Source organism: Tribolium castaneum, chromosome 1 (assembly GCF_031307605.1).
Source record: "Tribolium castaneum strain GA2 chromosome 1, icTriCast1.1, whole genome shotgun sequence".
Lineage (NCBI taxonomy): Eukaryota > Metazoa > Arthropoda > Insecta > Coleoptera > Tenebrionidae > Tribolium > Tribolium castaneum.
In genome coordinates, this window is record NC_087394.1 from 13,696,709 (window position 1) to 13,827,462 (window position 130,754).

General features: G+C 31.2%; 6 protein-coding genes and 1 long non-coding RNA gene across 10 annotated transcripts; 4 read left to right on the forward strand and 3 right to left on the reverse strand.

The window, feature by feature from the left end:
- The first annotated feature begins 4,839 nt into the window (after nt 1-4,839).
- LOC103313039 (uncharacterized protein) lies at nt 4,840-9,438 on the forward strand. The gene is made up of 6 exons (XM_015978360.2): nt 4,840-5,037; nt 5,092-5,219; nt 5,268-5,493; nt 5,647-5,790; nt 8,833-9,080; nt 9,136-9,438. The coding sequence occupies exons 1-6, from the start codon at nt 4,984-4,986 to the stop codon at nt 9,395-9,397; spliced, it is 1,062 nt and encodes a 353-aa protein (XP_015833846.1). The 5' UTR covers nt 4,840-4,983; the 3' UTR covers nt 9,398-9,438.
- A 7,151-nt stretch (nt 9,439-16,589) lies between these two features.
- LOC656253 (uncharacterized protein) lies at nt 16,590-73,925 on the forward strand. Of its 3 annotated transcripts, none has more exons than XM_015978359.2 (7): nt 16,590-16,779; nt 47,269-47,308; nt 53,050-53,321; nt 64,492-65,051; nt 72,223-72,385; nt 72,441-72,793; nt 72,848-73,925. In XM_015978359.2, the coding sequence occupies exons 3-7, from the start codon at nt 53,105-53,107 to the stop codon at nt 73,094-73,096; spliced, it is 1,542 nt and encodes a 513-aa protein (XP_015833845.1). In that variant the 5' UTR covers nt 16,590-16,779; nt 47,269-47,308; nt 53,050-53,104; the 3' UTR covers nt 73,097-73,925. The 3 variants fall into 3 exon arrangements, with proteins under 3 accessions (XP_015833845.1, XP_967887.1, XP_064211944.1); XM_962794.5 differs by lacking the exon at nt 16,590-16,779 and adding an exon at nt 33,012-33,240; XM_064355874.1 differs by lacking the exon at nt 16,590-16,779 and adding an exon at nt 33,379-33,402.
- Nucleotides 33,163-33,882, reverse strand: LOC135265751 (uncharacterized). The gene is made up of 3 exons (XR_010333600.1): nt 33,672-33,882; nt 33,407-33,618; nt 33,163-33,357 (listed from the first exon to the last, which is right to left on the reverse strand). It is a non-coding gene; the product is annotated as an uncharacterized LOC135265751 (long non-coding RNA).
- A 6,400-nt stretch (nt 73,926-80,325) lies between the features above and the next one.
- On the forward strand, nt 80,326-81,172 carry LOC656172 (uncharacterized protein). The gene is made up of 2 exons (XM_962717.4): nt 80,326-80,775; nt 80,824-81,172. The coding sequence occupies exons 1-2, from the start codon at nt 80,430-80,432 to the stop codon at nt 81,126-81,128; spliced, it is 651 nt and encodes a 216-aa protein (XP_967810.1). The 5' UTR covers nt 80,326-80,429; the 3' UTR covers nt 81,129-81,172.
- Nucleotides 81,173-81,227: 55 nt separating this feature from the next.
- Nucleotides 81,228-90,965, reverse strand: nod (no distributive disjunction). The gene is made up of 8 exons (XM_008195209.3): nt 90,593-90,965; nt 90,351-90,545; nt 90,129-90,294; nt 86,404-86,569; nt 85,647-86,351; nt 82,031-82,163; nt 81,581-81,972; nt 81,228-81,423 (listed from the first exon to the last, which is right to left on the reverse strand). The coding sequence occupies exons 1-8, from the start codon at nt 90,686-90,688 to the stop codon at nt 81,318-81,320; spliced, it is 1,959 nt and encodes a 652-aa protein (XP_008193431.1). The 5' UTR covers nt 90,689-90,965; the 3' UTR covers nt 81,228-81,317.
- Nucleotides 90,966-94,284: 3,319 nt separating this feature from the next.
- Top2 (Topoisomerase 2) lies at nt 94,285-121,324 on the reverse strand. 2 transcript variants are annotated; one of them, XM_015978364.2, is made up of 9 exons: nt 121,173-121,324; nt 115,422-117,291; nt 104,985-105,977; nt 99,269-99,467; nt 98,619-99,216; nt 98,522-98,539; nt 95,379-95,534; nt 95,163-95,325; nt 94,285-95,107 (listed from the first exon to the last, which is right to left on the reverse strand). In XM_015978364.2, the coding sequence occupies exons 1-9, from the start codon at nt 121,185-121,187 to the stop codon at nt 94,428-94,430; spliced, it is 4,692 nt and encodes a 1,563-aa protein (XP_015833850.1). In that variant the 5' UTR covers nt 121,188-121,324; the 3' UTR covers nt 94,285-94,427. The 2 variants fall into 2 exon arrangements, with proteins under 2 accessions (XP_015833850.1, XP_008193409.1); XM_008195187.3 differs by lacking the exon at nt 98,522-98,539.
- A 138-nt stretch (nt 121,325-121,462) lies between these two features.
- LOC655926 (uncharacterized protein) lies at nt 121,463-129,041 on the forward strand. Its single transcript, XM_001807539.4, has 7 exons — nt 121,463-121,609; nt 121,663-121,877; nt 121,936-122,032; nt 122,082-122,330; nt 122,377-122,644; nt 127,206-127,441; nt 127,499-129,041. The coding sequence occupies exons 2-7, from the start codon at nt 121,751-121,753 to the stop codon at nt 128,910-128,912; spliced, it is 2,391 nt and encodes a 796-aa protein (XP_001807591.1). The 5' UTR covers nt 121,463-121,609; nt 121,663-121,750; the 3' UTR covers nt 128,913-129,041.
- The last annotated feature ends 1,713 nt before the right edge of the window (nt 129,042-130,754 follow it).

The window sequence follows — 130,754 nt, forward strand, 5'->3', positions numbered from 1 at the left end:
AGGTCGTGGGGAGAGCGCTGGAAGGTGATCATTGCACTTGCTCGTTGGTCCGTGAGACGGCTTCGGCTATGAGGTTAAGGGACTTGTTCACCACCTGCACTATGAAGAGGGCTTCCATTGCACGCTCAGGGCTATGTGTGATTAGCAGTTGAGCAGGTTAGCCAAAAAGGTGTTCATTGCACTGCCCGGAACCGCCCCTGAGATACGGCTGCGGCCATGAGGTTTATAGGGACTGGTTCACCACCTGCACTATAAAGAGGGCCTCCATTGCACGCTTAGGGCTATGTTTGATTAGCGGCTGAGCAGGTTGGCCAAAAAGGTGATCATTGCACTGCCCGGAACCGCCCCCTTTTTATGTTGGTCATAGGCGAGTACCATGAACATAATATCCATTGCACGCTTGGTGTTGAATGACCTGCGGGTCTCGAAGTAGACGCTGGACGGATATTACCGGGGTACTCATTGCACAACCTAAGACAAGTGGTGGATGACAAGGCAGCGTTGCCTATTGCACGTCAGAACCGCGAGGTGGTCTCTCGATTGCTGCTGATCCAGAGACAAGCGGGCTGGATGGTATCTATGAGCAAAGGGGTAACCCTTTGCCTGGTTTTCCCCTATGCTCCTGGAGTCCTATTGACCAGGACTGCGACTGTTAACCTTTTGAACCCCTTGGACAGAGCTCAACCGATTCTATTCGAATTACATATTTTATTGATGGTAGATTTGCACAATTATTTTGGGTTAACGACTGTTACATTTATTGGTTCACAAATGGCGATTGTGGACGTCTCACTCTGATGGACTGGATTACTCACACCCCCATTTTATTTTTCAGACTTTGTCTTAACTAAAATTGATGACCTGACCCCGACACCTCGGCACCAGCTCTCCTGACAGGATTATTTAAAGTGGTTGAGTACTTTCAAAGTTAGTAAAGTAGTGAGTTGCTAAAATTGCCGTCGGTCCAAAGATTTTCCTGATATTTGATAAGCATATGTTTGTAATTTGCGATAATTACGCTTCTGTACAAAAATCGGTTCATCAAAGGCCATTGTGATGGATTTTGCACGTGTTCAAATTAGCTGTTATTTTGCGTTTCAAAAATGGCCCTACAATAGTTACATTATTTTTTTGCGTAGATTCCAATTATGCAAAAATATATAGGGTGTTCCGTTTAACACAAGGAAACCCAAAAATTTCCACAATTTTATTACCATCCCAAAGAGTTATTCGAGCTTATGACTTGAACTTTGATGTTTAGAGCATTTATCAATTTTTATGGAGTGAAAAAATACTGCACAATAACTCCCAAAGAGCTGGGAATAGTAGATTATGTTATAACGAGTAATAAAAGTGATACTTTATGTGGACAAACTAAATGTTTATTTTCTCGAACGTAGTGAGGCAAATAATTCAGCTGAGCCGCAATTAGTTCTTAAAAAAAACAGTGTAATAATGATTAAAAGTTTCGCTTAAGTTCTATATTATTTATTTCCTATTTTTGGCCATATTAAATTTGTTCTAATAGTATATTATTATACGATATTTATAAAACATCCTATTGTAGAACGAATGGTTTTGGAGTACGACAAAGGAGTGTAATATACTATTTTTTCTACTTTCTATTTTTGTTGTTTGTTTTTGTTTATTTAATTTATCAAAATCTGTTGAAACTATTTCCTCTTAATTTTGTTAATTATTCGGGATTTATCAATAAACGACTTGACGCTGTAGATAGATCAGTGATCACACACTAAATTACAGTGATGACTGATGACACCCAGCCCAGCACTGCCAATATAACTCCTAAACATTTACTACTAAAGGAAATAGTTCTATAAAAGTTCTCTTTGTGAAACTACTATCGTTTTACAATCAACATTTTGTGAAACCAAAGTAGAAAATAGTATATTATTTTATAAGACATTCAGAATGAGTGCCACAATTAAGTTTTATAAATTGCATTGAAACTATAAATTACATTAGCTATAATTTTTTTGAAGTGCATCTGAACTATTATTGACATTATTTTATTAACCCATCTTCAGATTCTTTATATATTCTTCTCCAGATGCCTTTTTCAATTACTTCTTGACTACTCAACATTATTTTGTAAACACTTCTACATTTTTTTCGTTTTTTCAAAATTTTCGAGTTATTCTTTAGCTTTATGTATGTATTCTTCTTAAGATATTTTTAATATTCTTTTCTAAAAGCATCTGTAGATCGCAAATCTGAACTATTTTTTACATTATTTTATAAACCCATGTTTAGATTCCTTTATAAATCTTCCAGGTTTTTTTTCAATTACTTTCTAGACTCTACTCAATAGTATATTAAATAACAAGTCAATAAAGTGGAGCTTTACACGACGAGGTGATTGTTACGAGGCCGACAGGCCGAGTATTTTAATAACCTCAATGTACTCATTTAAGAACAAGTCCGCAATAGGTAAGTACTTCCAAGTTTTATATTTTTAAGAGTTAGTCTATTATTTATGTTTGAAAATGTCTTCTTAAAAGTTCTGTTCATAAATGAAACCAATAAATTTAAAGTGATTAAAAAGTTAAAAATTAAATTAACAAGTGAATTTCTTTGAAAGTTTCCTTCAAAAAAAGGAATTCACACTTGACTTTAAAAAGTATGAAAACTACCAAAAAGGGACTAGTCAGGATTTGTGGATACAATATTGCTCATAGAAGAATTACTCCAGGAGAGACCAACCCAGGTCATGATGTTTGCACCATCAAAATTTGGCAAAACTATAAACCTTGATATGATTTGTTTATTCTGTGAGATTGAAGATAAAAATACAAAGACAAAGGAAGATGTTGCCAAGGGCCCAACAATGGAAGATCGAACATGAAAGTATTTCTTAGTCAGTTTGGGGACAAGAAATATGAAGAATATTTGATCTTGCTACGAGAACAATTTGTCATCCGGCTTTTTGGGCGTCATCCAGTAGTTTCATTCGATTTCAAAGATTGTTTAGTCAAAAATAAATCACAAGCAAAATTTATTGTCCTCTGCAAGTGCAGAAAGGTTATTTGGAACACTGGTATTTTAAAAATAGTAAAGAATTTCAATCTAATAATCCTGAACATGTTCGGTTGAAACAAAAATGTACAGAATGGTTTGACTACAGTGATGTTGAGCTTGAGAATCTCTGTGGTGGATGTGGTCACTGGTTTGCAGAATTTGATGCACAACTGCAATCAAAAATACCTGTTGTCTGATGAGTGATGTTAGATTTGGTGAGAATGGTGTTATGATATTGATACTTAAACTGAGTTATTTACTGATAAGATTTTGCTTTCTCTTCATTTAATAAATTCATTTTGTGAAAAAGGAGCATTTTTTTGTCTTTACCTTTGCTTGTTGCACTGTTATTGATGTAGTAATGCTGATGTTGAATCTAATTAACCAGGAACAAAACTGTTCTTCTCTATAGTCACATACAGTCACGATCAAAAAGAATGACGCCCTTAAAACCGCAGCCACAATTTTTTGCAATATGATAGGGTTAATGTGCTGGATATTGAGTAAATTAGCTGGACAGTTTGTAAACTAACTTGTTTGTTGGCATTTATTAGCTGAAAGATTTGCTATCCGGCCCAGTTGATAGGGGTCTCACTCTTTTTGAACGATACTGTACCTAGAGGGAATGTTATTTTTTTGTTATTAACTTAAAGTTTTATTTCATTAAATCGTAGAGAATTTAATTCTGTATCGATTTGTATTGTTTAATAACTTTCAAGTTATAATAACGTTTTGTTGGGATTGAGAAATTCATTAGCCATCGGTTTTTTCTCATAGGTTACCATGGAAACTAGAGAAAAAATGTGAGAAATCAAAGTTTTTTAAATTAACATTCAATGAACTTATTTTGTTTTCACAGGATGGACAACACAATTTTGAACAGAGTTTTTCGTTTGTTTAGTCAGAAATGTTTTTATGGCAAACTATGCAAAAATTACTGTGGTTAGTAAGTAGTAATTGTAGCAATTTACTACAATATCAAAAAAACTAACATAACTTGAAAATTATCACAAATAAGTATAGGGAATGCTAATACAGACCGATGCAGAAAAAAATTCTCCTCCATCTAGTAAAATAAAAATTGAGACATCCCAATTGAAAAAATTAAGTTATGGGTACTTGAAGTTTTCTTCTTTTCTAGTTTTGAACTTACTGAAGAACAGATATAGGCTTTCTCTTCTAATTCTCCAAATATGATTTCGAAATCTCTAAAACCAAGAGAGTTATCGATTTTTTCAGTGACAGGTGCAAATGCAAAAACTTTAAAAAAATATTAAATATTAAATAATGAAATGTTTTCATTGAGCAGAACAGATTATGGTTGTATACAAATTTTCAAATGACTATTATTATTTGAACTACCAATTCTTTTAATGGGGGTTTAGACTGAACTCCCTGTATAAAATTACAAGCTAAAAAAGGGAACTTAATTAAACCGTTTTTAAACGAACATAGGAAATAAGTAAAAACGAAATTATTAGCTGTTTCAAAACTGTAAAAACACGAAAAATTTCTGTTTATTTTATTTTAACAAAGTTGATGTGTAACAAAATGTAAATTTTACAGGAGAGGCAAAAAATTATTAAAGGTTTATATTTTGAATACGTAAGTTTAGGTTAAAATTTGAGTTAAATATCGGGTGTGTTGCAAACAAGCTTTTGAAAATGGATTTTAGTGGCCCACTCAAAAAATAATAAAAAAACAATGATTTTGACTACTGTAAAACTCAACTGATGCTGCAACCAACAATACACCGGTGTTTCGTCACTTAGTTAACGTTTTTATGAAAATTGTAGGTTATGTTTTTCAATAATTATGTCATAGCATGTTATGTTTGTGAGTGAATAAAATTCCAAAATTTCGTTCTTTTCGACATGATTTAATTTATTTTCACATTGAACAAATAAAACAGAAAATTTCTAACGGGTGACAACATTTCCAACAATGTTATTTACAAAAGGACTGGCCTTCAAGACTCGCTTGTTGTTTTCACAAACGGTATGTTAACAATTGTATGTATTTTTAAATTAATAATTAAAACCAACTTTTTAGGCAAGATTTTTAAATTCCAATTTAATGCCAAACTTCTCCCAATTTAGTATTGAACCAAAATTTAATGACGCCGAACAAGAAAAAATTTTAAATATCCTCAACGAATCTAATAAAGATCAACTACAATGGTATTCTGTGATTTCAAGTAATTTTAAAATTAATTAAACCAATTGCAGTTTGAACGTTGCACAAACTAATATAAAAAGATTAGAAAATTACAAAAAGAGAAACGGACCGTTTAAGTCACTCAATGAATTGTTGGAAGTGGACGGCTTGAGTGTTAAAATGCTGGAAAAAATGTGCAAACAATTAATTTCAGATTCCACTAATTCAAACGTGAAGACAACTAATGAGAATAAAAAAATGAGGCAAATTTTAACACCCCAACTACCGGCGTCCACTGTATGTATACACAGTGGTCAAGGGTTGGCAATACTGAATTTTTTTAAATGGTACAACTGGAGTACACATACATATTTGCAGTGTTACCAACTCAATCATTCTTGATCAAGTTGTAATTACAGTTCTGTAACAACTTTTTCGATCCTGTTGTAGCATGTGTCAACGGCAGTAGGTATACATTTAGCACCAATGGGTGTAAGTTGGGCTAAATTATCAGGAAATCAGCTTGAGTCTTGGGGCTATGAAGACTTTACGAATCTTCCTAAAAAGATGTTTTCTACTGACACTTTTAAACTGGTAAGTCAGTAATACGCGCTATCGGACGTGACGTCACATCCCCATTTTTTTTACCACAAACAAGAAATAAAGAGCAAAAACGATTTCACTGATCTTGCGGTCAGAATAGAGAAATAAATGAAAAACTGAAAAACATTCTACAGGGTCGGACCAACTCACGAATGGTGATAAAAGAAGTTCAGTTAAGCATAAAAATGAAGTCAGTTTTTCCAAGTCACTTGATTTTTAGTTTTTAATAATTTTGTTTATATTGTTTTCCTTAGCAACCATCTTAATTGTTTTGTTTCCATTGATGTCACTTTTAATTTATTGTCGAATTTGCAAATTTATTAAATGTTTGGTAGACCATTTTTCGACTGTTTCCGCTTACTAAAATAAAAAAAATATGAACTGCAGTGCCAAAAACTTAAGGGTAGTAATAAAGCGATCAGTAATAAATTCGATTTTGATAAGTAAAAAATAATAAATGATCAGTATTTAATGCATTTTTGCACAGTAAAAAATTTAAATGACAAGTAAATTGCGAACAGTATTTTATTAAAATTTGTACAGTAAAAAAATTGTATATGCACAGTATCTAGTTTCAGTTTGCACAGTTTAAATAATAAACGCTCAGTAGCTAGCATTTTATACTCACTAGTTTCGAGATGCTATTATTTACTGTGCATTTATTATTGTTACTTTGCATTTATTAGTTTTACTGTGCATTTATTATTTTTGCTGATCAAAAATACTTGTCGTTTAAATAAAGTACTGTGCATTTAATTTGTACCCAAAAGTTAACTTACAAATTTTACTGTGAAGAGCTGTATCTCGTCTTAGAAATTTTTAATTTAGTTTGATGTCCTAATCTAACAAATGGTCTGAGATTTTTTAATCACCTTGTACAATATGTTGAAAAGGTAAAAAATGTCATTTTCGGTTTTTGGTCTATTTGAGCAACATTTTTTTAACAGGTATTTGTTTAGTGTTGCAAGTGCTGTTGTTTCCGCTAACTAAAGTCAAAAAAATGTGATCTGAAGCATCAAGAACTTAACTTAAAAATTCAAGTTTGGCTCATGTTTGTTTTTTTTTTATAGGAACTTCTTTTAATTCAGTTTGATGATGACCTTTATTTTTAAATGAAAAGAAATCCAATGTTAGGTATTAATGTATCAAAACAATTTCTATCAGTTTTAATAGATCATATAATAATTTGAAGAATACAGGCGGAAAAAAAGGAATGTCACATTTTATGCAATGTGTTCAAAAATAGTTGGTCATCAAGTCGACTATGGAATTCAATGTGACGCTTCGTCCAAATGACTATTGTAGTTTTTGAGTATTGTTATTTCTGTCAAATCTTTGAATTAGCTTTTTACTTACTTTTTTACATTTCTCGACAAAGTTGTCTCAAATGTAGGGTTTGTCTTGATTGTGTTTCATATTTCCCTGACTTTTTTTGTTGTGTATATTTTCTTTTTTTAATTTGAAGTCTTTTTGCATTATTTTGACGGTATTCACAGTTTAAATTAAGGGGCACATTACATTCAAATTTCATAGGTGACTTGATGAACAACCATTTCTGAACAGTGTGTATGTTTGAAAAAAGTTTTTTAGTTCAACTTTTATATTGTATTTAGCACGTTATAATTATTATTTCTTTAGTCTGTCTCTAATATGGCATACAATGACAATCAATGGCAGGATGAATTTAAGTTAAACCCAATATCTGATATCTAAAGAAAAATAAAAAATATTTTTGATATATCTAGCATTAACGAAATAAGAGAAATTTTTAAATCCTTATAAGAAAAGCATTGAAGCTGGCGTTTATTTAGCTTCAAGTTATTGTCCTACCTCAATAATTACGTCACACGGATCTCGCGTCTTTAAGAAATATCCACGTATTCTACTGACAACCTGAGTCCTAGGGCTAATGAAATACAGGGTGACCCAAGGGTGTGTAATCGGTCTATAGTTTTTTTGCTTTGAAATACTACCATACCGTTTTTATTACCCGATAGATCTACTTAAAGTCCACAAACTAAAAATACCAGGTGTGTTAGAATGATTCTCATCTAGTCACAACAGGAATTCATCCGTCGAATATTGCCATTCTTCATTTACTAATAAACTCTCCAATACTGAAACAAGCTTCGATAATAAGTGTTTTCTCTCCCAATGTACCATTTTAGTTGCTTTTTAACGTCATTTTTAAATGTAATTAACTGACAATTTGTACATTTGACAACTGGCATTTTTGACATGTATTCACATTTAACTAGATGAGAATCATTTTAATAATCATTGTATTTTTATTATAGGTACACAGGGTCTACCTATAATAAAAAATAATGGAACTGTTAAAAGAATGAGATATTCAACTTTTTGCGTTTTGCCACAACCTGCATGTTTTAAGTAAAAGACGACAATTTGATAAAATAAGTTTCTAAGTTTTTCTGTTGCAAATTAGTCGAACAATGTTCATATGCGAGTTCGTAGTAATTTTAAAAAAAAAATTTTTTTAAAGTTTCAAAAGTTGTTTCTTTTTTATTACGAAAAGATTCCGAAACAGAAAGAGATAACCTACAACTGTTTATACAATGTTTCATTATTTTTTCACGTAGAATCTTATTATTATGCAAAAATATACAGGGTGTCTTAGCGAGTAGGTAAAGTCCATTATTCACTTCTAAATATTAAAAAAGTAATAATTTTATTTTCCTTAGCCGTATGTACTAACCCTCTGCCTCACCTAAAATTATTTTCAAATATACAGGGTGTTTCTAAAATGAGCTATTTTACAAACTTGTTTTTTTTTAATGGAGCACCTTATATTTTTTTACGTTATTTGATGCAGCTTTTAATACCAATGATTTTATTGGTCGAATTTGCTTGGTTTTTGAAGAATTTTATTTTTTTTTAAGGAAAAAACTTTAGTTTGTGGACTTTAAGTAGATCTATTGGATGACAATATTTCAAACAGCAAAAAAGTTATAGACCGATTACACACCCATGGGTCAGCCTGTATATTCCTTTGGTTGCAATTATTTATTTTAGGCTTTGGGTATTTTGAACCAAATCCCAACAGGCGATGCTTACATTTTTGAAGGAACTTCAAGCATGGGGTTACAGGGTCAAAAACAATCCTCAGCAGTGCCTCCTTACACTCAACAATTAGAGTTGTGCTCCATGTTATTGGCACTTATCAACACCAGCTCCAGTCATAACACAGTTTCACAAGATGCTGATTCGGATGCAGATATAACAAATTGTGTATATTTTTTAAGGTCAAAGTTGCCTGCCCGGTAATACCTATATTGTTGATTTTCTGTGATTGAAAAATTCATTTGTTTATTTCAGAATGTTTAAAACTTTGGTTGGCAATGAATGTGTTTCTTGCACCTCGGTAATACTCCATTTATTGGGTGATTCTCCCGATGGTGTGATGCTACCTTGTTCTTCGATTACTTTTGAAGAAAAGTTGAAGAGTGATTATTTGGGGAAGTCGCCAGCTCACAAAGAGCTTCTAGGCCAGGCTCTAATGCTAGTGATTGCTTTTATGGATCTTTGTGTTCGAAAAAACCCAGTTAGTATCAAAGCTATTGCGCCTAATAGAAAATGAAGTGTAAATTATGTAAATAAATAAAAAAATTAGAAAAAATAGCACTTTTATTACTCATACAATACATGGTGATTCTTTTAAGGCCTACATTAGAAACTTTTTAGCTTCTAATATAGCTAGAGCTTTAAAATTTTTTATACGATCAAAATTGATCATTCTGAGTTCAACTAAATTATTTTCAAAATGGCTGGGCTTCCAGATCTACAAAAAACTGGCGCCAAGTTTGAAATTTTAAATTGTAATCACACATTGTTATTGTCATAGTTTTTGACATATGTCAATTTTTTGGTTAAAATTTTCATTTTCAAGGGTTTATCTAAGATATCAGAGCCCTTGAACCGTTTGCGATAATTTTTTTTTTGCATTCGATAAACGAAGGTTTGAAGAATTTTCCAGAATTTTCGAAGTTATCAGTTGTCAAAATTCATGGCTAGCGTGATTTTTTCAAAATGGTTATCAAAAAACTGCTATAACTCAGTTTTCTCAAATGGAACGACCATATTTTCTTAACGCCAATCGAAAGAACAATAATTATACCTTAATTTTGTTGCACATAATTTTACGAGGCTTGCACCCAAATATACAAAAGTCAAAGAATGCTAGATACAAAAAATACATATTTTGTTATTTAATTTTTGGAAACACATGTCAGTAGTTGTCAGACTAGACTGTTTCATTAATACATATGGTCGATTTTTTTTTATAATCAACTGTCTAAAAACCGTCAAGTTGGCATTATTATAAATAGTAGTTTTTTTGAATTAAGGTTGGTGTAATTTTTTACCTGGAAAATTCAATTTCCAAATTTCTCAAGTTGTTTCCAGTTTAAAACACGCACAACAACACATCTAGTTATTTTAGACCACCTTTAGACTAACGAATTAATAATTAACACTAACGTCCAATTTTCAAAAATGTCAAATCTGGTGTTCAATATGTCAAATACAGAATACAGCCAGTTCCAAAAGTGGTTGGACATGAACTTCTAGGGTGATACAGTCTGGTCTTTATCACAATTTTGACACTGACAGTTGATTATTTAAAAAAATTAACTATTGTCATAAATTTCTGTTTTTCACAAACAATTATCATGTGTTCTGTCAAGAGACGGCATAAATATGATTTTAATTTATCTGTTTATCTTAATCACTAACTAGTTAAAAACGTTGTAATTTTTTGAAAGAGTGAACTAACTAGAGAAGACTCCAATTTTTCAAAATTTGTAATTGAGTTTGCATCAGAATATGTATTGTTGGTGCCATTTTACAGGCGCAGGCCTCGTAAAATTATATGAAACACCCTGTACATTGGCGGATAATATTTTCAGTAGGCTGTCGCACACATTCCAATAAACTCTAGGAAGATAATAAAAAAAATCCTCTCAAATATTCTTACCAGTATTAAGAAGTAAAGTGAAGATATTTTCTCTTAATTTCTTCAAATATTTTTAAACCAAAAAAGAGACTAAGTACTTCTACTAAACTACTTTTTCACGTCAACGACACTAAACATTATTTATAATAATCATCAACATAAAATTTTCAAAATTGTTATGCTTATATCAAGAAAGTTAAAAAATTGATCTGCCAGTAGTAAAAAAATTCATAGTTACAGTTGTAACGACTCCAACATAATTACAATAGTGGCACGGCGAAAACAATCAAGTACTAATAATGGCGACAATTTTACCAAACTGTTTTATGTTGATAAATTCGTTAAAAATGGCGATTGATTTTTTATTACATTTTTTATACTTCCTGTAACATACCAGAGAGCTTTGTATACATCCTGTATGGTTTTATATTCTGTAGATAATAATACAATGTGTTCAAAAATGAAATGAAAAAAAAACAACTTTGTCGAAAAATGCAAAGTCAAAGGCAAAAAAAATGTAAAAAGCTAATTCAAAGATTTGACAGAAAAACTACATTAGTCATTTGAACGAAGCGGCACAATGAACTTGAGTTCCATAGTCAACTTGATGAACAACCATTTCTGAACACATTGTAGTTTTTGAGTTATCTTAAAAGATTCTTGAGGTCGGTACCACTTTCAAACTCTTGCTCTTGCTACTTTATTTCGTAATTTATATAATTAGTTGATTCAAATATAATTAAATTTAAAATTTCAATGACTTGATAAGGATACTCCTATTTTTTTAACTCAAAAAATAAAAATTGAAAAAATACTAACTTTACGGTAATATTTTTTGTTGTCATTAATTTAGCTGTAGAACCCTGTCTTAAAAAAACAGAGACGAAAAATGAGAAAATAAACCTAATTAATGCGTCAGCTTTAACAGAGGTAGGAACTTTAGAGTAACTTATTTATGATAATTAAATTTAATACACAAAATTCCATCATGAAATCACACCCATGTAATCATATTGGGTTGGTTTTTTGCACAATGAATAATAAAGACTGCAATTACATCAGCTATAAGTATAGCTGTGGGCAGTAGACAGTAATCTTGTTATTTATTAGTTGGGAAGTAAACACTGAAAAATTCAGAACCATAAAACTACTATAATGCCAATGCCTACTACCAGTAGTATTAGCAGATTTTTTTATATGCAGAACAGGTTTATATAAAAAAGTTGACAAGTTTATTAAGTTAATATGAGAGTCGGTTAACATTTTTGTTTATTTAAATTTCTATAAAGAAATAAATACTCCTACCAAAGTATAGAAAATTTCGAGGAAAAATGAGTTTCAAAACTGGCTCTAACAAAATTTTGGATCAGTTTACAGAACGTGAATTAAAATTTAATTGAGGATTAAGATTAATCTAATTCCTATTAAGTCCTCATTTCTCAATTTCACAAAATTCATTAGAAAAATTTTGTTGTTTAACAATATTTTCCTTAATAAAAACATCCTTGTTTTTTATTTGATTCTTCAAAACTCGATAGGTAGGTATTATTTATTATTATTATTAGACTACATCGAACTTGTTAGGCTAAAAACCTTGCCTGTTTGTTAATTTAATACATTTACACAGTGGTTCTAATTAAATAATGTTATACAATACGGCATAAAGTTCACAATGGCAGACACTATTTATGTTTATTTTATACATAACGGAGTAGTAAATTAACTATTATTTTATCTCCACACACGTGGGATAAACATTCGTTTGATGATACATACGAGTATAGGTTCGAGTTTAAAAATTAATAGAATGTAAAATGGAATAAAATTGCGATTAGGTTTTACAATCCTGGGAAATTTTAATTTCCGACAAAGTCATGTACTGTGTGAGAAAGTTTTTTGATTTTTATTACAAATAAAACAAATTTGGGTTCAATATTTAGAGAGGATTTAAAGAGGTTAAATGATTCATAGTTTTAAAGGAAAAGTACTCGCATAAGTTTTTTCACCTCTAAATTAACTGTCACTTATTGAACCGTTAAACGATTAGAAATGAATATTTTGTATGATACATACGTACGTAAGTACCTACATGCACATGTAATCATTGAAATCAACCAAATTTTGATTTGCAGGTACGTATACATGTATCTACGGGAAAAATATCAAAAATCCTCGGTAGAAAGAAAAGAAACTGTAAACGTTATTTGCGAGTATAGCATGTCCCAGAAAAAAGTGAAATTCAAATTCATTATTCATTAATTTCAAGTTCCAATAGTTCTGATCTTATTATAGTTAATAGTGATAAACTACTATTTCAGTTGGCAAATTTTAAATTCAGATGATTTTGGTGTGTGAATTTTTCCTAGAGTTTCGTAATTTAATTACTACTGTAAAAAGTATGGACTATGAACTTATGGAGAAGTTAAAAATGCATGTCATATACCTTTCCACAACATCCATTTAATACTTTTACCTACAAAAACGGTCCAATTTCCAGAAAACATACAACAAACAAGAAATTAAATATTCTCTAATAAGAAACAAATAAAGTAATATTTAGAAAAACTCCTTCGTTTTTTTAACTAGCTTGATCTCAATATTTTGATGTGATCATTTAACTTGAATGAAAATACTGATTATCATAACTAATCTAACTGAAAGAGTAAAATAATAACATTTTGAACGGTAAAAGCAGTTGTTCAATACAGGTGTCCGTTTTTCGGCTGCACCATGGGGATCTAAGTTTCTATTATTTTATAAGAGATACGAGGTCGGTTAAATTTTTATGCTGAACAATTATCTGGAAGAAAACTTCACTTTTAGTTTTTGAATTATTGAAAAAAAAACGGAAATTTCTAATTTTTGTTTTTATTTTTTTCACGCGAAAACCAAAAGAAATACTAGACGTTTTTAAATAGGAAATTCTTCAAGCACTTTTTTACAAGAAATCTAAATCTGTTATCACCTTCTCTGAGGCGTTCTTCACGTCACCTCACTTTTGGTTTTTCTTATGGACTGCATATTTGATGGCGTAAATTAAGAAAAAAGCGTTTTTGGGAGTGCTTTGGAAACCAAACGCCAAAACTTTTGACAGTTCTATTAAATATGCGAAAATTTTTATAATTTTTTCTTGTTTTGTTTTGCGAAGAATAAACTTCTAGCTTTATGCCGTTTAGTTTTTAAATAAGTAAGCTTGGCGGAAATGTGAACTTTCCAAATTTAACCTCAAAAATCTAGTTTGTTTAAAAACAAAATTGTTGGCGTTTTTTCCAAAGCACTCTTCGTCAAAATGGTTTTTTCTCCATTTTGATCAGCATGTAAGATTCGATAATATCATGTGATACATCGTTGTAATAAAAAAGAAAAACACTTTTCAAAGATACAAAAAGCGAATTCGTAAGAAAAACCAAAGTTGAATGTTGTAACTCTGACATCCAGAACGCCTTGGAAAACACAATGACATATTCAAGTACCTTGTAAAAAAGTGCCTGAAGAATATCTAACTTAAAAACGTCTAGTTCTTTTGGTTTTCATTTAAAAAATAAAAACGAAAGTTACATTTTTTTTATTTTTGTCAATAATTCAAAAACTAAAAATAGCACATATAATTTTCTTTCAGATAATTATTTAGCATGAAAAAGTGCAACTTTGTCCAAATTTACCTCGTATCTCTTATAGTAACTGAATTCTCCATGGTGGTTAGTGGAGATCTAAAAACGGACACTCTGTATAATCAAAAAAATTAGCGAATTGTTGTTCAGAGTGGATAGAGTAAAGTTAAGAGAAACACAAAGATGGCGAAACAGAAATAGTTACTACAAATTTTGTATGCAAATACATACAGATTGTTCCGTCTAAATCCTACATTAGAAATATTGAAAGTTTTAATAAAAATATTTATTTGAAAGTTGATGCTTAGTTATCAACTTTCAAGTACTTTGAAAGTATTTTTAAGATGATTCCAGTTATACCGGAAGTCGACACCAACTTTTTTATTTTAAATGAAAAGCTACGTTTTTCACTGCGTTTTTGGATTAGTTGAGCTATTTTAAGGCCGTTTTTATCAGCTTTCTCTACCTAAGTTTAACCGTTTTCGAAATTTTTGAGATTTTTTGCAAATTTTTGAATTTGCACCTGTCCCGTAAAAAATCGGTAAATCGCTTTCGCTGTCGAGATTTCGAAATCATATTTGGAGAAAGAAGGCCTATATCTGTTCTCCGGTGTATTTAAAATTGGAAAAGAAGTTAATAAATCAAAAAATTTTAAGGTTAAGTTTGGACAACTTCAAGTACCCATAAATTAATTTTTTCATATGGGATCTCCCAATTTTTATTTTACTAGGTGGAGGAGAATTTTTTTCTGCAGCGATCTGTATAAGCATTTCCTATACCTATCTGTGATAATTCTCAAATTATTTTAATTTTTTTGACATTGAAAAAATTTCTAACTATAACCACAGCTATTTTTGCATAGTTTGTCATAAGAACATTTCTGATTAAACAAACGACAAATTCTGTTTAAAATTGTGTTGTCCGTCCTGTGAAAACAAAATAAATTCATTTAGAAAACTTTAATTCCTCATATTTTTTCTCTCGTTTCTATAGCAACCTATGAAAAAAGGTCTATGGCTAATGAATTTCTTAATCCCAACAAAAAGTTATTGTAACTTGAAACTATTAAACATAAGTATAGGGAATACTAATACAGATCAATGCAGAATTAAATTATCTACGATTTAATGAAATAAAACTTGTGGCATTTCATTTGAAAAAATTGAGTTATGGATGCTTAAAGTTCTGAAAACTTAACTTTAAACATTTTGGGTTTGTTATTCTTTTAAATGAGCTGCTTCTTTCAAATGAGCTAAAAAATATTTCCAAATTTTAAAAAACGGCAGATTTTTTAATTGAAAGGTGCAAATCTAAAACAAAATTTAAAACCCTAAATTTTTCGTATAGGGACAGCTTATGAAAACTACCCTAAAATAACTCTCGTAATCCAAAAACACATTAAAAAATATTGCTTCCCATTTAAAATAAGGAAAGTAATAGCGACTTCCGGTATAACCGGAAGTGTCACCATCTTGAAAATATTTTTATTGAACAGGACCCAAGAAATTATGGTTGTATACAAATTTTCAGATGACTATCATTATTAGAACTACAAATGTGAGGTTTAGACGAAACAGTCTGTATATTAGCTGTTTCAAAACTATAAAAACGCCAACATCGCATTTTACCAAACTATTTTTTTTAAATTAGATTGATAAAATTTTAAAATAGTTATTAATGATTAGCTCCCTCATTGAAAGTATAAATTACATTAGTTATTATTTTTTTGAAGTGCATGAACAGTTAATTTTGAGAGAAATTGCAACGCTGGCATTTTTATACTTTTGAAGCAGCTAATAGGTAAGTTGTATAAGGTTTTTCTATAACACTATTAAAAAAACCCTCAGACACCTACTTTTAGCCCGATAGTTTATTTGCAATATTTTTACCATAAAATCTAAACTTCAACAATTGAATTGTTATTCTTGTTTATTAGTGGCATGGGAAGCCTTTGTAAAAATGAAAAACAAATTCATGTGGTGTGCGAACAATCCGAGAACAATCACTAGTTGAATCAAAACACGTAATACCACTAATAACAATAATTGCAAACTTGCAAATAGTTGCACATGTACCTGGCAATCTAAATCAATTAAATTTTTACTAAAAGTTAGTTGACATCTCGTGATAAGTTCATTTTGTAGTATTGTTTGAAACAGTAAATATAATTGGGCTACAGCCTACAACCGACGCAATAATATCGATCAGTGCGGCACAGACGACCTAGAGTATTCAACCGTTTTCCTTGGCGCCACTGGAAAATATCAGGACGAAATCGGTCTAACAAAACACCAAGTGCAAATTGTGATCAGTCATTAAAAATACGTGAAATTTTAGTGCTTCATTGACTTCACCCAACGCTTCAAAATGAACGTGTTTCATAATCACGTTATCCATGTGAGTATCATACCTACACCTACCTACTCATTATCTCTAATCTTATTTGTTATTTATTTCTGAAATCTATACCGTGGAACAGACAATTCGATTAATTATCTGATAACACGCCCATTTTCGCCTGCAAATAAAATGATATGCAATAATTTTTAAGCCACTGTGTATCTAATAATAAAGTTGTTTAATCTTTCAACACATGGTTACAAGGCACTATAATAAAAAATATCATTATTGCTTTGTTCACACATGTAGGGGAATATCTAATGCACTAATAAAATACTAAAACAGGGTTTGCTACTTTGTTTTCAGCGCTATACCATAACAAGTCATAAAGAGTGTTTTCAATCAATCCTATCATAATAACAAAAGCTACATTAGGAGATATCACCACCAGCTGAATCGTTGCAGTAAACATAATAAAACAGTAGGTAATTACGAATTTTTGATTTGATGTTGGTGCACACTTTTGTAATTTACATGACTTATGATTGATTGATTTTATAAACATGCTTTAGATATTAGATAATTATAATCGATGTTGAGAGTTAAAGTTAGCTGTTTCAAAACTGTAAAAACACCAACATGGCATTTTACCGAATAATTTTTAATTTTTTAAATAAAATCGTAAAATATTAATTAATTAATTAATGAAAATAGATCTCTCGTTGAAACTATAAATTTTTGAGAGAAAATGCGACGTTGACGTTTTTATAGTTTTGAAACAACTAATACAAGATATTTAAGCTATTTTTTTGCAAATTAGATTGGGTTTGTGGAAAACTGGTTCTGGAACATCTGACTATTACCTGTTTCAAAACTATAAAAACGCCAACGTGACATTCTACCGAATATTTTTTTTATTTTTTTAAATAAAATTTTAAAATAGTTTGTAATTAAATATGTATAGATCTCTCATTGAAAGTATAAATTACATTAGCTATTATTTTTTTTGAAATGCATGAATAATTTATAACAGCTATTTTTGAGAGAAAATGCGACGTTGACGTTTTTATAGTTTTGAAACAGCTAATACAAGATACTTAAGCTATTTTTTGCAAATTAGATTGGGTTTGTGAAAAACTACTTCTGGAACATGTGACTATTACCTGTTTCAAAACTATAAAAACGCCAACGTGGCATTCTACCGAATATTTTTTTTATTTTTTTAAATAAAATTTTAAAATGCTTCTAGAACATGTGACTATTACCTGTTTCAAAACTATAAAAACGCCAACGTGGCATTCTACCGAATATTTTTTTATTTTTTTAAATAAAATTGTAAAATAGTTATTAATTAAATAATGTATAGATCTCTCATTGAAAGTATAAATTACATTAGCTATTGTTTGTTTTAAAATGCATGAATAATTAATAACAGGTATTTTTGAAAGAAAATGCGACGTTGACGTTTTTATAGTTTTGAAACAGCTAATTCAAGATATTTAAGCTATTTTTTTTGCAAATTAGATTGGGTTTGTGAAAAACTGCTTCTGGAACATGTGACTATTACCTGTTTCAAAACTATAAAAACGCCAACGTGGCATTCTACCGAATATTTTCTTTTATTTTTTAAAATAAAATTGTAAAATAGTTATTAATTAAATAATGTATAGATCTCCCATTGAAAGTATAAAATACATTAACTATTGTTTGTTCTAAAGTGCATGAATAATTAATAACAGCTATTTTTGAGAGAAAATGCGACGTTGACGTTTTTATAGTTTTGAAACAGCTAATACAAGATATTTAAGCTATTTTTTTTGCAAATTAGATTGGGTTTGTGAAAAACTGCTTCTGGAACATGTGACTATTACCTGTTTCAAAACTATAAAAACGCCAACGTGGCATTCTACCGAATATTTTTTTTATTTTTTTAAATAAAATTTTAAAATGCTTCTAGAACATGTGACTATTACCTGTTTCAAAACTATAAAAACGCCAACGTGGCATTCTACCGAATATTTTTTTTATTTTTTTAAATAAAATTGTAAAATAGTTATTAATTAAATAATGTATAGATCTCTCATTGAAAGTATAAATTACATTAGCTATTGTTTGTTTTAAAATGCATGAATAATTAATAACAGGTATTTTTGAAAGAAAATGCGACGTTGACGTTTTTATAGTTTTGAAACAGCTAATACAAGATATTTAAGCTATTTTTTTTGCAAATTAGATTGGGTTTGTGAAAAACTGCTTCTGGAACATGTGACTATTACCTGTTTCAAAACTATAAAAACGCCAACGTGGCATTCTACCGAATATTTTTTTTATTTTTTTAAATAAAATTGTAAAATAGTTATTAATTAAATAATGTATAGATCTCTAATTGAAAGTATAAATTACATTAGCTATTGTTTGTTTTAAAATGCATGAATAATTAATAACAGCTATTTTTGAGAGAAAATGCGACGTTGACGTTTTTATAGTTTTGAAACAGCTAATACAAGATATTTAAGCTATTTTTTGCAAATTAGATTGGGTTTGTGAAAAACTGCTTCTGGAACATCTGGCTATTACCTGTTTCAAAACTATAAAAACGCCAACGTGACATTCTACCGAATGTTTTTTTTATTTTTTAAATAAAATTCTAAAATAGTTATTAATTAAATAATATATAGATCTCTCATTGAAAGTATAAATTACATTAGCTATTGTTTGTTTTAAAATACATGAATAATTAATAACAGCTATTTTTGAGAGAAAATGCGACGTTGACGTTTTTATAGTTTTGAAACAGCTAATACAAGATATTTAAGCTATTTTTTGCAAATTAGATTGGGTTTGTGAAAAACTGCTTCTGGAACATCTGACTATTACCTGTTTCAAAACTATAAAAACGCCAACGTGACATTTTACCGAATATTTTTTTTAATTTTTTTAAATAAAATTTTAAAATGCTTCTGGAACATGTGACTATTACCTGTTTCAAAACTATAAAAACGCCAACGTGACATTCTACCGAATATTTTTTTTATTTTTTTAAATAAAATTGTAAAATAGTTATTAATTAAATAATGTATAGATTTCTCATTGACGTTTTTATAGTTTTGAAACAGCTAATACAAGATATTTAAGATATTTTTTTGCAAATTAGATTGGGTTTGTGAAAGAACTGCTTCTGTCTCTCAGACTTATTTATAATAAAGTTAGTTATAAATGTTCTAGTGAAATAAATATAAAATACAGGGTGTCCATTTGTCGAGCTCCACCATGGGGATCTTAGTTATTATATACGAGGTGGCTTAAATTAGGACAAAGTTGTGCATTCTTATGCTGAACAATTATCTGAAAGAAAATTTGATGTGTCATTGTTAGTTTTTGAATTATTGAGAAAAAATAAAAATTTGTAATTTTCGTTTTTATTTTTTTAAGCGAAAACCAATAAAACAAGACACTTTGAAGTAGGACATTTTTCAGGCACTTTTTAGAAGAAATCTAAATCTGTCATTGTCTTTTCCAAGGCGTTCTTGATGTCAGAGTTACAACACTCAACTTTGGTTTTTCTTATGGAAGCCATAATTGCTTTTTCAGCTTTCTGTATTTTTGAAAAGTCTTTTTGTTCCTGATAACAACAATGTATCACGTGATATGATTTTAACTTACATGCTGATTTTAAGAAGAAAAAAGCGTTTTTGCAAAGAGTGCTTTGGAAAAGAAACACCAAAAATATTGTTAAACAAACTAAATTGTGACAGTTCTATTAAATATGCGAGCAGAATTTTTATAACTTTGTCTTGTTCTGTTTTGCGTTGAATAAACTTCTAGCTTAACATATCATTTAGTTTTAAAAAAAGTAAGCTTGGCAAAAAAGTGAACCTTCCAGATTCAAATTAAATTAAACCTTCAAAATCTAGTTTGTTTAAAAACAAAATAGTTGGCCTTTTTTCCAAAGCAATCTTCGCAAAAGTGTTTTTTCTCCATTTTGATCAGCATGTAAGAATTAATCATAACATGTGATACATCGATGTAATCAGGAATAAAAACACTTTTCAAAAATATAAAAAGCAAATATGGCTTCCATAAAAAAACAAAGTTGAGTGTTGTAACTCTGACATCAAGAACGCCTTGGAAAAGGCGATGACAGATTTAAATATCTTGTAAAAAAGAATGTCAATTTTAAAAACGTGTAGTCCTTTTGGTTTTCGCTTAAAAAAATAAAAACGAAAGTTACTATTTTATATTTTTTTCAGTAATTCCAAAACTAAAAATGATACATCAAGTTTTCTTGCAGATAATTATCTGTGCAACTTTGCCCTAATTTAACCGACCTCGTAACTCTTATAATAAATGAGATCCCCATGGTGGAGCTCGAAAAACGGACACCCTGTATAACACACACAAACTAAATCAATTGGAATAACTGAAAAGTAATAAAATCGCTGCGAGTTATTTATTTCTATCGAGATTTCTATGCAATCAATTTATTTGTATTTTTTGCCGAACACATCATTATAATCAAGTGAACATAAATAATCATCATACCTATGTTTTAGTCAAATTTTCGAATAAAAAACGATTAACAATTTTTTTCTCGGGTCTCCATCCAGCAAAATTTATTTAACTGCAGTGTAATCTGTCTGATTACATCTAGAATTAATTACCTATTTTTAAACACGAGGGGATGTTTTAGTTAGCAATAACCTTAGAACTTTGTGGAAAACCTCCACTTTTAAATTCATAGAATTTACGGAAGCAATATCCGATGTATACATAATATTAATAAAAAAAATCCTTCAGTATACGCTATAAATACAAATTTCATCTTTAAAGATTTCGGGAATAAATGTGACGGAAAAAACTAATAATAAATTTTTAAAATAATAAAAACTGCATGTAATCATTACTATTTAAATTACTTACCATATGGTTAAAAGCTATTAAAAAAACATTAATCTGTTATTATATCTGTTAGTTCTGTTACGGCATAATACTATTACAAGAATGGATAATAATTTTAAAATTAAATCGTATTTTAATGATGCGTTTTACCGCAAACCTTTTTAGCTGTTTTCCGCTGTGTGATTTCAAGAGAAAGATTTTTAACCTTGCGATTTAATTTTCTATTTAATATAATTGATAATTAAGTATTACGTAAGGAATAAAAAGTATTACGATTTTATTTGTATGTGATTATTTATAAAAGATTTTTATTATTTTCCTTCCGGGAGTGTGGCAGGAGCTCATAATTCATGCTTTCTTTTCACGAGGTGGCATACAAAATTTTTTCTAATGTCACCAAATTAATTATAATTTGATGTCAAAAAATCAGCAATAAAAATGTTTTTGAAGATAGTTATTTTACCTAGAAAAACATCAGCCTTTTTGACAATTGATAATGATAAGTAGCTGTACAATGAGTTTTTCATTCAAAAATGTGTTTTAACAGGAATAAAAAATAAAAATGCATTTTGTATTTGACCATAAAGACATTTGTAAAATTTCTCTAATTTATTTGTTGTAAAAAATATACAGGCTGTTCATTCTAAAATCCACTTTAGAAGTATTGGTGGTTCTAATAATGATAGTCTGAAAATTTAAATACAACCATAATCTCTTAGCTCCTACACAATGAAAAGATTTTCAAGATGGTGACACTTCCGGTTATACCGGAAGTCGCTGTCAACTTCCTCATTTTAAGTGAAAAGTTATATTTTTTAATGCTTTTTTTGGTTTACTAAAGTTATTTTAAGGTAGTTTTCATAAGCTTTTCCTATAGCTAAATTTAGCCGTTTACAAAATATTAGATTTTTTTTTGGATTCGCACCTTTCAGTTCTAAAATCGATAACTCTGCCATTTTTTTAAATTTAGAAATATTTTTAGCTCACTTGAAAGAGGAAGCCTAGATCTTTCCTTTGGTCTTTTAATTTTTCTAAAAAAAGAATAGTAAACCCCAAATGTTTGAAGTTAAGTTTTCAGAACTTTAAGCACCCATAACTCAATTTTTTCAAATGAAATGCCACAAGTTTTATTTCATTAAATCGTAGAGAATTTAATTCTGTATCAATTTGTATTGTTTAATAATTTTCAAGTTATAATAACTTTTCGTTGGGGTTGAGAAATTCACTAGTCATAGGCTTTTTCACATAGGTGACCATGGAAACGAGAGAAAAATGTGAGAAATTAAAGTTTTTTAAACCAACATTCAATGAACTTATTTTGTTTTCACAGAATGTACAACACAATTTTGAACAGAGTTTGTCGTTTATTAATCAGAAATGTTTTTATGGAAAAGTATGCAAAAACAACTGTGGTTAGTAAGAAATTTTTTACAATGTCAAAAAAAACAAATAACATGAAAATTATTACAGATACGTATAGGCATACTAATACAGATCGATGCAGAAAGAAATTCTTTTCCATCTAGTAAAATAAAAATTGGGACATCCCATTTAAAAAAATTAAGTTATGGGTACTTGAAGTTATCCAAACTTAACCTTAAAATTTTTGGGTTTACTAAATTCTTTTCCAATTTTAAACAAACTGGAGAACACATATCAGTTTTCGCTTTTATTTCTCCAAATATGATTGCGAAATCTCTAAAGCTAAGAGAGTTACCGATTTTTTAAGTGGCAGGTGCAAATCCTGAAATTTTCAAAAAATCTTAAATATCTCGAAAATGGTTAAACTTAGGTACAGGAAAAGCTGATAAAAACTTCCTTAAAATAAGTCAACTAATCCAAAAACGCAATGAAAAACATAGCTTTCCATTTAAAATAAGACAGTTGATAGCAGTACCGAAACTAGGTATAGGCGAAGTAGGCCTTTGCCTAGGGGCGCGGCCTCAAGGGGCGCCAAACTGGCTATACTTTTGTTTTCCAAATTCCAATTAAACAAAAATTTGTGCAATCTTATAAACAATTATTTTGCAGAAGCGTTTGTTTTGGAAAACTCATTTTATAAAATTATATCATTTTGTAAAATTATTAATCAGTTTCAGTTCTGATAATTCTTCAATAAGAGTTCAAGTAATTTTTGCTGGTTAAGCTACTCATATACTACAAGAATTAGTTCAGTTTGCAAAATGGCTCTCGGTCTTTTGAGTCGTGTCATTGATTCTTCAGTGGTTGTGTTAAATTTGAGTTTCAAGTGAACTAGAAAAATTGGCTTAAAATTGTCAGAGACCAAATAAAAAACTTTTTAGACTAAATCTGAAATAGGAAATTAAATGTGTACCTATTGTTTAAATAATTTTAAGCCTTTAATTATTTAAGACCGGGACCATTTTCTTTTTTCAGGTTTTCATAGTGTAATATTTTTTTGTTTTTTTATATCTCTCTAAGAGAGTCTCTAACAGAAATTATAATAGTGGCAACCTAGTATTAAGAAAATTATGCTTAAGGGCGCCAAACTGAGAACTCGCCTATAGTCAATTAGTACCTAGTTTCGGCACTGATTGATAGCGACTTCCGGTAAAACTGAAAGCGCTGCCATCTTGAAAATTTTTTATTACGCAAAACTCAACTGATTATTGCTAACTACCAACTTTCAAATAAATATCTTTATAGAATTTTCAATACTTCTAATGTAAGGTTTAGATGAAATACCCTGTACAAATACTTATTGGTATTGGTAAGTTACTTCATTTCCATTTCAAACCTTTAGCGCAAATGCATTTTTTGGAATGAAATTAGGATCCAAATTTAGACAAAAAAAATCATCTTTTAAAGGAGAAATAAGAATAATTTCAGTTTTGCTAAAGATTGAAACAAAATATAGGTATTAGCTGTCTCAAAACTATAAAAACGCCAACGTCACATTTTACCAAATTATTTTTTTAAATAACATCGATAAAATTGTAAAATAGTTATGAATGATTAGATCTCTCATTGAAAGTATAAATTACATTAGCTATTATGTCTTTGAAATGCATGAATAATTTATAACAGCTAATTTTGAGACAAAATGCGACGTTGGCGTTTTTATAATTTTGAAACAGCCAATAGATATACATAGTTATTCTGTTGTGCTCTTATAATTATCAATTCAATTTAGCTATGTTTTAATAAATAATTTAAAGAAACATTAGAAACAAATTGATAGTTTTTTAATGACATTTTGGAATTGGATAATAATAGAGAGGTAAGCTCACAAACTCATGTTGGAATTAAATTTATATAAAAAGGAGCTGAAACATACAATTTTTGAATTACTGTATACACTGGTCTACCGCTCCCATCTCATCACACAAAAGTCATAGCATAGCAATTAACAAATTATCAAGAACTCACCCCTCTGAAGACTATTATCAAAATTATATGGAATTCGCACAACTATAGAACGATACAAAAATAGAAAATGAATAAATGGATAACTTAAAGTCGAAGCCAAACCAAAGTGGAAATAAAAAGAAGGAATTGGACTAGTTTCGGTATTTATTTATACCATCATCAGCAGTCAAAACATTTCAAAAAACACAGGATAAAACTACGTAAGAATTTACATTTACGTGTTTTCTAAGAACAAAACAATAAAAATGTTACAAATTATTAATTTTTTTTTTTTTCAAAAAGAAAGAAGGTTAAATCTTGCCGAGTTGAAAAGTAGTTTGTGTTATCATTTTTAAATAAGCAGCCACTTTGAGAACAAGAATAATTTCACTCACAATTCACCCCTCTGAGGTTTGGGTTAAGGCTAGACGCTGGTTTTGCTAAAACTCCGACTTCAAGTGGTAGGACATTTACTTCTGGAGTTCTCTCGAAAAAAAGAGGCAGGAATACAAATTTCCAACTCTAGGCCTAAACTGTTCAGTTATTGGTAGAATTACATAAAAGACACTTGGTCTTTAACTCCACGTTGACTAAAGCAAACCCCAACCAGTTTTACTACATGTTGTATTCTTTTCTAAATACTTTTGTAACTACAATGGGTTTATGATCTGACCGTGCCACTACCAAAATTTCACTTCTTTTTAGAAATTGAAATTGAAAATTTATATCTACGGATGTTAATATCACTCTCCATCACAATATCTGATAATGAGAAAGAGTAAATATGGATACAAACATGTTTACTAACTTTTAATAATAATAATAATAATAATCATTATACAGGCTGTTCAAAACCTGGCGCCAGTGGAGAAGCAAGTGCAGATTACGGGAAAAATGTTGAAAAAATTCCTAAAGTCATATTTTAAAAAATCTGAAGCTACAAACTTATTGTGTTAACTTTTTTAGTTTTAATTATTTTTTAATGTTTTTATGCTTCACACTAGGTAATCGTTCCCTAACAAAACGATGAATAATTATTTTTAAATTTTCTATCAGACTTTAGCAGTTTCTTTAATTTAAAAAATTAAAATTAATCAAAAAAATCAATGTGTAGATGTGCCAACACTGGGAATTATTTCCTAGGAAACCGTTTCAAAAATAATTTATTTTTATTGTTGATCAAATTCTATTGTGATCATGACTGTTAGACAACGTTGCCACATATCATTTATTTAAAATTCGTTATTTATCAATAACTTTAATGCAAAGAATTTTTTTACTATTCTTGCCTTTATATGTAACCAGTTTTCTACCACACACCATTGAGTTGGTGCGTCTTTTTTTGAGCACGCTGTATTCAAATAAAAACCACAGATAAAAATTTAGGTGACATTTTTTCAAATTCTTTCTCTCTTTTGTTTTAATAAGTACGGTATGTAAAGTTTTTTCTACAAAATAAAAAAATGCAATTTCAATTTATATTGGGGTCCAAATGGAAAAAACAACAATTTTTTTTTCTTTTTTCAACTAACCTTGTATTTATTAATAATAATTGTGGCTTCGTTTTAGTATTATTTGTCGATTTTTCACTTTCACCATAAATACTTGTAAGCTGTATTCGTAATAAAATATGTATAAAAATCTCACAATTTTTAATTTTTAGTTCTCTAATCTCTGTGCTTTTTATAAACAACGTCCTCATGGTCACTGTCCCAGGAGGTGAAGCACCACAGCCAAATTCTGAGCTAAATAAACGGTTAGCTTATTTTTTGGATATACGGTAGTACTAGTTTTTCTGCGTGTACACAGCTCAAAAGTTGAGGCAGTAGAGCCGTATTTGACACTACAGCAGGTATAAACCCTATACCCTATATGAAAAGAGGAGGAGTTAGTGTGAACAGTGTGTCACATTTCACAATAAACTGTAAGCGATTCGTGCAATTTTTTTTAAACGAATTAGTATTTTTAAAATCTGTAAGCGGTAATAGATTAAAAAAAAATATAACTTCATACGTACAGAAAGTTATTTTTTCTTGAATGTCAAATAAAAAAAATTTTTCTTCAAAAATTAAGTAATAAAAAAAATAAGCCTGATACGATAAAAAGAATATTTTTTTAAGTACAATACCAAATTTTGAAAAAAGTCGGTCTATAAATAACTTTAGAAAATGGAAAATAATTTTAGATAGTCCAGCGTCTAGCCTTGAAAATGTAATAGACTTTCATGGTCAGTGTCCATCCCATCCCGGGGTGTTAGCTGACCGCTGGGTCCTTGAAAAGACCATACAAATTACAAATGTAACAAAGCTTTGAAATGTTTTTTTGTAGATTTTTTACTTTTTACAGACCCTGGACAACCATCCCTAATAAATTATTTTGTCAAGCATTATAACATTTTTATTTTTAACTTTAAAGACAACTGAATAAAATTTAGTTATATTTTCGGTCACCTATTTTTAGAAAAAAAGTTAAATTTGAAAAATTCAATTACTTTATATTGCAAATCGCGAATTAAATTTTGAATGCAAATTGCAATTAATGTCTTGTGCTGGGCTGATTTGGTTCCATAAAAAGAGAATGGTTCTATGAGGTTAAAAATGTGATATAACAAAAGTGCTAAGTAAAATAATTAGGAGACGTTTAGGAATGATTTCGCAATTTTTTTTTACTAGTTTTTATTTCGATTTTTTATCGAAATGTCTGCTGTGGAAAGAAATCTAGTGAATTCTGAAGTGTTCTTAGTTTTTAGAATAAAAAAAGTTCTTGACAAGGTGTTACTAAAAAAAAATACAATTTTGTGGCAACGTTTCGAATTTATCTTTATATCATCTTCAACTCGTCATTTGCTTTTATGGACGTGTTGTGTGGTGTTTAGGCATTTTACAAAATTGTTAAGTATATTATAATAATTAACAGAATCAAAATTAGTTTGTTTTTAAGTATGTATTATTATTCATAAATGAAATTTCAACAAATCTCTGAAGATAAAGATGACAAACACTCAGAATATAAAAAAAAATATATAAAGTAATAGGCCTATCTTTCTCTTACTGTAAAAACTTAAACAAAATTAAAAACAAAAACATAGAATCACAAATTTGGAGTTCTAGAATTTAGTATATCAGAAACAGAAACGACACCACCTTTTAAGACAATAATTAAATTAATAAATAAGAATACATTAATAATTAATTCGTTAAAAGTACTCACAGTTGATGAGTTTGTTAATGTTATTTCTTATGTCATTTTAAAACAAACGATGCACAAATGTTGTTTGGTTCAAAATACCCACAAAAATTGGCGCTTGTTCTCAAAAATAATTAATTACAGAAAAATTAAACGTCAAAAGAAAGGTAATTTGAATAATATTTTGAACAAAATATCATTTAAGCGTCGCTCGTTTTAGAATGACACTGAATTAATTAATAATTAATAACTGTGTTAAAAATTAATAATTCTGTTAGACATGTGTATGTTGTATTGTACATAATAAAGTTTAGTCTTTAGCTGACTCTCGTGTAGCACAGACGTGCCTCGATCCTCACCCCACTCTCCAGCATAACATGGCGCAGTCAGAAACTCGTAACAGTTACAAATAGAGGAAAAAAAAATCAAGAAATAATATAATCAAAAAATGGAGCCCAGCAAGTTATCACCGCTTCAATTAACCGGCAATCATTCTGAAAACTGGAAAAGGTGGATACAAAAATTTGAAATTTATTCCACAGCCACCGAATTGAAAAAAAAAGAAGAAAAAGTCCAATGTGCACAACTTCTTTATTCGTTGGGTGAAGAATGTATAGAAATATATAACTCATTTGAATTTACTGAAGAAGAAAGGGACAAATTCGCAATTTTAAAACAGAAGTTTGAAGATTACTTCGTTCCGAAGAAGAACTTAACGTATTGCAGATACAAATTCTTCTCAGCGAGGCAAGGCAATGAAACAATCGAACAATTTGTAACTGACTTGAAAAATAAAGCAAAGGAATGTGAACTAGGAAATTTACAAGATGACTTAATCAAGACAATGCTCATTACTGGAATAAGGGATGAATCAGTAAGGGAAAAATTACTGGAAAAGGACGGGACATCGTTAACGTTGGACAAAGCCGTCGAATGCTGCATACAAACCGAAGCTGCCAGGAAACAATTAAATGAAATGAAAGGTGAAACAGGAGAAAATCGAAGTCAAAATTATCGGAATTTGGATTTAGAAGTCATCCAGCACCGCAATGGACGCAACGGTCAAAATGCTTCCACGAAATCAGCGTCGTGCTCATCGAAACAAGGTCATTCCAGGAACTATACAGGAAACGGTCGAGACGTGATATACAAACAAAAAACTGTGCAGTCGGGTAAGGTAATAAATAATTGTTCGCGTTGTGGTCGTAGTCACAATATTAATGCATGTCCAGCTTATGGAAAAATTTGCTCCTTTTGTAAAAATAAAAATCATTTTGCAAACATGTGTAAATTAAATAAGGACAGAAATAAAAAGAAAATTCAACAAATTAATAAATATGAAGAAGATGATGATACACAATACTTTTTTGTTGAAACAATAAATTGTAAAAACAATTGTTCCAATAATTCTAATGTAATCAACTTAAAAATTAACAACAAATTCATTAAATGTAAAATTGATAGTGGTGCAGAAGCAAATATTATTTCACTAAATACATTAAAACATCTTAATTTTAAGTTAAACAGGATTGAAAACACCAAGGATGTATTAGTAACTTATACCAAGGAAAAATTATCGATTTTGGGAAAATGTAAATTATGTTTGGAATTTCGCAAACAAAAATTTCAGGTTGACTTTTATGTAGAACAAACAAATAGTAATAAAACTATAATAGGTTTTAGCACAGCTATTGCAACTGGTATCTTACAACTTAATAAAGAAATTGATAATATCAATGTAAATCAACAAGATGAAAACAGTAAGTACAAAAACTTAGTCTCTAAATATGACACTGCTTTCAAAGGTATCAGGAAGTACCAAAAAGCTGTTGGAAACTAGGTAGAATTGTAGAGCGACTTAGGGATCGTACTTATAGGATTCAAAAGGACAATGGAAGATGCATTATTAGAAATCGCAGGTACATTAAGAAAACTAGAGAAAACACAGACGATTTCATGCATTCTCTTGAGTCCAATAATGATTGTAAAAATACTCTTTCTTCGACTTTTGTTTATAATATAGATTTAGATGGAAGTGATAAAAGCAATAGTGAACCTTGTGTGGTTGACAACCAAGAAATAAACAGTGAAGTACCAAATCAAAGTGAATTAGTGCCTGTCGAGATTCAAAGTGAAAATAACAAAACCAGTGAACTCACACAAGGGGAGGAAAGTGCTAGTAATAAGAGTTTAGAAGATAAGTTAGCAGTAAGTAGCGTTAATAACTTAGAAAGTAGTTTAGAAATTAGTAAGGAAAACAACAAAGACAATAAAATTAAAACTACAAAATCAGGACGGAAATCGAAACGTCCGAAAAGGTTAAAGGATTTTGTATCTAGTTAAAGGGAAGGATGTTAGACATGTGTATGTTGTATTGTACATAATAAAGTTTAGTCTTTAGCTGACTCTCGTGTAGCACAGACGTGCCTCGATCCTCACCCCACTCTCCAGCATAACAAATTCAATATTTTTAATTTTATTAGTACAATTGGTACAATCGAACTGATTAAGAATTTCATACCACTTTTCGACAACTCGAACAGTGGAACTTCGATAAGCCGACTTTCTTGATGTGTCAGACTCTTTTGAGGAACCGTGGACAGAAATTTGCTTTTCTAAGTCGAACTTTCTCTCCCACCATACAAACTTCGAGTCTAGTTACAAGTGTTTTTACATATTTCACATTACACATTTACATAATGTCACATTACTTTTTTTATTGAATAACGTGCTTTTTATATACTGCTTATAATAATACGCAGTATATAAAAAAGCACTGCTTATAATAATGATTTTTATTTTTATAATAATAAGCAGTATATAAAAAAAGCACGTTAATAAGACATATCTCGAATTTGCATTTAAGTTTTTAAGTAATTTTTTTGAGTTATTGTGGAAAACACGCATTTTCGATACTTTGAAGTATTTTGCTGGCAACTGTCTATTCGAGTTATCGAAGTTCAACTGTATTAATATTTTTACTGAATTAAAATTTATGTTAAGGCATATATGAAAGTTACCTATGAAAATTTTCATATGCAAGAAGAAAAATATAAAGTATTTAACAGCAAACGCTGATTTCTGGTGTGTGATTATTAGTTTTGGAGACATTGTAAAAATATACAGGCTGATTTTTTTAGGGCCTACATTAGAAACTTTTTAACTGCGAATATAGCTAGAGCTTTGAGATTTTGTATACAATCTGACTCGACCATTCTGAGTTCAACTAAATTATTTTCAAAATTTCCGTAACTACGAGAAATTGGCGCCAAATTTTAAATAGTAAGCACTTACTTTTATTGTACTTTTGAATTTGGCTCTTGAAACTGAGTAAAATGTACCTTAATTGTTAGTACTTATCCGTAATAGTTTTTGACGTATGTGAATTTTTTATACAAATCTTTATTTGAAATGATTCATTTAAAATATTACAGCTCATGAACCCTTTGCAACAATTGAATAATTCTTTTTCATTTGATAGCCAAAGCTTTAGAGGGTCTTCTCAAGTCTCTAGGATTGTCAAATTGTCAAAATTTGTCAGTTATCAATTGCAAGGTTATTATGATTTTTTTAAAATGATTAAAAAATGGTTATATTTTTTTTCCAAATGGAATGACCCTGTTTTTTCAATGGCAATCAAAAGAACATCTATTTTTACGCAGACTTTTATTAACATCTTCTATATCTATCTCTTCCAGATTTTAAAATAATCGCAAAAAACAGTATTTTGGCTCATTATTTTCATTTTTAATCAAGTAAACTTTTGGAAAATACAATAAAATTATGCTATTGATTAAAAGAATTTTTTTTACTATTTTTTCACCATTTTTATACAAGAAGTTTAAAACTCGATGGCAGACTGAATGAGTTACTTTACATAATTCACTAGTTATAATAAACCATAATAAAATATTATTGTTTTGCTGCTTATTCAATAATAAGCTAAAAATAAAATAAAATATTGAAGTTGACAATTGTTGACCATTTTACAAGGTCTTCTTGATTAACTATGAAAATTACGAAGTAAAATCCGTTTTTTGGGATTTCTTTCAAAAACTGTAAGAGATAGGTATGGGACGTATTGATAAAAGTCACCGTAAATATCGATGTTCTTTCGGTTGCCGGTAAGAAAATAAGGTCGTTCCATTTGAAAAAACTGAGTTATAGCAGTTTTTTGAAAACCATTTTGGAAAATCATCCTGGCCATGAATTTTGACAGTTGACAATTATGAACATTCTAGAAAACTCTTCAAACCTTCGGTTATCGAATGCAAAAAAAATATTCACTTATATCGCAAAGGGTTCAAGGGCTGTGACATCTTTGATAAACCTTTGCAAATGAAAATTTTAACAAAAAAATTGACATATGTCAGAAACTATGACATTTAAGTACCAACAACTTGGGTAAATTTTACTCAGCTTAAGAAGGTTAATTCAAATATGCAATAAAAATGTATGGTTATTATTTAAAATATCCAACTTGTAGCTCTGAAAGCTCAGTCATTTTGCAAATAACTAAGATGAACTCAAAATGGTCGATATGGATCGTATTCAAAATTTTAAAGCTCTAGCTATATTATAAGTTCAAAAGTTTTTAATGTAGGCCCTAAAAGAATCATCCTGTAGAGCCAAAAGTTTACTAATCGTAGGAAAAAAACTTTCCAAATTCTAGTGTTAGTGTAATTTTTCATCCGAACCAAGGCTTTAGCCTAGTCAGTTGTGCCTAATCAGAAGCCTAAATCTTTTTAGGTCGAGAAAGGTTGAAGAACAGTGCATATTATGCTACCCGTAATACATCAGACGACAACTTGTGTATACTTTCGTTTATTTATCAGTTGGAAAACAGTAAGGACTAGAGGTCAGAACGTGGCAGTAGTCGAGTAGTGGTTTGTTCAGCTGAACGTGAATTTAGTAAACAAAAACTAAATAGGTGGATAGATACCTGAACGATGTCTATCAAATCAGTTTTTGAACTGTGATTGGTATCAGGTGTGGCGCAGTGATTTTCGGTGACTATTTCAAGCTCTTTTACCCAAATCTAAACTAGGACGAGTAATTTCTCAGGTAAATATATTTTTTGGAGCCAGAATTGAACGGGTTTCAGCTGTGGTGACCTTTATTAACACGTTTTACTCCAAACTGACGTATTTGAGTGCAAGTTTTATTTTTCGAAGGTTTCGTCTAAAAAACCACTTTCAAGATAAAATTATACATTACTGGCTGCACGTACGTATTGAAAACAGTCTAAAATAGTCATCAACTGATTGTCTCTGACGTCTTACATACAAACAATGGCAATTTTCCACAATTACACTTGTTATTTTCGAGGTTTAGATATGGGCTGTTAAGTCCAAGATAACTTCTTTAGCCTAGACTCCAAAGCCGCTGTTCTATCACATCAAATTTGTTGTCGTGGGCTGAGTTCATGCGAACTGGTTGTGTCTTGAATACAAATCAATCTCAATACAAAACAATGCATACAAATTTTCACCTACATTACCATAATTACTTCAACTAGGCAGGTACTGTACTTCCTAACGAACACCTCTGAATGAGGCCTCAAAGCTTACTTTCTAATTCGGAGGGCTGTAGAAACTCTCCAAGTGTTTCCCTAGTTCAAAAGAAAAGAAAGTCACCGCAAAAGCGGATTGTTTATGTGTAGATGTCCAGCTTTTTTGTTTGTTTACTATTTTATAAGGTGCTAACTTTAATTGCACCTATAAATAAGTGTGTTCAAACTTTTTAACAAGCGGCGACAATATTTTAACAAGATTTATGTTTATTTGCTTCCAGCTCACTAAAAATGTGCTAATGAACTTTTTTGTAAGAAAGGAAGGAACCATTGCAAATATAATAACATTTTTGGCCTGTTTGTGTGTATGCCAAAAATAAATCATTTACGCAATCGGAAGACAGAAATTTACAATGAAACTAGTCATTTGTTTTAAATTTACGTCGATTTTTGCATAACAACAATAAATGATTCAGAGACAATTAGTTTTATTCCATTAAGTTTTACGAAATCGAACGAATCGTACAACCGGATCTCCTGAATATATCATATAAAAAAGTAAAGGGTCAAAAACTAAACACTAGGTCGTGATGAATTGCGGTTTGAGTTGGCAACAAAACTATTGGAAATTGGAACAGTTGGTAAATTTGAAATATTAGCAGGTTATTGGTGCAGTAGAAAAAAAACTAAAGAACTTCATTTCCCAATATTTTAATACTTTTTCTGAGAAAACCATATCATCGTGAAAAAACACTATAATTTTAATTTTCTGATCAAAGTGGCCTACAATGTATTACAGAAGGACCAGTTCATTTTTTTTATTAAAACAATTGTCAAAGCGGTGTCATGTTAGTATAAGCTCTGCGTGTGTGATTTTTTTATTTTCTTCCCTTCTTTACTCGTATATTATGTAATTAATTAATGTAGAGCCGGTTTACAAACATTTTAATTGCAATCAAATTTTAATTCGGGATTAACTTGACATTTATTTGTTAATGCATTTTAAATGGCAACTTAATTCGAATTCGTTTAATTTTGAATTAATTTCGCTTTCTGTAAACCGGCCCTAAGAATATTAATACACATTAATAAAATAAAAATAAAATATTAATTAAATTTAAATTAATTTATGATTTCTAGTGTTATTCTTAAACAATGTTTTTGAGTCAAAAACTCTGCTAGAACCAAAATTACGTTTATTTAAATTTTTATTCTTCAACACTGTCAAAATTTACGGTTTTTCCCTTATGTAAAAAAGTTGACAACTGTTTGGCATTTCTTAATACGAAACGTCAGATTATTTTTAAGAAATTTACAGCAATTTTAAGCCTTGTTGAGTCTAATTCGAAGAATAAAATATTGTATTGACCTCGTTTTCGTGTAAATTGTTTCATTTATTTCACCTCGCTATCACTCGACAATAAAGCGTCCGATTTACACTCATACTCGGAAAATAAATAACTATTAATTTTTACTTAAATAATGTTTTTGGGCAAAAAATTCTTATAAAAATATCTGCTAGAACCAAAATTACGTTTATTTAAATTTTTATTCTTCAACACTGTCAAAATTTACGGTTTTTCTCTTATGTAAGAAAGTTGACAACTGTTTGGCATTTCTTAATACGAAACGTCAGATTATTTTTAAGAAATTTAAAGCAATTTTAAGCCTTGTTGAGTCTAATTCGCAGAATAAAATATTGTATTGACCTCGTTTTCGTGTAAATTGGTTCATTTATTCCACCTCACTGTCACTCGGCAATAAAGCGTCCGATTTACACTCTATTAATTAACTATTAATTTTTACTTAAATAATGTTTTTGGGCAAAAAATTCTTATAAAAATATCTGCTAGAACCAAAATTACGTTTATTTAAATTTTTATTCTTCAACACTGTCAAAATTTACGGTTTTTCCCTTATGTAAGAAAGTTGACAACTGTTTGGCATTTCTTAATACGAAACGTCAGATTATTTTTAAGATATTTAAAGCAATTTTAAGCCTTGTTGAGTCTTAATTCGCAGAATAAAATATTGTATTGACCTCGTTTTCGTGTAAATTGGTTCATTTATTCCACCTCACTGTCACGCGGCAATAAAGCGTCCGATTTACACTCTATTAATTAACTATTAATTTTTACGTAAATAATTATTTTTTGTGGTTAGCGACGTCTTTTTAAGGATTTTTATCACAAACCTTCATTTAAGCATTGCCTGTTCTCAGATAAGATAACACAAGATTTCTAGAAAAAATTTCAAAAAATTCATCACCATAAGAAAAATACAAAGCAATCGTTGAATTCTGTGTAATTTTTGGTTTTTGAGGTATAATAAAAATATACTTTTTATTGACACACCCGGTACATAAACAAATTATCGTTTTCCTATTTAATATAGTATCTGTGTATTAGCTATTTCAAAACTATACGTTCAAAAGGCCAACGTCGCATTTTACCAAATTATTTTTTTAAATAAAATTGTAAAATAGTTATTAATGATTAGAGTAGATGTCTTATGTAGAGTATAATTTACATTAGCTATTTTTTGAAGTGCATGAATAATTTATAACAGCTAATTTTGAGAGAAAATGCGACATTAACGTTTTCATAGTTTTTATTAAACAGCTAATATGTACAGTTGCATTTTTCCGTATGATTATTATTATCGCCTTTTTTCTTATCTATTTCCTTATGTTTGCTGAGAATTTCTGACATTTAAAAACAATTACTAACCCTAATTTTACTGTACAGGTGTTCTAAATTAATAAGGTTTTAGGGTGGTACTGTGTGGTCGATCTTTTATGGAATTTTATCACTGATAATTGTTTTAAAAAAGATCAAACTTGAGAAGACAGTATTCTCATATCTTTTGTATCTGTTAGATTAATATTTAATGTAGCTAACTTAATTCCTTAATCTTAGGGCATCAATAAAAAATTCAGTAATATTCCTGCCATTAGCTCGTATTCTGTAATGAAACCGTTAAAATTTAAAGGCCGTTAATCGTTGTTCCTATAGCAATAACCAATAAAATTCCTAGATTTTTAATTTTAACCAGTGTTAGATTTTAACCGCTCGTTAAAAAAGTTACAGAATACGTCCTATTGTCAACTAAACAATATTTAATCCTTCTGTATACAGGGACTTCTATCTAAACCCCACATTAAAAGTAATTGGGCTTCTAATAACGGTATGTACTTGAAAATTTGTACACAGCCATGATCCTTTAGGTTGTGTCCAATGAAAATATTTTCAAGATTAACACTTCCGGTTATACTGAAAATCGATAGCAACTCTCTTATTTTAAATAGAAAGTACTTTTTTACTACATTTTTAGATTATAAGAGTTATTCTAAGGGAGTTTTCATTAGCTTTTCCTAAATTTAGCCGTTTTCAAATATTTAGGGATCTTCAAAGACTTCAAATCAGTAACTGGTGTTTTAATTTTTTTATGGTTATGTTTTCAGAACTTCAAATACCCAAAACTAAATTAAATCGAGAAGAATTTTATTCTGCAGCGATCCTTTCCTTATAGTACTTATGGTTAGTAGTTTTAAGTTATAAGTTTCTGTTGAAATGAGAAATTCATTGGCGCTAGCGGTTTTTGCATAGGTTGCCATGGAAACGAGAAAAGAAAAAGGAGTCAAAGTTTTTTTAAACCTAAATGTATTTTGAATTAACGAAACTTATAACAAAATTTTGAATATTAAATGAGAAGTGTTTTTAGCAAACTATGCTAAAGAGCAACGCTTGAAGAGCTTATGGTATCTCAAAGTTAAAATGACTAATACACTTCGATACTGAATTTAATTTTCTTGCATTTGCAACCATAACATTTTAACGAATTTTAAAAATTTGTGCTCTTTGTAAAAATTTTTAGATTATATTTTCAGTTTTTATGAACAGTATCAATAGGTGTGAATTTTTCTTTATAAAGAACTTAGTACCAGTCAAACTGTTTGCAACCTACAATTAGAGTTACATTTGTAAAATTTGAATTACAAATTGATGACGGACGGGACACAAAAAACACCTCACATTTTTGTCAATTATTTTAAACAATCGTTATAAAATTCTGTTAATTTAAAAGACACTAATTTTAATAATTATTTTTAAAGTAAAAGATGGAACTTATTGAAGCTTTGACACCATGAAACCGAAGACAAGGCAATGTGAAACGACTTCTGATTAATTTACTTTTTGTTTACACATGACGGACGGGACCAAAAAATCTTTTGGTGTAAAAGATTAATTCAGACAGGTGTTAATTACATATTAAAGACTTTAACACTATTAAAACTTGATATTGGGAATTAAAAATTATTATTGGACGTAAGAAATAAGAGCAGGAAAATTTACGAAATTAAAAAAGTAATATTACTAATTAATTTACTTACGGATTTCCATTTCCTAAACTAAACACTCTTAAAATATTATTCAACATTTGTAGTACCTCAGCTGTTAACAGTATTTTATGTTATCGCCTACAAGGCAAAGTATGTAAATTTTAGAATCTAATGAATTACTTAAACCCTCTCCCATTTTAAATCCACAACAAAAATAACTATTTTGTCACAAAATATATTAAATATAAAGCGAATTGTGTATTCTGAAAGAAACTTTACATACTAAAATTATTTTGAATTATTCCTAGAATGGCTGTTTGGTGAAATTCGTGCAAAAATTTCATTTGGAAAATTTGAGTTGTGGGTAGTTGAAGTTCTCCAAACTTTACTTTAAAAATTTTGAATTCAATAACCTATTTTCGAATTTTGAGTATACTGGAGGAAATAGTATACGCTTTCTCTTTTAATGACCCTAATACAGTTTCGAAGTCTTCAAAAATGAAAGATTAATTACCGATTTTGAAGTGAAAGTTAGAAATTCAACCATTTTCAAGATTTTGAAATACTATTTTCAAAACCGTTAAATTTAGATAAAGGGAAATTTAATGAAATCTCCCTTAGACTAACTCAAATAATCCAAAAGGACAATAAAAACATAATTTTTTTAGAGAATTTCACAGTCACGTTATCACGTTATTATTCAAAATTGTATTCTTGTATGTTTCTTATTGTCAATTTTTTTTCTAAACTTTTTTGTTAATGTCATATTCATATTCTACAGTATATTTAACTACCGAATTCGCGGACGTCATGATTTATTTTCTAAGAATATTTTTCGAAACTTGCCAAATTTTAATTGCATCTTTTAATTTTGGAAAAGAATTTAATAAAATAATGTAAATCAGGTTTTTTTGTGTTGGACAAAACACACTTGTTAGTCTAAATTCCGTGCATGTAATTATATTTATTGAAGACTTGTTCTATTGACAGATTTGTATTTGTTTTTGTCCTTGTTCTCGAAAGTATACTCGTTTTTAAAATAAAAGTTATTGCGGTAGGCCATGACTGTGTAAAACTACCTTTATGTTTTGTAAGTAGAAGTGATAAAGTTACATTTACGTTTGATTGTCAAAACTCAAAACGTCAAACAAAATTTGAGGTTACTTTAGAAAAAGCAATGTCACAGTGCGTGAAGAACACTAAAATTTTATAAAACAATTTGATTTTCAAATTGAATAATCCACTCACAAAAGTGACACATCTTTTTTGACAGTTTTGACACATCTAGTTGGAAAACAAATACCAACTATTAATATGTAAGATAATAAAAATAGCTGTATAACCAACTTAAATTCAAATTTCCACAGCCTACTAGGATATCAATTGATTTGAAAAAGTTTATACAGGGTCGCTAAAAAGTATGGATACAGTTAAATATTATAAAAACTATTCATCAAAACTTATTACAATGTGGTATATGCTTAATAAGAGTATTGTATCGTTTCTATCTTCATTTGTTTTTCAGATACAAGGCTAACTTGATTTTTTTTAAATAGCAACAAAGTTCAAATTTAATATTTTTGAGAAGAGCATTTTTTTTGAGTTCGATGGTATAACACATGCATACCTTAATTTCATCTAAACTTAAAAAAAAATCGAACATTTTGAAAAATGTAAAATTATATTAGCCTTGGAAATGTTGCCTTTATCTATCGTTAGCTCATTAATCGAAAAATAAGTAAAAGTTAAAAATAATTGTTAAAATAATACTTTTAAGTGAAAAAGAACACGTTTTAATTAAGAAATTTTAAACACGGGATACTTGATTTTTATGCTACAAACGATATACAAACTGATTTCCACTAACTTCTTGGGTTTCTGTCTCCGTGATAAACCAACATGAGAAATTTTTTCACTCAATTTTACTTAAATGTACCATTATTAAACTAATTATTTCACCTAAGTTTAATTTCTGGCTAATATACAAGTGACAGATATCGTTAATAACAGTATTTTCAAAGCTAACTTAGTTTTACTATTCCAGAAAATTTTTATTTTTTTACATTTTAATAAAAGTAAAGGTGGGTATCATGTTACATCATTGAATTCAGAAAAAAAATGCTCTTTTAAAAATGATTAAATTTGACCCTTCGTGCCATTAAAAAAAATCAAGTTAGCCTTGAATTTTCAAAATAAATGACGATGAAAATTTGAAAAAGCTCTCAGATGATAGAATTTAAACACCTTTAACTATATCCATACTTTTTAGCCACTCTGAATTTCTTGTCCAAAGCAGAAATTTAAATTCATATGTAAAAATAAAATATTAATCTAGGTTTTGAAGAACGATCTGCACAATTTCAGTCGACAAGATATGTGGTTCTTTCAGTCACTTCAGCAATTTCATTCAACAGGATATAAGTTTTTGGATGTTTTAAACTATTCTTTCAATACAGATTTGTAAAAAAATGAACAGAAATCGTTTTTCGTATTAATAAAAATCGACGATTAGTAACAAATTCTCAAAAAATAAAATGAGGCGAAGATGCAAGCAAAGGAAATATTTCTTCACATAAATCTCTCTGTATCTAATAGAATGACTGGAATTATTTCGTTCCCATTGCAAAATGTACCTTTGTTGTAGTTGTCGACCTAGTTCCGATTTTTTCCGATTTCAAAAATGTATGACGCACGAACAATTTTATTCAATAGGAATTGCAAGTAACTGAGATGCTTATCCAACCATTCGTAGAAAATAAGTGTACATTTTTATGCCGCCCACGTCATTGGAAGATTTTTAATAAAAAAAAAACATTAATCAACAAAATTTGGCACAAATGTCCACTATTACAGGAGTACATCACGCTGTTGACTCAACACAATTACGAATTTAATTGTTTGTAGGAGCACACTATTTGCATTCTAGTAGGAAAACAAACCGGCCACACCTACGACAAGGATTCTCAAGCTACTTTGTTATTATAAATCCACCAAATCTTCGGTTTGTTCTTGCACTTGACACGTTTTATCGATAAAAATATTTGTGTTTACGCGAAGGCGAAAATCACCTAAATTGTTCTAATTTTTGAGTGTTGATTTTTCGGCAATTGCGGCCAAGAAGGCGACTAATGCTAATTAATACTTAACGTAATTATTTTTATTAAACCAACATGTAATAAACAGTAGTAACAATAATAATGTGATTGAAGATGATTACCATGAGATGACCTTGTTTTGCTATTCCGGTATTTGCATCTTAATCTAAATTTAAAGTTTATTATAATTACAAATATTCGAATGGTCCAAAGGAGTATCTGATTCGCATTTATAAAAGCAAACAGCCGTTTTTTCGGACTGTTTTACGTAATTTGGGCAAATCAAAGACGGAATGGGTTTTGAAGGTGAGTGTTTAGTTTAGCCAAATAGAATTTTAAAGTGTTTTGTTTAAACAATTTTCGTTCGTTGGAATCACAGCTTCCTTGATTAGTGAAGGGAGGTACCCTTTACACGGCTGGTCGCATTGAACAAAAAAAGTGTTTTTTGAGAGCTTACTTTATTGTAGCGCCATCTATTAGTTGCTGCTGAAAAATTCACTTGGTTTCAAACGTGACAGCCGTCATATTTTTTACAAATTTAAGTTTTCAACCTCTTTTGCACAAGATTTATACAAAATTTTACTAACAGGAAGGCAAGACAAAGCTTAGTTTCATTTTTTTCCACAAGTTTTAATCTAAATTTGAAATGCAAAGCATTTGGACACTAATGGGTACATTTTGTACAGTTGATTGCAAATGCGTTCCAACACTCTTTTGATCATTTTCGTGAGCATAAAAATGTTTGTTAACTATTCGGCAAAATGTTCAAGTTTGTATGACGCTTTTTACGTTCGTTTTGTGTTTCGCAGTTCGCTCTTGGCATATGCTCTTGGTCACTCACATGGCAACATGCGCTTTTGGTTCCTCATAGTAAAAACACGTGCCAAATGTTTGTAGAATACGTTTTCTACAACTATACAGCTAAAACTAATGCGTTTTGCCTTAGAAATTTTCTGCACTGACAGCATGTGACAACACTTAACCTTAGAACTGTCAGAATTGTTTTACTTTATAGTGGCTCCCTCTCAGAAACAAAAATGTGCCAAGGAACTAAGCAATGCGGCCAGCCGTGTGAAGGGAAAGTTCCTTCATTAATCAAGGAAGCTGTGGTTGGAATTATTAAAAGACGGTTAAAGAAAATCTTGTTAGCTTTTTTGTTTCCTCTTAACTGATCATATAGGTAGCAATAATAATATTGTGTATGGTGAGCTAATAGTGTTGATATGTAATTGTAGATGTTGAATCATCGACATTGAATTTGAGAAATTTGGACTCTAATAAATGCACCTGAGTTTAGTCACTTGATGGAATTTACAGGGTGAACTATTATTGTGACTGTCCTCAATTTAAATAGCTTACGATGCCGTTTCGATAATTAATTTTTTGCATAGAATGTAAATTATTTCCAATATCATTAATTATTCTGGGCGTTGGATTGTAGCGGGATTTTTCCACATCAACAAATTAGATTTTTTGCAGGTGAAAAAATATCGCGTGATCTATTACAAATATAATAAAAATTAATTTTGAAGATGGAGTAATTACGAGTTCATTAAATTGATGAGTTTCTGCACTTTTTGTTATTTAATGAGGTGTTTATTTGTGTTTTAACTCACGTTTAATTTTTGGACCGAAGTAACGAATTTAAAATTAATTTAAAAGTCGGTCTAGTCGATGTGGATCGCTTAATACTTTTAACTCAAAGAATTATGTGCTTTGATTAAATTTGCATTTAGTAAGGCTCATGATTTTGTTTTTTAGGTTGGCAATACTTATCAATATAGAACAGAATATACAGGGTGACCCAGGGCTGTGTAATCGGTCTTTTGCTATTTAAAATATTGCCATGCCGTTTTCATTATCCGATAGATTAAAGTCCACGAACTAAAAATATGCTTATTATACACAGGGTGTTGTATACAGGGTGGTGAACCAAAATTAATTTTTTTTAATTGGAACGTTTAGATTCTACACAAAAAATAATGTAACTTTGTATAAATTAGTATAGGCCTATTTCTTTTTCTTTCGGAATTATTCAACTTATCGTTATAAAAAAGATCAATTTTTGAAAAATCACTACGAAGTCGCAAATGAATATTTTCTGCCAAATTTGCCACAGAAAAACTCAGAATACCTTGCAGCTTTAGCAAATAATAGACTTTTACTTGAAACACGCAAAACGCAAAGGGGAATATCTAATTTTTTTCAAATGGAACACCATGTATTTTTGCGCGTCGATAGATTTTTGCATAAGTTTTAGAATGGTATAGGGTTTGCATAGAAAATTTAAAACATTTTACAAGATTAAAAAAAATATTTTCTAACAAGAAAATTTGTTATTTAAAATCTGATAAGTCAAATGGTAATTTATTTTTTGATATGTTAGTCACTAATGTGACTAATTACAGTAGTAATTGAATTATTACTTGATACATAAATAAATTTTACTATCAAGAATTAATAATAAAATAAAGAAAAAAGAAAAAAAAATAACACTTTAGGAAATATTTCAAATTTGCTATCCAAACCGTATGTCGTTAGAAAGCTTATAAAAAATGCTATCGATACGTGTAAAGAAACACATAGTGTTCCATTCGAAAAAAATGAGTTATTCAACTTTTTTCGTTTTGGCACACCCTGTACGTTATTTCAGTGTTGCAAGTAAAAGTCGACTATGTCCTAAAACTACATGATATTCTGAATTTTTCTGTTGCAAATTTGCCGCAAAATATTCATAGGCGTCTTACAATGATTTTTCAAAAATTGGACTTTTTTATAACGATAAGTTGAATAATTTCGAAACGAAAAAAGATAAACTCATAATAGTTTATATAAAGTTACTTTATGTTTTTGCGTAGAATCTAATTATGCAAAAATGTATAGGGTGTTACATTTAAAAAATATATAACTTTGGTTTACCATACTGTATACAACGCCCTGTGTATAATAAAAATATTTTTAGTTTGTGGACCATACGTATCTACGTCACAACCATGGATATCTAAAACGACGTACAAATAAAACGTCCTCGTACTCGATAGTTCCATTATTGTCACCAGAGGCGCAGTTGTTCTATTATCGTTCAAGTTTTTAGAACAATTAATTTATAAAAATAGTTGTAATTAATTAACGGTTAGCACAAGACGAATAAAAAAATACAGGCGGATAGAGTAGTAAATTCTCAATAGTAGGAGATAAAAATAATGCAAAAATTATATTCCTAAACTATATTTAAAACATTTTCAAACGTTTACCAATTTGCACTCTGCCGCATATTTTTCAAAATGCTGTGAATACGGTTACGGCTGTAATAAAAATGTTAGGAAAAAAGTTGTAGAGATTAAAATTTCTTACAAAAAAGTCCGCGACACCATATCTTTATCTTTAACCATTTAGGCCCCAAAGTCGTTCAAAGACGCTCAAGCGACAGATTTGCTTCATTGTGCCGGTGGTCAAGTATTGGAAAGTTAATTTATAGCTAAACCGTTGAAGATAGAAATATGGTGTCGCGGACTTTTTTGTAGAAAATTTAATTCTCTACAACTTTGTTCCTTACACTTTTTTTATATCTTCAACTATATTCACAGCGTTCGCAAAAATATAAGGTGCAACGCAAATTGTTAATTCTAAGCGATAATTTTTTGCGCACCATCGCATATTTATCAAAACGCTGGGAATACAATTGAAGATACAAAAAAATGTAAGGAACAAAGGTGTAAAGAATTAAATTCACTACAAAAAAGTCCGCACACCATATTTCTATCTTTAACAGTTTAGCTATAAATTACTTTACAACCGGTAAAATGGAACTGTTGAAGATAAAGATTTGGTTTCGCTGAATTTTTTAATGGAAGTTTAATTCCCTGCATCTTTTTACTTACCATTTTTCTTGTAACTTTTTTGAAAAATACGCGACGAAGCGCAAATTTTAAATTTTAAATAAGTTTTTTTCTTATATTTTTTTTATGAAAATTTTAGTCGACAGTTTTTCTTAGTCTATTAAGAGTGCAAAGCTCAACATTTCTGCATTTTTTCCAATTAATTAGCGAACTGGTTGAATTTAAATTAATTTAATTTGGCGCCGTCACGGTTTAACGCTCGAAGCGCCGTCCTTTTTACTCTACTGCACTACTTTTTTGGGCTCAGAAAATCCTGCGATTTTGTAACTCGTTTCGTCTCCTAAGTCATAGTCCTCCGTAGTCGCAACTTGTTGCAAAAATGCAAATTAAGTTTTCCCCATTCAAAAGTTAATGCAAGGAATAATTAACTGTACAAATATTTCATGACTAGGAGGACAATTTATGTAAACAAAATTTGGTAATTCAATTGAATTAGCAATTGAACTTTGCTATAGTATATAGAGTGATTTATTCCAAGCTTGTGACCTTGACCGTCTACATAATTTTCAAACCGATTTTAGTTCGTTATTTCATGAATAGTATTTCACTTTTGTAATTCAAGGTAGCATCTAATTTTACTCTTTCTCAAGTGTTTTTTCATACTTAATTCATCCCGGTATTTTTGAATCACCTTGTATGTAGGTGTTGAGATGTAATCGGCTGCGAAAATTTTTTTATTAAAATTTTCCACAAACTCTTGCTTTATTTATGCGATGTATTTTTCCTAAATAGCCAGGTTGCAGACCCTTTACATAAAAATCTAGTTTGCATATTTTAACGTAAATATATGTTCAGAGGAATGTTTTCTTGATTCAAGACAAGAATCAGTTGATTACTAGTTGGCTATTTTCAGTATTTTTTTTTTAATTCTTATTATTCAACAACAAGATGATACTTATTATCAGCTCAAATTCAACACACTTAGCTACATTTTTGTGATAAATATCCTTCCTGTTGATAACATTTCAAAATGGGTACGTTATTTTATGTAATCTAAATATTTGGTTTCATTGTAACGCAACTTGATCAAGACAGTTCAACGGAAAAAACACAGGTTTTGCAATTATTGAACACTTTCTGACTTTACTAATTCGAATATTGTTTAGGTGTGTTTGTTGCTTTATTAAACAAAAATATTTTTATTGTTGTTATTAATTTGAAGTGTTTAGTCTTGGCAATTGTTTTATTTTTAAAACCAGTTGCGTGTCCGTTAATGTATCCATTTTTTTTAATTTTTGCAATTCTAATTTATACCTTTTTTCACATTAAACGGAAAAAAAACTGGTTTTCGCGCTAAAACCCAAAATTTAGATTAGAATAATTATCCCAAATATCCGATTTTTTGCTCGGTGTAGTGTTGCCTCAGCTTTTCAGTAAATTCTTTAGTATTTCGTCGTAGCATTTCTGCTCTGATTCCAGTTACTGTTTCTCTAGAAATTGAATGATGACCTTAAGGTGAACGACGAATGCGAATTAAGAGCAACTAATATAAATAATTGATTATTACCAACATTATTTAAATTTTAATCACTTTAGGCAGATTGTTTATAGAAAATAATTGTAATTAAAATTATTAACAACGTTTTGCGTTTTCCGTATTTTGCTAATTACACACACTAGGTGCGTGATTGCGTGTAGAGCCAACAAACAACCTTAAAAATATCAGCAAATACTCGCAAAAAATTGAGGCAATATTGAAATAAGCCACAAAATTTCACATTATCTAATCGGTAATTAAAAATAGGTACAGCCGGAAAAAGTGCCATGAACTGTTGTTTCCTAAAACGAAAACCGTGTTATTCGGCACAGAAATAGACACAATCGGCCAATCAAATCACTTTAGGTTTTGTCAACTTTGGCGAATTTGTGTTTGTTTAAAAAATAAGAAAAAACTTGTACTTGTGCGTCACTTTTAAATGGAAAAGTGATGTTTTAGCGTACCTGCATGCCTTAGAACAAAATTTTCCAATGTAAATAGGAAATTTTAAAATATATCTACGTGTTGAATCTCAAAATAACATCTTGGAGAAGATTAGCCAACAACAGTGAAAGCACATTCTTTTTCGATAAAATTTTGATGGGTTCAGAACGAATTAAAGAAATCGGAAACGAATTAAAAATAATTCCTTCCAATTAACTTTTTTCGTTGTGGGAATGTTTGTTCTACGGAATGCTGACAATGTATTATTTTAATTAGATCAAACGGTGTAAACTTCTTAACTAACCCGTGATTTTCTGTTTCAGAAGTACCTTGGATTGTGCATTACAAGAATACACAATGGTGGTAAGCTTTCAGTGAATTATTAAATTATAGTTAACAAATACAGGGTGACCCAAGGGTGCGTAATCGATCTATAACTTTTTTGCTATTTGAAATATTGCCATGCCGTTTTCACTATCCGATAGAACGACTTAAAGTCCACAAATTAAAAATATTTTTATTGTATACAGGGTGGTGAACCAAAGTTACATTTTTTAAATGGAACATCCTATATATTTTTGCATAATTGGATTCTACGCAAAAAAATAATGTAACTTTATATAAACTATTATGGGTCTATCTCTTTTCGTTTCGGAATTATTTAACTTTTCGTTATAAAAAAGACCAATTTTTGAAAAATCATTGCGAAGTCGCCTATGAATATTTTCAGAAAAATTTGGAACAGGAAAACTTATAATACTCTGTAGTTTTAACAGTAGCCCACTTTTACTTGAAACACGCAGATAATGTACAGGGTGTGTCAAAACGTAAAAACTTGAATAACTCATTTTTTTAAATGGAACACCATGTATTTCTTTAGACGCATCGATAGCATTTTTCATAAGCTTTCTAATGATATGCGGTTTGTATAGCAAATTTGAAGTATTTCTTAAAGTGTTCAAATATATGTTTGATATATTTATATATGATATATATATATATATATATATATATATATATATAATTATATATATAATTATATAATTATATTATATATATATAATTTATTTTATTATTAATTCTTGATAAGCAAAATTCATTTATGTATCAAGTAATAATCAGGTTATTAATGTAATTAGTCACAATAGTACATATCAAAAAATAAATTACCATTTGACTTTTCATATTCTAGGATAACAAATTTTCTTGTAATAAAATGTTTTTTTGAAAAATCTCAAAAAATATTTTAAATATGCTATGCAAACCCCATACCGTTAGAAACCTTATCAAAAATACTATCGATACATGAAAAAAATACATAGTGTTCAGTTAAAAAAAAATGAGTTATTCAACTTTTTGGGTTTTGGCACACTCAGTATATTATCTGCGTGTTTTAACTGAAAGTCGTCCATTTGCTAAAATTAGAAGGTATTCTGAATTTTTCTATTGCAAATTTACCGGAAAATATTCATAGGCCACTTCGCAGTGATTTTTCAAAAATTGGTCTTTTTTATAACGAAAAGTTGAATAATTCCAAAACGATAAAAGATAAACCCATAATAGTTTATATAAAGTTGCAATATTTTTTTGCCTAGAATCCAATAATGGAAAAATATATAGGGATGTTCCATTAAAAAATATAACTTTGGTTCACCTCCCTGAATACAACACCCTGTGCATAATAAAAATATTTTTAGTTTGTCGAATTTAAGTCGATCTATCGGATAATAAAACCAGCATAGCAATATTTTAATTCCCAAAAAAGTTATAGACCGATTACACATCCCTGGGTCACCCTGTATAATATGTAAAAATAGATATTACGGGTTCTATAAATTGTCGGGTCATTGTTTTGGGGTCGTTCTATGCAAATCAGGAAAGAAAATAACAAACATATTTTAGAAAATATTCAGTGTTTTTTTTTTGGTGTTGAGGAAAGCAGGTTTCCTGAAATGTCATTTTTCCAGTTAATTAAATTTTATGCTTCTTTGAAAATTTATGGCGAATTAATAAATTCATTGTTAGATGGGAAGACGTGACTAAGAAAAACAACAAGCTATAAATTTTATAGATTGTTTTTTATCATGTCAGACGTGATATGTAGCACATATAGAAGAGGGTGCAATGAACTGTTTCGCTTATTTTTTTTATGTTTAAATTTTTCAGTATTACCATCGAAAATCGTAAACAATGAATAAACCAAATTTTGCTTAAATAAAAATTGGTGGAACTCCAAAGATTTTTATCGTTTATCCAGATTTTGTAACTAGTGACGTTGGTAGACCTGATTCACCCTATGTGTATTTGTTGTAAGCTAGTAATTTATAAGTTGAAGCTTTTATCAAAACTTTATTCAGAGTAAAATGTGTTGTGGGTGCTTCAACTTTGTTTTACTGGTCTGCACTTGAGGCCATTCAAGTTTTATTCTTCCCCTCAAAGTTTAGTTTTGTATTGTTTTATAATATTTCTTTCTTATTTTTTTTTAGATAATAGAATGAATGAATGTTTTAACCCAATAACTAGTTTTTATCCAATACATTCAAAGTTGCCTCAACAGTATCTGCGTTCAATTCATTTAATTTATGAAACGTTTTAAATTCAGTCACATTTTATTGGTTTTGAACTTTTATAAAAACACCAATAATATTAACACTGCTATCATATTAGTAGATGTAATTATTGGATCCAATTAAGCCGAAGTTGAATCGTTTGACAACTCGTTTTTTTCATAAACGGAATGTCTGACTGTAAGCAGTTTGGTTAAAAATTCATATAATAACTATTGAAGGATTTCTGAAAAAAGAAGAATTAATTTGTGTGATCGTTTTTCATGTAAAATATTTCTCTGGATTTTTGTTCTGCAAAGTTACATATTTTTTTAATGGCATCTATTAGCTGATTCAAAACTATAAAAACGCCAAATTATTTTTTTAAATAAGAATGATAAAATTACAAAATAGTTATTAATGATTAGATCTTTCATTGAAAGTATAAATTACATCAGCTATTATTTTTCTAAAGTGCTTGAATAATTTATAACAGCTATTTTTGAGAGAAAATGCGTTTTTATAGTTTTGAAACAGCTAATACTGTAATTTAAAGGCTGTTCCGTCTAAACCCTACATTAGAAGTATTGGGAGTTCTAATAATGATAATCATCTGAAAATTTGTATACAACCATAATCTCTTAGATCCTGCTCAATGAAAATACTTTCAAGATGGTGACATTTCCGGTTATACCGGAAGTCCCTACCAACATTTTTATTTTAAATGGAAAGTTATTTTTAATGCGTTTTTGGATTACTAGAGTTATTGTAAGATAAATTTTGACCTTTAAGTTAAAGGGTTAAGTGGAGTTTGGATGTCCTTTATTACACTTCTGAATAAATGGAATTGAATTTTAATCGGAAAATATTGGCCACTAAAAAATGCAAAAAGAAATTTTCAAAAACTTAATTTTTGGAAGGTGATCAAGTGATCTTATTTTTTATAGTTTTTATAGTTCGTTCATCAATTTACAGGGTATCTATCACAATTTTTACTGTCCGCCAAAAAATACAGGGTGGGTCAATAGTGGTTAATTTCTGACGTGTCCTAAGATGCAACCAAAATTACTAATTGCACTTATCACATTGACACTTTTTAGTTTCAAACACATTAATTGAATCAACATTGGTTTTTTAATTTTTAAATAATAATAGTCCAAGTGTTAAGACAAACTTGACAAACAATATTCAGAACAATGTAACTGTGGATTATTTTTGAAATTTTTTAACAATTACCAATCTGGTCAGCTGCAATCGGTATTATTGGTTGCATATTAAAAAAATCAGAAATAACCCTGAATCACCCTGTAAATATTCTTATCTAATTACCGAAAATATTAATATTTTTATTTATTTTAAAGGCATTTCAAATTATTATATCTATTTGTTTATTTTTTTTTCAAAGTGACAATCCTGAATTCAGATGACATAAAACTTCAGAGGATTTAAGATTAATTAAGATTTTAAATTTTTAAATTAACGGCTCACCTAAGTCTACTTTAGGCAAAAAGAGCGTGTCTTTGCTTTGTTCGCAAGCATTTGTATTGCCACAGTTTGTTAAATTTTAAACATTTTTGATTAGAACTTTGTACATACTTTGAATTTTTCAAATACTTTGTTAACCCAAGTAGCTTGGAACCTATGGAACCTATTCTTCTTCGAAAACAATCGTTTTTGCCACTGAACTGAGTGTATTAAATAGAAAATAAGTTTCGTTCAATCAGAATTGTGGATAATAATGCATAACTTAAATTTATTTTCGTTGTTCAAAGTTATACAAACTTAAAAGTTCAGTTACCTAAAATTTTCAAATTTTTTTTTCAAAATTTACATTCAAGTACACAGGGGGAACCTGTATAAATATTTAAAAATTTAAAACACTAGTGAAAACGAGTGGTTAGAGGTGGAATAATGAGCTGATTTACACGAAGACGAGTGGAATACAACATTTTATTTTTCGAATTAGACTCAACAATTTTTATTTCTTTTAATTTAATGAATCTGTTGCAATTAGAAGAATTTTGTTTGATTTTTTTTTAATTATAGGTAATGGTACCGTGAGAGATATAAGTTTCAAAAGCAAAAGCATAATTAATTTTTAGTACCTTTAGTATCAGGGTTTATTAAGTTGGAATTAAAGAATTAATTGTCTCGAATTTAAAAGAGCTAAGATAATATTTCTTTCACTGTAGAAAAAGTATTTACAGTATTATTTTTGAAATGGAACGTTAATCGTTTTTAAATATAGTTTTCTGTATATCGACTTGATTTTTTTTAAACAATAGGTTCGACAATAAGACCCATTTTAAAAATATTTTGAATTGTATGCAGGGCTGTTCCAAAATAAAACACCCTACTAAGTTTTGTTTTTTTTTAAAAACCCCAAGTTTTTGTTACATTTTTGAATTCGCAATCAAATTGTCGATATAACACATCTGGGTTTCTTAGACCTATCTGACATAGTTTTTGACAACTTACGTGTCAAAATACTATTGTGCATACACGTACAGAAAAATAATATGTAATTTCAGAACCATACAAGATGATTTAATCAACTTTTTTCCAATAGATTTCTTAAGCTTTATCGCATCTTTTGCAGTGAAAGTGAACTCGGAGTCGATATTCCATCGCCTACTACAATTTTCTGAAAATGACATCTTAAAAATGGCAATAAGTTGACTTTTTCAAATGCAACATCCTATATTTTATTGCATTATTGGATGGCATTTTTTATGAGCTTTTTGTCGATGTTAGGTTTGTGGGGTCTACTTTGTCAAGTTTGTGAGATATTTTCAAAATAAAAACATGTTGTTTTTTCGAAAAATAAAATCGAGTAGGCCTTTGTAAAATTTAACGCTTTCATACTATTCCGAAGAGAGTATATTTTAACAAATAATTGTAAGTTGTAGTAGAAATAAAAATACAGCCACGATCGAAAAGAATGACACCCCTAAAACTGCAGCCACAAAACATTTCGATATGATACAGTCAATGTGTATTTTTGGATAGTTTATAAACTAGCTGGATATTGTGTAAACTAGCTGGACAATTCGTAAACTAACCTACTTGTTGAAATTTATAACGTGGTGCCATTCTTTTTGATTGTCATTGTACATCAATCACAAAGGAAACAATTTTAGTAGTTTTAGTAAAACCGCAAAGTAATACTGACAGAATGTATGTAAAGTTTTTGCGAACAGTTTAATCATAAAAAATCACGATTTGGAAAATGTAATAAAAATTTTGGGGTTTTTATTTAAAAAAACAGAACCTAGTGTATTTTATTTTGGAACATACTGTAAAACATACAAATCAAAATAGTTTTAGAATGTGCCTCTTTGTCAGAGCTATAGTTAAAAAAAACAAATCGATAGCTTGCTTAGTAGAAAAATTATCAAGCTTGCACGTACCCTTGGGTCACCCTGAGTACACGGAAGAATACCATATTTGTTGTTTTTTACGTTTGACATCAAATTGAAGTATTTATTCTTTGTCAAATTGTATAACTTGAACTACCTTGTACGTATTTACTTAATAGAAATTTATTGTTTTCCTCAGGCGTCAAAAGAACTCTACTTTGTGGCTCCCCGTAAGTTGAAGGGCCCCCATCACCATGACGTTACCCATCCAGCCACTCTGTGGCGATAATACATCATTGCCATTACGTGGAGGTGTAACCGGAAGACGAAGAGTGTGTTTGAGTGCAGCCTGGGCTGATCCACCAACACGAAGAGAAAGACGTCGAGCAATTTGCTCATGGTCGGTCGGATACGGTACACTCACGGAACAAGAGGAGTCGCCAGTGAAACAAGACTTGCTTACAAAAAAAGGTGATTACCCTATTAAACATACAGCGTGGAATTTTTACTGGAATAAAATTCATAATTTTGATTTGGGCGATTTTGGTGAAAATTCCCGAAACAGGTCAATTTTTATTTTTCTTTGCCTACTATTTGGTACTGTGACCCGACAAAAGAGCAAAATAGCTCCGACAAAATAGCCCACCGACAAAAAAGCTCCGACAAAATAGCCTAGCGACAAAACAGTTGGGACACTGAACGTCAATTTCCAAAATTTTGTTTCATATACGTCGGTTGGAATGTGTAAAAAAAACAAATTGGGATAGAAATCAGTGGTGTTACACTTGAAATTTGGTGAAAAGTTAAATAAATTTGTCAAAAAATGTTTCTTTTTTTCGTCGACTAACTGCGTTTAGAAATGGTTTAGACTGGCAGTCGTCGTCAATTCACTGTTTTTCTTGATATGAACTTCAAATTTTAAAAAAGATTTCTTTGTAAGTACAAGAATTTTACGTCTAAACTCTTCATCATTAACATTTTTTCCTTAACTTTAAGAAATGGTAATCGTCGATGAAAGAGAGAGAAATTGAACCTTTCCTGCCAAGTTTTACGTTTATTATTAACAAGCATTTAGAAAAGTGGATTGTCTAAATAATGTTATGTACAAAATCTATGAGATTTTGGGAATTTGTCTGCATTTACAAAATACGTAGGTACTTGAACCCCAAAATTGGTTCTAATTTTTAGGAAAGTTGAACCTGTAACTGCTTGGCCGCCTTTAGCATCTACGTGAACTTTAGATTCCGTTTCAAATTATAAAGTTATTGGGAATTCACGATTTTGTTACGTTTTTCATACCTTTAATATCATTTTTTAGAAAATTTAAAAAGACGACAGGGAATATGAAGGGTTCTTGATGACCAATTTTTGGGACGAGATGTTTAACTAAAAATTGTGACTGAAAGAAAAGCATTTTTAGCATTGAAGTATGTTTTAAGTTATGTATTTAATATTAAATAAATATCGAAAAATTTCAGAAATGTGCACATTAATATTGGTAGGTATTCAATTATTTTCTTTTTTTAAATAGTAATCCCAAAATTTCTACGTTTTCTACGTCCCTGGTTAAATTTGACGTAAAATTATGTCATTTTATGCATTTGACAAAAATTATAACCTTGAAATTATTTTCGACATAAACCTCTGACATAAGTTACTAACAAAAATTTTAATAAAAAGGATAGAAATATATACCACATAAGACAAAATTGGCTCGGTTTGACGTTCAGTGTCCGAACTCTCCCAAGAAAGGAACTCTAGTTCTTATTAGCTGTTTCCAAACTATGTAAACGCCAACGTCGCAGTTTCTCTCAAAATTAGCACTTCAAAAAATTAATAGCTAATTACCTAATTTTATGTTTATTTAACAGTTTTAGTAACTTATTTAAAAAAATAATTTGATAAAATGCGACGTTGGCGTTTACACAGTTTTGAAACATCAAAAAGTAAGTCAAAATTTCAAACAAATAAAAAATTAGTTGAATGAAAATTCAATTCTATTACGTAATCAAATAAACACTAAAATTTACAATTTTAATAATGACGTTTATCAAAATTGTTCTTAATCACAATGTTTGAAAAGTTTGAAACATTTATAAATAAATTCATAAATAACATTTGTTAGATGTCTTAATTATTTAAAGTTAAATTCAAATGATAAACAATTATAGGGCAGACTATAAGCATTGTTTTTGTATTTATTCATATTTGACAATATTCACAGCCGGCTGTGAATGTTGACTTAAATGTTTTTGTGAACATACCAAGAAACACTACCAGGCCTAATCGTTTGTCTAAATACTTTGCAAACAATTCGACTTATTTTAGTCCATATTATTACCTTTTTAAATATTAGTGGTGGGCCATTTTGTCGGTGGGCTGTTTTGTGGATGTGCCATTTGGTACAATATGGTTTTTGTTTATCTGTTGTCAGAAATGCACAGCCACCTCTAACTTTTTGTTTTCAAATGTAATGGTATATCAAGTGACACCTCGTATGAAAGCCCTTTTCGCAAGCATTACAACGCACCACTGTTTTTTGAATTTCTTCAAAGCCTACGTGATGAAAAAATAAAAACCAATTTTATAAGTTGAACATTATTTAATGCAACATTTGTTCAAAATAGACAATGTTCCTCTCTTCGGAAATAACATAACGATAGTAGCATGACTTTCTAACATTTTGCAACATTTCTAGTGTGATTTGCCTAATTTAAACTTATAAAAATTGGTTTTCATTTTTTTATCGCGTAGGCTTTGAAAATATTCAGAAAACAAAGAGTGCGTTGTTTTCCTTGAAAAGTGCTCTTTTACATGAGGTGACACTTGACATCCGTTACATTAAAAAAAAAGTTAGAGGTGGCTGGGCATTTTTAAAAACATAAACAAAAACCGTATGCATCAAATGATGTGCGAAGAAAATAAAAAATCAACCTGTTTCAGGATTTTTTACAAAAATCGCTTATATCCAAATTACAAATTTTATTTTAGTCAATAATTCTACACTTATTTAATTTTTTTATCACTTGGGCATTGACAATATTTAGAAAACATATAGTGCGTTGTACTGCTTTCGAAGTGCTCTTTTACATAAGGTGTCACAAGACATACCGTTACCTTTGAAAAAAAAAGTTGGAGGTGGCTGTGCAGTTTTGACAGCAGATAAACAAAAACCATATCCTCCAAATGATGGACAAGAAACAAACACAAAAAGCGACCTGTTTCAGGAATTTCTACAAAAATTGCCTTGTTATGAATTTTATTCTAGTTAAAAATTCCACACTGTATAGATCCGTTTTTAATTTTTTAACAAAGGTCAGCCCGGATCTGATAAACGTATTATTGATTCACCAACGTTATCTTCATGTCATGTTACGTGTTTTATGAGCAATTGACATTTTATACCATCATTTTAATTATTAGACTTCGTTTACTTCATAACAATTAAAATGGAGATAATACACGATTTCATTGTTTTCATTGTCAGATAGACACTAGATAATAGGATAAAACATTGTTTGCTCACTTATTAATTAATTATAATGAAGATTACTCAGTCCTAGCACATGTGATGTAGAAGGACAACATAGATTCCGTATTTAAGAATTGTAAATTTGTTGGGAAATTATTAAAGATCCTTGAATTGGGTTACATTCGAGTGGAATAACCTGCAACATCCTACTAAATGACAAAATGTTAGCTTGATTTATTCCATTACGTAGCACCTGCTCTTTAATAATTCGTAACGCTTTGACCTATTTTTTATATTTAATTTTGATGTAAAAACTAAATTTTTGTTTTCGATTTATGAGGGTTTTGATCAAATCTTTTGATCGCGACATTAATGTACATTTTTCGGCATTTTAAGACCCACAAGTTAAAATTATAACACCCGTAAGCTCAAACATGTATACATTGTGGTCGTAAAGTTTGTGTGTTTAGCAGAAACACAAGAAAGTTTGTTTTGTTTGTGGTATAGGTAACATTGCAAATCATGAATATTTTTAATAAATTCCAGTCATATTTTCCAATATTTGCACAGATTTGTACGATGGCCCATTTTTATTGTTTTTTCGTGTTGTTATCACCTTACTGAAAATTTATTAGTTTATTACAGATAAGATTAATTCTGTAACCAGTCAGTTTCACTGTTTTACATTTTGACCACTTACAAAACCTTTCTTTAACATCGCAAGCGTTTTAGATTACAAATAAATTTTTACAATTATATAGTTTTATTGCAAAAGTGAGCGAAGTAAAATGTAATAGCAAAATTCTGTTTTACAATGTTATTTATTTAAAAATAGGATTTGTAATTTTATGGCGAGTGGAAATGACACTGCATAAATATGGGTAAAACAGTATTGTTTAGTGTAAGTATAATTAAATACTGTGGGTTTAGAAAAGAACAAGAAATGTAATTTTTTATTGGATTTGATAGTGGGTAGATATTTAATTTTTAGATACTTTTAATACAAGTTTAAGTCAAAAAAATATTAAATTCTACTCTAATTATTATAAATTCAAATGATCACGTGGTATTTTGTATATTAGCTGTTTCAAAACTATAAAAATGCCAACGTCGCATTTTACCAAATTATTTTTTTTTTTAAATAAGATTGATAAAACAAAATTAGCTATTATTTTTTTGAAGTACATGAATAATTTATAACAGCTAATTTTGAGAAAAAACACGACGTTGGCGTTTTTATAGTTTTGGAATAGTTTATACACACCTATAAAGGCATGTATTCTATCATAGCCAGAGGTACTGACAGGTAGTGCCAACATAGACTGCCATCACCTGATTTTGATAGTTTTTTAAAAGTGATAGTAGCTTTTTGACCTTGATAAAATGTCAAAAATGGATAGTTTATATCCACCATTTATATTAACTTTTATGTCAATTCTAAATTTCCGAAAATCGATCACTCGTTTTGTTCAAAAGTAAGAAATGGATTTTATTTCGGTTTTTATTAAAGTTAGACAATGCAGATAATCGATATTCCAGCTTTTCAAAAGAAAAACTATTTAAGGATCTGAAGTTGTTTTTATTTTTTGTTTACGAGCAATAGTTCTTTAAATATAAGTCAAAGTTTGAGAATCTGGTTAAAATTATGTCAAAAATCAAACACTTCTGAAAATATGTAGTAATTCCTTTTGGCAAAGTGTAGAATCAAACGTTTGTTTTAATGTCACTCAGTTTCCCCCAACATGTGTTCTATCGTGGCACGAATGGTTTTGGAGCACGACGAAGGAGTGATCCAATAGAATGAGTGCCACAATTAAGTCTTATAAAACGAGTGTAATATAATATTTTTTATACTTTTTATTTTTGTTGAGTTTAACTTATTAAAGTCTGTTGAGACTATTTCCTCTTAATTTTGTTTTATCAATAAACGACTTGGCGCTGTTGACAGATCACAGATTAAATTACAGTGATGACTGATGACAGCTAGCCCAGCACTGCCAATACAACTCCTAAAAATTTACTAAAAGGAGTTGCACAAAAGTTCTCTTTGTGAAATTACTTTCAGTTTCACAATGAACAATTTGTGAAACCAAAGTAGAAAAAATGTATTTAAAAATAAGAAAAATAATTTTGCTCGTTTTATAAAACGGAAAGTACTAAAATTCTCAAGCTGTTCAAATTATGTAGTGAACATTAGTGAATATACATTTTTCAACAAAGCAATAATGTTTTCTATCGCTTTAAAATTTAAAATTGAGAAATTAAATCTACCTTACGTACCCCGATTTGGGGTGATTAATACAACTTGTTCAAAAATTTCTTCAATTAACGCCATGCAACGAAAATTCTTTCTGATTTTGACACACAATTATTTATATAAAAACAGACTGTAATTTATAAAGTTTAACTAAAGAAGTTCTAAATAGGAATACTTTATATTTTGTCCCATTTTGGTTCAGAAATACGTAGTATACTTATTTTAATATAAAAGTACGTATGCAATGTGTTTAATTGTTGGAGTAAAAGAAACAAGTTAATCAAGGAGTAAAATAAAACATGTGTAAACCTATAATTATTGCACATTGCGGTAATGTCAAGATAAACTTGGAACAATTGGATAAAACGCGTCATAAAACCATCGAAGAATATTTTTACAACATTTAATTATTTACGACTCGTAACCCAAAAATCTTACGAAATAAAACATCATTCTAATCGTCAATTAATCAATCGATAAAATTATTATGCAATGACACCAGCTAGAGTTGTCAAAACTATGTCATTCAAAAATAAATATAAAAAAATATAAAATAAAAATTATAAAAAAGGTGTTACGAAACTAAACATCATTCTAATCTCCAATTAATCAATCGATATACTAATTATTTATTGAAGAATTTCAGTGTAAATTTTTAATCTAATCCCCAAGGTGGAATAAATTAACCGATACGAGTTAAATACATTTTATTCTTCGAATTACACTCAACAAGACTTTAAATTTGATAAAAATAATCTGACGTTTCGTATTGAAAAATGCCAAATATTTGTTAAAACTATGTTACACGGGAGAAAAAACCGTAAATTTTAACAGTGTCGAAAAATAATCAATCAATTATTTATCGGTTCTTAATGTATTTTTTTTTATATTTGGCCTTTCTTTAAACGAGCGTTATTGTTTCAAATAATTTCTAGAGAGAAATTTGTCAGAATTGAGTTTCTTCAACAATTGGCTAGAAGCTCTGAAAGTTTTCAAAATTTGTTAATTATTCACTTCAATTAAATTTGTGAAACTGGTCCAAACACATTATTCCAAGACTAATACTTTGTTTTTAATAAAAAATAACCAGTTCAGTTCAGTTCCTTACCGCGTTTGTGCCAAGTATTAAATTTTGAATTTAATTCCTTATTTTGGGTGGATTTTACGATCGTCAGATAAACACCAGATAAGTTATTTATAGTAAGACTTACTAGGTAATTACTATGATTACAGTTGTTACAACAATGTGTTTTTCAAAATTTATCTCTAGGATATAGTTATCTACCTTAATGAATTATTTAGCAATTTTACGTGTATACTGTTAATTTCTTACATTAGAGAGAGTTAGTTTACAAGTATGTGGTGGTATTCGGAAGTAAAGTTACCGTTGGGGGCGTCACTGAGCTAGGTCGAAAACAGTAACCATAAATGGCGGGAAAATGTTTATTCGGATATTTTGAGCGTTGTACAAATTTTGAGGCTTCACAATTATTACATTGCCAATGCGGAATGACTATTGTATCTTTGGTGGAAGAAACGAATGTTGACAAATTAGAGATGACGAGGAAAACACGAATAACGATGACTGTTTGGTTCACTTTCTTTATTGAAAAATTATTACAAAGACATTGAAAAGCCTACCTTTTGGCATAATTTACGTTCAAGTGTATTAGCAGTTGTTAATCCTAATTGTAGTTTTGTTGATTTATCGAAGTATTTCATGATTTTATCAGTGGAAAAATTCTAACCTAAAATTCACAACTTTCTTGAGCACAACTTTGTATTCGCTGTGATCCATTACTTACATTCTTTAATTAGACAACTGTTTGATAACACTTTGTAATGAAAATTTAAATCTTTTTCACTTTTTATCCACTTTCAAATTCCAATAATAAACACTATACCACGAAAAACAGCAGAACCAAAGTCAAAGCTAGTATTTACCACCACGTACTTTTAAAGTGATTCTCTCTAATGTAAGCAATTAACACTATACACGCAAAATTGTTAAACAATTTATTAGATGTCAATTAAATGTGGAATTACGAAAATTTCGTTACTGTTTTCGACATAGTTCAAAAGTCATCACCAGAGGGCGTCTAGTTAATTTTATTTCCGAATAGTTCATTTTTTTTAGAATCAATGTCAGTGTCAAAATTCTGATAAAGACCCTAAAAGTTCATGTCCAACCACTTTTGAAACTGGCTGTATTCTGTATTTGAGATTTTGAACATCAGATTTGACATTTTTGAAAATTGGAAGTTAGTGTTAATCGTTAATTCGTTAATTTAAAGGTGGTCTAAAATAACTAAATGTGTTGTTGTATGTGTTTTAAATTAATAGGGTACCACATGAGGTTCTAAAATGTCCTCAATATATCGTGCAATTGTTAGAATATCACCAACTCTGTGTGTTCCCAGACAGACATTTTCCCAAAATCATAATTTTTAACCTCCACCGAAAAGAGCATGATGGCGAAAGTTACAATGAGAATAACGTTTCTCGGAGCGTCTGTCGACTCTGGTAATCGTCTATCAGATGTGTGTAAGCAAAACTGAGACTTATTTGAAAATACTACGTTTTTCCAATAATTTAAATTCCAATTAATACGATCTCAAAAAATTGATGTGTTGCGATAATTTTTGTGCGCAGTGTATTTTACTGGCACTTAACAAAGAGAGAGACACTGAACGGCTTGTGAAAATCATGGGAGGAAATTTTTTTTTGGATACGGAATTTTCTTCAAATTGACTTTTCATAAATTCTTTTAGTGGTTACAATTTGTGAGAGCACTCCACTAACACGCTCTGTATACAGCGTATATTGTCACCTGATGATGACCACTTTGTGGTTGAAACACGTTGTCTTTCCAAATAAAAGTTTCGGTGTCAGGTTTAAGCTGTTTTTGCTCATTCCTCCCATACCTAGGAATTTCAACAAAAAAGCAATCCAAATGACCTAATTCGATGGTAAACAGTCAGAAGTGAAGTACGGACGATCTTCGAACTCAACCATTGGTCAGAAATTTTTCTTAATAAAAAAAACACCTATTCGCTTCCCAAAAATTGTGCTTCTACAGCGTGCTCAAAAACTGGCGCACCAACTCATTGGTGTGTGGTAGAGAACTGGTTACATATAAAGGTAAAAATATTTAAAAAATTCTTTGTATTAAAGTTATTGATAAATAACGGATTTCAGATAAATGATATGTGGCAACGTTGCCTAACAGTCATGATCACAATAGAATTTGAGCAACAATAAAAATAAATAATTTTTGAAACGGTTTCCTAGGAAATAATTCCCAGTGTTGGCACATCTACACATTGTGATTTTTGAATGAATTTTATTTTTTTAAAATTAAAAAACTGCTAAAATCTAATAGTAAATTTAAAAATAATTATTCATCGTTTTGTTACGGGTCGATTACCTGGTATGAAACATAAAAATATAAAAAAATAACGAAAACTAAAGAAGTTAACACAATAAGTTTGTAGCTCCAGATTTTTTAAAATATGACTTTAGGATATTTTTCAACATTTTTTCCGTAATCTGCACTTGCTTCTCAATAACGTACCACTGAGTTGGTGCGGCAGTTTTTGAGCACCCTGTATAACGTTTGTTTAATTGTTGGTAATTTATATTTTGTCGTACACTAAACATATTTTCGTTTTCATAACACTTAAAACTAAAGGAATTTAAAAAAAAACACTTTAAAAATTGTCAGATAAGCAAAAAATAAAAAGAACATATGCTGGTAAAAGAGTTTAAGTGTTAAAAACTCCTTTACCACTTGATTAAAAACGTTCAAATTTTAATCACTTAATACCTGCTAATAGTCTAACATTTGTGCTAAGTTTCATCAAAAAATTCTTACGCCTTCTTGGTGTTGCAATTTTTATGACACTGAGTATACAGGGTGTTTCAAAACTGCCGCCCGTGTTTTTAGGATTTGTTTCAGGAGACTAAAACAAATCGAAAGGTAAGAGTGAAAAATTGTCCGATTGGACTTCGTTATCGAGTTATTCATAAAAAACTAAAATTTAAAATTTTATTACATTTTGTAACATTAAATTTTATTAAAAGCGAATTTACCATATTCGTTGTCACAAAATATGCTATAATCCGATTTGGAAACTTTTCCACATATGCCAAAGCCTCAGCAGTGGCATTGCCACCATACTCACATCTAAAATTTGTAACTGAGCTTTTAACATATCAACAAAATCTCGAATGCACTAATGCAGTAGTATCGTATTATTTTAAACATACAGGACTGAGGGAAATTAATTATACTTGTCACTAGCGAGAGCAATTCAAAGAATTTTTAACATCGCTAACATCAACTAATGAACAAATAATTGAAAGTCAGCATAAAATTTATTATTTACATTTTTATCAATAACTCGATAACGAAGGACAATTGGAAAATTTTTTACTCTTAACTTTCGATTTGTATTAGCCCCTTGAATCAAATTACCAAAGCACGGGCGTCAATTTTGAGACACCTTGTATTTCCCACCATTTATACAGGGTGTCTCAGCTAAGACTTTCTAGCTTAATATCTCAGTTATTTGTCAACGAATTGTTATGAAATAGAATGCACATATTTTAGGAGGTGGTCTTTAAATTAGGGACAAAAATGACCTCAGGTTAAAAAATGGAATTTTACAACACATTTCTTTTATGTAAAATTAAGCCAAATTACATACCGTTAAATCATTAAACCCCGAAAAAAATGGCCACACATTAACCGAATCGCTCGGCTGATCCAACAAAAAGTTAAATTTTGTTGTTAAAAACTTAATCCAAATTTTGATAGTAATTTGGGCAGTCACCTTTTGAAACAATTGATCAAGCATTTCTATGCGGCATTTTGTGTACCACTGAAAAAAACTGTCAAAAGTGTGCGCGCTGTTAGAAAAGTAAAATTGTTTTAATTTGATGAAATTACTTTAAAAACCAACAACAGTGGCTGAAATTTCTGTGTTGTTGAAAAAGGAATCAATATTTGTTTATGGAAAGTGTCGTTGGACTTTTTGTGAAATGTTATCTATGAATTTTAAAGTTAAAAGAATCGTCAATAATTTGAAGACACAGAAAGCGTACCTGAACTAAATCAAGTGAGGACAAAACACGTCACTGGAAACGAAGCAATAGTTGGGGCTGTAATTCAAGCTTTTGAAGAGAATCCAATCAGCAGTGTACGAAACATTTCCAAAGTCATGAATGTTCAAGTGTCTAGAATTTTTCAGTTGTTGTTCAGTTTTTTAGTCGTTTTTGAAAAAACTAAAGCATCCAGTACCAAAAGTAAATCAAAAATATTGTTTTTTAACTTTGTATGGGTGAGAGATAATTGTGAAATGTCCCTTGCGTGACAGTTACATTTCTGCGAGTAGAATTGACCAAAATTCAATGGTAGTCCTCATTTGTCTCATAGAGATCTACGCTTTTGCATCTGTACCCACAGTTAACAGTTTGTTTCTCATTTTTCTCGCGAAACAGACGTCTTCCACGAACGAGTTTTTTCTAACAGCATTTTTCACTGACGAAAATTTTTTTATTATAAGTCTTAAAAGGCTTAACATTTTAGAAAGACATGTAAAAATTACGTTTTTAAGACTTGAGTTGCATTAATCGGATTTTAATCTTTATCTTCTAAAATATCTGCATTTTACATTTTATAAAAATTCGTTGACAAATATCTGAGATATCAGGCTCGAAATTCTTAGCTGAGACACCCTGTATTTACCATCATTTATAGTTACTGTTTTCAACCATTTTCAATCTTCCCCCAACGGTAATTTTATTTCCGAATAATTCCAGCTAGAGTTGTCAAAATTATGTCATTCAAAAATAAAAACCCAAAAACATATCGAAATGCAAGTTTCCAAAGCAAAGTGTTGGTGTTTCAGGAAAAGTGGCTGACAACGCCACATTGCTGGAACCGCGGGGCCGCCGTCTAGTCACCTCGATCGCCACCACCCATGCATCTCCTCCGGCGTCTCGCCGGTCCCGCAGCAAAGTGGATCTTTTGGCGATGCCCGGCATAAAAACGCTAGTAAATCGTCGACGAAACAGCGGTTCGGAAACGCAGACACCCCTAGTGAAACAAAATGGAAGCTCCGGCAACCTCATCAAGCCGGCCGCCAGTTTGGCCAGTTTGCGGAAATACGAGACTGTATTGGCGCTCACTGGAGTGCTCCGGTCGTCGTCTTCGTCGAGCAGTGTCGAGCCCTTGCAGCCTGTCAACAGACTCAGAGTACCTCCGCAAGAGTCCGCCTCTCGGTTTTGTTCGCGCTGCTCGAGCATACTCACCTTAGCGTCGACGTCGCGATATTCGCTGAATTCGTCCACGGGGGGCTTTGTTCCCATACACAAAGAAACGCTACTACTTTGCAAACTCTGTCTTGCGGAAGTGCCTTCGAAGGATGCGTGCTGTATTGCGGACTGCAAGTGCTCCTTTTGTGCAGAGGTGAGGATTTCACAATGAAAACAATCAAAATATACGAAAATTTTAAAAGAAATTTGATGAAAAAAAAAACAGTTTTATTCTTCTTTAGGAAGTCACGATAATTATTCTGACTTGTCATTAGATCATTCATATTCGACGTTTGTTGCACTTAATAATTCCATAATAATCGTGAAAAATAAAATCTATTTAAAATTTTAATAGTATATTAAAAACAAGTTTCATAAGGGTTGATTTGACGCACGAATTCCAAGTTAGGAATTAAGCCGTAGGCGGAAAGTATAAAAAATATATTAGAAACTTGAAAATTCACAACATGAGTCACTAAAGATACGAACTTGAAAAATTGTATAGTCTTCTGTAGTTTGTTCAAGTTTTAGGTAGTTACTGATTAAGATAAATACAGGCTGTTTCGTCTAAACCCCACATTAGAAGTATTGGGAGTTCTAATAAATTTATGTACAACCATAATATTTTATTTTCAAGATGGCAGCACTTCCAGTTATACCGGAATCGCTATCAACTTCCTTAATTTAAATGGAAAGCTATATTTTTAATGCGTTTTTGAATTACTACAGTTATTTTAAGGTAGTTTTCATAAGCTTTCCCTATACCTACATTTAGCCATTTACGAAATATTTATGGTTTTTTTTGTACTTGCACCTTCCAGTTCAAAAATCGATAACTCTGCCATTTTAAAAAATTTTAAAATATTTTTCAGCTCATTTTAAAGACGAAACCTAAATCTTTCCTTTGGTGTCATTAGAAGTATTGGGAGTCTTAATAAATTTATGTACAACCATAATATTTTATTTTCAAGATGGCAGCACTTCCAGTTATACCGGAAGTCGCTATCAACTTCGTTAATTTAAATGGAAAGCTATATTTTTTAATGCATTTTTGAATTACTACAGTTATTTTAAGGTAGTTTTCATAAGCATTCTCTATTTACCCATTTACGAAATATTTATGGTTTTGTACTTGCACCTTCCAGTTCTAAAATCGATAACTCGGTCATTTTTCAAAATTTGAAGATATTTTTCAGCTCATTTGAAAAAGGAAACCTAGATCTTTACTTTGGTGTTTTTAAATTTAGAAAAAATAATAATAAACGCAAAATTTTTACAGTTAAGTTTGCAGAACTTTAAGCACTCATACATAACTATTTTTTTTTTCAAGTGAAATGCCAAAAGTTTTATTTCACTAAATGATAGAGAATTTAATTCTGCATCGATCTCTATTAACATTTCCTATACTTATGTTTAATAGTTTTCAAGTTACAATAACTTTTTGTTGGGATTGAGAAATTCATTAGCCTTAGGTCTATTCTCATATTTTGCCATGGAAACGAATGAAAAAATGTGAGAAATTAAAGCTTTATAAACCAACATTCAATAAATTTAATTTGTTTTTAGGGAATGGATAATACAATTTTGAACAGAGTTTATCGTTTAAGTTTAATCAGAAATATTTTTATGACAAACTATGCAAAAATAGATGTGATTAGTAAGAAATTTCCTACAATGACTAAGAACCAACATAACTTGAAAATTATCACAGATAGGATGTAGGGAATACCAATACAGATCAACGCAGAGCAAAATTCTCCTTCATCTAGTAAAATAAAAATTGGGACATCCCATTTGAAAAAATTAAGTTATGGGCACTTGAAGCTGTCCAAACTTAACCTTAAAATTTTTGGGTTTGTTAACTTCATTTTCAATTTTGAACACACTGAAGAACAGATATAGGCCTTCTTTTTTAATTCTCCAAATATGATTTCGATATCTCTAAAACTAAGCGAGTTACCGATTTTTTAAGTGACAGGTTCAAATCCAAAAATTTTCAAAAAATCCTAAATATCTCAAAAACGGTTAAACTTAGGCTTAGGGAAAGCTGATAAAAACTTCCTTAAAATAACTCAACTAATCCAAAAACGCAGGAAAAACATAGCTTTCGATTTAAAATAAGAAAGTTAATAGCGACTTCCGGTATAACCTTAAGTGCTGCCATTTTGAGAATATTTTCATTGAACAGAACCCAACGGATTATGAGTGAGTACCAACATTCAGATAAATATCTTTATTAGAACTTTCAATACTTCTAATGTAGAGTTTAGACGGAACAGCCTGTAGATAATAATATTCAGACCATTTTTTGATAGAACACATCATAACTGTGAAAAACAGAAATTTATGACTGTTAATGAATCAGTCATTATTATTTTTAAATGTGTATTTTTTGTATCTAGTTTTTGTGACTTTTGTATATTTGGGTATGTACATTAGACGCAGGCCTCGTAAAGTTATGTGAAACACCCTATACTATTTTTCTTTATTTTTTTATAATTTTTCTAACATTCATTTTTCTTTCAAACATCGTTACAAACATCTCAATTGCAGGCTTCGTTAGCGTCTAGCGCCACCAATTATTGCAAATTTGAGGTAATTTTTTGACATAAAAGGAACAAGAAATATAACCAGAAATAACCAGTTTCCATAAGGCTAGCGACAAAAAAGTTTTGGAATTTGCTTTTGGAAAAAAACGACTAACCATGAAACCTTCATGTTTCAAAGTATATTTATATTAAGTCATAATAATTCATAAATAATAATAATAAAGATTAAATTAGGTAGTACAATAAAAACAAACAATATCAAAATAAAATCTCATTATTAATTACGTAACTTGTTTAATTTTTTGCATTTTTTTTAACTTTCTTTCAATAGGAATTTTATAATACACTTACATATATACCAGTTTCTTTGAATTCATTACTCAAAATTTTTGACTTATATTCATTTCTGAGGTAAAATATTTATCATTTAAACTATTATGCGTGTTTTTCAATTATTATTAATCATTATACAATTGGGTTTGCTGATGATCGAGGTTCGACTTTAAAAGCGAATTCTTCAAAAATTTGTATTTTCGTTATAATACAAGGTGCTCAAAAACCGACGCAATGTTTGTCACATCTACAAATTTTGATTCTTTTGATGCCTTTAATTATTTTTTTAACTCAAAGAACTGCTAAAGACACATAGTAAATTTAAAAACAACTTAATCATCATTACGTTATGGAACGATTATTTAGTAAAAAATATAAAATCATTAAAAAATAGTGTGAACTGAAGAAGTTCACAAAATAAGTGTGCAGCTCAAAATTTTTGAAAATATGGCTTTCGTAATTTTTACCGGTTTTTAGGCATTGCAAGATATTTTTTAGCATACAATTTAAATCTAAGTGTCACTTATTTTATTAATTATTTTTTAAGTTAACTGTGATGAGATACTTGTAAAGTTGTACAATGTGTTCAAAAATGGTTGCTTATCAAGATTTAAACGTAATGTGCCGTTTGATTTAGATTGTGAATTTCATTAAGTGACGGATCCTTCAAAATATAACAGGCTTCAAATTTAAAAACGAAAGCATTCACAACAAAAATGACGAAAATATAAATCACAAATCAAAACAAACAACTTTACAGAAAAATGTGGGTAAAAAGTGATTAAGAAGTTAATTCAAAGATTTCAGAGAGATGGCAGTAATCAGAAACAGAAACTATAACAGTTATTTGTACGAAGCGGCACATTGCATTTGAATTTCATAGCTGACTTGATAAACAAACATTTTTGAACAAATTGTATATTTAAAATAGGTTTTCGAAAATGTCATAGTACGTAACCCTCCTGCGATTGCTGGATTTAAGTCATTATTTTGTATTTTTAGCAGCCTTTCATTGTCGGAGGTACCTACTTGATATTTTTCTCTGTATGGCGAATTCTGGAATAACCTATATACCGGGTGCCCAAAAACCGGCGCACCAACTCATTGGAGTGTGGTAGAGACTTGCTTACATATAAAGGTAAAAATAGTAAAAAAATTCTTTGTATTAAAGTTATTGATAAATAACGAATTTTAATTAAATGATATGTGGCAACGTTGTCTAACAATCATGATCGCAATAAAACTTGATCAACAATAAAATAAATTATTTTTGAAACGGTTTCCTAGGAAATAATTCCCAGTGTTGACACATCTACAAATTGTGATTTTTTTGATGAATTTTATTTTTTTAAATTAAAAAATCTGCCAAAGTCTGATAGGAAATTTAAAAATAATTATTCATTGTTGTGTTAGGGAATGATTACTTAGTGTGAAATATAAAACCATTAAAAAATAATGAAAACTGAAGAAGTTTACAAAATAATTTTGTAGCTTCATATTTTTTAAAATATGACTTTAGAATTTTTTCAAAATTTTTTCCGTGATCTACACATGCTTCTCAACAGCGTACCACTGAGTTGGTGCGCCAGTTTTTGAGCACCCTGTACTCTGAGAAAATTGTAATAAAAAAAAGTAAATACTTCGTCACTGATTTCGTGTTTAAACTTGAAATTATTCGCACTAATTAAAATTGAAGACTGGATCCTTGTAGTCCTTGAATGTATAAATGTGGTAAATTTTAAAAAAATGTACAAAAATAAATTCCCAGTTTAAAACTGAGTTTAGAAAAAAAAGTATTACTGAAAGATAACTTCAAGGTTATTTGTAAGAAAAGTTATTCTAAATTGAAATAACTCGTAAAAAGAAAGACAGAGAGGTTTTTTTCTTAGAAATCCATACGACTTCCTAATGAATCTTGTAAAAAATAAACAAAACAATAAGCTGCAGCAGACAGTCTGATAATAAATATTTATCCAAAGTCTACAAGATTTAAATGCCACACGCCATTAATTCAAAATCCAGTTTAATTATATTTAATGTTAAACAAATATGCAAAAAAGTTAAAAACATTTCATTATTATTTGTTTAATGCAGTTTCTTTTTGAATAATGTGATGGAACAATAATTGTTTTGACTGAAGGAAAACTCTGTGTTGAAATATAGTTACTTAGACTAAGCATTAAAGTTGATTTTTTTATTAGGAATGTGAATATAGATGATCATAAAAATTACCATTACGGAATATCTTAAAAATTGAAGTATGTATCTCGGTGACTTTAATAAGACTATTTCCACTTCTACGACATGAATACTGAAATAAATCTTTTAATAGAAATAGTGACCAAAATGATTTCTTTGAATGCTGCGTGAAAATTAAACCATTAGCTCACAGGTCCCTTAATGCCTTATTTTAAATATTTGAAACCAAGTTTAACGGCTTGAAAAATTCAAAGGCTTCAAAAAAACGTTAAAATTTTTTATTTTTATTGATCTATTGATACAAGGAGGTCACCTACAATATGGCAAACATTAATAAAAAAAATTCGAAGCCATACAGGGTGTCCCAGCAAGTTGGTAAAGTCCATTAGTCACCTCCAAATGTTAGAAAAGTAATAACTTTTTCTTCCTAAGCCATAGATACTAATACCCTGCGACACCTAAAATTATTTTAAAATATACAGGGCTTATGTTTTTTTAATAGAACACCCTATATTTTTTTCATTCTTAGATGTAGCTTTTAAAATTACTTCTTAAATATTTTATTTTTTTTTAACAAAAACAAGCTCTTTTTAAACTGTGTTACTCAGAAACTTAGACTCCTAGAAAAGTCGGACTTTCACCACAAGAGGAGAGTTCAAATTTAAATCTTGTATCAATTGTTAAGTTTTTTAAAAGCTGAATAACTTGAAAAAGTTAAATCGAACGCCCTTTTTTTGTTTTTTTTTTCTCAAAAATTATTAAATTGTCTATCTAAAAACATAAAGTTTCAAATGCCTAAAGTTAATAATTAAAAAGATTTGAGTTTAAAATTTAATTTCAGTAACAATGCAGATTATTCATGAGCATTGTCGTTCCCATAGTAAACCATACTATAATCATAGCAACTCCACCATGAATCATTTGGATTCTTTATACAGGGATTTAAAAATTCGCCATAAATATTACAATTTTAATTATTTCACTGTAAAAAGTGATGAATGATGGCCTAAGGGTAACATTAAAGTATTAGCTGAAAAGTTCACTTTTCGACAACTGAAACAGTACTTAAATTTTTATTAATATTTAAAGTGAACTATCTAAGTAATCGCTACAGCAAGAGACACTTAACTGTTATTGTTTTTAGATAGACAATTTAAAGGTTTTTTACTTGCAAAGATAAAAAATAGGATGTTCCATTTAAAATTTTTAAGTTATTTGACTTTTAACAAACCTCTTAATTTTTTTATTTTCTTGATCGAAATGAGCTAAAAAAATACATTTCTAAACTTTGAACATTCTACTAAATGTCTAAATGTCTTTTTCACATTATTTCATTTTGAATCAAGAGGTTTATTAGAGCTGGATTTTACATAGAAGGCGAATTAAAAAATAACGTTCAGTTAAAAGTTATTTTGTGATTATCCTTGTGAGTCTGTGCAATCGATTGAGCCAATTTGGACACGTGTTGAGTTAATCTGATGTTTGTTATACGAATTAAACTTTAATTCAGGATTAAACTAATTCAAATTAAGTCGACATTCACTATCAATTGGCAAATGTCATCAAATTAAATCGAGAATTAAAATTTGTTCAAATGGAATTTTAATTATAAATTTTTATGTAGCAATAAACAAATTATTGTATCAATTTGTAAAAAGTAGAAGAACTTTTTGGTTTTTTAATTAATAATATAAAATTTATTCACGTAAGTTTTTAAGATTCATGTTAGATAAAATGCTTGCACTGCATGAATGGTTTTGGAGCACGACAAAGGAGTTCTCCAATAGATTGAGTGCCACAATTAAGTCTTATAAAACGAGTGTAATATACTATTTTTTCTACGTTCTATTTTTGTTGTTTGTTTTAATTTAGTTTAACTTATCAAAATCTGTTCAAACTATTTCCTCTTAACTTTGTTAATTAACAAAGTTAAGAGGCTTTATCAATAAACGACTTGACGCTGTTGACATATCACACACTAAATTACAGTGAAACTGATGACACTCAGCTCAGCACTGCCAATACAACTCCTAAAAATTTACTAAAAGGAGTTGCACAAAGTTTTCTTTGTGAAACTACTTTCGGTTTAGTAGTAGAAAAAAGAAAAGAAGTAGAAAAAAAAAGATTTACATAAAAAATCCTAAGAAGAAATAAAGAAACTTGGAAAAGTGTTTAAATGTGTTAAAACAGGTTTCCACGAAGCGAAAGATAAAACAATATATTTATAAAAATTGTTTGTTCTAGTGCATGCGAGTTTATGTCGAATTCGAGATAGCACAAGGAGCTTACGACATTTCATGCCCCGACGCCCAGTGTCCATCCAAAGGGGTTTTAAACGAAGAAGAGATCAAAAGACTGGCTGGAGAAGATTTATTTGAAAAACACAACAAGTACAGATTAAATAGAGGTAAAATGGCGTTGAAAAATAACTAACAAATATTCGAAATTTTTGATTGTTGCAGAAATAGAATTAGATAAGAATCGCACATGGTGCCCCCGGGCCGGTTGCGAGACCGTCTGCAACCTCTGCCCCACTCAACAATGTCATCCTCAAAGCGTCCACTGCCCCAGTTGCACAACCGACTTCTGCAGCAACTGCAAATTGGAGTGGCACGAAGGCCTGACCTGCGAGGATAACAGCAAAAAGTTGGCGAAGGAAGGGAAAGTTGAAGAGCCGGGAATATCTTTCAATTCAGATCTCATTAAATGCTGCCCCATGTGTAATGTTCCTATTGAAAAAGACGAAGGCTGTGCGCAAATGATGTGTAAACGGTGCAAACACGTCTTTTGCTGGTACTGTCTCGCCAGTCTCGATGTAATAACAACGCCCTATTAGTGTTTGAATAATTGACTAATTTTGTGGTTTTAGGACGATTTTTTGCTCCGGCACTACGACAAGGGACCGTGTAAAAACAAGCTGGGTCATTCTCGGGCTTCAGTGATCTGGCACCGGACTCAAGTTATTGGGATTTTCGCCGGCTTCGGAATTTTGCTTCTTGTCGCATCGCCTTTGCTTCTGTTAGCCGCACCGTGCATTGTTTGCTGCAAGTGCCGAGTGTGTAATGCAGGGACCACTAAATTAGACAACGAAGAAGAGGCGCCCGTTGAAGAATCTTGATGTGTTTTACAGTGAACTAGCTTAGTCTTTGGGAAACGGCAAAGAAAAATACAAGCGTTGTTTTTCTGTGGAGTTTCCTTGCTGAAGTTTTCTCTAGTCTAACTTTCGTTGCATAATGGCCTTTGTCCAAACATCACTGAGTTGTTTTATAGGTTGAAGTTTAAACATGGACGGAATCTGTGATAGAACTGTGATTATGAATAACCGTCTGTGTCTTGGACTTAGTTACATAATTTATTTAATTTGTTTTATTTGCTGAACAATGAATATACTACGTTTTAAATTAGCTGTTGATTAGAATGCTGTGATATTTAAGGGAAAAACGTATTAGACGAAAGCAGACTTCAATAGGATAAGCAATTTTAATTTATATTCTCGGCAAGTTCAATCGTTTATTTGCAGTATTCTAGTACACAGCGTATGGAGAGTGATTTAGGGCCTTAAAAAGTACTGTACACTTTTATTGTTTGACTGTGCAGTCTCCTGAGTTTTTGTTAATTTCTTAGTCACGGCTTGAACCTACACAGTTACTTTTTAATGGAGGACAAATTGTGAATAAGATGATAATATAAGATACTTATTTAAATAATTAGTTATTCATAAAATATTATATTAGTGTTGATCCTTGTCATTTTACAAATGACTTTGAGTTTTTTATTACCTGAAATTGTTTGATTTTTTTTATGTTTTCCAGTAATCGAATAATAAACACTTAAACGATTTATTATTATTATACCTACATGTACATACTGTTAAAACGTCATAGATTTAATTAGGTACCATGTACTTACTATATTAATAAAAGAAAATATACGTTATTGGTACTACATTCACGACTTTTTAATGCTGCTATACAGACTGGTCCAACTCAGCTCCCGTCTTCTCAGCTCAGTTATTAATAAAGTTGGAGTTTTGATATTTTGTAGACGGTATTTATATTTGTCCTAGGACACACTTCAGAAAAATATTTTTGACTATACAGAGTGTCCATAAAAAAGTATAACGTGATAATCACAATTTTTTAATTGCAAGCTATTATTTTTTTGAGCTTATTATCAGTTCAAGGATTACTGTTAAAAAAATGAAAACTAAAAAAAAATGGTTTTACACCTTTAGTTTTAAAAATTAATAAAAAATAGGAACAGTGCTTCTTTGAAGACATTTTTACTATGTAAATGTTAAACAAGGTCTAACAAACTTATTAAAGCGCGTATTCTGTAATGAAACAGTTAAAATTTAAAGACAGTTAATCGTTGTTGCTATAGGAATACCCAATAAAATTCCTAGATTTGCGATTTTAACCAAATTCTTTAACCGTAAAAAAAGTTCAGAATTCGCGCTTAATTCAATTTGATTGATTTGAATTACTACAGGGTGTTTACAATTTATTTCCAACCTTTTTGATTTTTAGAGCCTTTTATTTTGCTTATTTTAAATGGCACCCCTATTCATTCCATGCAAAATTAAAAATCGATCAACTTATTATTATACAACCATAACGTAAATCCTAACACATTCGGAGTTATTTGCTGAAAACTCCTGTCAATGACAAATGACTTTAATCATTGAAAGTGGAACATGGTTAAGGTTTTTGGGAAATAATAACACACAACAACGTACGTAGTAATAATGTCTTCAAAAAAGCACTGTTACTATTTTTATTAGTTTTTAAAACAAAGATGTAAAACCGATTTTTTATTGGTTTTTATTCTTTTTAAGAGCAACCCCTGATCCGATTTGAAAACAACTTTAGAGACACGTAAGAAGTTAAAAAGGTCTCAAAATGAGCACAAAAAATAATAGCATGCCTTTAAAAAAATTCATTATTGTCATTTTTGGGACACTGTATAATCAAAAATAATTTCCTGAAATGTGACCTAGAATACAAATAACATGTACAAAATATCAAAACTCCAACTTAAATAATAACTGAACTACAGGAGACGGGACCAGAGCTGGACTATCCTGTATACAAAGGAATTAAATACATTTCTACCGCTTTAATATTAAAACATTGTAGAGTAAACATTTTATTATTTTGTCAGTTGGGGTCGCCAAACATCATTAATTTTTTCTCTTACGAGTATATTTATTAATTTACCTTGAAACTTATTTATTTACTGCTGTTGCCTGTTAAAAATCGATCGTTTAATTCGATAATGACCACCGGTAAAATTGAAACAAATTCGTCACTTCAGCGTCTTTGGGGGGCCTAAATGGTTGAATATGGTCTCGATGACTTTTTCGTAGGAAATTTAATTCCCTACATTTTTTGTCCCTTTTAGTACTTTATTAAAATTTTTTTAGTATAAAATGCCCAGTAACAAAATCGTATACCTACAATTCACAGTATCTAATTTAAACATTTAAACATTTTATAGACAAAAATAAGCCTTAATAGCAATCGCCCGCGACTTCGCATGCATGTCCACAACTATTTTGAAACGCAGAAAAATAAAGCAAAACTTAAAACAATTAACAATTAAAAATAAAATTATAACATAATTTTATTGTGAACTTTAAAACCGTGACCCAATGCAAACCCGAGTTACTTTTAGTTGTTTTTGTAATTGCAAACAAACTTTTATTTCCTGTTATCCTTATTTAACCCCCTTGTGGGTATAATTTCCACAAGTCCTATTATACATGTTTTCATAAATAATATGAATAACTTCTAAATAACGGATTTTTGTAACTAACTTCTTTGGGGGTGGAATTTCTGAAAATCCCACGTTTCTTCTTTTTTAATTGCGAATGTCCAAATATCAATTTTTATGTGTATAACTTTAGCAATGAATGATTTTTTACATTTAACCCCCTTGGGGGTGGAATTTCCGACAAACCTAAGACACACGTTCTTATTTTTAGCCGATGGCTAAAATATCAATTTTCATGGTTAGAACATCGAAAATTACGGATTTTAATGTTTAACATCTATTTCTTCATTTTTCATGAATGCCCAAGTGCAAACTTTGTAGATAAAAGTGCAAACACGACGAATTTATATATTTAACTGGGTGGAATTGTCCAAAGACCTAGAACATGCGTTTTAGATTGTTCACGTTGTCTAAAAAAGTGTTAACAACTTGCTAGTTGACATGTACTTCCTTGTTCGAACTCGGCCTCGCCTCGTCCATCTAAGGCACTCATTTTCGACACTTTTTATGAAATCTACTACCAAGCGATCATTTGAATTTATAATTAGAGTAGGCGATTTTATGCCTTTCTGATTGAAAAACTAATGCAAACTGAGAGAAAAAAAATGTATTCTAATTAAATATTTCTGTTTAAAACATTATTATTTGACCCATCAGCTTGAATAATTATATTACAATCCTCCTTTTCAGCCAAGCTAAAGAACTGATGAAGCGTACTTTAATTATAAATTCAAATAATCACCTGGTATGTTTCAATACTTTGAAATAAAGGTTTTTTCAAATGGTGTGTTACAAAGTACGGGGTGCTGTTTAAAATTATTATAGAAGAAATAAGGGTAGTTAGTGTTAAGGAGATGAAACCTAAAATACATTAATTAATGTTGAATTTTATCTTTTAAACTCAAATAGACGATTTTTTACTTAAATTAAATTGGCTCAAAATTGAAGATGAATTTTAAATTTCAAAAATAAATCACCCCTAATTAAAAAACAAGCAGACACAGCTTTTTTCTTTTGGAGTTGGATAAGCATTTTCCACATGTCTAAAGAAGAAAAAAATTAAAGTAAAGAGCGACAAGGTGATGACACCTCAAATGTAAATCCCATTTCAGTTCATAGTAGAATTTTGCAACAACGCATTTGCATTTTTCTAAGTGAAATGGAGCACAAATTAAAAGTTTATGATGGGTTTTTTTCGCTTAAAATTTGCCGCTGGAATTTTGTTGAACACAGAAACTTTCAATTTGTGCTAATTTCATTCCAAAAAATTCAAATACGCCAAAGACCAAAGCCCGTCACGTATTGTTTGTAATTAATAATTATTGTTGGCATTTGAGATTGTCTTTGGGCCGCAAGTATTTTTTTATAAATGAAAATGAATATTTTATTTTCGTGTTACAAATTGAGACCATCTAGACCCCTACCCCTTAGGCAACCAACATCACGGACTTAATAATAATTTTTATTGTGGATAAATAAAAGGATTAAAAATTAATGTTTGTAACCGTTCGGGGGTCTGGCCTTGTCAAAATATTTAAGTTTGAGGTGATCGTCTAGAGATTGTTTGGAGGACCGCTACGTTGTCGTGTAGATTTGGAGATTCGTTATTTCAAGCACTGTGTGTCTGGGAAAGGAAAACGCAAAGAGTTCGACCCAAAAATGTTTATTCACAAAATTTACAGTCATTGGTGATAGTATGCAACACGTTATACAATTCAGAAGTGAGTATAGACAACAAGTTAAACACTATACCTAGGCAACCAGTTAATCGAGTGTTGAATCTCGGAGAACTGAGCGGGAAATTTGAATGCAAAGTTGATTACTCGGACCCAACCCGGTGATTCTAGAAAGACGGTTGCAAGAGGGACTCCCAGAGGTTCCGACCACCGCGTGCTCTCCATTCCCTAACCTTGGGTATACATCTCTCCCCAAGCCCCGGGGGAAAAGCTAGGCTCTCTTTTGAATTGGCATGTTTTGTAGTTGGGCCATTGCACTCACTGGGACTGCCGAGGTCTTTTTCCCTAGTGTGATGGCAAGTTCCAAAGGGAGACAGAAAGATAGTTACTACTCAAACATGCAGCCAAATTAAGCCTTCGTAATCAACAGTTTGTTTTAATTAAGCAAAAGAGCTCTCGTCAAATTCAACACGTACATATCACGTGCTCCTAACTAAACTTAAGTATTTTTACAGTAAGCGAAAGTCTGGAAAAAAAAAATAAATGACATAGAAGTTCGCGTCCTGTGGAAAAGAATAATTAACGCTCTGTAAAAGAAAAGATTAATTAACGTTCTGAAAAATAAAAGATTAATTAACGCTCTGTAAAAGAAAGGATTAATTAACGCTCTGAAAAATAAAAGATTTAGATAAAGATCCTCCCCTGAGACTTCCAACCGTCGAAGATGGTGATCCTGGTGGTGTGACGAAGAGTTTGTCTCTTTGAGACCTGGAGGTTTCTCTCGAGGTACATTTCACCGTTTGGCGCTCAACCCGTCGCAGACAAAGAAGCTGCCGTGGTGAAAAACCCCAGCTGAAAGTTGAACCAATCTCATCTTTTGAAGAGGCGCTCAACCCGTCGGAGACTAAGAAGCTGCCTGAGATTTTCGTTCAACTCCAGGAGAATATTTCTCAATCAATCTTTCCAACCCGTCGGCGGGAGAGATTGATCGGCTTCGCGAGTTAGTTGGCTCAACCCGTCGCAGACAAAGAAGCTCAACAAAACTGGCGGCTGGTGCGCTCAACCCGTCGAAGACAAAGAAGCTGCACCTGAATTAAGTTGGTAACTGAATCAATCCTTTATTTGAAGTTGGCGCTCAACCCGTCGGAGACTAAGAAGCTGCCAAGGATTTACATCCAGCACCAGGAGTTACTCCAAACAGTCTTTCCAACCCGTCGGTGGAAAAAATGAGTTTGGAACGCAAAGCTAGTTGGCTCAACCCGTCGAAGACAAAGAAGCTCAACTACAGCAGTGAGACGAGTGCAAGCGTTGCCTCCGAAAAGACGTACAAACACTGTCTGATTTTCCCACAGAATAACAGGTTTTACAGAAACGCATCTATCCTTGTCCCGATAGAGCGAAAATGTCACTAGCACATCTATTGTGGCCAGCGCGTACTAAGTGTTATCGCGGGCGATTTGAATTGCCCGTAGTTAACTTTTCTTTTAAAGTGATTGCATTTTTCGTATTGTTTGTAAATATTCACAACAATAGTTGCTAATAACACTTTCTGATGTTAGACAACTATTGTTGCTGAATATTTACAAAGAATACGAAAAATAAAATATGAGAACAAATAAAGACAATAAACTTGTAATAAAAATTTATTATCACTAGTCCAATATACACGATACGATAACTATAAACTAATCATTGATCCATCAAATTATTTATATTCCCACAATAAAAAAGTTCAAAAAAGCACACACACGAAAAAAACCACAAAACAGTACTAATTTCACATAAAACAAAGCCGAAGGCGAACACCAAACAAACCAAGCACAAAATGGCGATTGGCACAATGGCAACTGTCACAGGTCCACTGTTAATTTCTGCCGATAGTATAGATAGCTTCGCTAAAATTGACTATACGTGTGTGCGACATCTGCGATGGCAAGCCGAACTACAGTCGATTTTGAATTTGGCGCCTATACTTGGTTTGGTGCATTTAGGTTTCACCACCCTGGATTTTCCTCTTCCAAGCGGCAACTATTTATAGGGGTTGCGTGACGTCACTGGATCTGTGGCCTACGTGACTAACAAGAAATATTGTTTAAAGTTGGTAAACAATGCGTCAATATCTTCGAAAGATTGACAGGAAGTTTGCAAAAGTCTCTGGATGATGTCGAGATGTGATAGAATCGACGTTTTTGTTCCTCAATCGCCAATTAATTAATAACAGCGTTTCCACGTGGAATAAAAAAGCTCTCTTCGGGTTTATTCTGCTTGATTCTTGATAATTTTCTCGTGTCTTAAGCTGAATGAGGTTTGGAGTTGTATGTTGAATGAAGTTTGCAGGTTTGATTCAATCCGTGACGATTTTGTTTGATATAAAATGGGGATGAATTGAAATGTACCTCAAGCGGTATCAAAGATCGGCGATTTCGGGCTTAGGGCTTCCTCTTGTGAATTTGATTTAGATTAGGTTTTTCCCTTGGTTGATAATGCAGAGAATTAACGATTTAATAAGGGTGAAACAATAGAAAAGTCCGCCATCTGGAATCAGCTTTCTCCCCTTGGAATTTGAGGAATGTGGTGTTTTTCAGGCCCTCGCTACCTGCTCTTTTGTTTCACATCCGGTGGTTGGGTAAAATCGTCTCTTCGAGGGTCGAAAAGTGACGCAAAGAAGCTTCTCAACTTGTATTTTAAAACGTTGTGAGATTTTTGATGAAGAAAATAATTTAAATATTGAATGCTTGGCGCGTTAAATGGAAAAGAAAAAAAAAAGGAAAGAAAAAAAAATGTGCCGAAATGTTGGTTGCATAAGGTGTAAAGGCCCGAATGGTCTCATGTTCATAATCCTTATCTCTGTACTTCTTAATATTTATTAAATCAATAACAATTTCAAATTTATTCCATTTTTGGTTTTGTAGATTATGTTCTAACCTCAAATTCCTAACCTTAAAATCCGGTGAAAACAACGATAAATGCGACCGAATAGTGTAACAAAATCGCTTTAAAATGATTGGAATGTTTAGGATTCAACAATTCGTCCAAAATGTGGTAAAAAGACCCACTTTTGCGATATTCCCACGAGTGAGAAATTTCACCGAAAAACCATTAGACGTTAACACAAATGTGGTGAAAGACGTTATATTATTTAAATACGACAATCCCCGATTTTTCAAGATAATCAATATTTTTGCTGGGTGTCAGTTCCTCTTCTGGTCTTATCTTTCAGTCTTTGCATACACCAGACTTCGAGATGCACCAGTCGACCACTCACAGGAGACAACTTGGTGGCGCAAAATCAATCTTGGTGAAAACAAGTACAGAAATGCGCTGACACTAATATCGTTTATAATAGGCAGGTCTAATTGTTATTTCACTCAAGTTACTAATTTGTTGCTTCTAGGATATGGTATTTTGAGTGTAACTTGGATGTTTACGTTAAGATCGGTCCGATATTTGGTTCTGCATCAAGGGGGTCAAAATTTGTCTTTTGTAACATACACGCCTTTGGGGAAAAATCGCATTTTTACAGTGAGCTTGAAAAATGTGAATTGTAAAGAGTCAAGAAGTGTTGCTACGTCTCAACTGCCCATTAAAGTAAAAGGGCATTATCTTCATTACATTTTGGACATGAGGGGTGAATTTAAAAACCCGACATTATTTGACCACACTGCGGGATTACGCCGTAAATGGAGGACAGCCGCATAATTTGACATGTGACTCAATTAGGTATAATAAAATCTTATTTATTACTTTGGTGTTTGATGATAGGAAAACTTGATCATTTGAAAGGTTATTTGGAAAATATTTGTACTACAAAATATATTTTTACACATATTAGGTGCTCCTCAGTTGATAATATAACATTAATATTCCACCCAAATGATTTTACATTCATTACCTTCTGAGGAAATTTTCCGCTAGAAATTTTTCAAATTTGGCTTTGGTCCAAGATGGCATCTCTTCCATATCAGCTATACTTTTGAAGTTCCCCTTCAACTGTCTAAGATATAAAGCAGAGATAAAAAGTGATTCAAGAATTGAATTGAAGTAGGTGCTGTTTCAAAACTATAAAAATGCCAACGTCGCATCTTATTTAAAAAAATAATTCGGTAAAATGCGTTTTTATAGTTTTGGAACAGATAATATGTAATACAAACCTGAACAAATAAATTTTTTCGGCAGTTTTGGCTCCAACCGTATGCAACTTTTCCAACTCTTTTATGGTGCCTTTATTTAAGAGTTGCAGAACCTTATTTGTACGTAATGTAGTTGGGCTTTCCGCAGTTTTATTTTTCTTCACTGGTGACTTTGACTTTTTTTTCGTCTTTTCACAAGTGTTCAAAACTGTTTGTTTGTTTTGCAACCGCACACTTCGTCTTCTGTTACCTTCCGGTAACTGAGTTTCCGATACATGTTGTTTCAACTGTAATCTAACACTACTTCGTCTAACTGAATTATTTTGAATCTTTGGTTTTTTCGTCCTTGGTGCTGGGACGAGGAATATTGAGTCATCTGTTCTTTGGTTATTTTTCGCACCATTATTATTTTCCTAAGCATAAATAGAAATTTATTGACTTTCCCTTTTTTAGAGGTGATTTAATTATTACCATTATATTAATTTGATTTCCTAGGAAGGAATCGCTGTTGCTGCTAATAATTGACTTTTCTAAGGGACTACTGGTGGCCCTTCCTTCAGGTGGTTCAGCGTAAAGATTTTTTGAAATCTTGTTCCATGAGATTCTGAAAATATAGAACAAATACAGGGTCGCTACAAAGTATGGATAGTATAAAAACTATTCATCAAAACTTATTGAAATTTGGTGTATGCTTAAGAGTACATAAATGCTATCGTCTCAGATGTTTATTAAATTTCTATCTCCATCTGTTCTTCGGATACAAGGCTAAAATTAAATTTTAATTTTTTTTAAATAGCAAGAAGGATCAAAATTAATATTTTTGAGTACAGCATTTTTTTCTGAGTCTATGGTATAACACATGCATACCTTAATTTAATCGAAACTAAAAAAAATCGAAATTTTTGAAAACTCAACTTAGCCTTGGAAATGTGTCTCTATCTATCGTTAGCTGTTTTCTGTTTAAACACTGACCAAAAATAAGTAAAATTTAAAAATAATTGTTAAAATAACACTTCTAACTGAAAACGAACACGTTTTAATTAAGAAATTATAAACACGAAATACTTGATTTTTATGCTACAAAAGATATTCAAAATGATTTCCACTTACTTCTTGGCTTTCTGTCTTTCTGTTGATAAACCAACATAAAAAAATTTTTCGCTCAGTTTTACTTAAATTTACCATTATTATTAAACTAATTATTGCACCCAAGTTTAATTTTTGACTAACATACATACAAGTGACGGATATCGCTAATAACAGTATTTTCAAAGCTAACTTAGTTAGCTTACTTGCTATCCCAGAAAATTTTTGATTTTTTTTTAACTTTTAATAAAAGTAAAGGTGGGTATTATGTTACATCACTGAATTCAAAAAAAAAGCTCATTTAAAAATGATTCAATTTGATCCTTTGTCCCATTTAAAAAAATTAACATAGCCTTGTATTTTCAAAATAAATGACGATAAAAATTTGAAAAAGTTCCCAGGTGATAGAATTTAAACACTTTAAAAAATGACAAACAGGTCATTTTTTAATTATTTTCACCTTCTGCTTTTTGAGTAATGCTTTTTTAAATGGAAACCCCTATTTTTTAGCTATTTCGATAGTTGTTTTTAATTCAATACCAATATTGCGGGTGCTCAAAAACCTGCACACCAACTCAATGGTATGGTTAATATAAAGGTAAAAATAGTAAAAATATTTTTATATTAAATTGATGATAAATAACGAATTGTACATAAATGATTTGTGGCAACGTTGTCTAACAGTCGTGATCGCAATAGAATTTGATTAACAATAAAAATAAAATATTTTTGAAGCGGTAGTCATATCTACAAATTGTGTTTTTTTAAATTCAAAAACTGCTAAGTCTGATAGCAAATTTAAAAACAGTTATTTATCACTGTGTTAGAAAACGATTACTTCGTGTTAAACATAGTAACATTAAAAATAATGAAAACTAAGAAATTAACAAAATAATTTTGAATCTCCAAATTTTATAAAATATGACTAGGAATTTTTTCAAGATTTTTCCTATAATCTACACACTACACATACTTCTCAATAGCGTACCACTGAGTTGGTGCGCCGGTTTTTTAGCACCCCATACCAAAAGATTACATGCTAGCATATTATCAACGTAAATTTCAAAACCAGTAAAAAGTCAAACACATAATTTAGCTGTTTCGCCAAAAGGTCATGGAAGTTTTTATAAAACCTTACTAACTTTTTTGATAAAAGTATTTTTGTGGCAACACAATTGGATATTTATTCGCTTTAAAAGATTACCCAGTATTAAATAGGCAACCTATAATTTAGAAGATTTAAAAAATATTAGCCGGAAGTTGTGCGTAATGTACAATTCAAACAAGGTCTGGACTGTTCAGAAAAGTTTGTCCACAGATAAATTAATTGTCAAGCGGTTGGTGGATGATACCTTGAAAATTGTATTTAAATGAAGAAATGACTCTTTTTTTGTTTAACTTTGATACTTAAATTTTGTTATTTTTTATTGGTAATAAAATTTATGTCTTCCATTTTTTGGAGATTTTTTCGGAAATATTGTTATGTAACATTTAATTTTTTAGTATTGCTTCTTCGTCAATTAATAGATCTATCGACGTGACTAAAAAACTGGGGGTTGCCATTTAAAAAATTCATCTCAAAAATTTAAAAAAATCAAATTTAATAGGAAATGGTCTACTTTTTCATAGAAAATTAACCCGTTTGAACATTTTTGCCACAAGATCATATTTTTAATTTAATTAAGATTGTTCTACAATTTTGCCGTTTACTGTGTAGTATATCCCATTTCAGTTCATAGTAGAATTTTGCAACCGTTCATTTGATTTTTTTTTTTGAGTGAAATAAAGCACAAATTGAAAGTTTCTGTGTAAGCAACAAGTTTTGAGCCCAGAAACTCTCAATTTCACTCTGAAAAATGCAAATGAATTTTTGCAAAATTCTACTATGAACTGAAATAGGATATAGAACCCCACTAAATAAAATTCGATTTTCGGTTTAACAAACAACCGTAGAGCAAAATTATTTTCAGGTACACGTTTCAATTAGAAAAATTTAAACATACCTACATATAAAAAAGGCATGACTAAAATATCGCACCTTTCGTAATATTCAAACTTCAAACTGAAGTTTTGTTACATAAAATTTATATCTTCGTTATGAGTTAATTTTCAAAAAAATCCCTGGATAAGTAGATTTTTGACACTCCTTATTCGGACACAAAAGAACGAATTATGTATCAATTTGGACAAAAACCGGCTTATTTTGACCGATTCTTTGTTTGCTTTAAACAAGAAAACTTACATCGAACACATGGAAAATGTCTTATTCTGGCAAAAAACAGCGAATTATGTTCCAGTATGGACAAAAACGGCTTACCAAACAGATGAAATAAATTTGCATTAAATTATTCCATCTGCTTGGTAAAAGTTTACTCGTTTTGCAGCATAGAATCGTCCGAAATATGCCGTTCTCGAACAGGATAAGCCGTTTTTGTTCAAACTGATACACAAATAAGTAATATTTTTGTTTACTGTGCATTTTGGATGTTGAAATAGGGGATCTTCGAAACTAAGGTGTTTGGATGAGAACTTTTCAAAAAGAAAATTGATCCATAATATTTTCAATTTAAATTTGATTGTTCCATAACTTTGCCGTTCACTGTATGTAGTTAGGAGAACAGTTGCAGTTGCAGCGGGTTAAACAAATTTATAACCTGGATATTATAATGTAAAACCCAGTTATAAGATGTGTTCCTCACCAGATACAAGAAAAAAGGATATGAGGGTTTAATACCTTGATGAGGCACAAGTCACAAACACACAAGACACGAAGGCACTAAAATTACCTGGAAAAAATACCCACATTCTCACTCATAGCCAAACAAAACAACTAGATTTTGAAAAACAAAGAGAAAAAACCCTACATTCACCTGTCTCCAAAGCTGAAGCCAACAGAATGACAACAAAAGTGAGAAAGGAAAACTAAGGACTAAACGACAAAAGAAGATCATGTTACAATATTACAGTGTTACTTTAAAAAGTAAAAGCTCTGTTACTTTACCTTGGCGATACATTTTCCTTATTTTCTCTTCGTACGCTCAATCTCTTCGACCTCCTCAGCGTGCTCTTTATTACACTTTCCAACCTATTTACTATTGAAGATTCCATTGCAGTGATATATTTTCTAATTACGGGACTAAAGTTTTGTTGGGCACAACTCGAACCTGACGTCATGGTTGACGACAACAAAGGGGACACCTCAAAGGCCGAATTGTTGACAAAATACGGTGTTTCTTGAACAGCTGGCAATGTTATCTTTGGCTTCTTAAACGGAGTTTCAAACGTATTTAAATTGCTTCGTTTCGAAGGTGTCAGTCCTCTTGGAAACAAGCTAGGATTTTCTTTTTTATATTGTGTAATAAAATGGTTGATTTCCGGTTTGTTTTTCATTTTTTTAACACGGTTGGCAAATTCCAACGTTTGTAGTGTTTCGGATAAATCTTCAGGACTCGAACTAACACAAGCAATTAACGTGACGTAATTTTTTTTGTTTAGTGAGTCTTGAAGAATTGTTGTTATGACAGACTGGCGGTAAGGGATGTGTGAGCAATTTGTAGATAGCGCTGTCATGACTTGTCCAAGGCTCAATAAACCTTTATTGATATTGACACCTTCGTAAAAACTGGAACCTTGATTACCAGTCTTGTTGACTCTCTCTGAACCCGCCAAATCAACCAAATTCAACTTTGACTCAATTTCACTGGTGCTAAAATTTACAATTTTATGAAAATTGTTTAACAAAATGAAAAGACTTGTACCAAGACCGTGACTGGTAATAAATGGAGAAAATTGCATGTGATCTTGAACTGTTGAGATTTTGTTTAGTTCCACTTGTGTGACGATTCTTGCTACCGTATTTCAATTGTTCTAAAGCCTCAAAAGTATTGTTCACTTTCAATTTTTTGAAACCTTGAACCGTAAAACCTGAAAGAACACTACGATTAATAAATTCGCCCCCTTTTTAGAGACAGCTTATCTCTCCAAGACCCCCACCCTTAACGACATTTATCGCTTTATAATTTTTATCCAAAGTGAAAGAAGAAAGTTTCAATATTTGCAAAAAAATATTCGTTTTTAAGTTATTTTTGAAATTTTGAGTCCTTAGTGGCTAGGAAGCTACTAATTTAAACAATGTCGCTAGCACGCCTACTTTAAAATTTTAAGTGAAAAGCTTATCCAACTTTAGAAATAAAAAAAACGTTGATTTGTTTTTGAGTTAGGGGTGGTTTTATTCTTAAAATGTTTGAGATAAGTTCGAATGGTACCTCGTACTTTTTGAAACATTTTTAGGATGGAAAAAATAAAACCACGTCTAATACAGAAACAAACCATTAAAGAAAAATTTTTACTTGAACTAGATATAGTTTTCCCCCTTTCCAAAAATAGTATTTACTAACACATCTGTCTTTAAAACTGTAATTTCCATTGTATCCTAAATTTTTAAAGCTGTGGCTTTGTTAAAAAATCGAAAACACAATTCCCTCGAAAATTAAAACAGCATTAAAACAACAAATTAAGTTCAAAAGTTATTTATAAATAAAATAAATGGAGTGTTCAATGCTATAATGAAATAAGTCCAATTTTAGACATTTTGAGAAAAATATAGCAACGCATGTAATAAAATCTTTTCCTTCAAATGCAATAATTAGTTTTGCAATAAACTGGTTTATTTAAATGTTATTAAACAATTTTGTTATAACACCGAAAATTTGAGAACATTTGTTCAGTGCAATAATGAGATAAGTCCATCAATCGTTTTTCTCTACAAGTCTGCAAGTTAATTTAAATGTAAAATAATATAAAAAATTATAAATTTACATCTGTCATTTCATTTTACGTATTTACCATAAATTTGAATACAATATTTTTACCAACGGGGTAGTTTTTATTAAACAGAAATGTTAAAACAGTGGTCCTGGCTCCTGTGTTTCCGTTTAAAAATAAAATCTAAAAAATAATAAAACAGACTGATCCAGAAATACTGAGTCTGTTGGCAACACATTTGAAAGTATTTATGCTCGTAATTTGTAACATTGCAACCGAATTCGATTTTTCTTGACAATTATTTGACGTACAACAAGAATGTTAAATTGTTGTTAACTGTAAGCGTACTTCATTGGTATTTTTAAAAATTTAAGTCCAGTGTTGCCAACAGACTCAGTATTTCTGAATCAGTCTGTATTTATGTCACTTGCAGAGGCCACTGTAAACATTTTATTAATTTATGACCACTTCCTGATGGAGGAAGTGAAAAAATAAATAAAACTTTTAAGGGCTGCTACCCTTAGTGTCCCGTTCGTTAGACTTTAGTAAGGTATTTATTTTGTTTATTAATTTTTATTAAAAATAATCTGTTTTCAAATTTAGAGTTTAGAGAAAACACTTACAATTTTTTTATCATGAGTTTTCGTACAATAAGTTATGAAGAAATAAGATTTTAGAGAAAAACAGAGGAAAAATGGCATTAATATTGGATGGATAAAACTTTAACGAGTTAAAAATTAAAGAGCTTGTAAAAAACTTACGTTCACGTGTTAGTCCTTATAAAATTAAAGAAATAAATTCTGTATTTCATTCCTCCAATTCGCGTTTTATACCAACTTTTGTTTATTTATTTTTCAAACAAAATTTTTCAATGCTCAATAATTAATTAACAATAACTATGTTATTGTACAGTTTATATTGTCTTTTAGTCATTGTAACCATTTTATTCCAACATAAAACAGATTTGCAAAATACCAGCAAAGTTCTGACCTTCGTAACTCAAATTCTTCAAAATGAACTTATTTCGTTATAGTACTGAACACCGCAAATATCCAAGATTTCTTTAGAGGGCCCTAAAGGCATTGGCAACTTTTTTTTACTTAAGTTCCACAAATTGTTCACATTTTCTTTTTTCTTTTTTTTGATTTTTTTTTTCTGTTTCACAAAGAGAACTTTTGTGCAACTGCTTTTAGTAAATTTTTAAGAGTTGTATTGGCAGTGATAGGCTAGTTGTCATCAGTCATCACTGTAATTTAGTGAAAGAAAGAAAAAACATAAATATTTATGGTGACTTTTATCAATACGTCCTATACCTTCTCTTACAGTTTTTTAAAAAACAGATTTTACTTCGTAATTTTCATAGTTAATCAAGTAGACCTTGCAAAATGATCAACAATTGTCAAACTTCAATATTTTATTTATTATTTAGCTGGTTTACTATTGAATAAGCAGTAAAACAATAATATTTAATTATGGTTTATTAAAACTTAGTGAATTAAGTCTGGTATCAAATCTTGAACTTCTTGAGTGAAAATTTTGAACAAATAGGACATTTATTTTAATTAATAGCATAATTTTATCGTATTAGTTTGCTTCATTAAAAATAAAAATAATGAGTTAAAATTCAGTTTTTTGCAATTATTTCAAAAACTGTAAGAGATAGATACAGAAGATGTTAATACGAGTCTGCATAAAACTGATTTTTTTTGAGTGCCATTGAAAAATCAGTCATTCCATTTGAAAAAAAAAGTTTTATTATCATTTTTTTTATCATAATTTTCAAAAAATCATAGTAGCTTTGCGGTTTGACAGACAGATGACAAACTTGAAGATGTGAGAAGACCCTTCAAACCTTTGGTTATCAAATGCAAAAGGAATTATTCACTTATTGTAAAGGGTTCACGAGCTGTGATATTTTAAACTCCTACAAATGAAAATTTATATAAAAAAATTGACATAAGTCAAAAACTATGACAGATGCCAACGTCGCATTTTCTTCCAAAATTAGCTGTTATAAATTATGTATGCACTTTAAAAAAATAATAGCTAATGTAATTTATACTTTCAGTGAGAGATCTAATCATTAATAACTATTTTATTCTTCGACACTGTCAAAATTTACGGTTTTTCTCCTGTGTAAGGAAGTTTTGACAACTGTTTGGCATTTCTCAGTACGAAACGTCAGATTATTTTTAACAAATTTAAAGCAACTTTAAGTCTTGCTGAGTCTATTTCGAAGAATAAAATGTTGTATTTAACTCGTTTTTGTGTAAATCGGTTCATTTATTTCGCCTCGTGGATGATAAACCACTCGTTTTCACTCGTGGTTTAAAAATCCACTCGTGAAATAAAGCGTCCGATTTACACTCAAACTCATTAAATAAATAACTATTACAATTTTATAAAAAAAAATCGGTAAAATGCGGCGTTGGCATTTTTATAGTTTTGAAACGGCTAATAGGATACATTTTACTCAGTTTCAAAAGGTAAATTCAAAAATGCAATAAAAATAGGTGGTAACTATTTAAAATTTGGCCCCAATTTCTCGTAGTTCCGGAAATTCAGCTACTTTGAAAATAATTTAGTTGAACTTAGAATAGTCGATTTAGATTGTATATAAAATCTTACAGCTCTAGCTACTAGCTATATTAGAACTTTAAAAATTTCTATTGTAAGCCTTAAAAGAATCACCCTGTACAATTACTGGATTTTCTGGTACCTTTAACTGGAAGAGCATGGTGTGGAAGAAGTAAATCATACACTTTTTCATTGTAAATTTCAATAAACGAGATTGAAATTTCGGTTTCAGTGTAACCATCAGAAGGAGTGAAAAAATCGTCCAAAGTTCGTGAAATAAGCCCAGATTCTTCTTCATTTATTGTAACCTAAAATTATTACGAAATTGAAAAAATCTCAATTTAAATTAATGGTTCATTATTACATCGGCATTTGTGCCAATTGTGTACGTTTTCCCAGTGCCCGTTTGCCCATAAGCAAACACCGTACAATTGTAACCTGTCTTGACACGTTCAGTGAGCGTCTTCACAGTTTCATTGTAAACTTCCTCTTGTTGTATGTCAGGGGTGAAAATGTTATCGAAATGATAAGTTTGGGACTTGTCCAATACGAGTAAAATCTGGAAAAGCCAATTTTAGGGACAGGAATAAAATTCTGTGATTTTACCGGTGGTTGCTTGTTTATCACTTGCAAACACGAATTCGTTGCTTCATCGTTGAAAGTTGGTTTTATTCGAACCGATACGTTCACAAAACCTTCCATTCGGTTAAAAGTATAAAATAGTCATTAATTATTTTAATATAAACCACTGTTTTCACAAACACAACACAAGCATTCCGTTTTAAAAACAAATTTAAAATTGTAGCACTACGCGTGCGCACGTCATAAACAGAAGAGGTGGTGGGAAATTTAAATTCAAACGGCCACAAAAGCAGCAAATACACTCAACGACACCAGAAATGGAACACCATGAAAGATGAAAGAGTCAATTCCACGTTTGTAATATTTTAAGTCTTGTGCGTCATATTGACATTTCCTGTCTTACTAAATGGGGTGTTCAAAACGAAATAAGTCCAATTTTAGTTATTTTCGCTAAAAAGTATACAGGGTGTATCAGAAATACGTGTCTTAATTTTAATAGACAACAGAACTCAACAAATAAAACATCTTTTCTATTTGTAATTTTTCAATAAAAAATTCACAAATTTACTTAAAATATGGAAAAAGATAACATAACATACTGAAACGTGTACCCGCCTATGGGTACAAAAATAAAAGAGCCGAACTATTTTCGTTGTAAGACAATTTAAACAATTTAAAACAATAATGAAAATTGTTGCTATAGTGGCGGTCAGCTCGATTTGCGTGTGCGTCATCAATTTCATTTTTTCATTACCAACACAAAGCTGTAAAAAAATTGACAAAAACAATGCAAATTTAAACAGCTAAGGGCTATCTAAGGGTGGTATCCTTGAACATTAATTTACATGTGCACTTCGACAACACCGTTAAGTGTCACGAATTTGTCAACCTGACATTGACAGTAAATTATAGACGTCGTCGCATGGTTGTCGAAAGTGTTATCGGTGTTAATCGCAAGTATTTTTCGTTCGTTTAGTGTGTTTTGTGATTTGCGTTTCGTTAAGTTTTTGATTCTGCGATTATTAGTTCTTGTTTTGTGAATCTGTATTTTTTGTAACAACTCATAATTTAAACACTTCGTAACCTCAAAAAATATTTGATAGTTTGTCACCGCTATGGCCCTGCTATGTAAACGTAGTGACAGAAATGTCAGATGACGCACACGCAAATGGAGCTGAGCGCTACCATATAAATACAATTCAACAATGACCGGCTCGTTTGCACGAAAAAGGAGGAAAACAGTAAAAATTATAAACAAGAATTTTGCAAAATGTTATACAGAAAAGTTGTGGTATTTGATGAGTTTTGTTGCGTGGTAAAATTAACACACGTATTACTGATACACCCTGTAGATACACCTAAATATTTTCAGAACGGTTTGATCGAGCACTATGAAATTTGGGGAAACAGTTAAAAGTGTTTAAACTCTATTATCTGAGATCAATTTTATATCATTCATTATTATATCTAGTATTTTGAAAATACAAAGGCTAACTTTATTGAATGGCACGAAGAGTAAAATTTAATAATTTTTATTCCTCGACACTGTCAAAATTTCCGGTTTTTCCCCTATGTAAGAGAGTTTTGATAACTGTCTGGCATATCTCAATATTTTTAACAGATTTAAAGCAATGTTAAGTCTAATTCGAAAAATAAAATGTTGTATTCAACTCTTTTTCGTGTAAATCGGCTCATTTATTTCACCTCGTAGATGATAAACCACTCGTTTTCACTCGTGGTTTGATAATCTACTCGTGTAATTCGGAAGTAAAATTACCGTTGGGGGCGCCACTGAGCTAGGTCGAAAACAGTAACCATAAATGGCGGGAAAATGTTTATTCGGATATTTTGAGCGTTGTACGAATTTTGGGGCTTCACAATTATTACATTGCCTATGCGGAATGATTATTGCATCTTTGATGCAAGAAACTTGTGTTGACAAATGAGAGATGACGAGGAAAACACGAATAACGAATGACTGTTTGGTTCACTTTCTTTATTGGAAAATTATTACAAAGACATTGAAAAGCCCACCTTTTGGCATAATTTACGTTTAAATGTATCAGCAGTTGTTAATCTTTATTGTAGTTTTGTAGATTTACCGCAGCATTTCATGATTTTTTCAGTGGAAAATTCTAACCTAAAATTCATAACACTTCACTAATTTATTGGTTTCTTGAGCCAAACTTTGTGTTCGCTGTGATCCATTACTTATAATCTTTAATTAGACAACTGTTTGATAACACTTTGTAATCAAAATTTAAATATTTTTCACTTTTTATCCACTTTCAAGTTCCAACAATAAACACTTTATACCACGAAAAACTACAGAACCAAAGTCAACGCTAGTATTTACCACCACGTACTTTTAAAGTAATTCTTTCTATTGTAAGTAATTAACACTATACACGCAAAATTGTTGAACAATTCATTAAATGTCAGTTAAATGTAGCATTACGAAAATTTCTTTACTGTTTTCGACATAATTCAAAAGTCATCACCAGAGGGCGTCTAGTTAATTTTATTTCCGAATAAAATATCCGATTTTCACTCAAATTCGTTAAATAATAGTAGATTATTTAACAAGTAAAAAAAACTCACTTTCCTTACGCGTTGAACACGCACTTTTTTATGTACTTCACTTCACGAAAATTATTATTTTAAAAATAGAAATTGTCTTGTTCCTATTAGCAAAGTTATACGTGTTAAATATTTGTTTCCTTAATAAATAAATAAATGGTGATAAAACATCACCACAAAGTGTTGCTAACAAGAAAATTCCCACTTTTCTCAATTATTTTGGGTTAAACAACGTTGCCAATTTCTGTTAATTACACGAAAAATAACTATTTTTTTATTAAAATTGTTCTTTTTATTTAAGTGTTATTTAACCAATAAATTATTAACTTTTGCTTATTTTGTGGTTAAAGTTCAAACGGCAAAGAACTAAAAACTAAGAAAATTTTTACATTTTTTAAAATTGCATGTTTGATAATTTTTTGTTTCAATTAAAATGAGGTATGCGCATGTGTCACACCACAGAACTCAGAAAAAATGCTCTTCTTACAAATATTAAATTTGACCCTTCTTGCCATTAAAAAAAAACAAATTAGTCTTTTATTCTCAGAACAAATAAATACAAAAATTTGATAAACATCTGAAACGATGGGATTTACATATTCTTAATTATATTAAATTTCAATAAGTTATGATTCATAACATTATGATGAATAGATACAGACCCTGTATAATGTTTACGTCACAGTAAAAGACTACTGTAAAAGTTTCATTAACTTATGGCACGTTTACATCTCTAGACATTAATTTACGTCGAGTGTCGAACAAAAAATTTCCGTAGCCTGTTTACGTTCCGATAGAAATTTCTTGCAATTTTTTGCATTTTCAGCAAGTTTTTCTGGTCATTCATTCTGATTTTGTGTCGCAACACAATCACAAAAGTAAACGACTCGTCAACTCTCGCAATTTCTACGCAAATCTGTAGGATTTACATCTGTCACTAAAAAATGACATATTTTGCCAATACTTGGATTGGTGGTGTTATTGGATTATTTGTGTCAGACATAAATTCCGTCTTGTTTACATTGTGGCACTTCAGTGTCTGACATAAATATCGTGTAATAAATAATAAGGTTCTTTATCAATTATCACAACAATTTATCAAACACAAATTAGGGTACAGATGAGAAAACTAAAGGTTTAATTACTGACATTTTTTTATTAAAACTTGTAATAATGAAAATAAGATATTTTTATTAAAGTTACAAGTAACGTAACACATATTTACCTATTAAAAACACATTAAATAGTTACTTCTTAAAATTTTCTAAAACAGTTGAATTCAGTCAGACTCGTCCGAATCAAATACATATTTAGTTTGTTTAATATTTCGTGGAGCTCGTGAAGACTTAACCGGTGGTGGTGAAGAAGAATCAATTTCAACATCTGAATCTAAATCCTTCTTCTTTTTACCTTTCCCTTTTGCTTTTTTCCCACTTCCCTCCTCATCATCTGACTTCTTCTTCTTCTTTCTGACTTGCTTAGGTTTTTTGTCTTCATTATTTGCCTCAACCTTTTTCTTCTTCGGTTTAGATTTTTTCGTTTCTTCTTCGGGAACATCCGAATCTGAATCCGACAAAATCCTTCTCTTCTGAGTTTCAGTTTTTGCAGGTACGTCATCATCGCTCTTCGTCCGACCTACAAGAGAATCGAACAGATCTTCCGAGGTTTCATGCCTCGGTGGAGGAGATTCATTTTCGCTGTCTGAGCTAATTTCCATCGTCCCTTGGTTAGTTTTGGGCTCGATTACGGCGTCGTTATCGAACAGTTCCGCTTCACCACTATCCTCATCTTCCGAAGAATTCAAATTGTATTTAATTTGTTTTGCTGCGGCTTGGCGCTTAGTCGGCGCTCGCTCTCTCACAACAGGACTTTCAAAATCGGAATTGAATTCGTCATCGTCACCTTCGTCAGAACTGGTGGTCTTCGCCTTTTTCCCGCGTTTTTTCGGGGTACCATTCACTACAAAAAACAAATTTCAATTATTTTCTCACAAGACTATCAACACATCAAATACGTTTTGGCTCCGGACTCTTCTTTTTAAAATTGAGCTTAGTTTGTTTAAGCTCATCTTTGGCCTTTTTCGCTTTCACTTTCTTCTCTGCCTCTTCCGGAGTGCCTATTTTGTCTTTTAAAGTCTTCTTGTTTTGTACCAGAAGATCAAATTCGTCTTTTTCTTCCTGTGAAAACGGTTGAAACGTGATAAGAATCAATCAATGGTATTAATAATTACCAATTCTTCAATCGTGCTTTCTTTTTTGACCATCTTCTTTTTCTTATCTTTTATTGCGGTCTGTATGCGCTTCTTCATATCATCGGAAATTTTCGGTTCGACTCGTTTGGCTATAGGTGATGGCATTGTTTCTGCCAAATTAATTTTCTTCCTTCCCTGTTAATAGAACAAATAGAAATATTTTTTGTTCCATAAATCTTAAGTGGCAAACTACAAAACATTTAATTAAATTTTTTCCATTTCCACAACTTTACATTTTTTTTCTACTTTGGTTTCACAATTTTATTGTTCATTGTAAAACTTTGCAACTTCTTTTAGTAAATTTTTAGGAGTTGTATTGGCAGTGTTGGGCTGGGTGTTATCACTGTAATTTAGTGTGTGATCTGTTAACAGCGTCAAGACGTTTACTGATAAAGTCCGAATAATTAACAAAATTAAAAGGAAATAGTTTTACCAGATTTTGATTAGTTAAACTAAACAAAAACAAACAACAAAAATAGAAAGTAGAAAAAATAGTATATTACAATCGTTTTATAAGACTTAATTGTAGCACTTATTCTATTGAAGCATTCCTTCGTAGTGCTCCAAAAGCCAAATTCAAACGACTTTTTTTTAACAAAAATACAAAGCTCCTTATAAATTTGATTTTTTTTGAGAGACAGTTACCAAATCTAACAGATTATAGCAAAACTATCTCTAAAATCATCGTTTTAGGTCTGACCGCCGTTATTTTAACCAATTCTGAGTAGTTAATAAGGTTTTCTGAGGGTAAAATTCCCCAAATTCGATAGATTCGTTTTATTGACTTAAGACACTCACTTATTCGTTAAAAATATCGAAAAGTCGCTGTATTAGGTGAATTAGATTTGAATTATGTCGTTTAAGTTAATTCCAAAGAGTCAATTATAAATGATTATCAAATTATCAAATATTTGATGAGAGATTAATCAGCCGTCAACGTTGTTTTGTGTTGCACAAAATTTTTGATGGACGATTAACGCTTTGTTAATTGTCAATTATCTTTTGTGCAACCGGGCATTAACGTTTTTTCAGTTATACCCCCACTTTTATGACGAGATTTTGCTGAAACAAGTCAGAAAATCGTCGTTTCTACTTTTAAATAACTCTATTTCACAAAAAAAATGTGAGGAGTTTACAAAGTTTTTATGTCACTACTACGGATATCTAAAGGTAAGTTTATAAAACGATGTACAAATCAAACGTTCCGTTAATGTCGCCAGAGAGCGAAAACCGTCAAGGTTTTCTGAGCAATGAATTTAAGTTATATTTATTAACGGTTAGCTCAAAGCATTTTTTGGGGCCTAAACCGTTGAACAGACATATGGTCTCGCAGACGTTTTTAAAGGCAATTTAATTCTACAAATTTCTTCTTAACATTTTTCTTGTATCTTTAACCGCATTCACAAATTTTTAAAATACGGAACAAAGCGCATTTTTTAAATTTTGAACAATTTTTTTCTCATGTTTCTTATGAAAATTTTAGTCGTTAGTTTTTCTTAGTCAAGTGCAAAGATCAACATGTCTGCATTATTTTCCAAGTAATTAATGAGTTTATTGTATTTGTTAATGGGTGGAGTGAATAAAACAGTAGCAAATGCTTTAACTTAACAATTGTAAGCAAACACTAGGCTTAAAGTGAATAAACTCCATGCTGTAACTTAAACTAGTAGCGTCTAGCTTATACTTTTAGTGTGGTCTTGGTTTTCCAGCAAATGCTTAAAACATGTGATTAAATCACTTGTATATCCCATTTGATTCAGTTTATAGTAGAATTGCAACAGCGCATTTGCATGTTTCGGAGTGAAAAATAAAGGACAAATCCTTTCCCAGCGAAACGTTTTGAGCTAAGAAAACTCACCAGAAACCCTTAATTTGTGTTCCATTTCAGTCCAAAAAATTCAAATGCGCTGTTGCAAAATTCTATTATGAACTGATAGGAGATGTAAATAGCTTTAAGAAACTGGCTCAGGAATCCTAATAAACACAATATTGTTACTACATTCCTTGTTCATTAGTTATCATAATCGTTTTTCCCACACTTTTAATCAGATTTTTTATTACCTGTCTGTTTTCTATCAGTCTTTGTTTTCACATTTATTTTCATATTTTGAATTATCGTAATTTTCTTTCCAAAGGTATAACAACTACATAGTGTTGTAATTAATGACTTCTGATTGGCTGCTTTAACTTTGGAAAGTTGCGACTTACGTAACACCACTCTGATTTTCCAACAAGAACACATAAAGTGTAACTTTTGCTACTGCTAAAACTTACTAGCAAATGACTACAAGCTAGAAGCAATAGTTTCATATTTATTTACTCCACCCAACGTGTAAACTATCCAAAGCAGTGGATACTTTAATAGAAAACGCAGTCTCAACTAAAATAGCGCCTAGTTTACAATCAAGCTAACAATTTTGGCTAATTTACTTGACAGATAAAATAGTTGAATAATTTATAAATCCAAGACTTTCTCTGGTTAATATTAAAACCATACTTTCGGGTAACACAAAGCGCCCCCAGTTTTACTCTAACGTACTATTTTTGTGAGTGCAGAAAATCCTGCGAATTTGTATCCCGTTTCGTCTCCTAAGTTATAGTCCTCCGTAGTCACAACTAAACACAATAAATTAATTTTGGATTTAAAACTCATTAAATTGCGAATTTGCCGAAATAACCCATAGTTTCAGAGTCTGAGAACACTGAATTAAGCCAATTCCATGAGGATTAGCTAATTTTTGGCACAGAAAATAACTAAATTCAATAGATTTGGTCGAAACAAGGCGGTTTTCAGATGCGCATAACGTTATTCTAGCCAACTCCAATCTTTAAGACGGAAACACCTCACAGTTTAAATCAATTAATTTACTGATGTATTCAAAAGTAAAGTCGCTGTCGCTTTCAAAACAAAGACCGATTACCAGCTAGACATTTTCAGTAAAAGAAAGTCGTAATCGGACTTTCTTGTGATCATAATAACCTTTGAAACCAGCGGACTTACTTTTGACTATTAAGACCGGGAAATGAATTGCTTTAAACTGCAGTTCAGGAAACAAGTCGAAAAATCCCATTTAAACTAATTTCGAGCACAAAACTTGCAATAATGCGTACAAAAAACTTACCCTTCCAAATTTTATTTCCTTAGAAAGCAACAAATAAAATCAACAATCAAATTATTATAAAATAGTACTAAAAAAAGATTGCTTTTCCCCCACTTACCGCTTGTGCTTTCTTCGGTTTAATTCCAGCTTCGTCATTCCGTTCCTTCTCTTCCACTTCATCCAACTTCTCCATAAACGCATCGAGATCCTCCCGCCACAAATCACAATGCGTTTTCTTTTTCAAAGTCTCCAATTCTTGTAATTTAATGTCTCTTTGTCGTAGCAATTCATTCTTCTTTTCTTCCGTCAACATCCACATTGACATTCCCAATAAATAATCAAACTTTTGAACATCGGTCGAATTTTGGAAAGCCTTTTCTGGATCAACTGGTTTCTTCGTTGTCTGTTCAGTCGCTGGTGCTTCTTCCTCTTCAGCTGGCGCTTCTTCATCTCCATCTTCCGTAGCAACCCTTTGTTTCCAGTCCTTGACAGGATCTGGTTCGTACCCTCTTTTGATAAGTTCGTCAATAATCACTTTACGTTTCTTGTTTTCAACGACCAAAGTACGGTCGCATTTCTCCATTATAAACCGAGCTTGATTTGATAGTTTACTCGCTTCAGCTTTTAGCATACCTTCAAGGTAATCTTTACGTTTTTGGTACATGGTCAAACGTAACTTGTAATAGTCCTTCAATATGTCGGTTACCGAATCATACCTTTAATATAACTTTGATTAAAAATGAAAATCAGAAAATTGTACTTAAACACCTTCGTATGCATCCGAGTTCGTCAAAAACGCACATGGAACTTGTTGAGATCAAGGATTGTAATTTGAAAGTTTTATGGAGACCTGCCTCATTTTCTAGGGTTTCCAATTGGCCCGGCAAGAAAGTTATTATGAATTTAACCGTTGTATCCGTGTTGTATTCTTTGTAATCTTGAATTACGGCCTTTACTTTTTCGGACCCTAAAATTATTTTTTTCTATGTACACCAATGTCTTAACGATTTAACTAAACTAAGCTAAAAGTTTTTTTGTAAAATCATGTCAGGCAAAAAATGGTAAAAAACAGAGCCGGATCGAGGATCATCTGAATGAGGCACTTGCTTCAGATAATATTACAATAGATTTAGATATTTTCTTCAATAATTTCCAAACTAAAACTGTAAAGATCAAGCTTGTAGAATATTTTTCTTCGTAATTTATAATGTTTTGTATAATTTAATTGTCTCAATTGTTCTTTTTTGGTATATTGTATTGTTACTTGTCCACTTTAGACTAAGAAGTCTGTTGGAAATAAATTATATTATTATTATTATTATTATTAAAAATAAATTTACATGCTCGAAAAAGCAAAACAATCAATGAATTTTAGACTCAGTTCGGCAATTTTTGAGGTAATTTTTTTTATCTTAAAACCAAGGTTAAAGGCTCGAAAATTACAAACATTGCTCTGTTTTGTAAATAACCAGATTTTTAGGTGTTTGCCTGATGGAATTTCGGCCGGCACACAAATGTAGGTTTCTGGCTGTAAGATAACCATGGAGGAATGGTCTGAAGAGGATAGTATTAAGAGGCGATGTTTGGTGCTTTCCAAACCAAACTATTATTTTTTATTATTCATGTTTGGATTATTACCGATCTAAATTCGGTTTTCGTTTTATTTATAAATTACATACTTCATTCAAGAAAAAGTTGCCATTACGTGACTGCATAATATGGCTGATCGTTGATTACATGAGTTTAAAACAACAAGATTTAGAAGATCCTTCTACAATACAATAAAATAATACAGCTCTTCTCATTTTATTAAAGAAAAACCTTCGAAAACAAAGACATATCTTTCTAATTCATGTTTTCTTATTTTTAGTATTAGTAAAGTGCAACTTTCGAACATTTGATTTACTTATTTATTAATTTTTTCTGTATATTTATTTAGTTATTTTTCTAAAGAGGGAAATTCGAATAATAATTGTAAAGACAGTTTATTATTATTTCGCTAAAAACCAACAAAATTGTAAAATGTGTTTGAATATGTCAAGCAAGTATTAATAAAGTTAATCACAAAGTTTTTAAGTCCGGTTTCTTAGAACAATGGCAAAACTTTGTAAAAGACCAAGTAAAAATGTACTTTTTGTGCTCATATCTTTTAGATAGCTATTTCCCAGTCATCTCCAGCGCGTGGGATACGGACTTTTCCACACTACAGTGTTTTTTATTTTGCAACAATGGCTAGGGACATTTAATATAATAACCCACCAGCAAAAAGAACTAAATAATTAAAAAATATATATTTTTAATTTTTTTTTTGAGATATTCGTTACAAAAAATATTGTACCAAACTTGTTTGGGAAGCCATTTCCCCCATTCGCACTACATGCAACCCTCGCCACGCTCGTGTCGCAAACAAAGTGCTCAGGTTCTGAGAAATTGTATTTTCCAAACACGTTAGGTAAATAACTATTTTTTTTTCGCTACAGGGATCACTGATTGAGAGAGATTTAGTGACAAAAAGGGTCATAAAATGTACTTTAATTTGAAACATGGTGAACATAGCTGAGGTTACCTCAAAAATGACGCTCAAAATCGGCATATAGAGTAATTTTTAGATCACTTTAGTAACTTTACAGCATGCGTTTTGGCCGCAAAAATGAAACGATTTACCATTGGTAACTAATTAGTTACCAACGATTTTACCCAAGCACTGAAATACCCGGCGTAAAACCCTTCCTCAAATGACAAAAATTACATCCGTTATTTTAAGTTTTAAGTTTCGTCAAATAACTGTTTCTGACTGCAAAAAGTGCTAAAACACTAAAAAAAAGACAAACTGCGCATAATAATGATCAACACAATTTTCGGTTTAGCAAAATCTCGCGAAATAACGAAGTTTAAAACAAAGTGTTTAAATTCTCAAAAAGGTACACCATATTCGAATTTTCCCCCAAAAATTTGCCATATGTTCGAAATAACTATGTAATTCACGTTTTTTTTCTACATAAATAAGCTGAACAATTGCGTTTCGGACAAGACAAAGCAAATTTTTGGGCTGCGTTAGCGAAATTGCGCAAAAAGAAATAATGTTTAGCTCAAACAGCACAAGATTAAATAAAAAAAACAAAAAGAGACAAAAAATGATATAAGGGGCATTTCACGCGAAGCGGACAACGAAAAAAATTTGACATCTTGAAATTCGGTTATATTCGGAATAATTGTTCTTCTAGAAAGCATGATTGTAAATACATATTTTTTTTGTATGACGAGTTTTTAGAAGTTTTTATTCAAAAAACTGATGCATACCAAAATATTTAAAATAGTGCTTTAAATAGAAAATTCTGTTCTTTTTGATTCTGAAATCAGATTTGGAATTTGAAATTTTTTTCGTGTAGAAAACCGGAAGTGAAGTTTCAAATCCGAATTTTAGTAACTTGAACTTTTTTTTTAATTTATTTTTATTTCAAAAAATAGTTTATAATATCTAGATTTTACACTATAAGTCGCAAAGTGGGATCTCCATTCCTTTAGGAGATACAGTACTTAATGTACAGCAGAGTGATTTGAAAATGTCATACCAATAAACCCCGGTTGAGGGATCGGTAGGTAGTCACACCGCAACCATCTGTGGCAATAAATCATTTTGTCGTGAACTTCGAAACACGAAATAATTTTACTTTTCAACTGCTTAAAATTTGATTTGACTTTATAATGATTTTAGTAATTGAAGTCACCGCTTTTTTTAATTCCAATTTCAATTGCCATTTAATTCGCATTGTGAAACAAAATTAATTTTGAATTTTAAATTTGATTGCCTCTAAAGGCATATTTGAGAATAGTGCAAATAAATTATAAATTAATTAATTACAATCAAACATCTGATTAACTGATCACGTAGTCTGATTTTCTGATTCTGCCTTCTCTACGTATACCGGTCCGTAGGGTCGGTTTAAAGAAAGCGAAATTAAAATTTAATTCAGAATAAAGCTAATTCGAATTAAGTTGCCTTTTTTGTACTGACAAACGTCAAGTTAACTGCGAAGTAAAATTTAACTACGATTAAACCATTCTGTAAAGAACGGTTGTTGTTGTTGGAAGACGTAATGTTGCCCTCGGTAACTGCGTTATATCCAATTGAAGAAATGGATGTACCAATTGTCTTTGTCCAAGACAATTGCCCTTTACATAGGGCAAACATAATAGAAGACTGGTTTGCCGACCACCCTCAATTCCAATTATTACGTTGGCCTGCACGGTCACCGGATTTAAATCCGATTGAAAATTTATGGGGGGCCACGGTGAGGGAATGGCACACGATTGCCCAGGAAGAAGCGCACGTAAGGGCAGTGGAATTATTGAGGGAAAACGTTCTGAATGTATGGAATCGATTGAGAAGAACAGATATTTGTCAGAACTTGGTTTGCAGTATGAGAAGAAGAATGCAGGAATGCATAGATAATAATGGCTATTATACTAAATATTAAACTTTGTATAAATAGATATTTATTCTTGATTTGTTTAGATTTTTTTTCTATAAAAATTTAGCTCTGGAATTTTTTTAAATTGTTTTTTGACAGAACCAAATAAAATTTTTGTTATTAATATTCATTGAATGAAACGTCAAAAGGAATAATCCTTTTTTATGCACTATTTTCAATATCCCTTTAGTGGCAATCAAATTTAAATTCGAGATTAATTTTGTTTCACAAAGCGAATTAAATGACAATTATTAAGTGGAACAAAAATAATTAGTGGTGACTTTAAGGGCCGGTTTACTGAACGTTTAAAAGACCTGATATGGGCAGGTTTAATTCGAGGTTAACTTGACGTTTGTCAATACAAAAAATGGCAACTTAATTCGAATTAGCTTTAAACTGAATTAAATTTTAATTCATTGTTAAGTTAATTCGCGACTAAAAAATGAATCAGATGGCTTCAATTTGATAACGTGATCAGTTAATCAGATGTTTGATTGTAATTAATTAATTTATCATTTATTTGCACTATTCTCAAAAATGCCTTTAGAGGCAATCAAATTTAAAATTCAAAATTAATTTTGTTTCGCAATGCGAATTAAAGGGCAATTGAAATTGGAATTAAACATAGCGGTGACTTCAATTACTAAAATCATTAAAAAGGCAAATCAAATTTTAAGCAGTTGAAAAGTAAAATTATTTCGTGTTTGGAAGTTCACGTCAAAATGATTTATTGCCACAGATGGTTGCGGTCTGAGTACCTACCGATCCCTCAGCCGGGGTTTATTGGCATGACATTTTCAAATCAACCTGCTGTACGTGATCGGCCGGTTTACGCAAGAAATTACGCGTTTTTGAGTACATTAAGTACTATATCTCGTAAACGAATAGAGATCCCATTTTGCGATTTATAGTGTAAACCCTATTTACTTTAAGCTATATTTTAAAATAAAAATTATTTAAAAAAAATGGTCCAAGTAACTAAAATTAAAATTTGAAACTTCACTTCCGGTTTTCAATACGAAAAAAAATTTAAATTTCAAATTTAATTTTAGAGTTAAAAAGAACAGTGAATTTTGTGTATAAAACACCATTTTGAATATTTTGTTATATATTGTTTAATTAGAAGAACAGTTTACAAAAACGTTATGCTTAATATTTAGTCAATTTTTAGAAGTCAGTAACTTTTTAAACAAGTCGCTCACAACAAAAACCATTACGTATTTACATTCACACCGTTTAAGAGTACAATGGAGTGTTATACTAAAAAATGAAAATTTTTATATAGATAGCTAACAACAAAATAAGCGACCCATATTTTTTATTTTAACCAAAGCTCTACCGTTTTTGAGCAAAATAATTGAAAAGGTGAAAATTCTTGGCCTGACGTCAGCAATGTTCCTTTTTGAATCATCCAGTCACAGAACTTGAGATAGAAAACTTGCTAACAAAGATAGCTTGAAAGACGTACGTTTTTTCTTAATTTCTGCCTCTGTTGTTTTACATACGGCTTCAGACGTGCTGCAGGAGCAGTCATTTTACCAAAACACAAACTCCTGCAAAATATTAGCACACAACACAATTTTGACGTTTGTATTTGACGTTTACCAGCCCAAACGTAGGTCGTAGCGTTAATTATATGCAGCGAAAGACTGACGAATCATTAGTCGAGACATTGCTTACGTCACAGCGCAAATTTTCTATTATTACTAAAAAAGTAACGATTTAAAAAAACTCAGACCAATATTACTAGACATCATTTTGTGTCTACTTTCAGAATCAGCAATTTCCAAAAACTGTTACTTTCGAGTACAACACTCCATTGTAACCTAATTTCAGGTTGTCGGATTTTTTTGAGTTGTCCGCTTCACGTGAAATGCCCCATAATTCTGTCCGACTTGATTAAAAAAAAATAAATTAGGCTCTAATGAAACTGCTAATAAATGAAATTTTCAGTTTGTCCAAATGTGTCTAGATCCGGCTCTGTGACTAAAAGTAAATATAGAAAAAAATACCGTGCAGTAGAGGCTCCAAGACGTTTTCCTTGTAATTCTGAGTCCACGTTCCAATGGGCAATTCAGTAATTTCGACTCGGTTGTCCCCTATTATAGCAATTTCTCCACTGGCCACGTATCTGTTATCGCCACAATCGACTATACTCCCGATAAAATTTTTATACCAAGGAACCATATTCGTCGGTTCCTCTTGATCCAACATCGCTCTTATATTCTTTACAAGTTCTCGTGGATTGTAGTTGGGAATTTTCGTCATCCAACCGGTGCCTATACCGTCAGCACCATTAACCAAAACCATCGGTATGATAGGAATATACCACACCGGTTCAATCTTCTGATTATCTTCAAACTCATGTTTCAACAAATAATCATCGGAAGGATTAAAAATCATCCGAGTTAAAGGCGACATCTTTGTGAAAATGTATCTCGGACTGGCGCTGTCTTTCCCTCCCGCCATCCGCGTACCGAACTGACCTCTCGGCTCCAACAAATTAATATTATTGCTACCGACAAAATTTTGAGCCAAGTTAACGATTGTCATACAAAGGGACACTTCGCCGTGATGGTACGCCGACATTTCAGCCACAGAACCCGCCAACTGGGCCACTTTTACCTCACGTTTATCGTTACGTTTGAAGCAGGTGAACATTACTTTACGCTGGCCGGGTTTAAGACCGTCCACCAGACATGGAATCGAGCGAATATTGTCGGCGTTCGAGAAGAGAACCAATTCGAGATTAACGAAATCCGTGTATGAGACGGATTTTGTGTCTTTTGCGTAGAGATATTTCTCGGCGAGACCGAGCTCTTTTCGTCTTCTGCTCTCGACCATGAAATTCGTGAGCCATTCTTTACGATGCTCGATGTGCTTCTTACTGAAGGCGAGTACGATGTGATCGTCGTCTTCGGGGCCCTTGTAGCGGAAGCGGATACGGTGGCGCGCCATGTCGCTGAAGTATTCTTTCGCCTCTTTTGAGTCCGAAGTACCCAAACCTGATTAAGACAAAAAGTTATGAAGTATGGAGCGAATAACGTATAATTCAAATTCAAAATGTACTTTTTTACAAAAATGTTCCATTCAATTTATTAACACTGTAATAGATACAGAGATACCCTGGTACGTTATAGCAGAAAACCTTTAAACCTCTAAATAATGTGAAAAAATCCATCACAATTTTTAACCAATTTATATTTTTGGATAAAATTTAAAACTGGCAACATCGTCAGTACTTAAGTGTGTTTGCCGCACCTGTACCGGGTTCGTCAAGTTTTACACTCAGGCACTTTTCACCTCTTTGTAATTTATCTGAAATTCTAAAAAAAATCCTATGTGATTTTATTGTATAGAAGAACGCTTTGACCAATTTTTAATTCTAATGTCAACGATCTTTGGTCCATAGGTGTATTTTGAGGTAGTGCATCGAAGTGCCTAATTAAATTTTTGAGAAAATGTGTCGTTGATTTTTAATTTATGTTTTGATATTGGGGCAGCTTTATTCCCATGAATTTTGGTAAAATTGTAAATCACTTCCACAAAAGGTCTCCATCAGGGTGGTGGTTTTCAAAAATTTATTGCATTTGTCGTAAAATTGGCACGCGATCATTGTTGGGTCTGAAGGTTGAGGCAGCTGGTAAGAATTTTTCAGGCCCGGATTATCATTTATTTTATCTGTTTACTGTAAATGGAATGTTAATCTTTAAATCTCACAGCAAAGGTTCATGCCAATTGTAAATGAAGAATTCGTTTGTGCTTAGACCAAAATAGTCATCAATTTGAACATCTGATGTAATTTTTTAATTAAAACATTTTTAACACGTTAATGTGCTTATCCCGGTCCTGGCTTTAAAACCGCCCGATGGGACCGTGCCGCTAGTTGTAAAATTTTTGCAGTCATTACTGTTATTGGGATACGTAGTGGATCCTTTTGTCGCGGAGATTTATTACTACTCAATCTTGTCCCTCATAAATTAGACTGAAATTTCCGATGAATAATATCAAAATGGCTTTTAATCCAATTCTAACGTTTTTTTTCAAGTCAAATTTTTGCAGAATAATTTTATTTCGTATTTCCGATCCATTGATGTAAAAAACAGCTAATGTGATTTTTTGGTCAAATGGTTTTTTTCTTTTTTATTGAACAAATGAATCAATAGAAAAAAAATTTTTTTTCCTAGCGAGATTGGATATCAGTGCAGTGGAATATATTTATTTCATATTTTTTTTCTCTCTTCTAAGAGGTGTAAAGTGCCTGAGTGTAAAACTTGACGAACCCGGTATTTTAATTCTTGTGGAATTAACTACTCGTAGTTGTACCAGGTGAGTCAACCTTATCGCGCACCTAAGAAAATCGCGAGTTCTAATTAAATAGCTGTGATGGCTGGCGACGCTACACAACAAGCCAATGTGCTCTGTAAGAAATGTGGCTCAAAAGTGGTGAATTTTGTGAAGTGCAAGCTTTGTCAACACCAGTTTCATCCGAGTTGTGCTAAGATTTTGAATGCAACTTTCCACGACAACAAATCTATCACGTGTTGTGAAAAACACGAGATATTTGAAGATGCATACGATGGGAAAACATCTGACGACGAGATAAATTGGGAAAATGTAAGTCCGCAACTTTTCTCGTATATTATTAAAGAAAAGGACGCCTTAATCGAAGAATTAAGAGATAAAATTGCATTACTGCAAATTTGCATTCAAGAAAAAAATAAATCGTTATCTCCAAAGAAACATTCTCCTCCGATAATCGCCGGGCAGTCGCCGCCAGCGCATACAGTCGTTGATAACAAATCGGCAGGTAGAAACAAAAACGAAAACAAAAATAAAGATAAACTAAACAAAGTCGTATTCGAAAGGACCAGCTACAAGCCCAAAGTAATACGACTGCTACAAAAATAGTTGAGAACAATAAGAAAAGCATGCCTCGACGTGAAACTCCGAAAAATGAAGACCCTGTCATTGAAGAAAGAAAAAATGATTGGAAAACTATAACTCACAAGAAATTAGACAGAAAGCAACAAAGGAATGCTGTTATAGGGACACACGCTTGTGACAAAATAAAAACAGCACCCAAAAAGGCTTTTCTCTATGTTTCAAGACTCGATCCAGAAACCAAAAGTGAAGACTTGGTGAGCTTACTTCAGAATACTTTTCCAGAAGTAACATGTATGAAGTTGGACTCCAAATATCCAGAGTACTACTCATCCTACAAGGTGACAATTAACCTAAACAATCTAGAACACGCAATGAAATCAGAAATTTGGCCTGAAGGATCATATGTAACGCGGTATTTTCATCCACGTCGGTCGAAGACCAGCAGTCAATAACACCCGACTCTTTGCAGCAATGCAAAGGGTCGCTTAAAATATTGCATTTAAATATTCAGTGCTTGTCAAATAAATTAAATGAAATTCTTTTATTCTTGGAAAACCATAGAGATTATGATGTTTTAGGTTTTAGCGAACATTGGTTAAGTGAATATGAAATACAGTCAATCAACTTGCTCAATTTCAAATTAGCGACTTGTTTCTGCAGGCGCATATTACGTCATGGAGGAACTGTTCTTTTCGTAAGGGATGGTATAAAATTCAAACATTTGGATCTTTCTTGCTTCTCCATAGAGTGTGATGCAGAGTTTAGTGGGATCTATCTAAATGAGGTAAAAACTGTTGTTATATGTTTGTATAGGTCTGGTCTGGGCAATGTAGATATATTTCTAGAGCAACTTGGTCTGTTGCTAGATCATATTCAAAATAAAACTACAGATATTGTTTTGATGGGTGATTTTAACATAGACTTCAAAATGCATAAATCGAATAATAAACTAAAAGAGTTGCTAACTCTAATAATGTCTCATGGTTTAAAAGTTACTATAGATACCATGACAAGAATTAGCTCTTCATCCGAGAGCTGCATTGATAATATTTTAACAAATATAAATGATGGGTTATATGAGTCAGAGGTATTTAATCCTTGCTTATCTGATCACTATGCTCAACACATTACATTATTTAACAAAAATACCCTAAAACCAAGATCTACCACTGTGACAATCCGTAATAAAAGTAACCGCAATATGAGGCTTTTTATTGAAGCGCTAGAAACCGTAAATTTAAATTTTCAATTGAAAGATGTTGAAGAATCAACTAACTTTATAATTAACACATACTCTTATTTGATTGAGAAATTCTTTCCCTATAAAGAGATAGAATGTAAAGATTCCTATGTTCCGCTAAAATGGTTTTCTGATGAGTTGCGTAACCTCAGAAATAACGTCTCAATACTAAAAACTGTAAGTCTCGTGTCTAAAGATCCCATTGATATTAAAGCTTATAAAAGTTTGCATTCACAATATAAAAAAAATATTGCAACGACCAAAAAAAATGCTTATAATCAGTTTCTAAAAAATTCAGTTAATAAATCCAGGGATATATGGAAGCTAATAAATTTTGAAAGAAATTGTAATCCACACAGAATTAATAACGAGATTTCCAGTGATGAGTTTAATAACTTTTTTTGCTCTATAGCAGAAAAAATTGTAAACTCAATACAACCAAATTCATTTCCAAATACTAGTCAATCCTTCAATCGTACTATAAATACACAATCATTTTTTTTAGAACCGGTGTCACAAAAGGAAGTCAGCAATGTTATTAATAAACTAAATAATTCGAAATGCTGTGATATATATGACCTAGATTCCTCAATACTTAAATCTTCCGAGTTTATAGTAACCCCCTTCTTAACGGAGCTTATAAACAAATGTTTTGTTTCAGGAGTTTTTCCCAATAAACTAAAATGTAGCAAAATCATCCCAATTTTTAAAAAAGGTAATAAAATGAACGTTGAAAACTATAGGCCCATTGCAATCATTCCCATTTTAGGCAAAATTATTGAAATCTTAGTGAAAGAAAGATTAATTCGATTTTTTGAAAAATATAATCTACTAAGTAACAGTCAATTCGGTTTCAGAAAAGGCCGTTGCACAATCACTGCTCTTCGAGATATGGTGGAACACGTAGTTGAATGTTTGGATGGGGGACATGCAATAGGTGCAGTTTTGTGCGACCTTAGTAGGGCTTTTGACTGCGTGTCTCACTCTATTCTTTTACAAAAGCTAGAGCATTACGGTATAAGGGGTACGCCATTAAAATTCTTTGAATCTTATCTTCAGAATCGAAAACAAATGGTACTCTCAAACAACAAATACTCCAATATAGGGAAAATTGAACATGGCGTACCCCAAGGATCCGTACTTGGACCGCTATTGTTTATCATTTATATAAATGATTTGTCTGCTCACTTATCACCTATTAAAAATATTTTGTATGCTGATGACGCAACGCTACTCTTTGCTTCAAAAAATCGTAATGAAATCAATCTTCAATTTGAAGATGGATTGCGTAAAGCAGAACAGTGGTTCAACAATAATTGTCTGAAATTGAACAAAGATAAAACTCAAAAAATTATCTTTTCGTTTAACAACAATCATATAAGGGGCGTCCAAGTGAAACTTTTAGGTTTAATAGTTGATGATGGTTTAAAATGGAATTATCATATTGACTATTTGTGCAGAAAGATCTCGAGCCAACTGTTTGTACTTCGACAACTTAAAAAGGTACTCAACTTTAACAATCTAGTTACCACCTATTTTTCACTAATACACAGTGTTCTCAGTTACGGAATCCTTCTTTGGGGAAATTCATGTCACTCAATAAGAGTATTTAAACTTCAGAAAAAAGCAGTGAGAATTTTAGCTGGGATAACACAACGCGAAAGCTGTAGACCTTGGTTTCACAAATTTCAAATAATGTCGTTACCCTCAATGTTTATTTATTCTACTTTAATTGAAACCCATCATTCAAATAATTTTCAAACTCATGGTGAACTGCATGGTTACAATACAAGAGGAGCTCATCTCTTGGTTACGACGAAACACAACCATGTAACAACAGAAAAAAATTGTTTAAATCTAAATATATTTAATAAACTCAAACGCGAGACCAAACTCTTGCAACACAAACAATTTAAGCAAACAGTCAAAAACTATCTTAAAGATAATGTATTTTATTCCATCACTGAATTTCTTACGTCAAATATTACTATATAACTAAGTATTCATTGAAACCAGTAGATATATTTGTTAAAATTTAAATTGTAGGTCACTGTTTTTAACATTTAAATATTGTCTGTATTGTCTTATTATTTACAACTTTGTATGTTGAGCTGTTGACTTGTATACGTATGTTTTTTGTTATACTGACGTGTCTGTAAGTTCTTTTGTAACTGTTTTGACGAATAAATTATTATTATTATTATTATTATTAATAAAAAATATTGCATTTTACACGCCTGACTGTATGTTCGAAAGGTATCTCCCCTAATTTTTTGGTAATTTTTTACTTGGTCTCTGATCGTTTTAATTCTTCATTTGGTTTATAGTTTTATAATGCAAGTAGTGAAATATTGATAAAAACAGCAATTGAGAGGGAAAATCGTATTACGGTGTGAAAACTTTGTGATGCCGGGATGGCTATCGCTAGCTCATGCATTATTTCTTCCAACACATAATCGTTTTTTTTACTATTATCATCAAGAAATAATCAAATTTTACTTTGATTTAAATGAAATTGACATCAAATGTGACAGCATTGACAGCTGTGGCATTCGTAGTGAACTGTTTCCAAGGTAATGTGGTACGCTCAAATTTTATACTTTTTTATTCTGCAGTGCGGTGTAGAGTTTAATTTAATCCCAGATAACTCGAGAACGGTACATTTTGGCGATATGAAGCAAGAGCACCTTTTTTATTAAAAAATAAATGGGCTTTTGATTTTTGGTATCAAAAATACGTGTTGATAGGGCGAAAGTTGATTTATGACCCAAAAACTGGAAGGGTCCCCTTGTCTCCGAAAATGTATAGCTTTTACAATATTTCCATTTACACCATTTCAAAGAGCGTCTTTGTGTCTCTTGACACAAAATTTCATAATAATCGCATAAACGATAACAGAAATATTTTCAAAAAAACATTTTTCAATTTTATGTGGTGGGTCAGTAAATACTACCCTACCTATTTTCATTTGTAAAGTGGTATTCGTGGTTAAAATTATGCCATATATTTTTGAATCACCCGATATAGTTACAGGAACGATGAGATACAGTCGGTTTTGGACTGGAGGTAAAAATTTAATCATTCTTTAATAAATTGTCTGAACACAAAATTTTTAAAATTTAATTTTGACAATTAATTATTAATAATTTCTGGTTTCAATCATATGAAAGAGAAAGAAACTTGATCACGTCCTTGGTTACACCACCGATTAAAATTATCTTAAGAAATAAAAAAAAACATTCTCTACCTTTTTATTACAGGAATGACTGAAATAGCTATTTACACTCGAATGCGGTAAGTCACATTTTACAGCGCGACAACTTTGTTTGAGGCACGAGCCTGAAAGGCGAGTGCCTTATTAGTTGAAGCGCTGTAAAATGACTTAACGCATGAGATTTGTATAAAACTTTTTGGCCGACAAGCTTTGGTTTGGTTGAATCAATGCGTATAAAACAATCAATGCATAGATTCAATGACATTTGTGGTTCCCAAACGTATGTATAGGTGGCGCTGTTCCGGGGGGATTTATATTTTCACTAATTAAATATACACCATGGTCGATTGAATTAAATAATTATAGGTAACAAGTATTTCGTTATACGAACTTAATTATGGTAAGCACGGTTTGTATCTTAAACATGTCTAATCGTCCAGTGTTTTGTGGTTACTTTACCTAATTGTTTGCTACCAGTTTACAGCATCGTGTTTAAAGGTCAAGTTACCTTTCATGAATGGGCAACTGTCATTCACGTTTTACAGTACTGGAGGCCAAAAAGATTTTTTTTTATTATTTTTCTAGAGTAATGGTTTACGATACAACAACTGTGACAAGTAAATTTTTCTCGTAACATAATAAAAAGTAGGTAACGTTGCGAGTATGGTAGCAGTTGATTTTACACGTATCCTATTGACAAAAAAACATTGAAAATTTTTGACAAAATTAATAAATTTTCGGTTTTGTTTTAAAATAAATGAGTTTCATGATACTAAGCCTGCTAAAAAAACACAAATAAAGCAAAAATGTTATGTTCAAACCAATTTTTTAAAGTTATCCCACAGAAAAACAGAAGTTATTTCTTAAGTAATTTGCTAATTTCTACAGTGGTTCACACCAACCCCTCAAATGGTGATAGGCTAATGAGAAGCGTTCAGTTAAACATAAAATCATAATAATAAAGTAAATTTTTTCCAACCAACTTGTTTTTTATTTCAATATTTAATATATTTTTTTGATATATTTGGCAACAGTCTTAATTGTTCATTGGTGTCAAAATGTATTTATTGTATAATTTGTTTATTAAATGTTTGGTACACAATAAAACAATAACTGTTTTTTTTTCAACAGTTCAACAATCTGTTAAATTTTTATAAAATCTTCTCTTTCCATTAAAGTGTTAAAAACTAACATTGAAAAAAGACCTAACAATTTTTGTCAGAGAAAATTTTACTCAGTTTGATGTGCTTTTTCTCTACCGAACAGGTCCAAGACTATTGAACTATTGATTTCATGAAATTTTGCAAAATAATAATTTCTGGCAGAAAAATAATGTAACTTTCGACGTAATTTGGCGCACTTTCTCTGTGTTTTAGAAATCTGGAAAAACAAATGCGATTTTAATTCAAAAAACTTCCTAAAAGACTTGTAAAGATAAAAATGAAAACTATTTTCAACCAGACTTTATGTTTTGTGGGATTTTTAGAAGTGGTTTGAAATTATCGTACAAAAAATGAGTATGACAAACTAATAAAATCGGATTAAAAATAGGCTTAACATAAATTTAGTAAATTTTCACCATGTTTTAACGAAATTTTGCGAAATAATTGCGTCCTTGCTGACAAACATGCTAAATATTTTTTTTGTGTTTGATATCTTGAAAAAATTTCACTCAAAACGAACAAACACTTAAAATAGGCAAAATGAATTATTCTGTTTAAAAAACTGATAAAAAACTTTATTCCAAAAATGTGCTTAAACACACGAATCAAGCCAAGATTATTTTCCAACCAATCCAGTATTTTTTTTCAGTGATTTTTATAAGAATATTGTTGCAGCAATTGAGCTACTGTTTAAGTGCAAAATATTCGCAAACACATTCATCTAGTAATCTAATTAAATTGCTTGAAAAAGCAGACGTAACACCATTTTAAAACTAATTTGGCGTTTTTTGGTATAGTTTACAGTATCAATAAACAAAATGTTCGAAAAAAGACTCGAATTTTAAATAATATATATAAAAATAAGATTCATCAGACCAATCTTGAAGCACAAATTCAAGTTTCAAAAACGAGTGGCGTAAACGAGTTATTGAGTTGTTGAAAGAATGAGTGCTTCAATGTCTTATGAAACGAGTTTTTTAAAACTATTTTATGTAATTTACCACCTTATGTCGTTTTTTTACAAAAAATAAAATCACATTGCTATGTAAATCGATTTAAGATTTTTTTTGTCGACTGGTAATGTCCCTATATTGAAAGTAAAAAAATTAATTTAAAACTTTTCTTTTATACAAATTCTGTCAAAAAACACATACGGATGATAATGAAATTTGTGAAATCGGCAAAAATACAGTCGCGAAATTGCTTCCAGTCAAACTAAAAATGTTTGTAAAATGTTCCGTCAAATAGCGACTATTAAGACATTGCACATGATTCATTCGTTATATGGTTAATACCTATGTCTATTAAATCATCAAAATGGGTTCAAATGGGTTTCTTTGTTGTAATTTGTTGTAGGGCTCGGAAACTCTGTAAACGACCACGATAGGCGGAGCCAATGCGTACTTCATCGAGTGGGGAGATTGAGCAGTGGCGTAGCAAAAAACTATTCTATGATCAAGAAGGGTTTGAGATTTATAATTTGTAGTAGTTACGATTTCCTCTATTCAATAATAGCAAGATGAAATAATAAAAATCATATCTAATGCTAATACACGTTGATTTCCTAGGAAATGTTAAACTTTAAGACGAATTCCCTACAGATGTAAATACACGCCACGCCACTGTTTTCTGCCAACACCCCTAATTTAAAGATTGGACTCGTCCGTGACGAGTTTTCGTCTCTGCGCACTTCTACCACCGTGGACGATCGGTCATTTTGCGGACTCTAACCGCAGCCATAAAGTTTTTTATCTATAAAAAATCATATTTTACAATTTTTGCACCAGTTTTGGTAAAACTTGGCGGCAAATTATTGTAATGTTAAGGAATCACTTTATCGACAAAAATTTTGAAACTCTCAAGAAATTTTAAAGTTTTCAGTGAAATTTTTGAAGTTGACGCAGATTTAGGCAAGTTTTAACACACCTGAAATAAAAATCCGTACCTTTGTAGTATTTGATTTGATATGTGCGATGATTGGGCGTATTCGACTTCCATTCTTCAAACTCTGGCAGTGAATAGAACGACAGTGTCTCATTTCGCTTCTTTGCCTTTACAATCGGAGTAATGAACTCCTCGAGAAAATCCCTCCTTAGCAACTCCGGCCAATTATAATGAATAAAATTAATCAAAAGCCCCTTAATATGGGACCCGTCCTGATCCTGATCAGTCATAATCATCACTTTGCCATAACGCAACGTTCGCATATCTTCATCGGTATTGTACTTTTTCTTATATTGCAAACCAAGGATTTTAATCAAATTGTTGATTTCCTGATTTTCCAAAATTTGTTTGTGCGTCGCTTCGCGAACATTTAGAAGTTTACCCCTCAAGGGAAACACTCCGTAGTAATCTCTCCCAATAACACCAAGACCTGACACCGCCAGAGACTTCGCTGAGTCTCCCTCAGTCAAAATCAACGTACAACGCAGACCGTTTTTCGTTCCCGCCTCGTTGGCGTCTTCCAGTTTCGGAATGCCTTTCAGTTTGGATTGTTTTTTTCCAGCAGTTTTCTTCTCGAGTTCGGTTTGAGCCTTGAATTTAGCCCAGCTGAGAACCGACTCGACAATGCCACTTTTCACAACTTGGGTGATGAATTTCTCGGAGAGGGTGCATTTCGATCCGAAACTTTTCGCCTGAAGTGTCATGTTTTCCTTAGTTTGGGAATCGAATGTTGGATTCACGATGAGACAATTGATGAAGATCCACATGTGGTTTTTGACTTGGAACGGTTTGATTGCCACTCCTCCTTTGTTTCTTTTTTTGAGCACTTCAATGATTTGTTTAACGATCATTTCGGTAACATAGTCCACGTGACGGCCACCTTTAGTGGTGGCTATACTATTGACAAAGGACATTTGTTGGAAGCCTCGGTCGGATAAGGTCATTGCGACCTCCCAACGTTCGTTGCAAACTTCATACACAACTTTACATTTCTCGTTTCCGTCCTCGTCTTTTCCTTTTGTGAAAAAGTCAACGTAATCTTTGAAATTTTTAACGGGAACTCTTTTGCCATTCAAGAAAACTTTCACGCCTCTAGTTGACGCAGCCACATCGAAAGCTCGTCGACACATTAAACTGACAATGTCGTCTTCTAATTTCTCCATTTTGAATTTGACCAAATCTGGACTGAAGGTAATTTTCGTGAAATCTTCACCGAAATGATCTTTGATTTTCGGTTCCGATGCTTTCGTCATATTATTACCCCACACTTGTTTAAAATGACGCTTATACTCTTTAGTGGCAGTTTCGACAGTAAATTTTGTACTGAAAATGTTACACAACTTCGCACCGTAACCATTTCTACCGCCTGTAACTTTCTCCTCTTTGTCGTTATAATTCGAAGAGGTCAACAAATGACCAAAAATCATCGTCGGGACGTACATGTTTTCGCTTTTGTGCATTGCGACGGGAATACCTTGTCCATTATTCCACACCGATATGACATTATCATCTTGGTTAATTTCGATTTTTATACAATCCATTGTATTATCTCTTTGTTTGTTGTCTGCAGCGTTTACCAAAATCTCATCAAAAATCTTATACAAGCCCGGCACATATGAGATATTTTTCTGAATAATCATCTCTGTGTCTCTATCGTACACCCACATATTCTCATCCACTTTTTCGACAGAACCGATGTAGGTGTCAGGACGGAGCAAGATATGTTCCAACTGTGACTTCTTCTGGTATGTTTCCTCAATAGTTTGTTTTGGCTTCGGCTTGGGTTTTGGAGCTGGGGGTTTTGGAGGTGATTCTCCGTTGTCACCGCCGCCGCCACTGTCCTTTGTAGTTGCCATTTTGGCAAACATACTCTGCAAAAAATAATAACATCAAGACTTGGTTGTTTTAGATAAAAGTTAGATAAAAGAATACCATTTATTCCAAAACTAAAAAAAAATGCACTTACGCCTTTTTCATTCTAACCTCTCTAATTATGAACATATTTGCAACTGTGTAAAATTTAATCGTGAAATTAATTATGTTTTTATTAAAATTGTGCTTAAATCTTTGCTTACCCCTAATTGACAATTAAATTGAAAGATCCGACTTGCTTTAAGATACCGGATTGAGCCAAAAATAGTTACTGACATTACGAAACCACTTCAGTGAAAAACTGATGGCCCTACAAAATTTCTGTATTAATGAGATATTTGTTAACTCATTTATTGTTATCAATACTAGTCGTAAACAAATATTACACTGTCGTAAAGGACGAATCTTAGTACTTTATATCTTTCGACAAAGCTGAATGCGAATGATTTTAATTTTTATTTAATGAATTTCGAGAAAGCCTTACTCAAAGTTTTGAAACAGACTTTTATGATTTCGAATGTTATATCAGTTTCAGAAGAAACAAAGTCAAAATCAGGTGGTGCTTATTGATTCATTTATGCAGATTTTGAAAATTTGTTTCTATTGCTTTTACTTTACCGTTTTACATTTTACAAAATTATGACTTGTTAGTAATGATAAAGAGTATTGAGCCAATTGCCTAGATTTATAGGGACAAGAAAATTACACATATAAACAACTTAATTTATAAAAATTCATTTCCGGTACCCAAAAAGTAAACCCATATATTTTTATATACCTTCAACGAAAAATTGTTGGGCAATATTTTAATAAAAATAGTGTCATAATAATAAGTTATTAAGACCCAGTTTCAGGAATCACACATTTAACCAAGAGATGAAATTTAACCGGACCTAAGGGGAGTTTTAAATAAAATTAAAAAAAAAATTATCCCCAGTCATCACTTAACACCTCTTTGTTATTTACCTAAAATTCTAAAAAAATCAGAGGTGATTTTATTGTATAGAAGGACGACTTGACCAATTTGTAAAATGTTTACTTATTATCGTTTACTTGTATGATGCGCTTTTTCACTATTGTTTCCTTAGTTAACTGTAATTTAACGTCAACAAAGGTGTATTTTGAAGTAATGCATAGAAGTGCCTCACTAAATTTTCTAGGGAAATGTGTTTCAGATTTCTAATTTCTATTTTGATATTAAAGCACTCTTTTCCTCTTGGAAAATGGTAAAATCGTCAATTTCTTTGTCAAAAAAGCTTTGACATTTCGCCGGCAAAAACGTGTGGATTACTCTATTTTTTGAAAACGAAATGACAAAAGTATGAAATTTTTTGTACGTAATTTCCTCCCGAGGAAGAAAAGTATAAATTATAATTACTTATCTTTCAAATTACATAAAAATTTGAGATATTTTGTGCAGTTTATGGAAGATTTCGACGATGAAAAATTATGTCCGGAAAAGTACTAAATACCTTGTCCACTTTTCCTTTTTTCCATAATAATCTTAGTAATGGTTTTCCACAAAATGACAACCGTATGTAGCTGGAACTATAGTTCTGCTCTAATTAATTGCTGAATAATTTTCGTAAGACATCAAAATTTTTAAAATCAGCCTCAAAATAGTTTGCTGTTCTACCAGCAGCATTTTTCCATTTCTTAAGTTTCAGTTTTTTTAAGTAAAAAAATGTGATTTTTTTGGACCCATAACAGCGATTACAAACTTCATATTCACACGCGTTTTGCACTCGGTTCCGCTAGGGAGCTTGTGATGTCATCACCTTTACGAATTTAATTATTTTCAAGCATATTTGTTGTCGTATAGATGTGGGGTTTTCACTAAAATGCTTAGAAAGAATCTGGCTTTTACATTAAAACAACATGTACTCGTATTAACATGTTAACCAACTGTTAACTAACAGTGCCTATAAGCAAGTTAGAATAGATCACTTTTTTAGTATTACCTATTTGTATTTGAAACTTGAATAAATTAATAATCCTCAAATATTTGTACATTCCTCGCAGACAATTTGTAATTTTTATGATATAATTAAGTAGGTATGTACTATTATTTTATTATTATCAATTATAATTATAATTGAAGGGGTTAATGGATGAAAGGGCTATGTACATCAAAGTAAATTTTACGCTACGTGTTTTCAAAGAATCATTTTGAAAAATTGCTTTAGATTTGCAATTATGTTAGCTACGGTTTCGTAGATTCGAACATAATTAAATTCAGAGTGTATCAGAAATACGTGTCTTATTTTAACAGGTAACAGAGTTCAACAAATAAAACATCTTTTCTATTTGTAATTTTTCAATAAAAAATTCGCAAATTTACTTGAAATTTGGAAAGAGATAACATACTAAAACATGTACCCGTCAATGAGTACAAAAATAAAAGAGCCGAACTATTTTCGTTGTGATAGAAACGAACAATTTAAACAATTTAAAACAACAATGAAAATTGTTGATATGCATAGAAACTAATTTTCAAACACTGACTGGTTCGTTTGCACAAAAGAAAGGAGAAAACTAGTGAAAATTATAAACAAGAATTTTGCAAAATGTTATATAGAAAAGTTGTTGTATTTGATGATCTATTACGTGTTCAAAGCAACATACGTATTTCTGATGCACCCTGTATACATAGACCTATGTTCAATCTGAAAAAAATCATATCAAAGCATTAATCTAATTTACGTTACCAATGATACGTAAAGATAATTATTTGATGTCAAGTTATTTGAACCAATTTGAAGCGATTTTTGGATATCTGTTAAAGTAATTTACATTTACATTCCTTACATGTTATTATTACCTAATGATTAATAAATTTCATAAAAATTAATATTTCTTTACTTGAATAATCTTGGAAGATTTCTTGGCAGATTTTTGACCCTACAATACATATCCCCTTCATCCACAACTAAATTTAATAATACCTTGTACATTGCCGCTTCATCCACAACTTACTCGAAATTCTACAGAAAAATACGAATGTGCTAAGCATATTTTGATTAAAAGCGATTAAAATATTCGTAGTCCAAATTTGTAAAAAAGTCAATTTTCAAAAAATTGTTACATAGCCCCTTCATCCACTAAGCCCTTCAATTAATTATACAAAGAACTGAGTAAACAATAATTCTGACAATCAATAGCACCAAAATCAAATGGTCATATACTGTCCATAGCTAGTCGTCATTATTGATTAAAATCTTGTTTCTAAATCGAAGTGAGCTAGAAGTGAGACGATTTTGATATGACAAATTCTGAATAAAAAAAACAAATCAACACTATTTAAAGAAGTGTAAATAACCTCGGAAATAACTGTTACAATTTTCAAATCTAGTCGCATTCTAAAATTTCTGAGGCCGGTGAGTTTGAAATATTCTAGAGCTTAAAACAGCAGACAGTTGACAAGTATCACATATCTTGTCTCTTATTCAATTTTGCCAAATTAATTTCAAAGTTGCAGGCCATTTTCATCACAAATTTTAATGCACGTAAGATGCCTTTTTCAAATCCTGTGTAAAATTGTTTCTGTGACTTTTTGCAATAATGGATTACAAAGCATAATCCCAAAGTCACGCTTTATGGCTTTTACAAATTCTTATGTTAATAAGACCGGGCATCAAATGAAAAAACCGCCACTTCCCAATTGGACTCTTATCATTATTAGTGCAGCCTAAAACTAATATAATATCACGATAATTGTATTAAACGTTTCAAAGAAAGGCAAGATACATCATCAAACATAGTTCAAGCAACATTTCAAACAAATTTTCAAAAAATCATAAACAACGCCAAGTAACATAACCTCAAATTCAAACCGTTGAATGACCTACCGCACGTAAGCTTTAAACTTCGCAAATCTTACCTTAATATCCGACATTTTCACGCCACAAGAATATTTTCACAACATTTTAAACACCAAATTGTAGCAAAACTCTCTTTTTACTATTTAAAACAGATAAACACGAATGGCCGATAACACCTTCAACAGACCGCTCGATTTCTTCCGCTTTTCGCAAGAAAAAAATCCGACTTCGGCTATCTTCGTAAAATTTTTGAATCAGCAACCAATGGCGAACGCGGAAATTCATCACCTGGGTGCCGGTGGCCAATCAAATTCAAAAGTTTAAATGAGGGAAGCTGGGCCGGTGGTTGAAAATCAATATGGCAGTCGATTCACTGACTATTTGTTTTCCCACCTAAAATTAACCAACACTTTAATTTGAAATCCATTGGATCAGATAATAGATAATTATTAATTAGGTTTCGAGAGACACTTGCGATAATCTCACCCACAGTTCCGTAAGTAATTGCATGTTCGCCGATGAGTCAGGTTATAATAATTTAATTTATAGGTTAGGGTGGTGACAAAAATAAACCATTCCAGTTTACACTATTCTCATGTGACTTTTCTTAACGATGTAGGAAAAGTGTGAAATTATTATGACCAGTGACAAATCTCGGATTGAGAAAATAATTGATCAGATTAATGCAAGTAATGCCAAGAAAGTCGCTTTACTTTTAGTGATCGGTTTCGTGTGTTATCATGGAATTCTCCACGTCAGATATGGTAAGTGTGATTCATCTGCGAACAGAATGGAGTAATAAATTTAACTAATAAATTTCAGGGACAAATTCTTGCAAGTGGCTGCTGTCAGACGGTCGCTACAAGGGGGACCAGGAGTGGCAGCCCTACGGCTGCATGCTCCACAGATACACCAAGATGTAAGCCCCCATACACAAGATTTGTACGCTTCTAACCGCATTTTTGCAGCGATACCAGAAAATGTTTACGGTACATAGCATTTTACGGCACTAGCAGCCACTTTGTGTTTATTGGCGATAAGAGAATGCAAGATTTGTATGTAACTTTTGTTAACCACTTAATTCAGGATGAAGAGCGGTTTTTGCGACCACCTGAAGATATCGCGAAAAATCTAACACATACGGATAACACGCTGAAGGTGAAGGCTGAATTTTTTGGCATGCCTTTTATATCAAAAGCAATGATTGATAAATTCAGGTAAAGTTGGCTTTTTGGAAATATCAATACAGTTGTGTTTTTCAAGACAGTGGCAACTGTCTAAAGAACCCCCATCTGTGATAGTAGCTGGATGCGCATTGCAAGCCATTCAAATATCAAATGCATCACTGACTATGGTTGAAGAGTATAAAGTGAATTTGACGCGACTTGTTCAACCGATTCATAATCTTCACAAGAAAAAGACCAAAGTTTTGTGGGCGTTACAGGAACCTGTAAATTCTGAGAAACTTAAGCCTGAACTACGTATCATCACAAATGAAATTATCAACTTGTATAATAAAGCCGCAATGGAGGTAAATATTACAAACTTACAGTCAGTTGGCATTCATGTTAAAAATTACTTCACAACATGTAATTAATTATAGTTATAATAACTCGCTTTGACATAATTTCAAATAATCAATGGACTTTTTGGATTGGATTTGCATTGGAACTTGAGTAAAGTCTCAAAACAATAATTAAATTAAATTAATTCACCTAGGGCCAGTTTATAAATAAATTGAAATAAAGTAAATTGAAAACCCAAGTACCAATTTGCATGAATATAATTTTTGAAATTACGGATTTTTTAATTTTAATTTTAGCGCCCCGTTTAACCCCCTAGGGGTTGATTTTTCGAAAATCCTGAGACACGTGTTTCTTCATTTTAACCTAAAGGCTAAATACTAATTTTCAAGGATATAACATTAATATTTTCATTAAATGACATACAGAGTGCTCAAAAACTGGCGCACCAACTCAGTGGTAAGTTATTGAGAAGCAAGTGCAGATTACGGGAAAAATGTTGAAAAAATTGAAAAAAAGTTATATTTTAAAAAATCTGGAGCTACAAACTTATTGTGTTAACTTCTTTAGTTTTCATTATTTTTTTATGTTTTTATGTTTCATACCAGGTAATCGTTCCGTAACAAAACGATGAATAATTATTTTTAAATTTACTATCAAATTTTAGCAGTTTTTTTAATTTAAAAAAATTAAAATTCATCCAAAAAATCACAATGTGTAGATGTGCCAACACTGGGAATTATTTCCTAGGAAACCGTTTCAAAAATAATTTATTTTTATTGTTGCTCAAATTCTATTGCGATCATGACTGTTAGACAACGTTGCCACATATCATTTATATAAAATCCATTATTTATCAATAACTTTAATACAAAGAATTTTTTTATTATTTTTACCTTTATATGTAACCAGTTCTCTACCACACACCATTGAGTTGGTGCGCCAGTTTTTGAGCACGCTGTATTTTTATTTAAAATTTTAAACCCAATTTAACCCACTTAGGGGTTGATTTTCAAAAAATGAAACACGTATTTCTTAGTTTTTAATCGAAAGCCTAAATACCGAGTTTCATGGTTGTAACTTTAAAAACGACGGATTTTCATTCAAATTTTAACACCCCATTTAACCCTTTTAGAGGGTGATTTTTGCAAAAATCCTTTCTTAGTGGATACCTACGTTATAAAATCTATCTACATTGAAAATTTTAACTGTCTATACCCAGCCGTTTAGGCTATGCGTTGACGAGCAATTTTATATATACCGGGTGTCCCAACTAAAATTTGTCCTTCCCCTGTAATCTCCAATTTCGTTCAAGTTTAGAAAAAATGCTGAAACAGGGCAGTTTTAGTTTAAAGGGGGTTATTTCTGCGTCTCTTTTTGGCGCCCAGAACTACCCCTTCAAAAAATTTCAATAGCAAGATGGGTCGAATAACACATCATTTTGCAGCTAATTTCATTGTCTGTGCAACCATGTACTTAATTAATTTTGATCGATTTATTGTCGAGAATCACGAAATTGGTTTATGATCATTGATATCATGATCGTTCAAATTTTGAACATTTTTTGCCATGAACGGATTCAGAAATAATATTTGCACTAATGTTGTTACTTTAAAGTAACAAACAAACCCTGTTTAAAAAAATTAAATAGCAAATGCTTTGTGTTTTTTTTTTCAAATTTTAAACGATTTCTTTTAGAGATTGTTGTGTCTAGATTGCTGTGAAAGGAAATAAAAGTAAGTTGTGAGAAAAAGAATCGTTTTAACTAATGTATTGGTAAAATGTCCACCCCCAATTTCCAAAAAATGGTACCATAGATTTTTAAAAACAGTAGTCCAGATAAAATGGCATTTCTGAGTCTATCCATACCAAAAAACTTCTCCAAAATCTAAGCGAGAGCATTTTAGACTGACAATTTTGAAAATTTTAATGACACTTAACTTCAAAATGGAGTCTTATACTAAAAAATGAAAATTTTTATTCCGAAATAAAATTAACTAGACGCCCTCTGGTGATGACTTTTGAACTATGTCGAAAACAGTAACGAAATTTTCGTAATTCCACATTTAATTGACATCTAATAAATTGTTTAACAATTTTGCGTGTATAGTGTTAATTGCTTACATTGGAGAGAATCACTTTAAAAGTACGTGGTGGTAAATATTAGCTCTGACTTTGGTTCTGCGGTTTTTCGTGGTATAAAGTGTTTGTTGTTGGAACATGAAAGTGGATGAAAAACAGGAAAAGATTTAAATTTTCTTTACACAAAGTGTTATCAAACAGTTGTCTAATTAAAGACTATAAGTAATGGATCACAGCGAACACAAAGTTGGGCTTAAGAAACCACTAAATTAGTGAAGTTTGTGAATTTTAGGTTAGAATTTTTCCACTGATAAAATCATGAAATACTTCGATAAATCAACAAAACTACAATTTAGATTAACAACTGCTAATACACTTAAACGTAAATTATGCCAAAAGGTAGGCTTTTCAATGTCTTTCTAATAATTTTCCAATAAAGAAAGTGAACCAAAAAGTCATCGTTATTCGTGTTTTCCTCGTCATCTCTAATTTGTCAACATTCGTTTCTTCCACCAAAGATACAATAGTCATTCCGCATTGGCAATGTAATAATTGTGAAGCCTCAAAATTCGTAGAACGCTCAAAATATCCGAATAAACATTTTCCCGCCATTTATGGTTACTATTTTCGACCTAGCTCAGTGGCGCCCCCAACGGTAACTTTACTTCCGAATATAGATAGCCAACAACAAAATAGGCGACCCATATTTTTTTATTTTAACCAAAGCTCTACCGTTTTTAAGAAAAATAATTGAAAAGGTGAAAATTCCTGGCCTGACGTCAGCAATGTTCCTTTTTGAATCAGCCAGTCACAGAACTTGAGATAGAAAACTTGCCAACAAAGATAGCTTGAAAGACGTACGGTTTTTCTTAATTCCTGCCTCTGCTGTTTTACATACGACTTCAGATGTGCTGCAGGAGCAGTCATTTTAACAAAACCCAAACTCCTGCAAAATATTAGCACACAACACAGTTACAATCGACAACGCACGGTTTTGACATTTGTATTTGACGTTTACCAACCCAAACGTAGGTCGTAGCGTTAATTGTATGCAGCGATAGACTGACGAATCATCAGTCGAGACATTGCTTACGTCACAGCGCAAATTTTCTATTATTACTAAAAAAGTACCGATTTAAAAAACTCAGACCGATATTACTAGACATCATTTTGTGTCTACTTTCAGAATCTGCAATTTCCAAAAACTTTTACTTTTGAGTATAACACTCCATTCTCAACAACAAAACTTCCAAAATTGAAAAAAAGTAGTATGAAAGCAGCTTCAAAATGATGGTCACTAGACCCTTCTTGCTATTTTTTGAAGGGGTAGCTCTGGGCTCAAGAGGGATAAACAAATTACTTTGAAACTAAGATAAAATTTGCCCCCCCCCCCTTTAAACTAAAATTAACCTATTTCAGCCTTTTATCCAAATTTGTACGAAATTGGAGATTTGAGGGGGTATAAATTTTAGTTGAGACACGCTGTGTAGAGAAGTCTATAAAACCGCGTGCGTTAAAAAATCAGAACTTAGTTACAAATTAAAATATTTTTAGTATGTGTCTTATGTAAAACCTGTCGTTTAAAAAAAATCAAATTAATGGCTTGCATAAAAAAAAGTTATGGAGCATGCACACACCCCTGGGTCATGTATGTTTTTAAAAAAAATTGTGAAAACGTGGGGCGTAACTCGAAACTTAAATAATATGACACCTTTCATTAACAACTGCTGTCAAAACTTGTCGCAGTTATCTATGACAGTTATGAACTTTACTACTGAGCCTATTTTACTAAACAAATTTGAAATACCTCATACAAACATAGAGGCAATGTTAACAGGGAATAAGGAGCAGGTAAAGCAAAAAGTGCGTATAGGTGAAAATATTAAACTTGTGAAACAAATTTTTTAAAATTCGTTTTCAATAAAGTTGGAAAATAGTTATTAATGATTAGATTTCTCATTGAAAATATAAATTGCATTAACTATTAATTTTTTGAAGTGCATGAATAATTTATAACTAATTTTGAGAAAAAATACGACATTGGTATTTTTAAAGTTTTGAAACAGCTAATAGTACTAATAACTGTAGATTTTTATTTGTATTGAATTATTTTTATCGTATACATTCTTCTACTGTATTTTTTGTTATTTAATCTGTTTAAAGTTTAAAATTATTTGTCCGGTAGCAGTGACATTATATTACTAGGGGTAAAAGTGATGGTGAGGTACATATTCATTTTTACGTACCTGTACTCCTTCAGAATTTGCTAGGGCAGCGGAAAATGGCAAAAAAAGACTTATAAAAAGTATAGTAAAAGTAAAAATGCTTTGCCGCTAAAATTGCACTTTCACTCTTTGACTGAAAGGTAAAACTCTTATTTCTGACATTTAGCCATAAAAATGGTTATCATACTCATGCATTTGTACATAATGGTACAACATGCTACATGAATGAGTTTTTTTTAAATGACGTTTTTATTTGTTTAAGATGTTACATTATTCTGAAGCCGAAATATGGCGTAGCATCAGACTGGTAGGCGAGGGAATGATCTCCATGAGCCCTGATGGCATTTACCTACCACAACGTTCTTTACTATACGACATCCAAATTCTTCTAAACATGTACTGCAATGATTACATGAACTTCAATGACGGGACTTGCTGCAGTTCGACAGAAACATACACAACCTTGCAGATAGTTACATTTGCTATTCTTGGCATTTGGTGAGTACTGGTCATAAAGTCGTAAAAATGGGATTTTTGCAATGTATTTTCCCACAGTGCAAGTATAGCCATCGTAATGCTATGCACCCGCCTGATAATGAAATGGCGCGGCCGCCCCATCCACGAATACAGCCAACTCCCCGACAACGCCCACCAACCCCCAGCCACCCCCGGCAGCTACTACAACCTCTTCACCAGTCTGGCCAAGATGGCCCTCATCATGTCGTACTTTTTCCTTTGTGACCGCACGAATTTCTTCATGAAAGAAAATAAATACTATTCCGAATTCAGCTTTTGGCTTCCAATCGGCTACGTTACCGTGCTAGGCCTATTTTTCACCGAGGACAGTAAATACACCAAAGTGTTACATCGCGACCAGCTAAACGAATGGAAAGGCTGGATGCAGCTAGTCATTCTAGTGTACCACATCACAGGCGCGAGCCGCATCTTGCCCATAAACATGCACATCAAAGTGTTAATATCGGCGTATTTGTTTCTGCTAGGCTATGAGCAGTTTTGCTGCGTCTGGCAGAGGGGTGATATAGGCATAGTTAGCTTCTTCCGCGTGCTTTTCCAGCTCAACTTCATAACGGTGACGCTGTGTCTTTGCATGAACCGCCCGTATCAGTTCTATTATTTCGTTCCGTTGCTGTCTTTTTGGTACTTGATGACCTACTGCTTCCTGGCGTTTCCGCCACACATCACAGCGCAAACCTCCGAGAATAACGTCATGCAGTACTTCTACTTGCTGATAAAGTTTGTTGTCTTCTTCACCGTTATTACCATCCTGTTCATGTCGGAGGTTTTCTTCGAGAAGGTTTTCGTCACAAGGCCTTGGAAGGCCCTTTTCGTGACAACAGATGACGATATCAGGGAGTGGTGGTTCAGGTGGAAGCTTGACAGATACACAATAATCTACGGGATGGGATTTGCCGTAATTCTGCTTTTGGCGCAACGTTACAACATTTACGATGACAACAACCACAATAATTTATTTTCGAGAGGGTTGGCCTTGACTGGGATTCTAGTAGCAATAGCGGGGATTGGCTGTTACTTGTCGATAACCTTCCTCTGTTCGACTGAGCTAGAGTGCAGTGAGATACACTCCTACATTGTTTTTATTCCCATTGTGGGCTACATTGTGTTGAGGAACATTTCCGGGGTGTTGCGAACTCGATATTCGAGTTTGTTTGCTTGGTTTGGCGAAATTTCATTGGAGCTTTTTATAAGTCAGTATCATATTTGGCTTGCGGCTGATACGCACGGTGTTTTAGTACTTATCCCGGGTTATCCGGTTTTGAATGTAATGATCACGTCGTTTATTTTTGTATGTGCTTCGCATGAAGTGCACCGTTTAACCAAAGTCTTGCTGCCATATGCCGTTCCCTACGATTGGAAATGTGTTTTGCGGAACTTTATCTTGTTTTTGGCGGTGTTGGTACCGATTGGGATAAATGATGGCATGTTCTAGGGTATAGTCGGAATAGAAAAGAACTGTTGTTATTTTTGAAAAGCGCACATTGTAATGTACATACGTTTTTATATAATAACATTGTATGTAGGTTTTCGTAAATAAAGAAATTTTTTATAAACGCGACAAGTTGTCTTATTTGGGTTGATATACAGGTGTCCGGAAAGACGCGCACCGCCGTGACACTACATCATCGGCCGATGCCCTAGAGAACCAGAAAAATGTTAAAAAAAATCTAAGTCTTTTATTGATGAAGACATGATGAAGTAAAGATTAAAAATTCTTTGCTAAAAATGAAGGTGTTTGCACTACCACTTCGAATCCAAATTCATTTGTGGTATAAATGATATTACATAAAAGGACGTAACAACATAAGAACTGAAAAAACCTTCCCAGATTCTTTAAGAAATGTTAACAAAATTTTTGAGTCAATAATGATAATAAATCTGGCAACACTTGGCACAAACCACTGTTGTTCAGATAAAACCATGGTTACGGTGATTGCTTATAAAGTCATTAAAATTTTTGTTTCGTCTGTCAGCCGTAATTTTTCAGTTTCAAACAGTGTCAGTGAAGGATTAAAATGTTTTCCTACTACGAATATTGTGACTTGTGTTTGCTGTTTTGTGAATACGCTAGAAATGCAAGTGAAGCCGCTCGTCAGGATGCCGATCCAGACGAAAACTCGAATTTAGGTCGTTTGGATCTTTTACCAAGGGAACTTGGTCGGCCCAGAGGTACGAAAACCATTACTGCGGAAGAAGCAATTTTGGAAGAACTCGTGAGGAGTTGGTGAACCGAAATCATGCCGCTAATGCTACGATCACTCCAGAAACATTACAAAAGTGCAAGCCAAACCTTTGAGCATTTGTTATAATTTTTTAGTGCATTGTTTGTTCGGTTTTTAAGTTGTGCAAAATATTATTACAATAAATGAAGCTGTTCTCCGCTCAGTTGCATTCAATAACATAATTAAAAATTACGATAATGCGCGAACTAATCTGACTAACAACAATGGCGTAACCATGGTTTTAAAGACTAGAAATTAAATATGTTCAACACATTTAATGGTATCCAAGACTTTAATTATAATTTTTAATTTCAGTTTTCACGTGTATCTTTGTGCAATGTTGCCTTTTTCCATAATTTGTTTAGGCTCTGATATAAAAACAGAGCATGTGGAATTTTTTTAAACATTTTTTCGATACCATAGAGGATTATCCAATTACTCCCCTTCAATGAGGTGCGCGACTTTCCGGACACCTGTACATGGATTCAGCTCGGTTTGCGTGTGGGGATGAGCTACTTCCCTTTGTTAAGGATGTTTTGGTGACCAAAAATTCATTCATAAGTTTGTAAACAAATAGTATTAATAGCTTTGCACAAATTGTTTAAAATAGCGAGCCACACAAACCGTCGTGAGCTGACCCACGTAACTTGTTTTAACTTCCCTGTTTTATAACTACTGTTTTTAAATACCAGAACACGGAAAATCTATGAATAAAAAATTCCAACACTTCCCACTTATTTCACAAAAGGGTAGTAAAAACCGTTTAATTAATATTTGCACAGTAAAAACTAAATCGATATAATACAGGCTGTTCCGTCTAAACCTCACAACAGAAGTATTGGAAGTTCTATTAATGATAGACATCTGAAATTAAGTATATCAAGATGGCGGCACTTCCGGTTATACCGGAAGTCACAATCAACCTTATTTTAAATGGAAAGCTAAGTTTTTCATTGCGTTTTTGGATTAGTTGAGTTATTTTAAGGCCATTTTTATCAGCTTTCCCTATACCTAAGTTCAATCGTTTTAGAGATACTTAAGATTTTTTGCAA

Excerpts from the sequence above, each read along its gene's own strand:
- Top2 (XM_015978364.2), bottom strand. Across the intron at positions 99,217-99,268 it reads GAACTCGGATGCATACGAAG|GTATGATTCGGTAACCGACA; the intron begins GTGTTTAAGTAC and ends GTTATATTAAAG. Across the intron at positions 95,108-95,162 it reads GAAGAGTCCGGAGCCAAAAC|TGAATGGTACCCCGAAAAAA; the intron begins GTATTTGATGTG and ends TGTTTTTTGTAG.
- LOC103313039 (XM_015978360.2), top strand. The coding sequence starts at position 4,984 with ATGTTATTTACAAAAGGACTGGCCTTCAAGACTCGCTTGTTGTTTTCA. Across the intron at positions 5,494-5,646 it reads CCCAACTACCGGCGTCCACT|CATGTGTCAACGGCAGTAGG; the intron begins GTATGTATACAC and ends ATCCTGTTGTAG. Across the intron at positions 9,081-9,135 it reads AGGTCAAAGTTGCCTGCCCG|AATGTTTAAAACTTTGGTTG; the intron begins GTAATACCTATA and ends TGTTTATTTCAG.
- nod (XM_008195209.3), bottom strand. The coding sequence starts at position 90,688 with ATGGAAGGTTTTGTGAACGTATCGGTTCGAATAAAACCAACTTTCAAC. Across the intron at positions 86,570-90,128 it reads CCATGCTCTTCCAGTTAAAG|GTTTTACGGTTCAAGGTTTC; the intron begins GTACCAGAAAAT and ends GTGTTCTTTCAG. Across the intron at positions 82,164-85,646 it reads AAGGAAAATGTATCGCCAAG|AATCTCATGGAACAAGATTT; the intron begins GTAAAGTAACAG and ends CTATATTTTCAG.
- LOC655926 (XM_001807539.4), top strand. The coding sequence starts at position 121,751 with ATGACCAGTGACAAATCTCGGATTGAGAAAATAATTGATCAGATTAAT. Across the intron at positions 121,878-121,935 it reads AATTCTCCACGTCAGATATG|GGACAAATTCTTGCAAGTGG; the intron begins GTAAGTGTGATT and ends AATAAATTTCAG. Across the intron at positions 122,645-127,205 it reads ATAATAAAGCCGCAATGGAG|ATGTTACATTATTCTGAAGC; the intron begins GTAAATATTACA and ends TATTTGTTTAAG.
- LOC656253 (XM_015978359.2), top strand. The coding sequence starts at position 53,105 with ATGACGTTACCCATCCAGCCACTCTGTGGCGATAATACATCATTGCCA. Across the intron at positions 65,052-72,222 it reads AGTGCTCCTTTTGTGCAGAG|TGCATGCGAGTTTATGTCGA; the intron begins GTGAGGATTTCA and ends TGTTTGTTCTAG. Across the intron at positions 72,794-72,847 it reads ACTGTCTCGCCAGTCTCGAT|GACGATTTTTTGCTCCGGCA; the intron begins GTAATAACAACG and ends TTGTGGTTTTAG.
- LOC656172 (XM_962717.4), top strand. The coding sequence starts at position 80,430 with ATGATTGGAATGTTTAGGATTCAACAATTCGTCCAAAATGTGGTAAAA. Across the intron at positions 80,776-80,823 it reads ACTAATATCGTTTATAATAG|GATATGGTATTTTGAGTGTA; the intron begins GCAGGTCTAATT and ends TGTTGCTTCTAG.